General features: G+C 38.3%; 6 protein-coding genes, 1 long non-coding RNA gene and 1 other non-coding gene across 12 annotated transcripts; 3 read left to right on the top strand and 5 right to left on the bottom strand.

Moving 5' to 3' along the window:
- Positions 1-61,319: 61,319 nt before the first annotated feature.
- LOC111877330 (uncharacterized) lies at positions 61,320-66,205 on the top strand. Of its 3 annotated transcripts, XR_002845377.3 has the most exons (6): positions 61,326-61,569; positions 61,670-61,760; positions 62,865-62,968; positions 64,436-64,536; positions 65,486-65,637; positions 65,981-66,205. It is a non-coding gene; the product is annotated as an uncharacterized LOC111877330 (long non-coding RNA). The 3 variants fall into 3 exon arrangements; XR_002845373.3 differs by having other exon boundaries at positions 61,320-61,569; positions 63,501-65,637; XR_002845372.3 differs by having other exon boundaries at positions 61,322-61,569; positions 64,436-65,637.
- Positions 66,206-69,467: 3,262 nt separating this feature from the next.
- Positions 69,468-71,298, bottom strand: LOC111877262 (GDSL esterase/lipase At5g55050). Its single transcript, XM_023873787.3, has 5 exons — positions 71,001-71,298; positions 70,787-70,914; positions 70,391-70,627; positions 70,072-70,318; positions 69,468-69,738 (listed from the first exon to the last, which is right to left on the bottom strand). The coding sequence occupies exons 1-5, from the start codon at positions 71,266-71,268 to the stop codon at positions 69,518-69,520; spliced, it is 1,101 nt and encodes a 366-aa protein (XP_023729555.1). The 5' UTR covers positions 71,269-71,298; the 3' UTR covers positions 69,468-69,517.
- TRNAF-GAA (transfer RNA phenylalanine (anticodon GAA)) lies at positions 70,676-70,748 on the top strand. Its single transcript has one exon. It is a non-coding gene; the product is annotated as a tRNA-Phe (tRNA).
- A 25,538-nt stretch (positions 71,299-96,836) lies between the features above and the next one.
- LOC111877282 (uncharacterized) lies at positions 96,837-97,388 on the bottom strand. The gene has a single exon (XM_023873804.1). The coding sequence runs from the start codon at positions 97,386-97,388 to the stop codon at positions 96,837-96,839; it is 552 nt and encodes a 183-aa protein (XP_023729572.1).
- A 2,838-nt stretch (positions 97,389-100,226) lies between these two features.
- LOC111877281 (uncharacterized) lies at positions 100,227-102,590 on the top strand. The gene is made up of 5 exons (XM_023873802.1): positions 100,227-100,332; positions 100,692-101,035; positions 101,230-101,389; positions 101,470-101,662; positions 102,275-102,590. The coding sequence occupies exons 1-5, from the start codon at positions 100,227-100,229 to the stop codon at positions 102,588-102,590; spliced, it is 1,119 nt and encodes a 372-aa protein (XP_023729570.1).
- Positions 102,591-105,911: 3,321 nt separating this feature from the next.
- LOC111877329 (autophagy-related protein 8C-like) lies at positions 105,912-108,325 on the bottom strand. 2 transcript variants are annotated; one of them, XM_052765424.1, is made up of 6 exons: positions 108,147-108,324; positions 107,983-108,042; positions 106,905-106,960; positions 106,783-106,835; positions 106,323-106,440; positions 105,912-106,246 (listed from the first exon to the last, which is right to left on the bottom strand). In XM_052765424.1, the coding sequence occupies exons 2-6, from the start codon at positions 108,017-108,019 to the stop codon at positions 106,151-106,153; spliced, it is 360 nt and encodes a 119-aa protein (XP_052621384.1). In that variant the 5' UTR covers positions 108,020-108,042; positions 108,147-108,324; the 3' UTR covers positions 105,912-106,150. The 2 variants fall into 2 exon arrangements, with proteins under 2 accessions (XP_052621384.1, XP_042752227.1); XM_042896293.2 differs by having other exon boundaries at positions 105,912-106,440; positions 108,147-108,325.
- A 6,453-nt stretch (positions 108,326-114,778) lies between these two features.
- LOC111877328 (probable beta-1,3-galactosyltransferase 2) lies at positions 114,779-118,050 on the bottom strand. Of its 2 annotated transcripts, none has more exons than XM_023873855.2 (11): positions 117,534-118,050; positions 117,073-117,169; positions 116,921-116,985; positions 116,637-116,848; positions 116,478-116,541; positions 116,327-116,399; positions 116,085-116,205; positions 115,904-115,991; positions 115,701-115,826; positions 115,454-115,563; positions 114,779-115,284 (listed from the first exon to the last, which is right to left on the bottom strand). In XM_023873855.2, the coding sequence occupies exons 1-11, from the start codon at positions 117,647-117,649 to the stop codon at positions 115,136-115,138; spliced, it is 1,221 nt and encodes a 406-aa protein (XP_023729623.1). In that variant the 5' UTR covers positions 117,650-118,050; the 3' UTR covers positions 114,779-115,135. The 2 variants fall into 2 exon arrangements, with proteins under 2 accessions (XP_023729623.1, XP_023729624.1); XM_023873856.2 differs by having other exon boundaries at positions 116,921-116,982.
- Positions 118,051-137,969: 19,919 nt separating this feature from the next.
- LOC128127404 (uncharacterized) lies at positions 137,970-138,698 on the bottom strand. Its single transcript, XM_052765889.1, has 2 exons — positions 138,332-138,698; positions 137,970-138,251 (listed from the first exon to the last, which is right to left on the bottom strand). Exons 1-2 carry the CDS (start codon positions 138,458-138,460, stop codon positions 137,970-137,972), a joined length of 411 nt encoding a protein of 136 aa, XP_052621849.1. The 5' UTR covers positions 138,461-138,698.
- Positions 138,699-144,179: the final 5,481 nt, after the last annotated feature.

Raw genomic sequence — 144,179 nt, 5'->3', positions numbered from 1 at the left:
TCAGCCCAATGCTCCTAGCGTGCTGCAAGTGTTTAACCCTACTCAGTCCGTTCGTAAACGGATCTGATGGGTTATCCTCCGACGATACCCTATTTACTACGAGGAGTCCTTCTTCTACCTGATGTCGAATAAAGTGATATTTTCTGTCGATATGTCGAGATCTACCGTGATCCCTCGGTTCCTTGGTTAAGGAAACCGCTCCTTCGTTTTCATAGAAAATTTCCATAGGCTCTTGTATAGCTGGCACAACTCAAGGTCTCCAATGAAATTCTTCAGTCATATTGCCTCTTTTGATGCTTCGCTCGCTGTAACGTACTCTGATTCGCATGTTGAATTAGCTAAGGTCTCTTGCTTGCAACTTTTCCAAGTCACTGCTCCTTCATTAAGGGTAGAGACCCAGCCCGACCGTGAATGGTAGTTGTGCCTATCGGTCTAAAAACTGGCGTCACCGTACCCTCGTACCTTTATGTCATCACTCCCACTGAGGACTAGAAACCATTCCTTGGTCCTCCGAAGGTAATTAAGAATATTCTTGACTGCGGTTCAATGTGCTTTGCCAGGGTTCCCTTGATATCTGCTGACCATGCTCAAAGTGAAGGCCACATCAGGGAGAGTACAAGTCATAGCATACATGATCGATCCAATTGTGGAAGTGTAAGGTACTCAGCTCATCTCTACTATCTCGTCTTCGGTACTGAGACTTTGAGTCTTACTCAACTTGGCATTACTTTGGATCGGTAAATCCCCTTTCTTGGAATTCTCCATACTAAAACGTTTTAGTACCTTTTCCAAGTAAGTATTCTGACTAAGTCCTATTAGTCTTTTACTCCTGTTTCTCACTACCCTTATTCCCAAAATATAGCCAGCTTCTCCGAGGTCCTTCATAGCGTAGCACTTCCCGAGCCAGCATTTAACTTCCTGCAGTGTCGAGATGTCATTTCCTATGAGCAGTATGTCATCGACATACAATATGACGAAGCTTACTATACTCCCACTGGATTTGACATATACACATGATTCATCCTTGTTTTCGCAGAAACCCAAACTCTTGACTTTCTCATCGAAACAAAGATTCCATCTGTGAGATGCTTGCTTAAGTCCGTAAATGGACTTCTCAAGCTTACACACTCTATTGGGATGCTTCGCATTGACAAAACCCTCTGGCTGAGCCATGTAAACATCCTCAGCCAACTTCCCATTAAGGAAAGCGGTTTTGACATCCATTTGCCATATTTCATAGTCATGAAATGCAGGAATGCCCAGCATCACCCTAATAGACTTTATCTTAGTTACCGGTGAAAAGGTTTTATCATAGTCAAGTTTGGGAGTTTGAGTGAAACCCTTCGCGACCAATCACGCCTTATATGTGTGCACATTCCCATCCATGTCTGTCTTCTTCTTGAAGATCCATTTGCACCCGACCGTCTTATGACCTGGTATATGATCAACCAAATTCCGGACTTGGTTGTCATACATGGACTGAATCTCGCTGTCCATCGCCTCTTTCCACTTCACACACTCCGGGCCTACCATGGCTTCCTTATAGCTATTAGGTTCCTCCAAATTCACTAGTTTACTATCACTAATGAACGTATCCCCTTAGGTAGTATTATGAAAACCATAAAATTGGGGTTGAACCCTAACTCTATCGGAACGTCTAAGAGGTAAGGACTCGTCAATTGGTTCAACCGGAGTTTCCTCCTCGGGTTGAACGCCAGTGTTAGAGGTTCCTTCATCGCTCGACTCTTGAATCTCTTCAAGATCGATTTGCCTTTCACTGTCCTCTTGACTAATGAGTTCTCTTTATCGGAAAACCCTCTCCTCGCAACGATTACAACATTGTCACTCGGTCTATAGAAGAGATATCCAAAGGACTTTTGCGGGTAGCCGATGAAAATACACTGCTCACTACGAGGTTCGAGCTTGTCGTGAGTCTCTCGTCTTACGAAAGCCTCGCAAACCCAAACCTTGATATATGCTAACGATAGAGCCTTCCCTTTCCATATCTCGTGAGGTGTTTTGGCAACCTTCATCGTAGGGACTAAGTTAAGGATATGGGCGGCGGTCTCTAAGGCATACCCCGAGAATGAGATAGGTAGTGAAGCACGACTCATCATGGAACGAACCATGTCTAGCAAGGTTCGATTACACCTCTCAGCTATACCATTCAACTGCGGTGTCCTTGGTGGCGTTAATTGCGAAACTATTCCGCATTCCTTGAGGTAGTCGTGGAATTCAAGACATAGGTACTCTCCTCCTCGATTGAATTGAAGAATATTGATTTTCCTGCTTAATTGATTGTCCACTTCTTGTTTAAACTCTTTGAACTTTTCAAAGGTTTCTGACTTGTGCTTGATTAAGTAGATATACACATATCTGCTATAATCGTCGGTGAAGGTCACATAGAAGCGGTTCACATCCCTTCTGGTGGATCTAAAGGGCCCATACACATCGGTGTGTATAAGATCCAATAGACCCTCACCCTCTCTTAAGTGCCAGTGAAGGGTGACTTGGTCATCTTTCCAAGTAAACAGGATTCGCAAACGTCATCGCCCCAAGGTCAAATGACACCAACACTCCATCCTTTTGGAGTTCGGCTATGCGTTTCTTCTTGACATGTCCAATACGAAAATGCCACAATCATGCTTTATCCATACTATTGGAAGAATCGACACACAATACATCATTTCCTAAGTTATCTACAACCATCATAGTCTCATATATTCCATTACAAGGCAATGCTTCAAAATATAAAACATTATTAAGATAAGCATAAATAGAACCCTTTTCATTATCAAATGAATATCTAAAACCTTGTCTATATAAACCATGAAATGAAATGATGTTTCTTGCCATATCTGGCAAATAGCAACAATTGTTTAAATCTAAACCTAATCCATTACTAAGCACTAAGGAATAAACTCCAATCTTGGTGACAGGCGACGATCTTGTATTTCCAATGATTAGATTTATCCTTCCTTTCTCGACATCCCTATTTCTTCTTAGTCCCTGCAAATCAAAACATATGTGAAAACCACATCCTGTATCAAGAACCCAAGAAATAGCATGTGATGAATCATTAGATTTAATTGCATAAATACATGCGAAAGATGGTTTGATCTTCCCATCCTTGATGGCTTGCATATATTTTGGGCAGCTTCTCTTCCAATGCCCTATCTTGTGGCAGTGGTGGCACTCCGCCTCCTTAGGGTTAGAGTTGGGCTTAGCAGAACCAACTTTGGTTCCACTAGAAGAGGTGCCATCTTGGCTCTTTGAGGGAGCCTTCCTCTTCTTACCCTTCCCTTGACCTATTGCCAAGACAGGCGTAGCAGTAGGAGTGGGAGTTGGTGCAACAAACTTATCATTGAGATTGCTCTCAGCAGTCCTTAGCAAGCCTTGAAGCTTGCTCAAGCTGACCTCTTCCTTGTTCATGTGGTAGGTCATGCGGAACTGGTTGTAGCAGGGAGGCAAGCAGTGAAGGATGATGTCAATTTCCAGCTCTTCATCGAAGTTAACATTTAACTTCAGCAGGCGATCAACATATCCCTACATCTTTTGCAGATAAGCGGTAATGGACTCTCCACTACCCATTTCAGCAGTGATCATCGAAGTGATGATCTCATACCTTTCTTGCCTCGCACTTTGGTGGTACCGGTCCAGCAAGTCTTGATTCATTTCATAGGGATACATGTCCTCATAGGACTTTTGGAGTTCTGCAGTCATGGTCACTAGCATGATGCAATGGAATTTCGTGGCATCACGCTCATGGGCCTCAAAGGCAGTGATTGTTTCAGCAGTGGTCGTGTTGAGTTTGATTTCCTTCAGCTTCTTATCAAGGACATACTCTTTGTCCTCGTAGCGAGTGACCATTCGAATGTTGCAGATCCAATCATTGAAATTGGACCCGTCAAAGATCATTCTGCCACACAAGTTCATGAGTGAGAACAAGCCGGAGGAGTTTGAGTCGGAAGCATTGTTGATGTCCGACATCTGAAATAGAAAAGGACAAACTTTGATTAGAAATGAATCCCCAATTAAACACCCAATTGAGAAATTAGGGCTAGGATCCAACAACATTATTTACAAATTAGAAAAGGGATGTCGTAATCTAACATGCAAATAATTTGAAGATAAGTGAATGACAATTCACTAATTCTCCACCATGAAAAACGCAAAAAGAGATCAAGTTATAAATGTATTGAAAACTCCTAGATTACTTTGAGAATCATTGAACTTCTCAATGGCGTGTTTAAATCTCGATGTGCCCCTCTAGTTTGTGACTGGGATGCCGATGATCACAAAGCAGGTGTGAATAACCATGCAAATGTACCTGGTGCCCTTATTGTTACAGTCACCTATTTAATGTGCTGGTTAGCCACACACGCTCCATCGAACAATGACATATAATGAGTCACCCTTTTCCACCTATGCTTAGATTTCAATTAGTGTGTCGGTTAACCACACGTGCTCCACTAACGTCTTACCAAGGGGGCAAAGTGTAATTTCATGGAATTGCACCAATTCACTTTTCCTAAAGGAACTAAGATTTGGAATTGTTTTAAAAGCATTTAGTTACTTTTATAATTCATTATACTTATTAATGAGAGAGGGTTTCCCTATCCTACCCGTTCGGCTAACGATCCTCCACCAATCAAGGAAGCGATGGGTGAGAGTGGACACCCATTAAACGGCCAATTTATAGGCGATAACCTTATACCCCCCTTATAGATCGGCTTCGTGAATGAGGCCTACTAACGGTAAGACTAGCATTTTAAGTTATACATATATACATATTAATCTTGTAATATTATAATAGTATAGGGTGTAATTTAAACATTTCAAAATACTAGGGTTTTAATCAAATTTAAAATTTCTAAAATTTAAAACCTTTAAATTTTAAATTTTAAATATTAAAACTTTGGTTTAAACTTTGATTTAATAATTATCTCAAAATTAAACTATTAATTTGAATTATTAAATCTTGAAGGATTGTCTTATTAAATTAAACAATTAATTTAACCTAATCCCTTAAATCCCCTAAAATTCAAAAATATGGGATGGGATAATTCAAAATCTTTAATTACCATATTTAAACAATTAAAAGATAATCATAAGATGTGGCATTATCCTAATCCCTAAATTTAATGGATCTTATCTTGGTAAGGAGGCCAAAATCGAAAACCTAGGGTTGGCAAACCCTAGATTCAAAATCTTAGGGACTAAGGAAAGGGTTTGGGAAACCCTTATCAAATTTCGAAATTTAGGGTTCAACAACCCTAATTTTGAAAATCATGAATCCTAGGGTTTATTGTCCATAAAGCCTAAAGTGTCAAATTCATACATTTGTATAATGCTAATTGAAAACAAAAACCAAATGCTCTGATACCACTGATAGGTTTTTATACAAACAATTCTATGTGTGCATACAACCATATATATGGATCTATGTTTTCACTATTAGTTATACAGCGTTATGAACACATGAAGAACCCTATCATGCTCCTAGTATTTTAGAAAATCATAAAGGAGAAAGGATTACATACCTCTCATTGTTATGTTATAATAACAACTTGTATCTTGAATCTTCTTGTCTTTGAAAGATAGTACCACAAGTGTAGTACCTCTAATGGCTCACAAACACCAAGAGCAAATGGAGAGGCAAAAGAGAGAGAGAGAGAGAGAGAGAGAGAGAGAGGGAGGAGAGGTAGAAAATCGGCTCTAGGAACTCTAGGGATCAAGTGGTTGATTTTCCTATGCCAAGGGGTCCTTTTATAGGTATAGGGATTAGGGTTTCAGTCCTGATCCTTATCTGGTTGCATAGCCACCAAGCAGCCAAAAGGATAATTCTAGAATCCTTACCTTGGACGAATTCTAGGGCCTTATCTCCTTGAATTCTTCCACCCTATCATATAGGGCATCCTTTTCCCTACTTTGCAACTATCCCATAATTACAGTTCAGTCCCCCTAGTTCAATTAACTTCTTTTGATCACAAACTTAATTCTTGAGCAATGTTAATTAAACAATTAATATTTCTCTTTTAATATATTATTCTTATAATATATTAATAAACCATAATAACCTCTTTCTCTATTATTTCTCCAGTCAAGTTGCTTTGGTGAAGGCAACCCAAAAGGACCATGCACAACCGGGTCAAGTACTTACCAGATATAGTTACGGGCTTAGACACTAATCCAACTGCAGGATCTACACCCTACTCGACGAATTGGAAGGCCGACTCGACGAGTAGGCGCTATAAAGATAAAACCCTAATTTTAGATTTTGCACCCTATATAATCTCTTTAAGAGCCTTGAGGCTGACCTTCCATCAGCCTCCAAACCCTAAGAAACTTTGTGCCAACCCTAATCCCAATTCTCTTTCATTTTATGAGCTAGTGTGACTTTAAAGCTTAAGAAGAAGGAGATAATGAGAAGATACTGGAATCCAAGCCCTTACTCTTGAGCTTGATCATCTTGTGGACTGTTGTAAGTCTTCAAAAATCAGTTTTTATCATAGAATATTGCTAGATCTTGAGGTTACTCTTTATTTCCTATCTTTCTTGTTGATTGCATGCATGGGATTCATAAAGTTTGCAACTTTATGAATCTACAGGGCAAAATTGTCCCAACGTGGGCTAGATCTGGCCTTTGGTCGAGCAAGGACACCATGCAATCGGTTTTAGGGCATGTTTCCCTCTTTTTGGCCATTTGACCTAGAGACATGAATTGGACCTGCATGTCCATGAAGCCTCCATCTTTGGAACGTTTTGAGGACTAGAAACACTTCTAGAAAGGAGGGAATTCAGATCCCTAGAGTTTTGGAACATATGGAAAAGCTTTGGAGCTTTCCAACCTCAGATAAGGACCTTAGAGCATTTAGAACGGTTCTAGAAGGTAAATCCTTCTAGATGCCTTAGGGCGTCAAATCTAAGCTTTGGAGTCCCTAGATTCGGTGTATCATCACAACAAGAAAACAGGAAGAGGGACTCGGCGAGTTTCCCTAGGAACTCGACGAGTCGGGTTGGGTTTCCCCGCCTTCTAGATATCAAGTGAACTCGACGAGTTGGGTAGGGTATGATCAGGTCTTCTTGACTCAGTAGGAACTCGACGAGTTGCTAGATGCACTTGACGAGTTGAGGTCAACATGGACTGTTGACTTCGACTTTGACCAAGGTTGACCAGGGTTGACTTTGAGGGTAATTTTTAGATTATGGGTTCGTTTGATAGTTGTTAACTGTGTTAGAGCTGACTGGGTTAGAACTTCTTATTGATTCCACATCTGACTGAGTTTATGTTGTTTGATTCTGTGGTGAATGATGCAAAAAGACCGTATTACCCTTATGTTGTGCTAGATAAAAAAAAATTAACGTTCATCATTTAAAATCCAAATACAAATAAAAAACAACATAATAATACACATATAAACCAATATTTTGCTATCTTGTATTTGTTTTTCTCCCAAAGGCCACACGACTTGAAGCAATAAAGAAGATAATCATTTTGGCCATTATTGTTGTTAGTAATTTTGTCAATTAATTCCTCTAACTCTTTGGTCTACTTCTTCATTTCATAACAAAATCAATTCCTTTAATTGGTACATCTACCTTTGCATTGTTTCACAATCAATGTCAATCTACAATTTTTCAAGATAAAATTACCCATCAAAAAACAATCCCAATTTTTGTTTTTATGGTTCACTTTTCGAGAAATTCTAGGCGAGAGCAATCACAATGTGCTGCCCATAAAAACTAAAAAGAAATCCGATGCTTTTTCACTGAAAAGAGAGATATACATATTCACATATACACAAATTAAAACGAAATCCAAATACGAAATCATATATTTCGCAGCCAAAAACATAAGGAACAAGTGGGGAAGAAATCGGCAAACATTAAAAAAATTAGAATGAAGAAGGTTGCATTTTCTGCTGTGGAGGTTATCAACGAGAAAAAAAACGAAGAATAAACGTAAACGAAGGGAGAACTTGTTGATTGGTCCTGCTGTTGCTTCAACGATCGCTGCTTTCTTTGTGCTTCAACTATCATTGCCTTCTCTGTGGAGTTATCAACGTACGTAGGGTAAAATCGAATCTGCATATGATGTAGTCCCAGTCCAGCAATTGAGAGGGAAGGACCGAATCAGGTTTTTTTCTTGGACCCAGTCTAAGACTTGGACCAAGTCCTTAATTGCAAAAACGAAATCAAACATCCTAATCTATTTTATTTGGACCAGGTCCTTTGTTGGACCCAATTAGAAGCATACACAAACGACCCCTATGACAAGTTTGTCTTATGATTCTTTTAGGCAGTTGAGTTGGAGCAGCACGTGGGACATATCTGATTCTAGCTTGTCAGTTCAGCATTCGAGAGAGGTGAGTCTCCTCACCATACCACAAAAATCCATTTGGTGCTAATACCACAAGTATTTGGTACCCCCACAAGGTCTTCCTCTAATCTCTTAAATTAGAAGCTCACTCACCCTTCCTTCCAAAACGGAAAACAGGAACAATATAATCCTTGTCATAGAGATTGCCATCATAATCCATCGGCTGAATACTCAACACAAACTGCAATCCTCCAAGACGTATCATCTCCAGTTCCTTTTTTAGTCCTACTCCTCTAACTGTGTAACATCCCGAGTCCATGTATACCTCATAACCCTTGGTCTTTTGAGTAATTGGCCATTTTAGTCCCTTTATGAGAAAAGGTGTTGAACGAGTACGTGGGGCATACGCGAGTGTACGCTCAGCGTACTCATATGCGTGCATTTGACGCGGAAGCCACTTAGTACGCTGGGCGTACTAGGCTCAGAGTGACAACCCTAATTTAGAGTGAGACCCCTATTTAAAGGATATGATGGCCTCAATCCTGGCCATCATTCTCAGTCACCAACCCTCCTAAACCCTAGTTTTCGTTCTTAGAGCTTATGAGTGCACTTGAGAGCCTTGGGAGCATTCTTGAGTTTCTTTGGAGTGAAGAAGGAGTCTTAAATAAGAAGGAGTGGGATTTCATGCCTTGGATCTGAGCTTATCTTAGTGCGGAGCTTCATTTTAAAGTATAAAGCTCAGATCTTTCTCACTCTTTTGGTGTTTTGCATCTTAGTAAAGTATTCTAGGGTTTTGTCCCAAAACTTGGAGGCTTTATGTGATATTGCACTCCAGAGACCATGATCCACCCCCTTTAAGTATATTTAGTGGTGTAATGTCATAAAAATCCTATCTTCGACGTTGGGATCAAGTCATGCATGAGATATGTGCTTTTTGTCATAAGAGAGTGAGTGCTTTGTGTGTTTGGTACCTTTCCAGCCATGCAAAGGCTTAAAGTCCCTGACTTTATGAGTTAAGAGCTATTAGAGAGTCTAGATCTGAGATATGAGCCAAGGTCTTAACTGTTTAAGACCAAACAAGTGAGAAGGGTGAAACGGGAGCATACGTCGGGGTAATTCCAGTATGCACAGCGTAGGGGTCGTGTATCCCCGATGTCTACATGGCAGCCGAGTACACCCAGCGTAAGGAGTTGGTACGCGCATCATACTCTTTGTCGTTGACTTTTGTTGACTTTTAGGGTTTGGTCAATTTATGGACATTTAGGGTCATTGAGGGGTAAAATGGTCTTTTGCCCTTCTGTGAGTTAGTGTAGCCTCTTGAGAGTCGTGGTTAATTAGGGATAATTCTCTTGTATATTAGGCGGAGGGTAGACCGGCGATTTGAGTTCGAGTTTTGCTAATTTCTTGCAAGGTGAGTATTCTCATTATACTTGCCTTGAGTGGTACCTTGTGTGATTGAGCTGTTTATTGTGATTATCTGTGTATATGATATTCTGCATTATGTCTTTGTGATTTATGTTGAGTATTGTTATTATGAGCTTATTGAGTTGCGACCGGAGGGTCCCACTGAGACACATTGACCGGAGGGTCTTATCGAGTTATAGCCTAGAGTGGCTAATGAGCTGTATGTGGTATTTTGGGGAACTCACTAAGCTTCGTGCTTACCGTGTTATGTTTTATGTGTTTTAGGTAGTTCCGATGATCGCGGGAAGGCCCTGAATTGATTGTACACACACTCGCATTGGAGATATGACTTGGAGGATATTGGTTTATGTGATAAACAACTTTTGATATATAAATTGTATTAATGTTGATATTTGAGATTTTTGGGAAATATGACATGTGATTTTTATGTTTAAAAATGAAAATTTTGGTTTGAAAAATTTCGGAGTTACATGTTGGTATTAGAGCCTTGGTTTGAGGGATTAGGATGCACCTCCAGGTGTGTTTGGACTCATACTGAGGATTTGAGAAAAAAATTTCATAAGAAATGATTTTTCTAAAACGAGGAAGTGCTTTAAAGAGATAACGAGTTGGTGCCTGATTTGGTTTGAAAAATTTCGGAGTTACATGTTGGTATTAGAGCCTTGGTTTGAGGGATTAGGATGCACCTCCAGGTGTGTTTGGACTCAAACTAAGGATTTGAGAAAAAAATTTCAAAAGAAATGATTTTTCTAAAACGAGGAAGTGCTTTAAAGAGATAACGAGTTGGTGCGGTGTGTACAATCAGCCAGAGCCCGAACAGTGATTTCGCAAGTTACCCTTACTTTGTGCTATGAGATATTTCGAAATATTCTGTTAGGGTTGCATGATATAAATTAGGCTAGGTATTTCATATTCTAGGTCTAGAGTTGCCTGATTTGTGATGCCTTAGCCTTGGAGATGTTCTTGATCAGTGTTATCTGCTATTTGCTCTAAGTATGTGTTGAGTTTTGAGTCGATAGATAATCTAGGAGGAGATACCTAGATGGGCTTGAGAGGAGTCTTCCGAGAGACTAGTCTGTGAGTCATGAGATATAGAGTATTTGTGAATTAGAATCCTAGGAGGAGGACTTCGGGTGACTACGAACTTGGTGTGGAAGGTAGTATTGGGCCCGTACTACTGAAAGCACCATATATGCAGGCGGCCTAAGTACGATTCCATAGGGTGCTAGGAGCAAGTGATCGAGTGTGATTATACTCGAGTGAGTCTCTGATGATTTTGTGTTGTGTTTCAGAGACATCATGGTAGCTACACGTCACACCCCAGAGAGCAGTGGAGTTAGCAATAGCGAGATTCCCAGGATGATTCATGATGAGGTGGCTGCAGCCATTCAGGAGGCTATTCTAGATATATTTGGGTCTATTAAGACCAATCTGATCGAGACGTTTGATGAGCGATATGTTGCTGTTTCGGAGGCGGCTACTGATGCAGCGGCCGCAGCTGTCGCTGCTGCCATGCCGCAGGGGGGTAACTCGTTGTTGTATTGGGAGTTCAGCAACACAAAGCCACTAGAGTTTGATGGGACTCAGGATCCGATTGTTGCGATGAGATGGATATCTGACATCAAGGGATGTTTATATACCTGTTCAAGCCCCGAGCATTTGAGGGTGCGGTTCACGCTGAACCAGCTTCGCTTGGGAGCGAAGGACTGGTGGAAATTTGCGACAGCTAGCTTTACTCCTGGAGAGCATATTTCCATGACTTGGGAGACATTTGTGATGATGTTCTGTGATGAGTATGTTCCCCTGGTGGAGAGGGAACGGTTGGCCTAGGAGTTTCTGTCTCTCAGACAGAAGATGGAGTTGGTGACTATGATTACTCGGATGTTTCACGAGAGGGCGTTGTTCTGCCCTGAGCATGTGTCGACTGAGCAGGCACACATGAGCCGTTATTTGAACATTCTGAGGGAGGGATATTCGAGAGTTCATGGAAAACTCATCTTATTGGACATTTGCGGAGCTTCAGGAAAATGCAAGGAGGAGGGAGATAGAGTTGGAGACCCAGGCTAGGGAGGATGCGAAGTCTCAAGGGAGAGACCGGCGGCTGGTGCAGTTGCAGCCGGCAGCCAAGCGTGCTAAGCCCGCCAATTCAAGATCAAGAGGCCAGAAAGGCCGCATTTGTGGTAGTGTGGCAAGAGTCATGAGGGGTCTTTCAGGGTGGGGATTTGCTACAAGTGTGGCAAGGAGGGGCATATGGCAAAGGATTGCCCCAAGGGATTTGCATTCTGCTTTCACTGCAATCAGACCGACCATCGGAAGGCCAACTACCCTCAGCTTACTCAAGGATCAACTTAGGGTTCCGCTCCTGCTGCTTTGTGTTCTGTTGATGTTCGACCAGTGAAGACCAAGGCTCTGAAGGCTCGTGGGAGAGCTTTTCAACTGACATCGGAGGAGGTCCGCGCAACACCTGATGTCATGGCTAGTACGTATTTCTTAATTGTTTTTTATGAGATTTATTGTGCTTATTCTGTTCTATATCTTGGTACATTTCTTGTGAATTTTGTACCTGCTTTAGTGTTATTTGATTCGGGTGCGAGTCGATCCTTGGTGTCTTTAGCTTTTAGTCGTCACATCAGTATCTAACGCGAGTAGTTGAATCGACCTTTGAGGGTTTCTGTAGCCGATGATCATGCGGTTTTTGTTACTGATGTACTCTGAGGATTTGTGCTGGAGATTTTTGGTGTCGAGTTTTCGATTGACCTAGTACCGATTGTGATGGGTGATGTATGTGTCATTGTGGGCATGGATTGGTTAAGCCTTTTTGGAGCAGTGATCGACTGCGAGCGTCAGTTGGTGACTATATGAGACCCCAGTGGGAGAGTGCTTACCGTGTATGGCGAGGGTACCAGATCCGGGTCAGCCTTCTGCTTTATTGCCAGGGCAAGGCAGAGTTTACAGCATGGTTGTATGGTTTTCTTGGCATATATGATGGATACGCGAATTGTATCAGAAAGGCCGAGTTCTATTTTTGAGGTTCCGATAGTGTGCGAGTTTCCTGATGTTTTTCCCAAGGAGTTACTAGGTGTGCCACCTGAGAGGCAAGTGGAGTTTCTGATTGATTTGATTCTGAGAGCGGCGCCAATCGCTAAGGCACCTTATCGCCTTGCGCCACTAGAGATGCATGAGTTATCCTCACAGCTTCAGGAGCTGCTGGGGAAGGGATTTATTCGACCGAGTAGCTTGTCGTGGGGAGCATCGATCCTTTTTGTCAGGAAAAAGGATGGTTTACACCGGATGTGCATTGATTACCGGGAGTTGAACAAGTTAACGGTCAAGAACCGTTATCCACTTCCGAGGATCGACGATTTTTTCGATCAGTTCCAAGGGGCATCTTGGTTTTCAAAAATTGATTTGAGATCTAGGTATCACCAGATGAGAGTACGAGAGGATGATATTCAGAAGACGGCCTTTAGGACTCGTTATGGGCATTACGAGTTTGTCGGGCTCACAAATGCACCGGCAGCATTCATGGATCTCATGAACCGGGTGTGCAGGCCTTTGTTGGACTGGTCGGTGATCGCGTTCATCGATGATATTTTGGTGTGATGCGCTGTAGTCATACCGACTCCTTTCCCTTTGAAGAGGAAGTACCTGAAACGGAAACTGTAAACCGTATGCACGAAGCTTAGTGAATTCCCATATCATACCATATACTATACAATAACATACTGCCTAGCATATCTGGGTGCTAGCCTACGCATTTGGTCTCTTTCAACTAGTAACTGCCTACCATATCTGGGTGTTGGCCTACCCCTTCAGTCTCTTTCAACTGGTATCCGAGGACTATATCACCCCTACCTCTACCACATAATTTCCTAGAATATATACATAAGTCACATACTACTGCCTAGCATATCTAGTTGCTAGCCTACCCCTTTGGTTTCTTTCAACCGGTAACTGCCTAGCATACCTGGGTGTGTCCTACCCCTTCGGTCCTTTCGACCGGTAACTGGTTCTATCCTACCCTTCCTACCACTATCGCATAATAACATAACATACTAGTACATAAAGCGTAACAGATAGTGGCATACCAGACAATTATCACAAAGACAATCATCTCAACTATAATCAAATACTAATGGGTCGACATTGATGCCTTCGACCCACTCCTACTGGAAGGCAACTCACCTCAAATGTCGTGAAGTAGCTGAACTTCCCTCGGCTCCGAAAACAACTCCACTCAAACTCCTACACACAAAAATCTCCTTTAATTACCCTTTGATACTCATAACCCCTTACGGGTCAACTTTGGTCAAAGTCAAAGTCACAGTCAACACCCTGGTCAAAGTCAGCCTTCTGGTTAAAGTCAACGTCCTGGTTTGACTCAACTCGCCGAGTTGGTCCATCAACTCTTCAAGTTCCATGAATCATAAAACCTGAAATAGCAATCCAACTCGTCGAGTCCCTCCTACCTACAGAATCAGGACTTCTCTAATCGACTCGTCGAGTCATCCTTGAACTCGTCGACTTTTGCCTTTTAAAGAATCGGGACAGTTCGACCCAACTCGTCGATTTCCTCTATGGACTCGACGATTTCTTCAGTCTGTTAAGCCATCTTAATAGATTAAGTCCTTATACTTCAAATCTAAGCTCCATAGTTCCACTACATACTGAAAATGTCCTTTTAAGGGTAAAGTTTCCACCTTTACCTGTTAATACTCTTCCTTAATGGGTTTAGCTCAAACCCTAAATCTTTTAGACCTAGATCTTGATCCACAAGCCATCAACACTCCAAGCTAAAGCATACAAACTGAGATATGGACCTTAGACACTACATGAACACGTAAAGCTTCTACCTTTCTCTCCATGCATGGCCTTTGGGAGCTTAAAAGGCCAAAATGACATCATATAGCTTGCATGGGGCTTTAATGGCCATAAAGTTTGCACCTTTATTCCATGAAAGCTCTCCATGGTCCCAAATTTGATGGTATTCTCACTTAGGACCTCCAAGTCCTAAAATCTAGCATTCTTGGACCAAAATATGGAGAAAAATGCCTTAAACTCGATCTAGGCATAATATAGACAAGATAGGAGCTTTATACCTCTGCTCAACCAGAAATGAAGCTAGACTTCTGGATCTATTCTACTCCAACACTTCCTTGCTCCTTCTTCAAGTATCTTCTTCTTCAAAACCACAAGAATGCCCCAAAAATGGCTCAAAACTCTCAAAAGTGTATTAGAGTTTCGTGGCTAAGGTTTGGGACGATGAACGCTATAAATGAGGCCAGCCTATGGAGGTTAAAGTGTTTAAATGTGGTGCAAAACCCTTAAAATTAGGGTTTCATCTTTCAGCGCCAACTCGTCAAGTTAGACCTCCCCAACTCGTCGATTTGATCTTCTAAAACGTGCATGTCCCCTATCTCCTACTCGTCAATTTTTTGCCTTAAACTCGACGAGTTGACCTTTAGAATTGATGTTTTATTTCCATAATTACCCCTCTAAATTCCGGGTGTTACAATATTACAAAGAGTAATATCACCAAAAGAATAATGGAATAGGATGCTACTATGTTAAATACTACACATTACAAAGAGTAATATCAATAAAAGAATAATGGAGTAATATTAGCATTATCAATACCAAGACCAATAAAACACATTACAATAAAAAAAAAGTTTAGCATGCTATCATGTTAATATGAACTAAGAAACAACTTGGTTGCCAAAAAAACAAATTTTCGACATCCAAAAAACAGGAAATCGAATTTTATTTCATACCAAAATTAACTGGCACACACAGATCATAACAAAAATGTTGTGTACTTGAAAAGGGAAAATATTAAAAAATGTGTATTTATGATAAAAAAAAAAAATATCTCTTAGTTCCTTCATTTGTATTGAAAGCATAAACTACATAATTATAAAATCAAGTTAATATTAATTATAAAATAAAGTTAATATTGATATTCAAATAAAATTAAATTAATTATAAAATCAAATTAAATTAATTTAAAAAATTAAACTCATAACAAAAAATAAAATATTAAACTAATTAGAAAATCAAATTAAGTTAATTTTCAAATCAAATTAAATTAAATATAAAATCAAATTAATGTTAATTTTAAAATCAAATTAAAATAATTTAAAAAATTAAACTAGTAAAAAGAAGAAAATATTAAACTATTTAGAAAGACAAATTATGTTAATTTTCAAATAAAACTAAATAAATTATAAAATCAAATTAAATTAATTATAAAATAAAATTAATATTAATATTAAAATAAAATACATATAATTAAAAAATCAAATTAAATTAATATAAAAAATGAAACCCAAATTTTGTAATGCTTCGTTACACTAAACCGATTCTTTATAATTATACATATATTATATTTTATATTTGTTAGGATATTATGGAAATAAAAGGAATCGAAGATAATAAAAACTTGTGTAACGTGGTATTTTAGTTTTAAAATTATTCATAATCATAAACTGATTTGTAAAACTATTTTATTGAAGTTCTATTATTAATTTAGATATTAAATATAGTTATAAGAAATAATATAATGATAATGTTAATATAATATTAAAATATGTTTTTGGTGTAAGTTTTTAGTGTGTGGTTGGAATTGAAAAATATTTTGGTGTAAAATTTACTCAAAAATAGCGTAGAATATAGTGTAAAGGTTGGTATTCCTCTTATAAAATCAAATTAAATTAAATGTAAAAATCAAATTAAACAATATATTTTTTAAACCATCATATTATGTCATATAATAATAAATGTACGATGTTTTAATACAAAATAAAAAAAAGTATAACGTTATAATTAACAAAATTATGATCCTTTTGTTAATTATAACAATATACTTTTGTTTATTTTCTATCATAACATCGTATTTTTAAATTTATGGTTTAAATAATGTACCGTATAATATGATTTTCTTATTAAAACACGTTGAATCATTGATTTTTAGTTTAAGTTTCTTCTTCATAATCATCAAGAGCCTAGAAATACCCACCTAAAATTGATTTAGAAATTAATTTAAGGTTTTCCCCGTTTTGGAACTGTTTTTTGAATATTTTATCTCATTTAGGATGTGAACATGTATTACATGATTATGGAGGTGCAATATCCATATGATTATTCGACTGTAATATTTCGGTGCAAGTGGTTCCTGATGATAAATTCATAAGTATCAACAAAGAACAAGAAGTGTACCAAGATGATCAATTCATATATGCTTCACAAGCCAAACAAGTGTTCTACATCCGCGAGCCTGTTAATCATCGAAGAAACCAAAACAACAACTCGTGTTGTGTCATCGAGCATGTTAATCATCGAAGTATTTGGGATCTACCATCCGACAATGTTCGTGTCCAAAATGCTTACAGTGACTATGTCCAAAATGTCGACAATATGGAGGCCAAAAAATGTAGACGTAGTTCAAAACAACTCTTCATCTAGAGCTACATTTTGTTATTGACTTCTCACAATACTTTCAAAACAATGTTGATGTAGCTCAAAACAATGGTGATTATGATGATGAGGACGATACTGAAGTACCTCCGCTAATTGGTAGAGTCGATAATGTTTTTGAGGAAGAGACCGATTATGATGATGACAATTCTGATTATGATACTGATGAAGAAGACATTGAAGTATATGATGGAGATTCTGATTAAAAAAATCAAATGTATTCTTTTTGTAATAGTAACTTTATTTGAAGTCTAACTTTTATTCCTATTGTTTGTCTAACTTTTTTTATGTTGTTTGTCTATATTGCATATCTTATAATTTTGTCAGGTAACTAACTTTTATTCATATTGTATTTCTATATTGTACATCTTGCAATTTTACAGGCTACAAATGAGGTTTACTTGGGTGAGACTCTTTGTCATGATAACCGATGTTATGGGCCTTGGACACAGAGGTGATGGAGCTGGTGATCCACCACCTCCAGAAGGCTTTGGTCGCGGTCAGCGTGAACAGGATGATAAGTTTTATTATGATATATTTATTAGCTATTTTGATTAATTTTTATAAGTTATCTTGACAAATATTTTTAATTATATTTTTTCAGCTGATCGTCCAAAAAAAAAGAAGGGGCTTATCAAAAAAACATCGAGCTAGGAAAGCGGATACGGGAAAAAAAGGGAAAGCCTGTGGATCTGGATTTTGACAGGGAGATCACATATTCCCCTGTCGGGAGGCCTACTAATTGGTTTACACATAAAATTGGGAGGTATTTATGGAACAACATCCCTTTCAGTGTTTCTGGTTGGGACAATGTTTCCACGACTTTAAGGAATGCAATAGTCGTGCATCTAAAGGTAACTTGGATAATATTTTAAGTTTAGTTGTGATTATTATTTAATTAACTAACTTTTTTGTATTTGTAGAATAAGTTTGATTTGGATAAGGTTAACTTGGATTCGAAGCATGCTCAATTGTTGCAGAACATTGATTCGAGTCTTGAAAAAGCTAACAGAGGCCGAAAAAGTAAAGTCCATTCTTATTTTAAGGAAATCGGGGGGCCTACAAATATCTTAGTGGCATTAAATAACCCCCTCCCCCCGCCAAGGGTATGTCACCTAAAAATTGGCGAAGACAGTCGAATGTTTTCAAAACGCCTGAATTTTTAAGGCGTGCGGTGTCAAACAAAGAAGTCCGTGCAAAACAACAAGTTGTAAACAAAGGGGGGTCTATCTCGTATAACAATGCATGTTTCGAAGAAGTAATTTATGAGATATATATATATATATATATATATATATATATATATATATATATATATATATATATATATATATATAACTAGTTTTTTAAAGTATAATTAATCTAATTTTTAATGTTAAATAGGGTATCACTCGAATAGAAGCATTTCGTAAGGGTATTTAGTAATCTAATTTTTATGATGTTTATCATTTTTTGAAAATACAGAATGTTTTACTCCAGGAAATCAATCAACAAACTCAAGCTTCTTCTTTAGCAAGCGGTCTAACACCAAGTGACATAAGAAAATGTTTTGAAAGAATATTGGTTGTTCGACGCGGACATATCAGAGGCATTGGGTGTAAACCTCTTACGGTTGTGTCTATGTACAGTCAAGAACCACCGATGACACGGAAACTACCACAATCACATGTAATTGTTAGTTTAAGTTGAAAAGTATAATTTTATAACGAAAAAACGAAAAAAAAAGTGGGATGCTATAATGATATGTTAGTAATATATTTTGTTTTCTTTGTAATTGAAAATGCTGCAAACGATACTAAAGGACCCAATCTGTTTTGTGGCATTGGAAGAGTGGTTTCACTCATTATCACCACCAAATAATAATGAAGGAAATGATGAAAGTGATGAGGACGAGTACTTATTTTATGAACTGTCTGGAAGAATATTTTGGATACGTTGCACTTTGCGGCGTCAATTACCTATTAGCAGCGACAACACATTAGCGGCGACCTGTAGAATATTTGTGATGAAGCATTAGCGGCGACCTTTTTGCAACGACATGTCGCCTCTAATACCTTTAGCGGCGACAAGCCCTATCTTTTGCGGCGACACAAGTCACTGCTAATGCCCATCTTTCTTGTAGTGTTATTTTAACGTCTTGTCTATCGTTGTGTCATTTTTCTTCATTCCGACTATCCTTGGGTAATTTTTTTACGTTCCGACTAATTGTGTATTATTTTTTTATTCGGACTTACCATATATTATTCTTTTCTATATGGGATTTATTTTACAGCTACGAAAACCGCAACAAAATAATAACACCACATAGTTTGAACTAAAAAATAACACAATAATAGTTTGAACATAATATAACATGTGAACAGTCCGAAAGGAAAACTAATGCAAGGATAGTACAACCAAAAAAATAACAGAAGGATAGTCGAAATTAAAAAAAAAAAAAAAAAAAAAAAAAAAAAAAAAAAGATAATCTGACCGAGAAAAACAATGTAAAGATAGTTAGAAAAAATATTAAAAAATAAATAAATAAATAAAAACTAACAAAAAAAAAAACAAAAAAATAATTAAAAATAATAATAGATAAATCATTATGTCGGGTAAACCAAACAATTTGGAAGGGGTATACGAATAACTTCCTTTTTTGCGGGTTATTTCATGTCACTTCAGTTATAAAATAACATGACAATATATAAGTAAACATGTTAGTAAATATATAAGAAAAAAAAAATCGGTTGATGTTTTGTCAAATCAGGTTGTATGGTATACGGAATACTAATATTTATGAATAATTTGAGATGCATAATTGATAATTTAGTTAGATCTCAGATATCCTATTAAATTAGGGCCATCTTAAATCCCTATATATACCATGTATTTTGTAGTCAGTTATCACAATTCATCCATAGAACGTTAAAAAAAATCATATATGATGATTGTTATGCCTTTTAATATTGATTTATTTTGGTTTTTGATTTTGACAACTCATGACATTGTTTCCGGTAGAAAGCTTGTTGGAATGGAGAAGACATCCCTTGGAAATGGAGTAACTAATGCAATAGGCGGAGGAGGACATGTCACTAGTAGTGTTGCAGTAGCGCAAAAGGGTGATACTGGAGGAGGGCAAGAGGATTATATAAAAACATCACTCAGCGCTGCAGGTATGTATGTTAATAATACTGGTAACGACAACGGCAGTAATCATGGTGAAGCCAACGATAACAGCAACAGGGGTTGCTTCTTCTTCTGTTTTAGTATTGACAACCGTATTAATAACACCATTATCCGTGGAAATCCTCCTGCCAATATCACTAGAGGCAACGCCCACACAAGTCAAATCAAAACGGACAGCATGAACGACAATAACATGAGCATGGATACAAGATACAACATCAGCAACGAAAATAAAATGGGTTTGGGAATCCACGCCAATAATAGTGGAAGATGATGACCTTTAAATGCAAATTGCACTTTTAAAATAAAATGGGGGCAAAGACTTTGCTACCCCCGTCTATTTTAATTAACTAGATATGCAATTTTTTATTTTGTATGAAAGTACACGTTTTATCTTGTATCACATTAAATCAATTAATATGAATAAATGATTTACTGTCATTCATTGTAATATTAAAATGTGTTCTCTTTATCAAACTCAAAACTATGAACTTTCTGTCATGGTTAACAAACATTACATATTTTCGCATCTGCTGAAAGAATCTTTCCAAAATAATTTTCCATTATCCGCACAAAACTAATAATAAGTTATGTATCGATTTATGATTCTGTTTTTCTGATCATAATTCCATGTAACTTGAAGAATACATAATAGCAAAGGTAAAGAAGACTAACTAACAAATAAAATCTTACATGGTAGACGAATAGAAACAATGAGGGAGAACAACGAGAAGAAATGATTCAGCAAATAATCTCATTAATAGTTTTAATTCTGTAAAAAACAACACTAAAAAATATAAAAATCAGACATATCGCCTGTAAAGGAAATAGCGGCGACACGTCGTCAGTATTGCCTTGTCGCTATTGCTCAAAATGTCGCGGGTAAAGATATTTGCCACTAATAATTAATGATCATGTCGTCGGTAATACCCTATGTCGCCACTAATAACTGTCACCGGTAATTCCCTCTATCGCCGGTAATAATATTTTTTTTTCAAATTTAGTTTTTTTTAATCAACACTTTTGAGTGCAAAAAAACTGATACTTAACAACATTAAATAAAAAAAAATTACGACATCCGATTAGCCGATTAGGTACCAAATAATGTACATTATTTCATACCAAAATAAACAACCAAATTGTTATAATTTCAAAAAGTATCAAAGTGTCACAACAAGTCTAACATACAAAACACAAACTAATTATCTGACGAACCATCATCTTTGTTCCCCTCGTTTCCTCCTATATTTTTCCCCGATTGAAAAAAAAGCATATAGTTCCGAACTACACAGCGGGTCATTGAGCATTGCCCGAAGATTTTTCCAACTACATAATAAATAACAAAATATATAAACTTGTAAGTTAAACTATCAAACATAAATAAAAACTACCAAAATATATTTCTATTTCTTGCACTTAGCTATTTCTTACACTTGGGACAAAAATACAATTACCGAATCAACATGCATTTATTGTTGACCAAGTATATTGCTATTTTTAAAATTGGGACAAAAAACCAAAGTACATTGTTATTTCTTGCATTTAGGACAAAACAACAATTACAAACACTATCACCAAATCAACATACATTTATTGATGCCAAAGTGCATTGTTATTTTTAAACTAAGAACAAAAACCCAAAGTACATTGTTATTTCTTGAACTTGGAACATTAATACAATTACAAATACAATTACCAAATCAATATGCATTTAGTGATCATTATATAGACATATGAGACTTTGAAATTAAGTAGACTACTTTTTTGTGCTAATTAACCTTAAACACAAGAAATACCAAAGCACATTGTTATTTCTTCCACTTGGGACAAAAACACATTTATCAAATCAAAATGCATTTATTGAAGTCAAAGTGCATTGCTATTTTTAAACTAGGGACAAAAAAACAAACTACATTGCTATTTTTTACACTTGAGACGAAAAACCAATTACCAAAGCTTTTAGCAAATAATCATCACAAACCAAAATTACCAAATCAACATGCATTTATTGAAATTAAATAGTCTTATTTTACTTGATGTGGTTGTGACTGTGGTGGCGGTTGTGATGGTTTTGCAATCGGCGGGATAACAGAAGGTTTTTGGTCAACGCCTCTGATATGGTCATGTCATTCACCTAATACTCTCTCGAAAGTAGCTCTTTCTTTAGTGAGCATTAAATCTTATTTCACTTTCTGGCCGTTGTGTTTGTTCGAAGAGCTCTTGCGCTAATCGATTATGTGTTATCCAAAAATGATTAAGAATTAATTAAAAATATACACTTAATTATATGATAAAATTATAATTAAATATTTACGTATTGCTGCACCGCAACATCAGTAACAAATACACCAATGTTTCAACTCTCTTCAGGTTCTATTTAACATTAAAAATTACATTATATTTTAAATAAATAATTACATATATCATACATTATCTTTTTATAGCAAGTACTGCTATACAAGATCAACCCCCCATGGTTCACGGACGTTTGCAATTCATGGACTATTTTGTTTCATGCAGAAGCAGTCAAGTGTTCATCCGTTTGGAAATACTCAACGGCTTTCCTCCATCTATCAACCTCGATATCATACGGGGGTGGCTAATGCTCTCGGGATATCCTCATACCTTCTGACTCTCAAAAAATATGATTTTGTGTCAACTTTACACTGTAGCACCTGGTTCCTGGTACGTAAATCTTATCTGAGTATTTCTCTTCTTTTAGCCTTGGACTCGGCGAGTCATAGGTCCGACTCGCCGAGTAGATGCGGGACCCGGGACACGTTTAAGTTGGCGACTCGGCGAGTCCATATCCTGGACTCGGCGAGTCACAGCTGTTGGATGAAACCCTAAGTTTCAGGGGTTTGCACCCTATTTAAACAACATATCTGCCCCAAGACAGCCCCCATTCACCCCCCAGAGCTTCCAACCCTCGTTCTAAGCTGTTCATTTATAGTTTGAAGCAATTGTTGTGTGATCTTGAAGGTTTTGAGGCAAAAGGGAAGTAGATCAAGAGGAAGGGAAGGAATCCAAGCATCTTTGTGCTCTCTTAGCAGATCCTTTGAGGTATAACCCGTTTTTCCCATGTTTCTATGCTTATTATTTCATTTAAGTCATTCTTGAGCCAATCCCCAAGCTTGTATGTGCAATATAAGTCGTAATAAGTTGATTGGCCTCTAGATCTAGGCAAGATTGAGCTCCAGGAGCTCAGATTTGTTACCTTTATGGACCCATGTTGCTTGTTCACCCTAGATCTACCCTTTTGAGGCATTTTGAACCCTAAATCCCTCATTGGTGAGTATCTACACGTAAAGTTGGAAACTTTACGTGTCATTCATGCTCTAGGAACCCAGATCTGTAAATGGCATGGACTGGATTCAAGCAGAATCGACCATATAGTAATTGCATGGTAACGACTCGGCGAGTCGTTCATCTGACTCAGCGAGTCGGTTCGCGAGTCTCCAAGTTTATCCCCTTTTCGTAGTGTCGAGTGAGCAGTGAGTCACGGGTGTGACTCAGTGAATCGGAAGCTGAACTCATCTATGGAGGAACTCGGCGAGTCAATGCCCTGACTCGGCGAGTTCAAGGCAATCTCCTTAGATCAAGAACAGACTCGGCGAGCTGTTCATACAACTCGGCGAGTCTTAGCATAAGTATTCTTCGGATGAAGATGAACTCAACGAGTTGTTCATACAACTCGGCGAGTTGGATGAAGGACTTGAATATCAGTTTAGAAGGAGAACTCGTCGAGTCGTCGCCTAACTCGACGAGTAGTAACGGGATTCAGGATAATCGTTTGGGTAGGGACTCGGCGAGTTGGAAAGCCAACTCGGCGAGTCGGGTCAACTGAAAGTTGACTCTGACTTTGACTTAGGGCATGATCAGGGGTAAAATGGTCATTTTACCCAAAGGACAGTTAGCAGTGTTTGATTGAGCATGTTGTGGGAATTGCAGCCGGAGGATTTCCGGAGCAGCAGCAGCAGCAGTAGACAGTCAGTTCCCGATCAGATCAGCAGCTACTTCGAGGTGAGTTACCTTCCAGTAGCGGTGGGTCTACGGCCACAAAGCCGGCCCACCAGTAGGAGTTGTATGTAGATGATTGTCTCCGTGATATGCATCTAGGGATTTCTACTTCCTGTGTTATGTTTATGTGCTAGTATGATATGATGCTATCTGCTAGTGACATTAGTGGGAGATTGTCCCCAAGGTATCCGATCGGTAGGGCCGAAGGGGTAGTTATACCCAGCCATGTTAGATAGATCTGGTATTGTGATACATGTTATGTGGTGGTAGTGGAGGGGAGGAATAGTTTTCCCAGTATCCGGTCGAGAGGACCGAAAGGGAGGCCAGCACCCAGATATGATAGGCAATGTCCGGTCGAGAGGACCGAAGGGGAGGCCAGCACCTAGATATGCTAGGCAATACCCGGTCGAGAGGGCCGAAGGGGTAGGTCGGGCACCCAGATATGCCTGACAATATATGTATGTTATGAGATTATATGGTATGTGGTACAGTGGGGGAACTCACTAAGCTTTGTGCTTACGGTTTTCAATTTTGGTTCCAGGTACCTCCTCAGCTAGGGGAAAGGAGCCGGCGCGGTAGCAGCATGTCACACACACACACACTCTCTTATTTCCGCAGTTACGAGTTTATTCTGGGATTGATACTCTAATATTTGATTGATCGAATGTTGTGGTTTTCAATTTGGTTTTCGATGTGAAATGGTTTAATCAAACAATGTTTTAACTATCAATGCTTTCATGTAATGTTTTATAACGAAATTTTTGGACGTGAAAGTTGGGTCATTACAAGTTGGTATCAGAGCCCTGGTTTGAGGGATCCGGACACACCTTCGGGGGTGTCTGGACTCAAATCGAGGGATTAAAAGATTTTCTAAAAGAAAATGTTTTCTAAAATTGAGAAAGAGTTTTGAGAAAGAACGAAATGTGTGATGTGCGCGACCGGCCGAGCTCAAGTAAGTATTCCCCAAAGTACCCATACAAGTTTATGTTATGTTTATCAGCTTTTGTAGAACAACATGCTAGAATAGGACTAAGGATTTAGGAGTGATGCCTTATGTGCCTGCTTTATGTGTTTCAGTTGTATGAGAATTGCATGTTAGATATTGAGTAGACAGTAAGTAGGATAGCCTGATTAGGTTATGCATGATAGTATGAGTTTAGCACTTTATGCTAGCTCAGTTCCTGTAAGCGGATAGAGTTGATTGAGATTGTTACCCTTGTCTGAATGCTGCTTGCTTCGTGCTATGTGGGACTCTGCATAATGGGAGTTAGCCATTAGGCGAATACGTCACGTCACATGTGATCAGGGTTGAATAATCTTAGAGTGCCGGATTTGATCCTACTGCGCAGCTCTCGTTTGAGTCCAACCGTTGTAGGGACGAGTCGGGTACTCGAAGGATTATCTGAGCCTCGTCACATGTGATGGTATTCGGGTAATGGCTAATTGGCATTACAAGGAGGCCTGCAGCAGCTGAGGACTAGATAGAGTAGAATCAGAGATTTTCCTAGGGCAAGCCTAGGATGGGTATAGCAGTGATCAGCAGTAGTGAAAGGGATCTGGTGGAGTCGAGGCATTCCTCGAAGAAGGTACGGATAGATGTGGAAGGTAGTATGGGCCCGTACTACTGAAAGCAGAGGATCCGTACCCGAACCAAGGAAGGCCAAGATAAGACCAGGGAACTTGTAAGTAGCAGTGATCCCTCAGGAAGTATCAATATCACTAATGATTGTATTATATATTGCAGAATGGTGGTACTTCGATCGAGGCCGGTAGATGGCGGTTTAGGAGAGGGGTCAGGTTCGGGATCAGGTTCCGAGCCGGTAGATGAGGGACTACGCGAGTTCATCGCGTCAGAGATCACCCGAGGCATCCTCGAGTCTACCCCCATCCTCTTTGGGTCGATCAAGGAAGGGATCATTGAGTTAATGGAGGATCGCCTTCGGGCATTCAGTAGTGATATGGCATCTAGCCAGTTGGGATCTCGCACACTTTCCTTCAAGGACTTCAGGGGCAGTGGTGCGCCGGATTTCCTTGGGGTGAAAGACCCCATTGCTGCCAAGCGATGGATTGCAGACATCGAGTTTGCACAGTTGACTAGCTTCTGCCCCGAGGGGTCGAAGGTGAGGTATGCAGCAGGGTGTTTACGGGACCGAGCCCGGGATTTGTGGGAGTCAGTGGGTGACTCGTTGGGAGCCTCAGCTATCGAGGCAATGACCTGGTCGGACTTTGTGACCAGGTTCAGGGCAAAGTTTGCGCCGGCTGTCGAGCTTCAGCAGCTGGCCAGGGAGTTTCTAAACATGAGACAGACGATGGAGACTGTGGCGGAGATCACCGCCAAGTTTCGGGAGAGGGCTTTGTTGGTACCCCAGTATGCTGGTGACGAGGATATGAGGAGGACCCGTTATCATGACATGCTACGAGCTGACATCCGTGAGCATGTTAGCTTTTCGGCTTGCCCTACCCTGGACTCCATGATTGCCAGGGAGAGGGAGAGGGAGATAGATTTGGAGCACATCCGGAAACGGAAGGCGGAAGAGGGTCAGTCAGGAGGGGCTTCGGGGAAGAAGCCCAAGGGATCAGATGCGGGGCCGAAAGGCCAGCAGGGACAGGGACGCTGCAGGAAATGCGGCAAGACGCATGAGGGAGCGTGCCGGTTGGGATCATCAGGCTGCTACAAGTGCGGCAAGCCTGGGCACTTTAGCAGGGATTGCACTGCTCCGACAGCAGTTATTCAGACATCGGAGTTGCTGTGTTTCCACTGCAACCAGAGGGGCCACAAGAAGGCCAATTGCCCCCAGTTGACAGCTTCAGCGCCGGTGAAGGCGCCAGCTCCAGCGACCCTGCGGATCACGGATGGACGGCAGGGAAGGCAGAGGCTCCGGTGGTGAGGAGCCGAGCATTTCAGTTGACTACCGAGGAGGCACGCGCCGAACCCGATGTGGTGACAGGATCGTTCCCTGTGAACGGTATCCCAGTTCAGGTGTTATTCGATTCGGGTGCATCCCGATCATTTGTGTCCCTTGCGCTTAGCAGGAAGTTTCCTGAGTCTTCGGGTATGTTGGATTGCCCTCTGGAGGTAGAGATTGCTGATGATCGATCGGTGCAAGCATCGATGGTGTTTTGGGATTGTGTATTGCGTCTGTTTGAGGAGCGCTACTTAGTAGACCTGGTTCACATTCCGCTGCATGGGAACAAGGTGATTATTGGCATGGATTGGTTGAGCCCTAATGGGGCGGTGATAGATTGCGCGCGGCAGCTAGTGCGGGTCAGGACCCCAAGCGGGGGAGAGTTAGTGATTCATGGCGAGAAGTCGCAGTGTGGACCCACAGTATGTTCAGCAGCAAGGGCGAGACGCTACCTTCAGCAGGGATGTGCAGGATATGTCGTGTATGTGATGGATACTCGAGAGGCGGGTAAGGCGACAGTGAGCGAGGTTCCGGTGGTTTGATATTTTGCAAATGTTTTCCCGGAGGAGCTTCCTGGGATACCTCCGGAGCGACAGGTGGAGTTCCGAATTGACCTTGTTCCTGGTGCGGCTCCGATAGCCAAGACACTGTATCGGTTGGCTCCTCCTGAGATGCAGGAGTTGTCTACACAGCTACAGGAGCTGTTAGACAAGGGATTCATTCGACCGAGTAGTTCACCCTGGGGAGCCCCGATTTTGTTCGTGAAGAAGAAGGACGGGTCGCATCGGATGTGTATAGATTATCGGGAGCTGAACAAGGTAACGGTGAAGAACCGTTACCCGCTCCCGAGGATTGATGACCTCTTTGACCAGCTTCAGGGAGCATCTTGGTTCTCCAAGATTGATTTGCGTTCGGGTTATCATCAGATGAGGGTCAGGCAGGAGGATACGCAGAAGACCGCGTTTCGGACGCGCTATGGCCACTATGAGTTTGTGGTGATGCCGTTTGGGCTCACCAATGCTCCTGCCGCGTTCATGGACCTCATGAACCGCGTATGCAGACCGATGCTGGATCAGTCTGTGATAGTCTTTATCGATGACATCTTGGTTTATTCCAAGACTCAGGAGGAGCATGAGGAGCATCTGAGAGAGGTGTTGGAGACCCTGAGGAGGAAGAGCTTGTATGCCAAGTTCTCCAAGTGTGAATTTTGGTTGCGCGAGGTGTAATTTCTCGGACAGCTTGTCAACCAGAACGGGATTCTGGTTGATCCGGCCAAGGTCGAGGCCGTGATGAGATGGGAGGTTTCGAAGTCTCCATCTGAGATTCGGAGTTTCCTGGGATTAGCAGGCTACTATCGGAGATTTATTCAGGATTTCTCCAAGATAGTCGTATCCCTGACGCGGCTAACGAAGAAAGCCGTGGTCTTTCGGTGGGGACCCGAGCAGCAAGCTGCGTTTGAGACGCTGAGACAGAGACTGTGCGAGGCACCGATCTTAGCCCTGCTAGAGGGCGTAGAGGATTTTGTGGTATACTGCGACGCATCCATTTCTGGCTTGGGCGCGGTACTGATGCAAAGGGGGCATGTCATTGCCTACGCTTCGAGGCAGCTCAAGCCTCACGAGGCGAACTACCCTGACGCATGATTTGGAGTTGGGGGCGGTGGTTTTTGCCCTCAAGATTTGGCGGCATTACCTCTACGGGGTTCGATGTACCATCTACACGGACCACAAGAGTTTGAGGTACCTCATGGATCAGCCGAATCTGAATATGAGGCAGCGTCGGTGGTTGGACGTGGTAAAGGATTATGATTGCGAGATCCTCTACCACCCGGGGAAGGCCAATGTGGTGGCCGATGCGCTTAGCCGCAAGGCAGCGCCGATCAGGGACGTTTGCATGAGGATGACCGTGGTGACTCCCCTGTTGGAGCGAATTCAGAAGGCTCAACAGGAGGCTATCAAGGAGGAGCATCGGAAGAGCGAGCGTGTGGTGGGTCAGGCTTCCTCCTTTGATTATGATAGTCGGGGACTATTGACACTACACCGTAGGGTGTGGGTGCCGTATCACGGAGGCGTGCGCCAGATTTTGATGGAGGAAGCGCACAAGTACCGATTCTCTATTCATCCCGGGGCGACGAAGATGTATAGGGATCTTCGTCTAGATTATTGGTGGCCCTGCATGAAGCGGGATGTGGCATGGTACTTTGAGCGCTGCTTGACCTGCAGGAAGGTCAAGGCCGAACATCAGAGGCCGCATGGCAAGATGCAGCCGTTGGATATTCCACTGTGGAAATGGGAAGATATCACGATGGATTTTATCACAAAACTTCCCACGACCGCGCATGGAGTGGATTCGATTTGGGTCATCGTGGATCGATTGACCAAGAGTGCTCACTTTATCCCGATTCAGGAGAGCATATCGGCCGAGAAATTGGCCGACATCATCAGGGAGATCGTGGCGCGGCACGAGGTGCCAGTATCGGTTATCTTGGACAGGGATGTGCATTTTACTTCCAGATTTTGGAAGAGATTTCATGATGAGTTGGGCACTCGTTTGCATTTTAGCACCGCCTTTCACCCGCAGACGGATGGTCAGAGCGAGCGGACCATCCAGACTCTGGAGGATATGTTGCGGGCGTGCGTGCTAGACTTCGGTGGTAGCTGGGATACCTATCTTCCCCTGGCCGAGTTCTCCTACAACAACAGCTATCACGCGAGTATCGACCGCCCTCCCTTCGAGATGTTGTACGGGCGGAGGTGCAGGACCCCGATATGCTGGGGTGAAGTTGGCCAGAGAGTCATGGGGAGCACCGAAGTAGTGCTCAAGACGACCGAGAGGATCCAGCAAGTTCGGAGCAGGCTTTAGACTGCTTAGAGTCGACAAAAGAGTTATGCCGACAAGCGTCGATCCGACTTGGAGTTCCAAGTCGGGGATATGGTTCTCCTAAGGGTGTCGCCTTGGAAAGGCGTCATTCGATTCAGGAAGCGGGGCAAGTTGGGCCCGAGATTCATCGGACCGTTCAGGGTCGTAGCCCGGGTGGGCAAGGTGGCGTATAGGTTGGATCTGCCAGCCGAGCTCAGACAGATCCACAGCACTTTCCATGTTTCTCAGCTATGAGTGCCTAGTGGACGATTTAGCGGTTGTGCCGTTAAAGGACATTCAGGTTGATGACAGCCTGAATTACATTGAGCGCCCAGTCGCAATCCTCGACAGGAAGTCGAAGGATTTGAGGAACAAGAGGGTGGAGCTAGTAAAGGTGCAATGGCAGCACCGCAAGGGTTCGGAATGGACTTGGGAGCCGGTGGACGAGATGATGGAGCATTACCCCGAGCTGTTTCAGGATCGAGCAGCAGACTTCGAGGACGAAGTATAAAATAAGTGGGGGAGATCTGTAGCACCTGGTTCCTGGTACGTAAATCTTATCTGAGTATTTCTCTTCTTTTAGCCATGGACTCGGCGAGTCATAGGTCCGACTCGCCGAGTAGATGCGGGACCCAGGACACGTTTAAGTTGGCGACTAGGCGAGTCCATATCCTGGACTCGGCAAGTCACAGCTGTTGGATGAAACCCTAAGTTTCAGGGGTTTGCACCCTATTTAAACAACATATCTGCCCCAAGCCAGCCCCCATTCACCCCCCCAGAGCTTCCAACCCTTGTTCTAAGCTGTTCATTTAGAGTTTGAAGCAATTGTTGTGTGATCTTGAAGGTTTTGAGGCAAAAGGGAAGTAGATCAAGAGGAAGGGAAGGAATCCAAGCATCTTTCTGCTCTCTCAGCAGTTCCTTTGAGGTATAACCCGTTTTTCCCATGTTTCTATGCTTATTATTTCATTTAAGTCATTCTTGAGCCAATCCCCAAGCTTGTATGTGCAATATAAGTCGTAATAAGTTGATTGGCCTCTAGATCTAGGCAAGATTGAGCTCCAGGAGCTCAGATCTGTTACCTTTATGGACCCATGTTGCTTGTTCACCCTAGATCTACCCTTTTGAGGCATTTTGAGCCTTAAATCCCTCATTGGTGAGTATCTACACGTAAAGTTTCCAAATCCCTCATTGGTGAGTATCTACACGTAAAGTTGGAAACTTTACGTGTCATTCATGCTCTAGGAACCCAGATCTGTAAATGGCATGGACTGGATTCAAGCAGAATCGACCATATAATAATTGCATGGTAACGACTCGGCGAGTCGTTCATCTGACTCGGCGAGTCGGTTCGCGAGTCTCCGAGTTTTTCCCCTTTTCGTAGTGTCGAGTGAGCAGTGACTCACGGGGTGTGACTCAGTGAATCGGAAGCTGAACTCATCTATGGAGGAACTCGGCAAGTCAATGCCCTGACTCAGCGAGTTCAAGGCAATCTCCTTGGATCAAGAACAGACTCGGCGAGCTGTTCATACAACTCGGCGAGTCTTAGCATAAGTGTTCTTCGGATGAAGATGAACTCGACGAGTTGTTCATTCAACTTGGGAAGTAGGATGAAGGACTTGAATATCAGTTTAGAAGGAGAAATCGTCGAGTCGTCACCTAACTCGACGAGTAGTAACGGGATTCAGGACAATCGTTTGGGTAGGGTCAATTGAAAGTTGACTCTGACTTTGACTTAGGGCATGATCAGGGGTAAAATGGTCATTTTACCCAAAGGACAGTTAGCAGTGTTTGATTGAGCATGTTGTGGGAATTGCAGCCGGAGGATTTCTGGAGGAGCAACAGCAGCAGTAGACAGTCAGTTCCCGATTAGATCAGCAACTACTTCGAGGTGAGTTACCTTCCAGTAGCGGTGGGTCTACGGCCACAAAGTCGGCCCACCAGTAGGAGTTGTATGTAGATGATTGTCTCCGTGATATGCATCTAGGGATTTCTACTACCTGTGTTATGTTTATGTGCTAGTATGATATGATGCTATCTGCTAGTGACATTAGTGGGAGATTGTCCCCAAGGTATCCGATCGGTAGGGCCGAAGGGGTAGTTATACCCAGCCATGTTAGATAGATCTGGTATTCTGATACATGTTATGTGGTGGTAGTGGAGGGGAGGAATAGTTTCCCCAGTATTCGGTCGAGAGGACCGAAGGGGAGGCCAGCACCCAGATATGCTAGGCAATGTCCGGTCGAGAGGACCGAAGGGGAGGCCAGCACCCAGATATGCTAGGCAATACCCGGTCGAGAGGGCCGAAGGGGTAGGTCGGGCACCCAGATATGTCTGACAATATATGTATGTTATGAGATTATATGGTATGTGGTACAGTGGGGGAACTCACTAAGCTTCGTGCTTACGGTTTTCAGTTTTGGTTTCAAGTACCTCCTCAGCTAGGGGAAAGGAGCCGGCGCGGTAGCAGCATGTCACACACACACTCTCTTGTTTCCGCAGTTACGAGTTTATTCTGGGATTGATACTCTGATATTTGATTGATCGAATGTTGTGGTTTTCAATTTGGTTTTCGATGTGAAATGGTTTAATCAAACAATGTTTTAACTATTAATGATTTCATGTAATGTTTTATAACGAAATTTTTGGACGTGAAAATTGGGTCGTTACATACACTCTCTAAAACCTTTTAACAAAGTCGCTTCAAAACTCTCTAACGACATATAAACATTTGGATCCTGGGAAATCCGATTTTCCGATTATAATCAAACTTTGTCTATAATAACAAAAAAGTTAGCTAGTAAAATCCAGTTATAATTAACCATATGATATATTCTTATATAAATAATTTACCCGTAAGTGTTTTTTCGAGCTTAATGTTTTTTGTTTTTCCTCTGACTCTCCCGTGCGGCACAGCTACAAATATAGTTATAAATTATTAGAAACGGTATTTTATAATAACTCAATAAAAATTCATAATAAGATTTATCATCCTGCTCATGCTGACCAACACCTATACCGCTTAGGAGAGGTGGGTCCTTGGCTCCATCGCACTCATGTCCACAACCTATAACAACGACCATGGTGTATAAAAAAAGAACCATATCGACGTCATTACCTCGAAAATTATAAGTTATACAGACACAATTTCTAATGCAAATACACATTGTTTTTTTAATAAAAAAAATAACATTCTCAATAATAACAATCATTGATTTTATACCAAAAAATGTTAAAAAAGCAAGTCAATTAATAAAACTAAAAAATATTGCATATATGATGTAAGCGTTAAGATAAAAGCAGAACTCAAATACGGGTATTTAGCTAAGTTTTCAACATGGTTTTGATGAAGTGAACACCAATGGTGCATATATGCACGCAATAGAGCATTCGTTTGAAACAAATATATATTGCATGTGAACCAAATAAATTCGCACATGTGTATTTAATTTGTACACATGCAAAAAAATAAATAAATAAACTTGACTACTAACTCAGACGGTATGTATATGCATTTTTCTTTTGTGATTTTTAATAAAAGTTTGCATATATGCTCAGAAACATATGCAAATTTTTTTGATGGACATGTATGATTCCTTTTATATATATATATATATATATATATACACTGTATGAATAGTAACTTTCTTCAATAGATGCTTTCTACGAATCTTTCACAACTTCGTAGATGCTTGCCACAAATCTTCCATCGCCTATATCTTTCAATTTCACTTGTCATGTGTTTCAAACCCATTATTCACTCAAAGCCCTTAGCAGCGCCGATTTCTATAGTTGACCCGTCGATTTCTCATTTCTTTCATCCATGCCTAGAACTCCATCGACATCGACAACACTACATACACTCTTTTCAGTTGATCGTTGTTGATTCTCACATCTGATTAGAAGTCGTCGCCTCCTGTGTTTCACCTGCATCATCCGTCGGCTTCAACTTCTGAAGGAAAACTTAGAGGAATTGGGAGTTTGGAGCCGAAGTGGGTTACATCTTCAACATCTATGGTTTTGGAAGACTCTTTCAAAGGTATTGATTTCTCTTGTACTCTTAAGATTATTTCTTTATGTACATTACTCAAACAGTGTTTGTTTGTTTTCTCAACACCAGATTTCGAATAAGCACATAATATCTTCATCTCTTTGGGAGTAACAAAAAGCATTCGATATGAAGTAATTGGAGTATACCGACATCAAATAACACGCGTCATCTTCTTGGGATCCAAGGTTGGGTAAATTTATTAATAGATTTTTTTATTTTGTCAAGTTTCTTGGCTTAGTTTTTTGAGATTGCAGATCTATTTCTGGATGGGAAGCAATACTTGTTGAAGTAGTTTCCTACTTCGAATTGGTGTGTATTTCTGTCATTGTATCAGTTTTTTTTGTTTTGTATTTGTGTGTATCTATGTATGTATGTGGATGTATGTATTTGTGATACCAAACACTTTACCTATAACTTCACTCACTCCAGATTGGTTTCATATAAAAATCTTCCCAAAACCATTAGCATGTTGAAACAAGGCAGATGCTCTCTCATATTATATATGTTGGATTAAGGTGTCTAAGTTCATAACTAAATTGATATAAACTTGTAATTAGAAGCAAAGTCATTTTTAGGTTGCTCTCATAACACTAAGTTTACACCAAAATTCTAATTCGACACTCTATTTTTTTGTCTCAAATTTGACACTGTATTTTCTAATTTTTTACAATTCTGATCACTTGCTGACTGGTCGATCAGGTTACCTGCTGATGTGGCATGATGTCGTGTCAATTTGATGACGTAGCATGCTAACGTGGCAAAATTGAATTTTTTCCAACAAAAGACATTAAGTTTATATTTTTTGATTTTGATACAAAATTTATTTATATTTCAATTTTGACATTCTATTTTTTTTGTTCTGATTATCATCTTTTTTCAAATTTGTTCAATGTTGACAATTTTCTATTTGAAACTATATAAATATATTTTTTTTATTAAATTTTAAACTATATAAATATATTTTTTTGGTTTAAAAACCATATTTAATATAAATACAAGGTTTTTTACATTTAAAACATATGCATTTGTTATATTTTGAGAACCAAACTAACCATAAGCTTCGAATAAGATGTAAAAATTTCACGGGTTGCAAACCTGACGTTTGTGCCTTGACAACCACCAAACTCATTTTAAAGTTGTGTATTTAATATAAAATACAGTTTTTATATAACTAATACATATTTATACATAAAATTTTGGTTTGAATGTACATCGAGTGTGAACCATCATTCTTCTTGACGAACAAAATCGATGTTCCCCACGGAGAACTGCTCGGTCTAATAAACTACTTGCCCACCATCTCCTGAAGTTGAGAGGACAACTCCTACTTCTCTGATGGTGTCAATCGGTATCAACCAAATCAATCCTGAACACAACATGCATCTCCAGAGGCATATCGGGTTACTCCTCCGGGAACACATCAGCAAACTCTCTGACAATTGGTACATCTAAAACCAAAGCCTGCTTCCCAACTCGAGTATCAACCACATAAGCAAGATAACCCATACACCCATGTTGCATATACGACTGAGCCCTGGCAGCAGAACAAAAGGTTGACCCCATTCTGGTACCCTCTCCATAAATAACCAATTCTCCCCCACTTGGGTTTGAACTATATCACGTTGACCATTGCAATCGATCATAGCCCTGAATTTACTCAGCCAGTCCATCCCTACAATCACATATATCTCCTATGGGAATAAGGATCAGATCAATTATGTAAGGCACTAAAAATCTACAAAACACAACTCTGGAAAACACTCAATGCAACTACCTCGTGTTTGCTAGTGATAGAAACCCGCAAAGGACACTCCAACTCTTCAATAGTCATATCAAAACCCCTACTAAAAGACCGAGATACAAAGGACCGACTTGCACCCAAGTCGAATAGCACAAGAGCAGGCAAGGAATTCACTAAGAAGATACCTAATAGAATAAAAAACATAAGCATACCATAAAATAATTGACAAACTGATAAATAAAAACATACCAGTAACGACGTCCAACGCCGCCCTGGCTCCTCTGTTGTGAGCTGTAAAGCATGACCTCGAGCCCTCGGGGGTTCCGCCCTACCCTGGCGCACATCTATGATACTCAAGGTAGCAGGTGTTGAAGCCTGCAACGGCCTTGTAGTGAGAAAAGGACAATTGGGCTTAATAGGTCCAACCTACCAATCAAGTAAAGCAAATTCCTATCCTTCAGGATCATCCAGATGGATCTCTAAGGTCCATGCTGTACTTGGTGATTGATGAAACTACTGCATCTGTCGTCATCAAACTTGAAAAGGGACCCATCCGTTTATATGACAAAAGACACATGTTTCAGTTTGGAAAATGGGATATACATCAGTTGAGTCATCATCAGATTAAAGTTGTAGAAGACATCTTTGAGCCAGCTGCCAAAGAATATACGGCTATGGTTATTAATATCATCAACAAGTAGATTGGAATGGAGCAATGGGGAAGTCAGATGTAATGGTGGTCGACAAAGACTAAGCTCAAGCTAGCACCAAACGAAAGGGGAGATTGAAGGGTCCAGTTAGTGGTATGGTCTAGGCTTTCATTGTAATAAGTTCTTTTGAGTCTTTATCATGTTTTGGAAGGTTGTTAGGGTGTTTATGGCCCACTAGTGAGTTTACGGCCGTAAACTAGTTTACGGCCGTAAACCCAGTTTTTGGCCCAAGTCCATTATATATAGGGGTTGTTTAGGTCATTATTGGTTGTTGATGCCACAGAGTTTACGGCCTATTATATCGAGTTATACCAAACGTTTTTCAGTAATAAACGTGTGCAAGCTTGATTTCTCTTCTTCTGTTCATATTCTTTATTGTTTGATTGTGTGATCATTGGTAAAGATCCGTTTTAGGACCTTACACTCACCCACCACTTCCTTGACTGGTGGAGGGTCGTTAGCCGAACGGGTAGGGTAGGATATTAATTCTCGTTATAAGTATAATGTTAATTATATAAGTAACTAAATGTATTATTAAATTCCCAATCTTAGTTACTTTAAGAAAAATGTGAAAATGGTGATATTCCATGAAATTGCACTTTCCACCTTGCTAAGTCGTTAGTCGATCGAATGTGGTTAACCGACAAACTAATTTGCGACTACCAAGGGTGGAAAATGGTAGCTTGATGTTAATCATAGACCAATGGAGCGAGTGTGGTTAACCGGCACATTGATTAGGTGATTTGTAACATTAAGAGTACCAAGCACATTTGAATGGTTATTCACACCTTGTTTGTGATCCTCGACATCCCAGTCACAAACTTGAAGGGCATAATCGAGACTAAACATGCCATTGAAAAGTTCAATGAATCTCAAAAGATCTAGGAGTTTCAACTCATTTAAAACCTAATTTTCATTTTCGTTTTCATGGTGGAAATTGGTAAATCGTCATTTACCTACCGTTAAATATTCTGCAACTGGATTACGACATCCCTCTTCGGGGTTGTAAAACAGTGTGTTGGGTCCTAGCCTTAATATTTCATTTAGGTGTTATATTAAGGATTGAATCAACTAACTTGAATTTCTCCCATTTTGTAGATGTCAAATTCTAACAACTATGGTCTTCCTGAATCTTATGGAAAAGGCTTTCCTCATGAAGATGATGTTCCACGATTAGATTGTGGAAATGGAAATCATTATTCACTTCCTCCACCTCCTATAATAATTCTCCCTAACCCACATGTTCGTAGACTTGAAAAGTTCAGGGTCACTAAAGCCCTATTGGTAAGCAAACACGAAGATGGAAAGTTTATATGCGCTCAAGTCTTGGAGATGAAGTTACATATTGACAAGTTAGAAATGTTAAGTGTCGGTGTCTCAAGGATGTTGGCTATTGAATTGGTTCTTCAATCACTTCTTGACTCATATAGTGAGTTCATTAGAGAGTACTATATGATGGACCACGACATGACCCTTATTGATCTTACATATTTGCTAATTGTTGTTGAATCATCAATGATTTGGTGCATCGGTCAAGCAAATTTGAATGGAAGATCTGCATCCCAAACTTCCACGGACATTGACAATGGCAACATTAGAAGTCCAAAAACGTTTTCTCTTCCATTTGTAACAATAAGAGTACCAAGCACACACGGAGCGTGTGTGGTTAACCGGCACATTGATTAGGTGATTTGTAACATTAAGAGTACCAAACACATTTGAATGGTTATTCACACCTTGTTTGTGATCCTCGACATCCCAGTCACAAACTTGAAGGGCACAATCGAGACTAAACATGCCATTGAGCAGTTCAATGAATCTCAAAAGATCTAGGAGTTTCAATTCATTTAAAACCTAATTTTCATTTTCGTTTTCATGGTGGAAATTGGTAAATCGTCATTTACCTACCGTCAAATATTCTGCAACTGGATTACGACATCCCTCTTTGGGGTTGTAAAACAGTGTGTTAGGTCCTAGCCTTAATATTTCATTTAGGTGTTATATTAAGGATTTGTTGGGTTAAAGATTGCGTCATTAGGCTCGTTTATTAAACCTTTTATTTTGTACTCCGGTTTGGGCCTGTCCAACCGAGAGCCTTTTAGGTTTATTATATAAGTATATGCTTGCATGCATATTAGGAAAACGATCTAGAGAATAACAATCATCACGATAACATTACAGATTTCTTTTATCGTTCTTTTAACCTACTAATCCTCTACAGTTGATGTTCTTAATCGAGCTCTTCTGAGGGTTTTGTTTTAATCATTCGACACGTTTGATTCATCCTTGACTTGTTCACTATTTACGTGTTCTTGTTGTTTTATGTTTACTTACCTGTTTAAGATCTAATCGATCTTCTAGATTGAGTTTTAATCTCATCAATTGGTATCAGAGCAGGAGGCTGTGTAATCGATACACATCTTTTCTGTGAAAAGGTTTCAATTAGGGTTTTTCCGCAATTACTGATATTTATTGAGCCGTCATCTCATTATTGACGTATCTTGATATTTATTGTTTTGACCTAATCTGATTTATTACAAGTCTGATCTTTAAACAGGTTTTTCGATCATAATGGACGAGTCGCAATCAAACCCTATCAATATTTCCAACAGCATCGGTTCAACCACGAAGATTCCAATCCTATATACCCATGATTATGAAGTCTGGGCGCATCACTTCGAAGACTATGTTATAGGATCTGAGGATAATGAATACCTCATATGGGAAGCAATCATTAATGGACCGTTTTCTCATTATGCGACGTCAAGAATCATCAAAACTCAAAAGGAGTATAATGATCTGCTGAAGGATGTCAAAGATATTGCGCAAGATGAAAAGGATAAATTCCAGTGTAATATCAAGGCATTAAGATTGATAAGATTCGTCCTTCAGTCCGACACCTTCAGGTTGGTCAGCTTAGGCACGACGGCAAAGGAAGTTTGGGATAGACTTCGCGAACTGTACTCTACAGACGAGGATCTTGAACATTCTATCCAAACCTTGCTCTTATCTGAGTTTGGAGAATTCAGGCAAGGAGCCGAAGAAACTGTGACCCAGACGTTCGATCGCTTCAATCATCTTCTCAGCAGGATGATCAAGCATGACATCGAAAGGAAGCTTATCGAGCAGAAGGTTACGTTCTTGAATGGTCTAAGATCAGAATGGAGAGCTGTGGTGTCAACGGTTAAAGCCCATGAGCAGTTTAAATCATATTCTTTGGCGAAACTGGTGGGTATTCTCAAGTCCCAGGAGAAGATTGTGCTGCAGGAAAAGAATGTTGTTTCAAGCCTAAGTTCACTTGCCCTCCTATCAAAAAGTAAAGCTGTGATGGAGGATGAAGACCTTAACTTGGAGGAGTATGACCTCACGTCTGAGGATTATGCTATGATGGTGTCTAACCCCAAGAGGTTCATTAAGAAGAGATTCCCCAGCAACAAAAACCGAAACTGGCAGGGGAGTTATAGTTCAGAAAAGGTTAACAATGAATCGAAGCTAGAAGAGCCCAAGAAGGAACCGAAGGCAGATGGTGATTCTGGAGTAAGCTGTTACTACTGTGGTGGGAAAAACCACTATGCTAAAGATTGTGTCCTCAAAAAGATGGCTGAAAAAGATGAGGAAAAGGATGAGGAAGCCTTGTTGCAGAAAAGGCTTGACGAGATGAGAAAGAAGAAATCTACCGCTAACCCTTCTATGAATGCTCTAATTGTGCAGGGTTCGGTTGCTGATGACGAGTTCGGTAGCGTGGAAGTTTGGTCTACCGACTCAGAAGACGATGAAGTAAGGAAGCCTACTCATGGAAAGGCTTGTGTGGCAAAGGAGGAGAGCACTGGAGGAAGGTGCTTCATGGTGTCCGATGTATCCCAGATGAGGGGATACAACACTGATGGTGGAAGCGAGGAACCGAAGGAGAAGTAGGACATGTGCTTTACGGCCAAACCACTCAGCCAGCAGTTCAATGAGCTCGATGAACTGATCAAGAAGGTACAATCGGTTTTCGTTTCATTTAAATTACCACAATCCTCATATGAGAAAGAACTAAAAAATGTTAATACAAGAATTTCTCATCTAGATAGTAGCTTAACTCAAACTCGAGTCACCAATTCTAACCTAACTGATCAATTAAGCAGCGTGTCTTCGAAGAGTGAGGAGCAGCGGATGTGGATCGAGTTGAAGGAGTCTGAATTAGTTAAAATAAAAGACGAAAACATTTATTTACAAAGAGACAATTTAAAGTTGTTAAAACAGCAGAATGTTTTTTGTTTGATTGCAAAACGTCTTTATTCTAATATTACTCAGCTTCACTTGGACTGTGAAATAGGCCAAAAGATCCATCGCATGATTTTGCCCTTCCTTGAGTTTAAGGAGGATGAAATCGATGCCGAAGCTTATAACTGTGAGAGTGTGATATCATCTGATGACGTCAATCCGACCTACATGTATGGACTGGACAAAATAGAATCTTTCGTTAAATCCAAGGACCACAAGGACATGCTTAAAAACCTTTTGGATGAATGATAGACTCAAACTGAGAACCGAAACCATACAAAAATTTGACTCTTTAAACGCCAACTTGAGCTCAGAAAACAAAATAGATGTTGAAAATGCATCTGAGCTTAATGAGGATGACAACATGAGTGAAATTTCTGTAGAGGACACGGTTGACTGCTCAGAATTTGTAAAAAGCAAACCTGAAAACCACAAGAATCTAATCTCTGAAAATTCTGTGGAGTTCGCTCGATTGTCCCAACAAAATTCCCCGATCTTAGCAGAGAAAGCGGTTGTATACCAAAAGGTCAGGACCACTCCAAATCAAGTGTACAAAGTCACGGGAGTAACCGAACATCAGACCGCTGAACTCACAGCTATTGTGAACGAAGACAATGATGATGGCTGTGATGAGTACTTCTGGTCAGCTCCAATAGATAATGCAAACGAAACGGTAGGTCTATCAGAAAGAACCTCATGGATGAGTAAAGGTAGATACATACCTGAACCCTTGAACAAGCCGGATAATTTCGATGAGCCAAGCACCAGTGGTACGAAAGACATTCCTCAAGAGGATGGAAGTTCAACAAAGGAAGACATTCCCTCTAGTACCTCAGTTCAAAGTGAAACTCCTACAGTTCAAAGTGAACCAGCCAAGGAGAAACCAAAAATGAAAGCGAATATTCATCATCAACCGAAGCAGATGAGGAATAAGAAACGTGAAAGGAACCAAAGATACAGGAAGAATCTCTCCGAAAGGAAACAATTCTGGCAGTCCCAGAATGCATATTTCTCACATCAAGACAAGAATCTAAAGTTTGAGAACAATCCTGTCAAAATGAATGAAAGCCACAACAACCGAAAGCCAAGGTTTGGTTCAGAAGAGAACAACAACCAAAAGCATAGGTTCGGTTCTGAGAATGACTCAACCGAAAGCAAAGGTTCGGTTCACAGAACGATTCCAACTGAAAGCAAAGGTTCGGTTCTGAAGTCAAAAGAGATCAAAACTCTAAGGTCAGCCCCACCAATGATCAAAAGCAAAAGGGTCACCTAGAGTCACAAGCCAAAAAGTCATCTCAATCTAAGTCCACTCCTTCTCATTCATCTAATTCTTCTAATTCTTCCAATTCATCTCCATCTTGCTCTAAAGCTCATTCTGTTCGTTCTCAAAAATCTCATTCGTCAGCTGAACAAAAGGGCAAACAGAAGGTTAATGAATCCAAACCAGAGTCTAAACCGAACGCACCTAATCCTAATAAAATCAAAGTTTTTACCATTAAAAAGAAAGATGAAACAACACTTATAAAACGAACATATCTTGTTGACATCTCTCTTGCTGTTCCTGTTCCCATGAAAAGCTCACGAGGACCCAAGAAACTTTGGGTTCCTAAATCTGCTTAATTTTTGCAGGTTATAAGTGACGAGCAGTTCGATGAAGAATGGTACATCGATAGTGGCTGCTCGCGTCACATGACAGGGAGGAAAGAGGAGCTCAGGGAATACAGGTCTCTTGCAAATGGTGGCAATGTCAAGTTTGGAAACAATTCTTTCGGCACCATAAAGGGATACGGGATGATAACTAATGGTGACTTTACTATAAGGAAGGTGGCTTATGTGGAAGGACTACAACACAACCTCATCAGTGTATCTCAGCTTGTTGGAGGTACAGGTCTCAAAGTCTCATTCGACGATGAAGGTTCTGAAATTATTGAGAAGAAGACAAAGAAAGTAATTCTCAAGTCGGAGCGAAAGGGAGAAATGTTTCCTCTAAACCTTAAACCCATCAAAGGAAACCCAGCTATTTGCTTGTTATCAAAAGCTCAATCTGACGAAAGCTGGTTGTGGCACAGAAGACTCTCTCATCTCAACTTTAAAGATATCAACAAACTTGTCACTGGAGGTCATGTTCGGGGCCTTCCATTACTCAAGTTCAACAGAGATCATTTGTGTGCTGCATGCGAAATGGGGAAGCAGAGTCGTCAAAGTCATCCATCTGTAATTAACACAAAAGTTGTTGAACCACTCGAATTACTCCATATTGATTTGTGTGGTCCATCATCTATCGAAAGCATCGGTGGTAGCAAGTATATTCTTGTTATTGTTGATGACTTTTCACGATTTACATGGGTGTTCTTTCTAAAGCTCAAATCTGAAGCGACTCATAAGCTGAAAGTGTTCATCAAGCAGATTGAAGTACAACTCAAGAAGGTCGTTCGAAACATCAGGAGCGACAATGGTCTGGAATTCAAGAACAAGGAGTTTGAAGAATTTCTAGCAGAAAAGGGAATAAGTCACAACTTCTCAGCTCCCTACACACCTCAACAGAACGGAATTGTCGAAAGACGAAACCGATCTTTGTGTGAAGCTGCCCAAACTATGCAAAGTTTCGCTTCTTTACCTCTTTATTTTTGGGCTGATGCTATTTCTGCTGCTTGTTTTACACAGAACAGGTCCTATCTCAACAAACGATTCACGCTCACACCATACGAGATTCTCAACAACAGAAAGCCCAATGTGAAATTTTTCCATGTGTTCGGCTCACGGTGTTTCATCTTTAACTCTAAAGAACACCGCAACAAGTTCGATGTCAAAGCCAACAAGGGAATCTTTCTGGGCTACTCTCTCACATCCAAAGCATACAGGGTCCTAAACAAGCGTTCGAGAAAAATCGAAGAGACCTATTACGTGACTTTTGACGATAGCTATGTCAAAAAGCTACAGGCCAAAGAAGACACAGCTGGGGAAATCTTTCCTCAAACTGGCCAAGTCACAGTCTCGATCGCTAATCTATACGAGAAATTTCTGGAGCTATTTGACGAACCAAAGAAAGCTACTCTCTTAGAAGCAGGTGCAGCAGACAACAAGGTAGACCACATGAAGCAAATTGTCGAAGAAGCTGCTAGGAGAATGAACGAAGGAGGATCGAATTCTGATGAACCTCCGTCCAACGGCGCTTCAGTCGAGGGGGAGCCAAGCTCACATGTCGAGGGGGAGTCAAGCTCACATGTTGAGGGGGAGCCAAGAACTACGAATCCTACCGAAAGTCCAACTGCAACCGAAAGTGCTTCTCCAACCGAAGGTGCATCGTTCGGGTTCGGTTTCTCAAAATTTTCCAAAACCGAAACCTACCGAAGGTTCGGGTTCGGTTTTTCAAAATTTTATTGAACCGAAACCAACCGAACGCTCGGGTTTGGTTTTTCAAAATTTTCTTCAACCGAAACCAATCGAACGCTCGGGTTCGGTTTTTCAAAATTTTCTTCAACCGAAACCAACCGAACGCTCGGGTTCGGTTTTTCAAATTTTTCCCAACCGAACGTTCGGGTTCAATTTTTCAAAGTTTTTCCAAAGTTTTTTTTTACTCTTTCCAAGTCTTATTTTCTTTGCTTATTTTTATCTTTTAATTTTTTTTTCCTCTTTTTATTTTTTTATCTATTTCAAAAGCTCCAAAAATATTTTTCTCTTTTAATTTTGTTTGTGTTCGTTCGTTTATGGGGATATAATTGATGGATTACTTAAGTGTCCCTAGAAGCATGTTGCTGTATGTGTCCCAAGCTTCTTAAGATTTTGAATAATAGCCTTCATGACCTGGTATACACAAACCTTGTCTTCCCAATAAGGCTACCACATTTATTCTAATCGTGAGCTACCTCACTCTCTTCTCACATGAGTTAAGAGTTTTCTGTTTGGTCATTATTTTCGCAACAAAGGTACTTTATTTTCTTACACCATCTCCATTACATTTCTCCATTCAATTTGTTTCATCAACGTAACCCTTGAGACTCTCAGAACTTACCACTGAGGTTTATGGTTACACAACATCTGTGTTTATGATCTTAGTTTTGTGCCACTACAAGCTGAGTGAAACCCAAAATTCAACACCAAATCTGTATTGACGGTGAACAATTAATTTGCTCAAGTTTTCACCAACGAATTGACGGATGTACCTTCATGAAATCTCATATTTTTTTTGTGATTCCTATGAAATTGTTAAACACCATAACATTTCTTCCCTTGGGATCCAGGTTTTTTTTTGAGATTTTATATTTTCCCAGCCAACTTAAATTTAACTCCTACCTACTTGTTCAACAGACTACACTGGTCTCACAAGTACTTTGATCACTTTCTTTCTTATTTCAAGATTAGAATTGTTGCATCAAAGCGAAAGCCACCCTACAGTAGGCTAATTAAAAGAAGCCAACATTTATTAATAAATGTTTGATCGTAATTCAACTGGAATCCACATTAACACTTTAAGGTCTCTCTTGACCTTGAAGGAAGAGATTCGTGCCCGGGATCATTCGTTTTGTGTCATTATTGACATCACAGTCATTCCTAAAAGATTTGCTTTATTCCTTTTCTTTTTACACTCTTAGCACGAAAATCTTTGATTTTCCAAAATTTCGTTACTAATTATTACAGGCTGTATTACTGCTTTGGTGGTTAATTATCAAGTTGTGGTCAAAAATTATCCACGTGGGCAGTTTATTCAAAAGATGCGATTTACAAGATAAGACGAAAGGTTGCTGACTCAGGCGGGAAATGAAAGGATTGAATTTCAACCGGTGGTTAAAAAGGGGCGCGTGTGAATTTGAAATGCCCATATTTTTACTGACACAGTGGACGCGTGTGAGAATTTCAAGCGATTTCTCTCTGGCACTTAAAGGCGCGTGAGGATTTGAAACGGCTTATTCTGAAATGGCGCTTGTTGGGCGGCGTGATCCTAGGAATCTGACACTCTCTCTCCTACGTGATCATCGCATGCCTCAACTGTCACGCATCTGTCATTCCGGGAAACCTTTTCGTATTTCCATAGAAGATTTGAAAAGATTTTTCTCTCTCCGTTCACCCACTATAAAAGGCAGTCAATACTTCCATTTACCTCTTTACTCCTTCAAAATTTACAAGAGAGCAAAAACTCGAAAAAGCTTTACTGTTCATCTTCTTCTACCTTCAACAATGGCAGAATCATCATCCGTCCATGCCACCTCACACATCCTTCCCATTCGTCCTCAACAATGCTTGGTGATTGACCTAACACCGCAGGCGTATGATTATTACATGTTTCTGATCATCGAGTGCTTGAAGTACTCGCAAATCGCTCCTGCCTTATCACGGGTTGAGTCTGTGCCCATGACGATGCTCTCGCAGGTATATGCGACTGCTTATAACGACAAAGCAGTTGAGCGGGTGTTCTTTGAGGTTGCTGATCACAAGACCTCGATTTCACGGCAGCGATTCTGCACTCTGCTAGGGTTTGCTGTTGACTCTTCAAGAATCAATCCGGAGACGATTCCGGTGGGACATCTTTACAACATGTTCTACAACATGGGGTACACGGAGGTGTTCATCTCAGTTGCCAAGTTCAAGAAATCCTGCTTGCCGCCGCAGTGGAACGGCATGTTCACAGTCCTCTTCAAGGGCTTGTCGGAACTGAGCTCAGGATCCAACGGTGCTAGTCGACTTTTCTTGTCGATCATGTATGCAGTTTACAACGGGGTTAATTTAGATTTTGGGTTGGTCCTATGGCAACAGCTCATCCAGATCCTTTCTTCTTCATCACGACATTCTGAGGTGTCGTATGCTCGGCTCTGGACTCTCATTACAAAGTGGGCAATGGATAAGTTTGATGTCCCCACTCCTGTAGGTGCATCGATGTCTTCGATCGGTACGTTTCATACCACGAAGATCATCGTCTCTGATGCATCCAAATTTCCTTCATTGGCTCTATTCCGGAGACAATGTACGGCGCTGTTCCTTCTGACAGCAGGATCATCCGGACGATCAAGGAGTTCAAATAGTCAGGGCCAAGGGAACTCACACCGGAAATGCTCAAGTCCATCCACGATGCTGACAAACCGGTGAACAGGGGCAAAAAGGCGGAAAAGGGGAAGCAAGTGGCCAAAGCTCCTAAAGGTCCTTCTCCCAAGAAGAGGAAACAAACGAAAGCTGCACAGTCCCCACAGCCGAAGAGGAGGAAGACTCAACCGAAGCGCAAGCTTATCATCCCTTCCTCTTCAAGTGACTCTGAAGGCGAGAGTTCGGACTCGGACGGCTCTCACAGAGGCGAAACCCCTCCAAGAGGCAACACCCCACCCCGATCTCCTACTCCAGACATGGAAATCCATCATTCACCCATCCCTTCACCCACTCAAACTATCCCTACTTCCATTCCGACCATAAACCCTACTACCACTATTCCACCAACCTCTTTCCCTATACCACCACCCATTTTCACTGATACAACAACAACCACTGCAAAGGTTACAACCAACGTATCTGATACGGGGGTTCATACCAGTGCAACCGAAACACCACCTGTAACCGAAACCCCACCCGTAACCGAACCATTTCAAACCGAAACCCAGCATACAACCGAACCTACCCATACTCAACCACCACCCGAAACTACCCCACCCCACACTCAACCTGAACCTACCCAAACTACTACACCCCCAGCTTCACCACCCCCACCATCTCCAGATCATGCCTCTGATGGAGATAACCCGTTTCTTGGCGATGACAACATGACCTTCGATTCGGTCTACTTTAGTCCGTTTCAGGTTCAGAGTGACGAGGAGGATGATGCTCCAGTGACAAAGAAGCATCTTAAGGAGCTCAACGAGAAGGTTGATTTACTTCTTGCCTCCTCTTCCAACCAACAGTCCTCTCTATCTGAAGTTGCACTTCAGAAGATTGTTGATGCCTTCTCGAGGGCTCAGCATGATTCGGTAGTCTCAGCCTCTGCCCCCATAGACGCCTCCACAAAAGCATGTGAGGCTGCGACCGCAAAAGTCGATAAACTATTTTCAGATGCCTCTTCCCTGTTGAAGTCCTTACAGGAGAGTGCGGAGACCACAAAGACAACTTTGGAACCGATTGTTCAGCAATTGGCAAAGTTCGTCTCAACGGAGTTGACTTCGTTCGCTACCCTTCGCCAAACCATAAGCGACGACAACTCGGCCCTTCGTGCCTCCATCGATGAGCGCCTCACTAAGCTTCAGGAGGATCTCGCAGCTGAAAATTCATTGATGGACGTTCTGGCAAGCAAAACCACAGCCCTCAAGGTCAAGAGCACGCAACTTTCAATCTCACAGCAACAGCTTGAAGCTCTTCGATCCGAAAGGGAGGTTATCAAGACATGTGTTTCGGATGTACACGCTGCATTATCCAACATCCTAGAAGCACATGATCCGATTCTAAACCATTCGGTGAGGCGTACCCTTGCTGAAAAACTTGCTCCTGCCATGGACCTTCTCAGCAAAATAGAAGGCTTACCTAGTTTCGTGTCCGATCCGAAACAAGGGGGAGAAGGGATGAAGTCCGAATCGAAACCACCTCCTTCCTCCAAAGCTACTCACACAACCGAACCACCTCCGACTGGTCAAGCTTTAGGTTCGGGTGTGAAGGACAAAGGGAAAAACATAGCTGAGGAAGAAGATGAAGATGAAGATGATGAAACCATTGCGGACATGTTGAAACGAAAGAGCAGTCGCAATGTCGATGAAGATGTTAATCGTGTGGCGCGAGAGGCTGAAGAAGCCGAACGCAACCAGAAGGAAGCCCACGATCTCCTCGAGAGCAGGAAGACTCTCTTCCCTGCATGGACTCGGGAGCGAATGATTAAAGAGGCCATAGATACTCCTAGCATCTTATGGCTCGAGCCGGTTATCTCGTTCGACTGCAATAATTCTGTTGATTCGCAGTTCGACATGCCGCTGACTCGAAAGGCGTTTATCTTCCACGCCTTCTCAAATATTTTTGAAGTCCCTCATCCGAACCCTGAGGTGGATAGGGAGTTGATCGAATTCTATCTGAAGGCTGCTCGTCCTCAATATTTAACATGGAGCGCCCAGAAGATAGTGAACGTTCGGGTATTGAAGCCTTACACCGAAGGAAGATTTATTAATGTTCGGTTCAAGGTGATTCGAGGATCTACAAGAACTGCACATCATATTTCCCTGGCAGATCTACCGAACTTAAATCCTCATGATTGGATCGTTCTGCATAACATCCTCTTGACAAATGAAGCTGAATATGGTCCGATTATAGATCATATCAAGAGGATGATAGTCTGTTATATCATGGAGGTAGCCCTTATGGATCAGGAGGTAGCCACTGTCTTCAAGAAGAAGCCGAAGATAGCTCCTGTGGGATCGGCCAGTGATCTCAATCAGATGAAGATGGGCAAGATCGACCCAAGACGCAATTCGGTCATGTTCACTAGAGCAGAAGGACAGAAATGTCTCTTTGCCTTAGCTGACAAACACCTTTACACCACTGCTTGTCTAGAGCACGTGTTATCGATCATTCGAAGGTGTAAAGAGAATTCAGCGGATGATGTTATGTACTTCAATGACATGATCCAATGGTACATCAGGTTTAGGCAGACGATACTGGCTCTTATCTCTCGTCTGTTTAACACCGTGAAGAAGAAGGTACCTGCCTCCGCTGCTAGCCAAAGTAACAAGTGAAGATCTCGCTCCAATTGACGCAAAGGGGGAGATTGTTGGGTTAAAGATTGCGTCATTAGGCTCGTTTATTAAACCTTTTATTTTGTACTCCGGTTTTTTTGTGTCCAACCGAGAGCCTTTTAGGTTTATTATATAAGTATATGCTTGCATGCATATTAGGAAAACGATCTAGAGAATAACAATCATCACGATAACATTACAGATTTCTTTTATCGTTCTTGTAACCTACTAATCCTCTACAGTTGATGTTCTTAATCGAGCTCTTCTGAGGGTTTTGTTTTAATCATTCGACACGTTTGATTCATCCTTGACTTGTTCATTATTTACGTGTTCTTGTTGTTTTATATTTACTTACCTGTTTAAGATCTAATCGATCTTCTAGATTGAGTTTTAATCTCATCAGGATTGAATCAACTAACTTGAATTTCTCCCATTTTGTAGATGTCAAATTCTAACAACTATGGTCTTCCTGAATCTTATGGAAAAGGCTTTCCTCATGAAGATGATGTTCCACGATTAGATTGTGGAAATGGAAATCATTGTTCACTTCCTCCACCTCCTATAATAATTCTCCCTAACCCACATGTTCGTAGACTTGAAAAGTTCAGGGTCACTAAAGCCCTATTGGTAAGCAAACACGAAGATGGAAAGTTTATATGCGCTCAAGTCTTGGAGATGAAGTTACATATTGACAAGTTAGAAATGTTAAGTGTCGGTGTCTCAAGGATGTTGGCTATTGAATTGGTTCTTCAATCACTTCTTGACTCATATAGTGAGTTCATTAGAGAGTACTATATGATGGACCACGACATGACCCTTATTGATCTTACATATTTGCTAATTGTTGTTGAATCAGCAATGATTTGGTGCATCGGTCAAGCAAATTTGAATGGAAGATCAGCATCCCAAACTTCCACGGACATTGACAATGGTAACATTAGAAGTCCAACAAAGTTTTCTCTTCCCAATGGAAAGAGATCTGCCGAGGTCAAACCGTTTGACCGGATGGTAAAGAGAAAGGCTAAGTCTGAGATTATCCCATGTAACATTCCAAAAGTGTCTGTTTGTTTCTATTGGCAAGAGCAGGAGCATTGGATGCGAAGCTACCATATTTACCTGCAAGATCTCAAGGATGGAAAAGTCAAGATGGATGACTCTGCTTCAGGTAGTCCACTATCTAACTCTATTAAGTTCCTATTTATAGATTCTTAATACATGATGTGATAAGATTGCATTTTGATGTTTTGTCGGATCGAAGAAAAGAAAGGAAGCTTAAAGGAAGAGTAAGTTGAGTCTGGTCGCGAAGAGATGGATTTCGATCACATGGTTCGATGATCAGATTTTTGAGTTGCTGCATAGGAGTTATGATAGATCGCTTAGGAATATTTGGTAACATAGTTTTCATTTGTAATTGTGTTGTAAGGACAAGTTTTTCCGTGTTTTTTATAAATAGAATAAATTTTGATTTTTGTCTTATTTATATATATATATATATATATATATATATATATATATATATATATATATATATATATATATATATATATATATATGTCCTTGCAATGACTTTTGTTAAAATTGATGTTTGTATGTTTCTATTGTTAGCAATATTGAAAATGGATGTGATTTTTAGTTATGTTATTTGTGGTAGTGTCGAAAATTTATCAAATAAGAAATGATTCTCATCACCCAAGTTTCAATTGGACAGAAACTTGGAATCATGCAACTGGTATTGTATGATGAATGAGAACCTTCATATTTGGGAAATTAAGACTAATTCCTTGTTCACATAAGTCCGTGAGTCAAGTGAAGGACTAAAGGATCTAGTATGCATTGTTGTACACTAGCTCAAGTCCACCACAAAGAACGATAAGAATATGTGTCATGATTTGCTAAAAGTTCAGCAAATATGGCTATGCTTACAAGATTAAGTGTAATTCTGAATCGTTAAAAAGGTTTCAATGTAAAACATAACGAATAGGAAGAATCAATTAGGCAGAAAGATAAAAGTTTCTCCAATCTGAAAAGAAGGGAGAGTGCTTAAGTATCGTGTTTTATGATTAACTTAGTGATTATGAAACCGTGTCACAATTGATCCTCTAAGGACACCTTAGCGCACTAGTATGCTAAGAAGAAGTATCAGAAATTGTTGAAATGGTTAAATCAAAAGGTGAATCATACTTCGTTCCAAAATCGAATCTTAGAGTTGAACTCCAATATTATGACTTGAGTGACACATCTTAAGAAGGTTTATAACACACTCATCAAATATGGAGTAGAAAATGTCTTCTTATTCCTGCACATTTGAAATTGGTAAGTTGTGATGTCTTGGATAAGACAAAGACCAACTAAGACCAATTGTGTGAAATGTTTGTCTTGATGAGAACCCGCACTAACTCTTGAATATTTGTTTGTCAAGGAATGTTTCTTGACAAGAGAATTTTATATGTCAAGAGGTCAGTGGGAGTCTAAATGATCTTGAAAAGTTTCAAGAACTAATCAAGAGTAAACCTATTGTTAATCACTAGCACACGACTTGAGGTTTATAACCTATCGTGTTGACATATTCTTGTTTCTATGCCATTCTAGTTAACTTAACTATGCATGTGAGTCATAAGAGTTCTCAATTGACTGCATAAGGCAATGCACCTTGATCAATCAAAGTTCAATGATCTATATAGATGAGCTACTAAAAAACTTGGAAGACATGGTAGGCCCTTGTGCTACCAAGTGGCAAGAAATTAAGACTAAACAAGTTCAGTCCATATGAGTTTTGATTTGTCACAAACATTCTCCCATGATTATGGTTATGACAAATTCACATGGATAGGAACACATACACCATAAAATCTAAGTGATAAGGCTTCTCTCCGCTTTATGAAAATGAACGTGAGGAAACGCTTTCACTAGGAAGACTTTAAGGAGATAGCGATTGTGTAAATTTCATTCTCAAATTCGATTATGATTACGACATCCATTTTCATATCAGCTTTCTAATAAAAGGTGTATGAGCTTAGATAAAGTCTTGTCGAAGCATCACATATCAGAAACATGAACTTTGGTAAGAAAGTCAATAAGTATTGATTTCTAGAAGTCCAACTGTTTTCTGACTACATGTCAAAGCTATTTGGAGCATAAGTGTTATGTTGGTAAAGATATAATCATCATGTTAGTTGGAGAATGATTATCATGTTAAGTGTTGCGAGCTAGTAATCTTAATTATAGAAAACAAAAGTTTCAATTCGCAAAGTCGCAGAGGTTGAAAAGTAGTTTTGCTATAATTAAGGGAGACGAAATTATGCTTCATTTAAAATCTAAAAGCTTAGATAGAGAATTTTTAATCAAATTTAGTCAAAGGATATATATGAATGTTATGTTGAAAAGGTTCAACATAAGGAAATTCCATATATGGCAATATTATATCAGGAGACTGGTAAAGTATCATGTCTTTATATAAGACATTATGAATCGTATCCCATACGCTTCGGGTATAGGATTGATTACATATGTTGTAATATTCGACCATTCTATCTATTCCAAATGCCTAGGGTGTTAAGAGGGAAAAGGATAATAATCGGATATGACTAAAGTAAGTTAAACAATTGTCAACTACAATATAAGGTTCACCAAGGATTGGTCACTTGTGGGCAGTTGGAAGTATAGTAATGAATGGAGTTTCCAATAGATCAGGTACAGATTGCGATGTGGGATGACTGCGTCATCGTGGGAATGGGATGGTTGAGTCGATTCGGAGCTATGATCGACTGCAAGTGTCAGTTGGTGACCATACGAAACCCTAGTGGGGGAGTGCTTACAGTATATGGAGAGGGTACCCGATCTAGGTCAGCATTTTGCTCGGCTGCCAGAGCGAGACAGAGTCTACAACAGGGTTGTAAGGGTTTTGTAGCGTATGTTATGGATACGCGAGTTGCTGCCGAGAGATCGACTTCTATCGATGAGGTTCCGATAGTAAGAGAGTTCTCTGATGTTTTTCCCGAAGAGTTATCGGGTGTGCCTCCCGAGAGGCAGGTGGGGTTTTGGATCGATTTGGTTCCGGGGGCAGCGCCTATTGCCAAGGCCCCTTATCGCCTTACGCTGCCTGAGATGCAAGAGTTATCCTTGTAGCTTCAGGAGCTAATGGGGAAGGGATTCATCTGACCGAGTAGCTCGCCGTGGGGAGCACCGATCCTTTTTGTCAAGAAAAAGGTTGGTTCACACCGGATGTGCATTGATTACTAGGAGTTGAACAAGATAACGGTCAAGAACCGTTATCCGCTTCCGAGGATCGACGATCTATTCGATCAGTTGCAGGGTGCATCTTGGTTTTCCAAGATCGATTTGAGGTCCGAATACCATCAGATGAGAGTCCGCAAAGAGGACGTTCAGAAGACGGCCTTCAGGACTTGCTATGGGCACTACGAGTTCGTGGTGATGCCTTTTGGGATAACCAACGCACTGGCAGCGTTCATGGATCTCATGAACCGGGTGTGCAGGCCTATGTTGGATCGTTCAGTGATCATGTTCATCGATGATATCTTGGTGTATTCGAGATCCAAAGAGCAGCATGAGGAGCATTTGCGAGAGATTCTCGGAATGTTGAGATCGGAGAGGCTTTATGCCAAATTCTCCAAGTGTGATTTCTGGTTACAAGAGGTCCAGTCCAGTAACTGGGGCACCTCGTTAACCAAAATGGGATATCGGTCAATCCGGCCAAGATTGAGGCAGTTATGAGGTGGGAAGTGCCGAAATCCCCTACCGAGATCACGAGTTTTCTGGGTTTGGCCGGCTATTATTGGAGATTTATCAGGGATTTCTCCAAGATTGCAGTCCCCCTCACCAGATTGACCTAGAAGGGCGTTGCTTTTACTTGGGTTCTTAAGCAGCAGACCTCATTCGAGACCCTTCGCCAAAATCTGTGTGAAGCCCAGTGTTAGCCCTGCCCGAGGGGATGGAGGATTTTGTGGTTTATTGTGATGCACCCATATATAGGTTGGGTGCGGTGTTAATGCTGAGAGGGCATGTGATAGCCTATGCATCGAGGCAGCTGAAGCCTCACGAGACGAGGTATCCCACCCACGATCTAGATTTGGGGGAGGTGGTGTTCGCCCTCAAAATCTGGCACCACTACTTGTACGGGGTTCGATGTACCATAGACACTGACCACAAGAGCCTGAAGTATCTCATCGATCAGCCAAACCTGAATATGCGCCAGAAGTGGTGGTTAGATGTGGTGAAAGACTATGAATGTGAGATCCTATATCATCCGGGCAAGGCTAACATGGTAGCCAACGCCCTGAGTCGCAGATCAGAGTACGCCCCGATCCATGATGTATGTGTGAGGATGACCATGATGACTCCAGTCTTGGATACCATACGAGAGGCCCAGGTGGAGGCCGTGAGACCGGAGAACCGCAAGAGGGAGCGGGTGATTGGGCAGGTGTCCGAGTTTGTGACGGACATCCGAGGACTTATGACTTTCTAAGGGCGAATTTGGGTGCCCTATACGGGCGGAGCTCGAAACATACAAATGGAGGAGGCACATAGATCGAGATTCTCGATCCATCTCGGGGCCACTAAGATGTATTTGGACCTGAAGAGAGATTACTGGTGGCCTTGTATGAAGAGAGATGGTGTGTGGGTAGTTGAGAGGTGTTTGACCTGCCGTCGGTTCAAGGCAGAGCACCAGCGTCCGCATGGTCTATTGCAACCTCTATAGATTCCCCAATGGAAGTGGAAACAGATCTCTATGGATTTTATCACCAAGTTACCGAGAACTAGATGCGGATTTGATGCGATTTGGGTGATTGTGGACCCATTGACGAAGAGTACTCACTTCCTTGCTATTAGTTAGAGCTCTTCTGTAGAGATATTGGCCGAGATTTATGTGAGAGAGGTGGTATCCCGGCATGGGATGACGATCTTGATTGTGTCGGATCGAGATGTGAGTTTTACTTCCAGGTTTTGGAATAAATTTCACGAGGAATTGGGCATGTACTTACATTTTAGCATTGTGTACCGCCCGCAGACAGATAGACAGAGCGAGCGGACGATTCAGACACTTGTGGAGGAAGTTAGGACACCTACATACCATTGGTTGAGTTCTCTTACAACAACAACCATCATTCGAGTATTAGTATGTCTCCTTTCGAGCTCCTGTATGGGAGGAGGTGCCAGACTCACATTTGTTGGGGAGAAGTGGGGCAAACGGTGATGGGCAGCATAGAGATAGTGCTGAAGACGACCGAGCAGATTCAGCAGGTCAGACAGAGGTTACTAACAGCCCAAAGTCGCCAGATGAGTTATGCAGACAGGCAGCGATCTGAGTTAGAATTTCAGGTCGGAGACTTTGTACTCCTAAAGGTATCCCTTTGGAAAGGGGTGATCCGATTCAGGAAGCGGGGCAAGCTGGAACCCCGATACATGACCGCCAGGGTGGGCAGGGTAGCATACCAATTGGAGCTACTTGTGGAGTTAAGCCAGATCCATAACACCTCCCACGTGTCCCAGTTGAGGAAGTCTGTGGCCGATGAGACGTCAATAGTACTACTAGAGGACATTATGATTGATGCGAGCCTGAATTATATTGAGAGGCCGATCGCGATTTTAGATTGAAGGATGAAGGTTCTGAGCAACAAGGAACTGCACCTGGTTCAGGTCCAGTGGCAACATCAGAAGGGGTCTTATTTGACTTGGGAGCCGGAGTCGGAGATGCGGGAGCAACATCCTGAGCTATTTTGCGGGGCATGACTTCGAGGGCGAAGTCTGATTCTAATGGGGGAGAATTGTAACATCCGGATTTCTAGGTATATTATTTTAATTATTTAATTTGAGAATTTTAGAGGGACTCGGCGAGTTGGTGCCTCAACTCGTCAAGTAGAGTCGTGATTTGGTAACGTGGATTAATGAGCCGACTCGACGAGTCAGCGCTGTTGAGTGAAACCCTAATTTTATGGACCTATGGCCTATATAAAGGCACTTATAGTCTCCATTTCACCTCATCAGTGTCTATACATCCCCTGAGAGAAACCCTATCGTCTATAGTGAGCAAGAGAGGGAAGGAAGCTTATTTTGAGTCATTTTCTTAGAGAAAGGGCAAGGCTCTTCAAGGATCAAGGAGGAAGGGCTGTTGGATCTGTTTTCTCTTCATCTCAAGCTTACAAACTAGGTAAAAAGATTTTATCTTCCTAGTTGATTTATTAGATCCCTTGATTGTGAGGTTTAGGGCTTGTATCACTTTCTTGATGGGGTTTTGGGTGCATCTTTCGGATTGTGTTTGGGAATTTGGTCATTTGGATGGATAGATGTGTAACACTTGGTCTAGGTATGAAATAAATCTTTTCTTTTCAAGTTTTGAGAGGAACTCGACGAGTTGGAAGGCTCCAACTCGTCGTGTGTAGATTTACCCAGCCGCATACTTTAATGACCCAACTCGACGATTTGGGGTATCCTGACTCGACGAGTTGGCGCAGGATTAGAAAACCCTAATTTTTGGGTGTTGCACCCTATATATTGGACTTAAATTCTTGGATGGCCTACTTACCAGCCTCCCTCACCCAAAGAAAACGCTAGCATCGCTTTCCGTCTTGCATATTGAGTTTTGTGAGCTTAAAGAGTGTTTGTTGGTGGTTCTTGAAAGGAGTCTTGAATAAGAGAAGCACCTAGCTTGGAGGAGTGACTCTAAATCCAGAAACTCTTCATCAAGGGCTGTATCTTTCAGGTATAAAGTCGTCACCTTGGCATGTAGTTTATTAGTTCTCTTTTCTTGAAGTTTTAGCTTGATTTTTGGGACTTTGTTTGAGGTGTCCAAAGAGAAAAGGTTTCTAGGGGATGATGGAGTAGATATGACCTCTACATGACCTCTTGAGGCTTAAAGTTCCAAACTTTAATGGCATCCATGTCCCATTCATGCAATATATCCATTATGAAGCCAAAAATGAACCTTAGAGGATGTTGCCAGCATGCATGGACGTAAAGTTGGGAACTTTATGTGACTTGCCCACCTTGGGACATAAGATTTGTATTTTGGAACGTTGCAGTAGGAGATAAGGGGTTGAATGGGTCAAGACCCTCTTTAAAGAAACTAGGGTTTGGTTTTTAAGCTTATTGGATGGTTCTTAAGGGTAAAGTTGGAAACTTTACCCTTCTAGAGAACATTATGGAAGGGATCTGAGGTTTGGAATCCTTGGATTCAAGAAAAATGGCTTAATACATTAAGTGGGTTGGCAGATTGGGAAACTCAGTGCGTTGGTTTGGGATTGTCACGATTTTGTTGGAAAAGGGAGGAACTCGACGAGTTGTAGGGAAACTCGACGAGTTGGATCGCAATATCTCGATTTTGTCTTTGAGGGGAACTCGACGAGTTGAGGGATAACTCGACGAGTTGGATCAACTCGGAGTGTTGACTTTGACTTTGATTTTGACCAAGGTTGACTCTTAGGGTTTGAAGTATTGAGTTGAATCTAAGGAATTGCTTATGTTTAGGGATTGAGTGGAGCTAATACTCAGAGCCAGGACCTTTTCAGCTACCAACATTTGAGGTAAGTTTCCTCACCACACCAATGGGTCGAAGGCAACAAGGCTTACCCCTGTTACTTAGTTGTAATGATTATTTGTGGGTGTTATCTATATGTTATGCACTTATGGTGAAGACCATGCGGGGGTTCCCATGACAGTTGGTTAAAACCATGTGGGGGTTCCCATGGCACTTGGATAAGACCATACGGGGGTTCCCATGGCATTCGGAGTAAGACCAAGGAGGGTTTCCATGGCATCCTAATATGTTTGATTGTATGCATGGTTTATATGGAATTATATGATTGTTGTTGTGGTATGCAATAGGGATCTCACTAAGCATTAGCTTAAAGTTTGTTGGTTGTTTCAGGTACTTCGGGATCTAAGAGCAAGGGCACATCATGATGGCGCTACACGCACTCTCCAACATTCTATTATGGACACTCTACTTTTGGAATAATTACTTGATGTTTTGTACTTTTGAGAAACTATTGTGTGTGGATTTATAATTAATGAACATGGGATTTGTTATTTAAATGAAAAAATTTTATTGAAAATTTGGGTTGTTACAAGATGTCTGTCGGAGCTGAGATCCGGATCGGGACCTCATCAGTTATTGTTCAGATTGGGAGGCGAGTTTTATGTAGTGTACTTACGGGTCGAAGGCACCAAGGCCGACCCTTTGGATTGATATCCTGGTTTACCATATGTTGCTATGTTGTAGTGATCTGTTAGATCTATATCCTGGTATATAGGATGTTGTTATGTTGTAATGATTTGTTAGAATTGTATCCCGGTATATAGGATGTTGTTATTCTGTAGTGATCTGTTAGATCAGTATCCTGGTATATGGGATGTTAGCATGAGGTAGTGATCTGTAGATTTGCATGTTTGTATGATGTCTGGTTATATGTTTATATGCTATGTGTAGGTTGACACGCTGTGGTTGGTTGGGTTAAGGCGGTCCTACTTTGTGTTGAAGACCAAGATACCCACGGAGGTTCGGATAGACTATGGGCCCTGCAAGGCGGTCCAGTTAGGCTGAAGACCCAGTCAGCGGTCCGGATAGGCTATAGGCCCTGCGAGACGGTCCACTCATGCCGAAGGCTCGGGAGCGTTCCAGATAGGTTGTAGGCCCTACAAGGCGTTCCAGTCAGGCTGAAGGCCCGGTTATACATGTTGTTGGATATGTTGTATGTGGTGGTATATTGTGAGAACTCACTAAGCTTTCACTTACGGTTTTTAGTTGTTGTTTCAGGTACTTTTGATGATTGTGGGAAGACGAAGGCGTGACCGTACACATCCTAGGTTTTTATGTTGATGATCTTGGCAGACTCTGATTTTAAATAATATTTTTGGAAACAATGGTTTTGTAAACATTTTCATTATCAAAAGAGGTCTTTTAAAAAGTTTAAATTTGTTGTGATTTTTTGGATGTTACACGAAAGTTGAAGATTCTCAATTTGTTTACGCCAATGGCATGATGCGCCACTATGGTGGAGGATGCGCCATGGATACTTATGATGAATGATCTTTGTTCATGATGTGATGCGACATCATGTGTCTTGATGATGCTTATGCAGAGTATCTGAAGGATGAAGGTTCCAGAAGCAGCTGCACGGCGGGATATGATTGGTTGACACATTTCATAGGCTTGGTCCATCAGGGTTTTAGGTATGATCCTTATTCTATAAATAGGGATACCGCTTAGTCATTTGAATGTATCTTTTTGTATCCTTAGTGAGTATGCCGAATCTCTGTTGGTTGTATTTGTAATATCTATTTGAGCACTTTGTGAATAAGAATACTCCCTCCTACCCGTGGACGTAGCTCACTTTGACCGAACCACGTAAATACTTTGTCTTTGCATGCTTTTAAATTTGTGTGTTATCTAGATTACTTCCTAATAAGGTTTATCGGATCTTAACAAGTGGCATCAGATTTATTTTGATTCCTGACCAATATCATCTGATTTCCTAACATACGGGAACGAGGTTCTTTGCAGGAGTGTAAATACCAGGAAGTTGATTTTCTTAGTTGAAATTAAATTGTTTCTCTTTTCCTGGATAAAAAAAACAAGGGAAATTTTCATTTGTTGGATTGGTGTTTGTGGTGTGTTCCCGCTTTCTCTACATATAATATCTAATTGCTTTTGTTGTGCTAGTGTTTTGCTAGCCTCATTCCTATATATTTTAATAATATACATCATTCTGAAAGAAATAATATATATCATCGGTGCTCTCTAATTTTAAACTCTATAATTAAAATTTAAGAAGCTTAATTACTAGCTGCTACACTTCCCAAATCTCATATTCAAGAACAAGAAAATTCTTAACCTCATATTACACATTTAATTTCTTTATAACTTGTTATCAATATTATCATTATAATTACTTTCGTATAACCATGATGAATGGTGAATAAGAAAAAGAATCATTTATTCTTTTTTCAAAGAAAAAGAAAGATGTTTATAGCCCACATAATAATAGATAGATGTTCATACTACACCTACAACTTGAAAGGAATACTTATATCGAAAAACCAATTAATGTTAAGCTTAGAAAAAAATGATGTGAAATGTAAGTGAGATAAAATTAGATTCTTTAATTCAATGTTGTAAAAATCATTAGATGGTATTAAGTCGGTCTACGAGTGACTAGAGTTTAGCCGTTCTAGTCGTGGATTAGTCGGTGACTTCGGCGACTAATCGGAGACCCTAAATTGTAAATCATTTAACATTTAATAAAATAAATATGACTAATATCATAACCAATAAGTAAATACTACTAATATTATGAAAAAAATAAGTTAATATGACTAATACAACATCAATCATTCAAATAGTTACTATTAAAATAGAACTTCTTCAAGATGTTAAATATTTATCAGCTTCGACAATTTTAGTAGTTGTCTATTCATAAAGTTAATCTCTAGGTGTCTCTTAGACGGTCGTGTACCACATAAGGATTAATCGGAAATTAATTGGGGACTAGTAGTCTTGTTTAGATTTTTAAAATTTTGTTTTGATTTATTGTCACTACTAGAAACTTGATTTTCAGCTACAGATTTAGAGAGAGATTTATTCTGTAGCAAATTTTAGGCTTATAGAGAGGGAATTACGTAAGATCTACGAGGGTTTAAATAACTGTTTTATTTATTCAACATATAGCATATTAGAGAGGGTTAAGCGAGGGATCAGCTACGGATCTCACAAGTATTTATCGATGCACCATTATTCCTCAGTAATCGGTGGAAAACAAAGGCATTTGGCGAGGGTTCAACGAGAGAAAAAACATTGTCGACTTTTTGCCATCTGGTACGTGTTAAGCGAGAGAATGACGACGGAGCATACGCACATTATGTTTTTTTAATTGACGATCTCTCGCTGAAATTGGCGCAATCCAATTCCAGTTTCACGATGTTTGTGTAAGTTTCCTTCCCCCCAAATATGCTTTATCACTCCAATTGAACACGCATGACTCTTGAGTTGCAGCTTAACCTAATCTCACCCTCTCCGTTCAAACAGATGACGACACCACGGACCAATGCAGCTTCCGATTCCAACAGCCTCTATATTTTTAAAATCTAAAATTGTTCTTCAATAACTTCCGATTCAGGTAAATCTCTTGATTTTATTTACTTTAGTCATATATTAGGTTAGGTTTGGTTCAGTTGCACACTATATTACGTTAGGGTTTAATTTCTCCACTTTTTTTCCTTTTTCAATTGTCGTTCCTCTTATATCGATTGCATCTATATTAGAATAGATACTTAGAATTAGAACTTGATTTAGGGCTTGATTGGTTGTTTGGATTGGAATGATAGAGGAAGGAATTAGAGGTAAATAGGAAAGGAGGCAGGTGCAAATGCAGGTACAGATGCATGATGCGATGATGAATGACTTTGAGTTTTGGTTTTCTTTACACTTAACCCCATAAACTCCTCAGCTTCTTTACACTTAACCCCTAGAAGAAGAAGAAGAAGAAGAAGAAGAAGAAGAAGAAGAAGAAGAAGAAGAAGAAAGGGAGGAAGTGTTTGGTGTTTACCTTGGGTGGTTTTTTCATGGTATAGACCATGGTTTTGAGTGATAAAATAAGGGTGGTTTCGTTGTATTGCGTGGATCTCTTTTTCCCTTGGATGGAGCTACTGGAGTGTGCATGTCCAGGCTTATTGAAGTAAGGCTTTGTGTTCAAGATGAGACCCTGTATGGAGACCAACACCTGGAGCATGGTTGAGGTGCCAGGGATCTACCTCTCCTTTTGGCCACTTGACCATGTGTTTAAAAGGCTCAGGCACACCTTCCCATAGTTGTACAGATTCGGATTGATACACAGCCCACCAGAGAGTGATAGTGCAAAAGCTGCATTCATCAACATCAACTTAACAAACAATCACAGCTCACAAGCATAATTAAAAAAGAGAAGAAGACGTGTATGTTATGTATTATAGGTGGGCAGCTAGGATAGCTGCTTTGAAAACAGTTGGGGTGCCCTCTGCTCCAATAATCACAACTCTTAATAGATCCATTTTCTAGCACAGTTGGGTGCCCTCTACTCCAATAATAACAGCTGGATGTATACAAAGTTCTATGAGTCAATCTTGAACACTGTTAATTCCATTTTCTATCTAATTTTATTTAATTTTAGATCTAAAATCAATCTTTAACTGCTATCATGAACACTTTTATGTTTTTCTGATATCCCAATTGTGTATATTTGCAGAAGTATTAACCGGAAAACCACTTTTCCCTGGTAAAACTATTGTTCATCAGTTGGAATTAATAACTGATCTTCTTGGGACACCTTCAACAGATACCATTTCTGGAGTATGATACTCTTCACTTTTTTATTTTTTTTATTTTATATATGTTTGGTTTTTAATTTAATAAAAATTAGGTAGTGTTTGGTGTGGTGGAATTGGAAAATGAATGGAAAGTTTCATTCCATTGGAATTAAGGAAAGTTGTTTGCTTTTGCTTGATGGAATGGAATCTGATTCCTTCCATTTGGTTAATTTTCATTACTCAAGTGTATAGAATTAAAAAAATGTGGTAAAACCCATTTTCTTTATAAATATTTTAACGATTGGGGAATTTCATGATTTTTAATTAGATTAAAATCTTATTTTCTAAAAGTAACTAGATTATTTTTCTTATTATGATTTTATTTGGGTTTTGATAAGTTTTTAATATGATTTAATTGTTTAGTTTTGTGGAATGTATATTTTATAATTAAATAATATATAGAATGTCGTTAAAAATATTGTGTCTATTTTCAAAGCAAAACAAAACAAAACCACATCTATTCATTTTTCTTTCTGAATTCTAGCTATTAATAATTTCTGACACATTCTTACCAGGCAAGTCTTTCTCAAGAATCCTCCACTCATCCTGTATCTTTTTAGCTCAATTTTTTGTTGGCTGAAACAAAATCAATCACATTCATGTGTTATGTGTATATCAAAATAAAACAAAATTACAATAAAACAAAGTAACAACATATTAATTAAACTGAGTCCAATTGAGGGGTTGTTTCTTTTTTGACTTAATGGGCTAAGCAATTAAGCATGACAGTTGTATATGGGCTATAGCTGTTTCTTTTTGGATTACCAAAATGTAGTTTAGCATAAAGTGTTTGGATTTTGGGTTATACAATAAGAAGTCAGAATCATATTACTTTCAGATGACGGGCCCACACCAAAACCCAATCCATATTCACTTCAAGAACCATGGATTTTAGGATGGAATCTTGAAATCCCATTGGTGAAAGTGTTTTGTGAATTCTGAATGAATTCGATTCCGTAATCATTTGCAACCAAACAAAGGATTGGAATGGAATTGAATTCCAATTCAGGACAAATCCCATGGAATCCAAAGATTAGTTGGCATATGAATGGAACTCAATTCAATTGGAAGTCACAAACTCCTTTGACTAATGAATTTAAAGATTCTATCAGAAAAACCATGAAATTTTCAACTCCAACATTTCTTTATTGTTAAACAAATACTAAAATACCCTTTTAACCCTACAATTTCACAAGAAAAGTTTCTTGCCAACCAAATGCATGATAGATTTCAATTCCAATTCCAATTCCAATTCCTTCAATACCAACTCTTTAGACAGATTCCATTCTAAGTTTCAAGTTCTAATTCTATTTCTAAGTATCCAGAATCATGTATAACTCAATTTGGCTTGAACCACAACCATGGAGTAATTGCCATTCAAATGGTGACCCTCCAAAAAGATTATGTTTTGCTTCTTTCTTTATGTTTTTTGTGCATATTTATTAAATAGGAGGTGGTAGTGAAGAAGTTCCAGTCCTGCTTTACCAGAGTTCAAGAGAGAAGCAACTGTTGATTCTTTTGTTCTCCTCTATTTTCTTCTTTCTGCATCATGTATGATTATTTTTTATCCTCTTACACGTCCCTTTTTCACATTCTACACTTAAGTTTTATAATAGTTTGGTCAAATATTTATTTGGTTTTAGATTTGTTATATATTTTAGTTGTTTGATTGTTTTATAAGTTCCTGCATGCTTGTTTTATGAATAAGGAGGTATAATTTCACAAGATTAAAATTGAAATGTACCTTTTCGTCATGGAATTGTTTTTATAAGTTTGATAACTAACTCTAACTTTAGTTTAAGAATTTAAAAGTTTAAAAGTTGAGTTTAAGAATTTAAAAGTTTAGTTTAAAAATTTAAAAGTTTGCAAGGCTTTGGTTACAGAAAAAAAAAAGAATAAAAAAATGATACTTAATATTTTTCATTCTGATCAAAATTCAAATGCATTGGATGTTATTTTGTTTGCCCTTGGTTTGCTTTTCTGTTTTCTGACCGTTTTACCCCTGGACACCATTGCATGGATCTTTGCTCTGTTTTGGTCAGTTCATAGTAAGCCCTCCTTGTGATGTGGGATGACAAAAACCAACTTTTTTACAAACTCATTTTTTAAAGAAGTCATACTCTCCAACTTCTCCAACTGTTTCAACTTTAGACTCATTTCCTCCAAAAACCAACAACTTTTTCTTCAAAACAATCATAGAAATCCCATAAATCTATTTTCACTTTCAAATTTTCCTCTGCCCGAATCGCCCTATTTTTGATTCACTAAGAGGCTGTTTGATTTGGTGCTGACCGGGTCCGGTCAGATGTTTTGGTCTGACTCGGTCCGGTCAGGGTGTTTGATATGCTTCTGACCCAGGCCACACGTCTGACTCGGCCCATAAAAATAACTGACTCGGTCCTTTAAAAAAATATGGCTGACTGAAACTTACCCACATTTGCCCTTCTCCTTCTAGCCCTACACGTGATTTCTTCCTTACCCAAGATACGATTTCTTCCAGATCCTCCTCGCACCTTCGCCTTCTTTCCAATTCCACCTCGCCGGCAACCTCCTCCGACTTCGTCATCTCCAACGCCGAACCTCCGTCGCAGATTCACTTTTGCCACTACTTCAGCACTGTTCACGTCATCACTGCACCATCGTCTTCATCAGGTAAGGTCAATTTTCTTCAAGTTTTTTTTTGTTCTCTCTCTAAATCGATTTCTTTAAATTGTTTAATCGTTGAGTTGCTTTTTGGTTGTTGATTGGTTTCATGTGTGTGATTTCTCTATCTGAATTGATTTTAAGCATCTATTCGATAGAGTGAACACGATCATTCTCAGTGAATATGTTTGATACCGTTTTCTTGAATTTTAGGTTTTCTGTTTTTAGCCTCTTTGTTGATTGTACAATGTAAGCTGTAAATTTATGACTTTTGGAATTGTAGATCTATTTGACTTTAATTTTGGTTTTAAATGTTTAATGATTAATGAATGAATCTTTTTAATTTATGCAGCTTATTGATTAATTTCAATGAAGGATGGCAGCTCCAGGATATTGAGATAACGAAATTGTATGAGCAGTACAAGGAAATAGTTCAAGAATACATCACTTTAATGAAAACGGAATCACTATTTATGTATTATGTTCCATAGAGTCATTGATTAATTTTTGAAGGTCTTAGTAATTTGATAGTTGATAACTTTTTTTTCAATTCTTTATAAATTTACATTATTTGTTAGATTTTTTTTATCAAATTGATAGATTTTAATTAGCACAAAACAAAACAATATAGAAGGGTAAAATGGTCATTTTCAGCATTCAGCACGTTCAGTCAGATGCATGGTCAAACAGTATGATTTCAGTCAGAAGAGGATGCAGTCAGAGCTTTTGACCCAGTCAGGCTCTGACTCAGTCAGATCTTACCCAGTCAACAACTATCAAACAGCCCCTAACTCTTCCTCAAGATTCTTGACAATTTTTTGATTTTGATTTGAGTTTGATAACTCTTTTGATTTTGATTTGAGCTTATTTTCCAAGCTTTCGAGGCTGATTGTGAAATAAGAACACAAATGACTAATTTAACCTTAACCCTTAAGTGAGTACTTCTTCCTAGTGAAGGCTTGGAACTTGGGCCCATATTTCTTTGGGTCCTGCTCTAGTTTAGTCTCTTTTGCAACTTCCTAAAATTACAATACTTGGTTAAAATTCAAATCAATGGAATGGAATCACGAATTTTAATTACATCAATGAAAGAAATAGAAATTACCTTTTGTTTTTTTGGGTTCAGCACTACGGTTAGCATTAGAACCAAACACAAGTTTTCCTTGTGACCGACGAGAACTACTTCGTGAGCTAGATCCCATTGATGGTGGCAGCACACCAGAAACCGCCACTTGCTTGTCTTTGGTGGTGGAGGAGGAGGCGGAAATAGGTGGTGGTTGGTATTTTAAAGGCTTTTCATCCAACCTTCTTCCTGATCCAGTAATCTGATTAAACTTTGGCTCTTCAACTGGAGCAGCCTTACTTACAACACCACAAAAGAAAAATAAAAATATATAAATAAATATATATATATATATATATATATATATATATATATATATATATATATATATATATATATATATATATATATATATATATATATATATATTCAAGAAGCTGAAAGAAATATTAAAACCTTCTGATAATGCTTTAGTTAAAGGATAGAGGCTACAGGTCACTCAGGCTCCTTGTATTCCAACTCCGAATTCGTATTCTTGTTTTCATCTTTACTTGTCTCTGGAATCTTGTATTCCGATTCTGGATTTGTATTCTTGTATTCTACTCCACCTTCATCAACACTTGTCACCAGAACCGGAATCTTGTATTCCAATTCCGAATTTGTATTCTTGTTTTCGTCTTCACCTTCTACAACACCTGTCACCAGAATCTTCTATTCTAATTTCGGACTTGTATTCTTGTTTTCATCTTTACCTTCATCAACACCCATCTCTAGAATCTTGCATTCTGTTTCCGGATTTGTGCTTTCTGGAATCTTGTATTCCGATTCCGGACTTAAACCAACATTTGATAATTGCAATTCCGGTGGTTCCTTGTCCTTAATCCCTTTGTTCTATATTATTGGGTTATAACAGTCTTTTCAAATTATTTCAAAGTAATGAGACCTGATAAACATATATAACAGAGAGAGTATTATAACAGTCTTTTCAACGCCTTTGCTTCTTTTTTTATGTTTTATGTGCCTTACATTATGTTTGTTTCTTCATATTTATTTAACATATTTCTTAAATAGGAGGTGGGAGTGAAGAAATTTTGGTCTTGCTTTAGCCAGAGTTTAAGAAATTTATGTTGAGCCTTTGTTCTCCTCTGTTTTTTCTTTCTGCATTAGCATCAGGCGTGATTAATTTTTATAATAGTTTGGTCAAATATTTATTTGGTTTGAGATTTGTTATATATTTTAGTTGTTTGATTGGTTTATAAGTTCCTGCATGTTTGTTCTATCAAAAAGTCAACTGTTGAGCCTTTGTTCTCCTTTATCTTATTCCATTGTTCAATTAGCATCCGTAGGATGCTCTATTAGACACTATATATATATATATATATATATATATATATATATATATATATATATATATATATATATATATATATATATATATATGAAAGTACATATCCATTTCTTGCATTTATCCCAAACAGTTTTTTCAATTAACTACTGGCCATTGAATGTTCAGCCAAAATAAATCAATTGAATGTTAATCATTGATATTTGATGTAAAATATGAAGCAATGGTGAATATGTATGCAGCCTTGCAAAATATGATGGGAAATTGAAAATTAGAGATAATATGATGTTAACCATTGATATTTGATGTTTTTGAATGTCTTGATAACCTTTTGTATTTGATGTGTCTGATTGTTGTGAATAATGTTTTACAGGATTGAAAACCGAAGATCATTGGATGAACATGAAATGAAGAGAGCAGCTAAAATGTTTTTGAATGTCTTGGTAACCTTTTTTCTGTTTGTACCTCTTTTGCAAAACACTATGGTTCTCAACTGATGGAGTTTGATGTTATGTGGACAGTTTTGTTTTTGATGTCTTTTGAATGACACTTTGGTAAAATTTGATAGTTTTGGTATTGTTATGTTTGGTTGTATCATTATTTGATTTTTTTTTTTTGTATAATAATTTGATGATTGTGGTATTTTTTTTGTTTTAGAATAATAAAAAAATGATATTACATGTTTGTGACGGATCATGCGACGGAAAAAAATTATTAATGTATTGAATTTTGCGAGGGATTAGCTATAGAAAAAAAATGTCTAAAGTTTGTGATGGATCAACGACCGGAAAAAAGAAAATTTTTCTATGATATTTGCTAGGGATTAACTATGGAAAAAAATCATGTCTAAAGTTTATGACGAACCAGCGACGGAAAAGAAAAAACTTACTACATGAGTTTTGCAAGGGATTAGCTATGGAAAAAAACTGATAAAAGAAATTTGCGACAGAACAGCGACGGAATGTCGTTAACAAATTTTGTCGCTAATGCCCTAAGTAAATGTATTGAGTGACATTTAGCGACGGATATTCTGTCGCTACATTTTTCGCAAGGAAAAACCGATCCATCGCTAAAACCCTCGCTGAGAAATTAGCCACGTTTTAATTACCTATGGAGTGAATCCGTTGCTGATCCATCGCAAACAACATTTAGCGACGGATTAGTCCATCTCTAAAACCGATGTTTCTAGTAGTGTATTTATGAAAAATAACTTCGATAATAAGTTATCCAAGTCACCAACATGATAAAATTACACGATAATATTTAAAACAAGTATCGTATTGAGCAATTACACTCGCATAAATCGTTGATGATCGATATATTATAAGTTTATAACCCAAATCAATCAATTATAAGTAAATGAGTTAAAATTCTCACGTTTCTCTTGGTGGCCCTTTTATTAACCTACCTTACATCAATTTTAGAAGGGAAAAAAAAAGTTATTTGAATCCTATTATTTTGTTTTCCTCCATGAGCCTAATTCAAACAGCAAGAAGCTGCTCCACATTCATGGGAATCATATATTGTTGCGATCCACTATACAGAATGTCCGTAAACATGCTGGAAACTGCTTCTGTAGGATGATAAAGATCCCAAAACACATGGCTTCTTCGGTTCAAGCAATAACTCGATAAGGGAATGCACGGCACATCCGCATTTAGCTTCCCGAGCCCGCAACAAGCCTTTTTTATCTCCGTAAACCCTAAAATCATACGTGCATCGTTATATTGTAGCAAAAAGTTATTGTTTTTTATATTGTAGCAAAAAGTTATTGTTTTTTATATTGTAGCAAAAAGTTATTGTTTTTTATATTGTAGCAAAAAGGTAGAGGTGTAGACTTGCATGACTCAAATATACTATTATGGTCAAAGTCGGTTAAGAAAAGCCCGGTTCGGTTCCGGTCAAATCCTGACAAATGAATACTGACCTCAGCAAAATAGACCCGCCCATATTCCGACCGGACTTTTTTGCTAAGGACCGGCTACAACTTTGACAATAAAGGTCAAATAATGGGTTCAAAACTTATATATAGTACCATAAGTTTCGGGCTCCTGAAACAGGTTGACCATGACATTATATATATCAAAGTAAGCATAGTTCATGTCCAATTCAGATTTCATCTCTTGTAACATCGTTTTCAGCCCATCATTGTACTTCACCGACCAGTAATTTAGCCCTACATTGCAACCACCAGTTTTGTTTTGCTTTCTTTGAATTGGAGAACAACCTATTGCCCCAACTCCGGTCACCAAAACTTTTCGTGCACCCAATTCATATAACATCTGTGTTCAATACACTTTCAGTTAAACCAAAAGAGTCAATTAGCCTTAACATATTTTACCAAAATTTGGTACCTTTAGTAGACCTTTGAAGGTGGACACCATAAGATCGAAATATTGTTGTGGAGTGTATTTGATAGAGACTGTGGAACTCGTCTTAAAGTAGGCAAAAATATCGTTGCTTCCAATAACAATGGCGAATAAGGATTTTGATAGGTGCACCTGGGCTCCAGATGGTCCGAGTCGTCTGACCAGATGGTCATTGACCAATGAGAAGTATTCTACTTGTTGAGTAAATGAAATCGATTGTTTCTGTTATTATACATATAAAATAAATTACGTTAATCAATCAATCACAAAGCGGGGATAGCTCAGTTGGGAGAGCGTCAGACTGAAGATCTGAAGGTCACGTGTTCGATCCACGTTCACCGCATTTGCTATTTTTTTCATTTTTTGTCAACGTGTTCTTACAAATTTTTCGCCGGTGCTGTTCAGGATTCCACATCCTCCAGATGCAAAGCTGACTCCGGTGATCGGAAGTGTAGCATCTCCGATCAATGATAAATATGGTGGCGATGTTGGTAACCCCATCTTTTTCGCTGCAAGAATCAAGATACAGTTACAATATTACTATACATTTACTGCATATAATCAATGAAGAAGTGGCCAAATAAACCCCATGTACCAAGAAAATCAGCAGCATTCATTCCGTTTGAGAATCTGCCGGTGGGTTTTCCGTCGACAAAATCAATGCCGTTGTGAGGGAAATCAGCTTTGGCGATTGAAAGTGGCAGGTGGTTATTGTTTCCGACGTCCACCAACGAGTCCCCGAACATGTAAACCGCCGGTGCAGCTGCCTGAGCTTTACATACACTGATTCTTAACCCAATAAACACCAGAAAACACACCAAGAATGCCGTCACTTCGCCGTTGACGGAAGTAGCAGCAACCATGGTGTGTTAATTTGTGCTTGGAAAAGTGGGAGAGTGTGGTGGGGTTTATAAACGAGGTCAAGAGTCGGCGGCGTCAACGATCGGAAGGTTCATAACGTGATCCCATGATTGAGTGTGCGTGCAGGCTCTCGGTTTGTGGTATGGGTGGTGCAACGGTGTAAACCGTATACTTAGGGATAATATTTTTTAATTTGGTATACATTCTAAAAATCTATTATGATATTGCGTAATTAATTATATACAATAGCTATTTTGATTTGTTAAAAAAACTCAATCATATGGGTAATTGAAATTGTAAATATATGATATAGTTTTACCCTTTTAGTGATATTTAATTGGATTTGTTAAAAGGTAATATAATTTAATCATTCTATAATTTAATGATTAGATATGAATAGTTTTTTTTATCTATTCATGCTAAAATTAAAAATATATTCTTAAGCATGTTTGGTCGGCAGGAATGGAATGAAATTTGAGGGAAAAAGATTCTAATTCCCCTTAAATTTATGTGTTTTGTTCAACTTTATAGACCAAATTCCTTTATATGAGGGAAAATACTTTCCTTCAACTAAATGGAATGAATTCCTTACTAACAAGGAAAGTTAACAATTATCATTATACCCACGTATATAACCCTATCTCATATATACAAACTCTTCGTCAAAATCAGTAGACAAACCTCGTTTCATCAAAAGCAGCCTCTACTACGATTCTTCCGCCATGTAAGTGAATTGTTGTTGCCTCAATCTCAATCTCGCAATCTCTCATGCTCTTAATTTACTATCAAAATTGTTGGTTTCTTAAAATCGATTCATCTTCTTGTTTATCGATATTTTCCTAGTTATCTCAGCCTCGTCTCTTGAAAACTGATTTCTCTTCCTATTCGTCAATTTCTGTTAGTTGAATGCTTGTTAAAACAGTTTTTGTTGTCTACATTCTGCCAAAATCGATGGTTTCTTAAAATCGTTGTTTATGTTTATTGAATGCTTATTAAAATCGATTTTTTAAAATCGTTGTTACTAGAATGGAATTCTGTCAATTTCTATTAATTGATTGATTGTTAAAATCGATTTATCTTCCTGTTTGTCAATCTCTTTTTTATTTCACAACAGCATTGTGAAAATTGAGTGTGTTGTTTTAGTTATACATATATGAGTGTTACTACTGGTGAATTGTCTTTTGCGAAAACATAAAAGGTGTGTGAAATCTCAACTTCCTGTTTGTTATTAGTTTACTATTGAATGATTGGTAAGAAAATTATGCTGTTGTTTATTGACATGAAAATGTGAAAGAAATAGCATGTAGAAGAATCTTGATGTAACGTCCCAAAAATTAGAGTAAAATTTTTCATTTTAAAACACAAATCCATAAATCCACAAGTTACCAAAACATTGTTTGCAAATCATAATAAGTCAAAATATCGAATCAGGGTATTAATCATCATAAACTACAGGATGATGTGTATAATCGCACATTCGTTTTTCCCTGCTCATTAGAAATACCTGAAACATTGAGATCCAAACTGTAAGCCAAAGCTTAGTAAGATTCCCAAAGTACCCCATAACACAAACAAATACATATACAATACAAACACGCATACAGGGTTTGTTGGTCCTTGACCTCAACCCAATCATATCGGGTTTGTTGGTTTACAACACAGAGCATTAAAACCTCAACCCAATCATCCAAGGTTTATTGGCACGTGGCCTCAACCCAACAATCCAGGTTTGTTGGCATCTGGCCTTAACCTCACCATACCGGATATGTTGACTTCCAGTCTCAACCCAACCATACCAAGTTTGTTGGCACGTGGCCTCAACCCAACCGTCCATATGTCGACATATACACAAACAAAGCACACATGCAGCTATCATAGCAATCCTACATCATATATATATATATATATATATATATATATATATATATATATATATATATATATATATATATATATATATATATATATGAATTCAATAAGTGGGTTGGCCTTGGTGCCTTAGACCCATTGGCATAGTGAGAGAACTCACCTCTCAGCCCGAATAAAAGCTAAAATAAATCCCAGCTCCGAATAGCGGCTCTACTCGACACCTATTATTCAAAATATTGCCCAACTAAAATTAGTACCAAATTTCCCGAAACACCCTTTGGTCAAAATTGGTCAAACTCAACAAACCAGTCGAGTCGATCTGTAACACTCGGTTCCTGGTACGTATTTAAATTCAAGCAGTTTCATGTTTTGCCTTAGGACTCGGCGAGTTGGGGCCCGACTCGTTAAGTAGACTCGATTTTGACCGGGAGGTTTAGTGACCTACTCGATAAGTCGGGGGACCGACTCGACGAGTAGAAGTTGTCTGCATGAAACCTTAATATTTAGGGTTTGCACCCTATTTAAACAACTTATCTCGTCCCAAACCAACCTCCATCGTCCCTCTCACTTCCAGAAGACCCTAACTCGAAACCCTAGCCTTGTTTGAGTGTTCTTAAGCCATTTTTGTGCATTTTTGGTGGTTGTGAAGCTTGAGAAGGAGGAAGGTGCTTGGGAGTTCAAGTTGAAGCTAGTAGATCCAGAGGTTGTGTTCCATTTCCAGCTTATTTGAGGTAAAAAAAAGCTTCAACCTTGACTTTCCATTTGTTAGATCCTCTTTAGGGCTTAAATCTTGTCATTTTTGGGGAATTTCTATGTCACCTTCGGGTTTGGGGCATTATATAAAGGAATATGTAACGCCTCGTTCTAAAAGTAATTATTTATGGATTACCGAGATCAAGGGTAAGGGCGTTTCAGTCTTTATGGGCTTTGGGTTCATTCGAGAAGGTTTCGGGTCGGGGCGTGTTGCTAGAAGCATAAGGCTTCTCGCCACCTTTTCGTGGATATAAAGTCCGTCGGAAACGGACATAAATAAAGGAGTTATGACACTTTGAAGATAGTGTCAATAATGGTCCTTAAAGGAAATATTTGGAAAAGGGGTCCTAGGCATGCATGGAGTGCATGCGTGTAATTGGCTGGGTACGCCCAGCGTAAGCTAGGTTACGCCCAGCGTAGAGTGGTTAAATGAACTCGGGTGTTGGGGGCATACGCCCAGCGTATGTCCAGTGTCTATAAACCCTAATTTTAGGGCTAACCACTATATAAGGAACATTATGGTTCCAACCCTAGCCTCCATATCTGCCCTCCTACTCCCAGAAACCCTAAGTAGTCGTTTTCTTCCATTGTTGTGGATATTTGACCTTGGGGAGTTTGGTTTGGCAAAGGAGAGCCTAGGAGAAGAAAGAAGAAGTTGTCAAGGAAGAAGTTGGGTGGCTGGTGCCCGTAGATCTGGGAAGGCATCATCTTCTGGAGCCCTTTTGAGGTATAAAGTCCCTTGCTTGACCTCTATTTTGTGTAGATCTTGGTGTTATGAAGTTTTGACACCATTTCTTGTCCCTAAAACCCCAAAGTGATGCATGATGCGAGTTGGTTGAGATTAGTTGTCCTTTCAGACCTTAGGAGAGGTCTTGAGTGAGAAAAATGAGGTCCCAATGGCTTTGATTGTCTCATGTGTGATGTAGGTGGGTCTTAATGGATTAAGACCTTGAGTTAAGAGCTTTATGGACGTCCCAAGTAATAAAGTTTGAGACTTTATGAATCCTAGGAATGTTTGGTCGATCGATCTGAAGTTTGGGCTTAAGAGCTTAAGCCAGTAAGAACTTATGAGGAATTTTAGTTCAGTGAGATTACACCCCACGTAAGTTGATGTACGCCCAGCGTAGTGGGTCAGTGTCCCGTTTCCAGTCCGCGAGAATTGAAGTACGCCCAGCGTACCAAGAGGGGTACGCCCAGCATACTCCCTCTGTTGGGTTTTCAATTTTGGGCCTCGAGTATTTGGGCTGTTTATGGACTAGTGGGCTTGGGCCGTGACTGCATATTATGGATGGAGTAATTTAGACCCAATAATTGTTATGGACCTTAGATCTAGGCCCATTTGGTGAGGTGAGCCCAATTTAGTAAGTTGGGCCAATATTGGGCTTTGCATGAGGATTTGGTTTTGGGTCTTGGCCCAATAAGAGGATGATGGACTTAATGAGTGTTGTGGGCCCTTGGCCTAGAATGTCAAGATGGTTTCTAATGTGATGGTTTTCATATGATAGTGGGGATTTCCGGTGAGTCAGCGGTCAGAGATTTGTAGGATTTCGGCAGTTGCAAAGTGAGTTTTCCTCACTGTACTCAAGGGTCTAAGGCACCAAGGTTGGACCTTTGAATTGTTGTTAGAGCTTGTTATGTTATGTGATGATATGCTTGCTAGTATCCTGGTATGTAGGATAGTGATATGAGGATATGCTTTATTAGCTTAGTATCCTAGAGAAATGGATAGTTGTATGATGGCTAGTTCTGTTGGATCAGCGCCCTGGTAGTTGCGTAGTGATTATCTATAGACCGATAGTTGGTCTTGCCTTATGTACGCTGGTAGGAGGTTACCTGCGGGTTATGTATGTTGAGTAGTAGCAGGCATATTCCATCCCGGTAGGATGATAGGGCCCTAGTGTGTTGGTTCTATAGAGTGTTATGTGGTTGCATGTTATGTGTACATGTCTGCTAGTGTAGATTGGCATTCCAACCCGATGGTTGTGGGCTAGGAGTATCCCATCTAGGTAGGATGATCGGACTCATAGTGGTTTGGCATTCCAACCCAATGGTTGAGGGGCCTGGGGTATTCCATCCCGAGGGATGGACCCATAGTAGTAGTAGTTACTGTACGTATAGGAAGTGGGGCATTCCAACCCGATGGTTGTGGGCCAGGAGTATTCCATCCTGGTAGGATGATTGGACTCATAATATGTTGGCATTCCAACCCGATGGTTGAGGGGCCTGGGGTATTCCATGCTAAGGGATGATTAGACCCATAGTAGCTATTGTTGTATGTATAGGTGTTTGGGCATTCCAACCTAATGGTTGTGGGCCGAGAGTAGTCCATCCCGGTAGGATGATTGGGCTCGTGTTATGTAGGCATTCCAACTTGATGATTGAGGGCCGTGGGTATTCCAACTGGAAGGTTGATTGGACCTGTAGTATGTTGTTCTTTGCTGTATGCGTATGTTTATGTGTGTATGGGTACTTTGGGGGAACTCACTAAGCTTTCGGGCTTACAGTTGTGGTTTATTGTTTCAGGTCATTCAGGAGATCATGGTAAGGCAAAGGCGTGATCTTGCCGCTCCTCATGTTTTATGCTTTATGTGATATGGTTCTGGGGAAATAATATGATGTTTAAACTATTGTGAAAACAAGATGTATGAAAGTAATGGTTTTTTAATGAAATAAAATGTTTTAAATTGGTTGAAATTTTGGGTCGTTACAGAATAACTTCTAGGAGGGTTCTCATGGCATAAAGGTGCCAACTTTACTGCCATAAGAGCCCCATGCATCTTGAAGACTCCATTTTAGGGCCTTTTGAGCTAAATGGCCTATGCATGAATGTAAAGTTTGAAACTTTATGTACAATATGGACCCTAGGAGGTCTGATCTATGGTTTAAATGCTTTGAGACCCATTGAAATTGACTATATAGTTTTAGACAAATAGGGAATCGACGAGTCGTTCATGGGACTCGACGAGTCGGGTCGTATTTCCCCATCAAATCCTTATGTTGATGGACCAGATACTAAGAATGATGAACACTCGGTTTTCTAGGCTCATTAGGGACCTGGAAATCATGGAACTCGGCGAGTGTCTGAGCGGACTCAGCGAGTTCAAGGAAATATCCCAATTACATGAAGACGGACTCGACGAGTTCAAGGAGAACTCAACGATTCATAGATTAAACACCTTCTTACGGATGAAGATGAACTCGACGAGTTCAAGGATGAACTCGGCGAGTCGGTTGAAGAAGGTCTCGATGTGTTGTTGAAGGCGAACTCGTCGAGCTCTTGCTAGACTCGACGAGTAGGGACGAAGTTGTAGCATTTCGTGGACATGGGGACTCGACAAGTTAATGGACCAACTCGGCGAGTCTAGTCAACCAGATGTTGATTTTGACCAAAGTTGACTTTGACCAAGGTTTTGACCTTGACTTTGAATTGGACCCTTGCTAAGGTTATGAGTATGAAATGGTAATTTGGAAAGATTGTTGAGTAGGGATTGAGGAGTTGAGAGGAGTTGATTTTTACACCGAGGACAGTGCAAACACTACACGACATCGAGGTGAGTTACCTTCTAGTAGGAGTGGGTCTAAGGCACCAAGGTCGGCCTACTAGTAGTTGATTATAGTTGAGATGATTGGATTTGTGATAATTTTTTGGTTTGCTACTGCCTGGTATGTTTATTTTCTAGCATGATATCTTATATGTGATAGTGGTAGTAGGAGGGGAATATTCCCCAAGTTCGGTTGTTAGGACCGAAGGGTAGGTCGGGCACCCTAAATATGCTTGACAGTATGATTATGTTATGATATGTGTGGTAGTAGTAGTAAGGAGTGAAATAGTCCCCGGAGTTCGGTTGTTAGGACCGCAGGGTAGGTCAGCACCCCAGAACTGCTTGACACGGGTAGCTCAGCACCCCAGAACTACTTGACAGGGTAGGTCGGCACCCCAGAATTGCCCGACAATATGTATGATATGTGATTGTATGGAATGTGGTATGATGGGGGAACTCACTAAGCATTGTGCTTACAATTTTCAGTTTTGTTTCAGGTACCTCTTCATCGAAGAGGGAGGAGCCAGCGCGGTAGCAGCGCATCACATACACACACTAGGTTCCGTATTTTGAGATTCATGGGATTGTACTCTGATTTTATTATTGTTCGATGTTATGATTTTGAGATATGTTTATTATGGTTTTATGGATTGATATGATATCGACAATGTGTTCAGTAAATTGTTTTATAAGTTAATTAAAACCGAAATTTTTGGACTCGAAATTTCGGATGTTACACGATCCAGCCTCGTACGCGGGGCGTACTCAAATGTTGAACAGAAAACAGGGCTTGACCGCGTATGCACGGCGTACCATCTGGTACGCCCAACGTACGTAGTTGGATGCTTTCCCAACTCATTAAGTGCTTAATACTTGAGCCCTTATGACCAAATTACAGATCCAAGTCCCAAATGTTGTCCTTGAGCATAAAGGTCCCAACCTTATGGTCTTGCATGGCCATTAATTTCTTAACACTAAAAATCCCATCATCTTAAGCCATTAAGACAACCAAAATCATGTATGGGGAAGAACTAAGAGCCAAGATCATATTTTTATCACTCAAACTACCCTAAAACATCCAGAAGGATAACTCATTGGGTCTAGGGTAGCTCATACCCAAAGAGCCTAGAATATATGGCTAATAAGCATAAACTTTTAACATAACAAAATATAGTGATAGGATCAACAAGTTCATAACTTTATACCTCAAAATGAAGGTTGGAGGTGAGGTGTTCCTGAATCTATTAGGTCTTACTCTTCTAAGTTGGTGCTTGTATTTTCTCCTTACTTCAAAGGCACTACAAACACACACTTTTAAGCTTAAAGGGACACACACAAGAGATTAGGGTTGCAATGGACGAAATGAGGGTTGGAAGCTGATAAGGGAATGAGAATTAGGGAGTTAATGATGTTTATATAGGGTCCAAACCCTAAATTAGTGTTTGTGGATTAGGAACATACGCCCAGCATGCGTGAGCTCGTCCCCAAAACTACAAAAATGCCACTATAGGCTAAATTGCAACATTTCTCATACACAGGGGCAAAAATGCAATTAATCTTCACACTTAGGGTTAAAAATGGAAATACCTCATCATCGGGATGTTACACTTGAACATGAAATGGAAGTTGCTAAAGATTTTGTTTCATATATGGGTTTTAATTGTTGAAGAAATATGAAAATTAAGTTTAATGGTATACTAAATTAGAAAAAAAAAATATGTAACGACCAGAATCAGAAAGGCAAAGAAAGGAAAGGAAAACCCTAAGTCAAAAGGGGGTCAACTCGTCGAGTCCAAGGAATGACTCGGCGAGACGAAGCGGACTCCGTGTCGCAGATTAAGTGACCGACTCGGCGATTCGGCGAGTCTGGTCTGGGATGGGAAAGCCCTAATTCCGGTACTTGGTACCCTATTTAAGCATCTTATTATTTTCCCTAGGGTTCATTACAGCATCTCTCATCCAGAACCCCAAAACCCTATCCCCCCAATTTCATTTTTTGAAGCTTTTGGTGAAGATTAAGGTCCATTGGAGTGGGTTTTGAAGGCTTGGAAGAAAGGAGCAAGGAAGGAAGTGTAGATCCAGCCTTCATATCGATTTGGCAACTGTTAGAAGGTAAAAAGTTTTGACCTTGAGCTTTCAATTGATAGATCCCCTTTCTAGATTGCTTTTGGTCACATTTGGATCATTTCCAAGTTTAATCCGAGTATTAAACCCTTGAGGATGGTTTAGACCATAGATCTGGACACTCTTAAGCTTTAGAAGCTCAAGGTTGTTGGCTTTATCCAGCTAAGGTCCCATTTCATGACCTAGGTTTTATTTGAAGCTTGGATTAAGTATTTTAGCCTCATAACACCTTACATGCACGTAAAGTTAGCAACTTTACGTGCAATGCTAGCAAAAGGAGTCCAGATCTATGAGTTGGAGGTGATAGGATGGACTGTAATCGACAAAATAGAGATGTCATAAGATGGACTCGGCGAGTTAGTTCATGGACTCGACGAGTCGGACCGCAAACCCAAACACTTCTGTTTATGAGTTGGATCAGTGAGTGGGGTTAGAGAAGGACCCACCCAGTCTGTGTTTGTAATGGACATGAAGATCATGGTACTCGACGAGTTCAAGGAGGAACTCGGCGAGTCCAAGGCAATCTCCTTAGCTTATGAAGAGGGACTCGACGAATTGTTCTACAACTCGGTGAGTCGGTTGAAGATGGTCCCTAATATTTAGTTGAAGGAGAACCTGTCAAGTTGTTGCTAGACTCGACGAGTTGAGTCAAGGTTGTTTTGGGATTTGAGGAGCATGGACTCGACGAGTTGGTAGAACAACTCGGCGAGTCGAGTCAACTAGAAGTTGACTCTGACATTTGACTTTGACCTTGAGAAGGACCTTGACCAGAGTTGACCTAGTTGACTTCGGGAGGACAGTTAGGCTAAGTGTTGTTATCGGTATTGTTAGCTCGGGGAGCTAGAGGAGCAGCAGTTCAGAGAGTTGTCGGATAGCAGCCAGAGGGTTATCAGCGGAGTTCAGCAGTGCAGATGAGTTTCCCTTTGTGTGAATGGTTCTACGGCCATAATGTCGGCCCATGTAGTTATGACTAGGAAGACCCGGGGGTAGCCCTAGGAATTGTTTGCTAGTATGATATTCAGGACCAAGGTCTAATGTCGGGCGGGTTCCCAAGGAATGGTTTGCATGATAAAGTATACTTGTTGTCTGTGTGATACTTGTATGTGTTGGATTAATGTCTAAGTCCATAACTATAATTGGTAAGACTTGACCCAACCCGGCATGGTCCATTTGGGTTGCATGGCATCATGCATTTGGATAGACTAAAATGAGAGAAATAACACTTAAGCTTTGTTAATATATTATATGTTCTAATATATTAATAAGGTTATTTAATTAGTATTGATCAAGAATTAATTTGGAATTAATTAAGTGATCAAAAGGAGACTAATTAAATATATGGGTTGATTATGTAAATCATTCATTCTTATATATGTGGGCTTATGATCCAAGATTCCTTATGTTGGACTAAGTCCATGGGGTGACCCATGGATGCTCCATGGAGGTTAAAATCGATGGAGAATAAGGAATGGGTAAAGTCATGAGTTACATGGTGTAACCCTAATAGCCACCATATAAAAGAATCCCATGGCTCAAGAAATCGTGCACTAGTATGTGTGTGAGGGCTAAACGATTTCATGGAATGTTCAAGTTTCTCTCAAGTTATTCCAAGTGTATTTGGTGTTGTGTGAACCATTTGAGGTGTCATACTTGAGGCACTTGGCACTCAAGCTTCATGAAGACTTTCTACATCAAAGAGGTATGTATTCTATCTTGTTATATTCCTTTTTTTGTATGCTAGATTAGGATAATACCTTGGATGTTCATATTTGCATGTATAATAGAGAAAACATAGATCCAAGGTATTTAGGGTTGCATGTACACTTAGGAGTGTTAGAATGCTCATAACCCAACTGTATGTGCCTGGTAGGGGGTGAGTGTGGGCGAGCTCCCATATCTCACTATTAGCAGAGTATGGATGGGGTTCCATATCTCATCAGTAGCCGAGCAGGGGCGAGGCCCAAGTTAGGAAAGGAGTGAGTGTGGGTTGGGCCCGTATCTCACTATCAGCAGGAGTGTGGACGAGGTTCCATGACTCATCAGTAGCAGGACAGGGGCGGGGCCCAAGACAGGCGAGGCCTTAGTACAGGAATGCAGTAGAGTAGGTATGGTTTATGTGTTATGCGATATGTTATATGTTTAGTGGGCAGGGCCCAGAGACAGGAGGGGCGTAAGAGAAAAAAATATGTACACCGAGCGGGGCTCGAAGCCAGGCGGTGCCTGTTTTAGCGGGCGAGGCCCAAGGTAGTAGGCGAGTCCCAGTATTGGCAGTATGCAGTCATGTGTATGGTATGTGGTAGGTTGGGTACTCACTAAGCTTCGTGCTTACAATTTTCAGTTTTGGTTTCAGGTATTTCCGATAGTGGAGGGAAGAGCTCGGGATGATCGCATGGCACACACCATAGTTAGTATGCCTGGGATGTTTTACTCTCATAATAAGAACAAGTTTTGAACTAAAACTTTGATTTTATGTTAAGATTTATGTTATGGATTGACAATTGTGGTTTAAGTAACGTTTTAAAAATGAATTTTTTAGTCGTGATTTTTGGGTCGTTACAAGTTGGTATCAGAGCCTTGGTTTGAGGGATTCGGACATACTTTCAGGTGTGTCTGAACTTAAACTAAGGGATTGGGATAGAAATTTTCAAAAGGAAAATCATTTTTTGTAAAAATGGATTTTGAGAAAAGAAAAGAGTTTTAGAAAAGGCGGAAAGAACTTTGACAAGAGAAAATGATGTGGTGCATGCAATCAGTCGAGCTCAAGTAAGTACCCCAAAATACCCATACAAGTTTATGTTATGATTATCAGTTAGCAAAACAGCATGCTAGTTTAGGACTAAGGATCTAGGGAGGATACCTTAAGTTCATGTTATATGTGCTTTTGAGCTGCATGGTAGTGTTGGTTAGACAGTAGTAGGATAGCCTATTTAGGTTATGCCTGAGTTTATGAGCTTATGTCGCATGCTAGTGCAGATTCTTGCTATGTGAATGTGATTGCTTGGTTATGTTATGGTTAGATTTTCCTTTGTCTGAATGTTGCTTGCTCTACACTTTTTGGGATTCTGAGTGATGGGAGTTAGCTATTAGATGAATATGTTAAGTCACATGTGATCAGGGTTGAATAATCTCAGAGTTCATGATTTGACCCTACTACGTAGCTCTCGTTTAAGTCTAACCGTTGTAGGGACAAGTCCTTTACTTGAAGCATTATCCAAGCCTCGTCACATGTGATGGTATTTAGGTAATGGCTGATTGTCATTACGAGGAAACCTTCAGCATCTGAGGACTGTTTGGGTCGGAGGTTTCCTTAGGATAGGCCTAGGATGAGTTTAGTGCTGGGAGTAGTAGTAGTAGTAGTAGTAGTAGTAGTAAAAGGGACCTGGCGGAGTTGAAGCAGCTCTTGAGGAAAGTATAGATAGATGTGGAAGGTAGTATGGGCACGTACTACTGAAAGCAGAGGATTTGTACTTGATTCAAGAAGGTCCGAGATGAGACTGGGAAACTTGTAGTGTGTGTATAGGTGATCCCTCAGCAGTGATGGGTGTTTTGATAGTTTTTGTATTATGTTTTCAGCATGGTGACATTGCGTGAGAGACCAGTGGGCAGATCAGGCGCCGGAGAGGGATCAGGCTCGGGTTTAGGGACCGAGCAGCTCGAGGAGCGGATGAGAGAGTTTGTATCAATTGAGATCACACGCAGTATCTTAGACCAGACTCCTGTGATCTTTGGCACGGTCAAGGAGGGTATACTAGAGATTTTGGACGACAGGCTTGGAGCCTTTCGCGTAGAGATGATGACCTTGGTAGGGGCTCGTACCTTGACATTCTGAGAGTTCAGAGCCTGTGGAGCTCCAGATTATCATGGGGCTAGGGACCCCATTGCCAGTAGCAGATGGTTGGCCGATGTTGCCAACGCTTTTCGTACGAGCCGGTATCCCGAAGGGGACAAGGTCAGACTTGCCTCCTGCCTTTTGAAGGACAGAGTGTGGGATTGGTGGGAAGAGGTTGGACATGCCATTGGCGATGATGCCGCGTTGGACGCGATGACATGGAGTGATTTCTTGGCCAGGTTCACAGCTGAGTTTGCACCAATTATTGAGGTGCACCAGTTGGCACGGAGTTTCAGGACCTCCAGCAAACGACTGAGACTGTGGCGGAGATCACCGCCAAGTTCAGAGAGAGGGATCTTCTTGTTCCACAGTATGTCGCGGATGAGGAGATGAAGAAGGCCCAATATCATGAGATGCTGAGGAATGACATCAGGGAGTTTGTGAGCAGGACCAGCTGCAAGACACTGGAGGACATGATTGCTCAGGACAGAGAGAGGGAGATTGATCTAGAGCATATCAGGAAGAGGAATTCGGATGAGATTCAAGTGGCCACAAGTTCGGGCAAAAGGCCCAAGGGGTCAAATTCGAGATCGAGGGATTTTCAGAGCCATAGCCAATGCGGGAAGTGTGGCAGGACGCACGAGGGTGCATGTAGGATTGGTAGTGGAGGTGATTCTAGCTGCTTCAAGTGTGGCGGACTGGTCATTTTAGCAGAGATTGTACTGCTACCACTACCCAGGGGGTCAGACCTAATATGTTTTCATTGCAGTCAGCGGGGCCACGAGAAGGCCCAGTGTCCGAGTTTGCTTTCAGCAGGACAGGTGATAGTACCTACCCCTGCGACCTTGAGGATCACCGACGGCCGTCAGGGCCGAGCAGAGGTGTCTGCGGTAGGAGGCAGGGCTTTTTAGTTGTCTACCATGGAGACGCGAGCAGTACCGGACATTGTAGGTGTGTATCTTTTGTTCCCCTGTTAACTTTTACGCATGATTATATTGTTATGGTTCTACATCAGTAAGGATAATGACATTTTGGAATTTTGTGGTCTGTTTTTGATTGAGTTATATGCCATCTGCATACCTTGGATTTTAGAATGATAGATAAGGACGTCCCCTATAGACCAGGTTACTTTGGATGCAATAATTGTAGCATGCATGTGTGGGGCTTGGTAGTGTCTCGCTAGTTTCTAAAAGGTGTCGTTTGGGGATAGATCAGTTAGATCCCTAGTTATGGTAAGCTTAGGGTGTTCAGCAGATCAGTCAGTGGAGGATAGGAAGGGTTGGGAATCCTTTTCAAGCACTGATCCGTAAGGTTTTAGCAGGACCAAAGTGGGGGAGAGCCCTTCAAGTATTCGGAGTCGGTAACATGCTAAACCTAGAAGGATTAGTGACCTCCGAGAAGGAAGCGAAAGCAGTCCAAGGGGTTGAATGGTTTTAGGAGTACCGAAGTTGGGAATTTGAGAAAACTTTCCAACGTCGGGGTCTTGTATTGGGATTATTAGACAATTGGTTTGAGAAACCAAGCTGAAGATTTTCTCGTCAGAGTGCGAGTATAGCAAGGATGTAAGACTACAAGGTGGTTGTAGCATGTGATGACTGAGGGCTGGTTTTGGAAATCAGGTTGGAGGATCGCTAGCAGGACTCGGGTGAGTCAGGGTGCCCTCGGAATAGTAGTCAGTGGTAGAGACAGCATAGAGGGTGTAGTAGGACTGCAGGATAGGCGCAACATTCCCCGGCAGCGATTCAGTGAGGGAAGTGATGTAAGACGGTGGGTAAGCCGCAACATTCATTAGTAGTTTAGTTAGCGGAGTGTGGGCGGAGGCCTGTATCTCCTAGTAAGCAAGATAGGGATCAGGAAAGGTTAAGTCACTGAGGTTTAGTATGGAGTTGGCCTGCATAGCCCTTGATAGGTGAGGCCACTCCAGGATGCAGTTGGGTGAGACCCGTGGGCGAGGCACGTATGATAGTAGAAGTATAGGAGAGACCTGGGAGCAAGATTGCTCAGTAGTATGGTTTGGGTGAGACCCGTGGGCGAGGCCTGTGTGACAGTAGCTAGGCAGGAAAGACTAAAGGGGAGGACCGCTTTGGGATATATTCGGGTGAGACCTATGGACGAGGCCCGTGAGATTATAGCAGCATAAGTGGGACCTGGTAGGGACCCTAGAGTCAAGATAGGGGATCAAGGATCCCATGTCTTGTATCGCCAGAGTGGCAGGATAGATAGAGCAGTTTAGATAGCCGAAGTTTCTTCGGAAGTCGCTGGGAGCGACTAAGAGATTGTGCTTGTTGTAGTGACCGGTGGGTATCCGGTAACCCAGTTATCAGCAAAATCAGTAGGAACCAGGGTGGTCTCGGTTCATTAATTCGGAAGGCAGATGAGAAACAGTAGGACTTTAAGGCAGGGAAGTGATGATAGAGAAGCATGGTATGAGACAACTAGTTGACCGAGGAGTGCTACGCCTCTCACAGCAGGGTGGGATAATCTCAGAGGGAAGGGTTTGACCCTGTTCCACAGCTCTTGTTAGAGTCTAACCGTTACAGGGATGAATCTTTTACTCGAAGGATTATCTGATCCATACGTTGGGTTGGGTGCTCAGCACTAAGTTATAGTAGCAAGAAGTATTCGGTGTGTATCGGCAGTAGTGACCAGCACTGGGAGTGGCTGGAGTAATGGATACCGCGAAGGATATGTCCTTCACAGTGGTAGAAGAGGTGGTTAGTTGTGGAACGTTGCCTTGGGAAGGCCAGAAAACGCGCAAGGAAAAGGGGGAGAACCCCTAGGATATCCAGCATAAGTACGCGGGGAGTACCGAAAGGATTGTCAGTTGAGTAAGTTGTGTTCTCAGGATTGGCGGGATTAGAATTCCGAGTGACTGGGCGGAAGGTCAATGGAAGTAGTCAGCCGGAGTTATATTCATCAGGCAAGGGTGATGCGAGCGGATTGCAGGATAGTTGGCCTTAGTGGACTTCGAGGGAGAAGTCCAGTTTAAGGTGGGGAGAGTTGTAACACCCAGAATCAGAAAGGCCAAGAAAGGAAAGGAAAACCCTAAGTCAAAAGGGGGTCAACTCGTCGAGTCCAAGGAATGACTCGGCGAGTCGAAGCAGACTCCGTGTCAGAGATTAAGTGACCGACTCGGCAAGTCGGCGAGTCCGGTCTAGGATGGGAAAGCCCTAATTCCGGGAGTTGGTACCCTATTTAAGCATCTTATTTCCTTCCCTATAGTTCATTACAACATCTCTCATCTAGAACCCCAAAACCCTAGCCACCCAACTTTATTTTTTGAAGCTTTTGGTGAAGATTAAGGTCCATTAGAGTGGATTTTGAAGGCTTGGAAGAAAGGAGCAAGGAAGGAAGTGTAGATCCAGCCTTCATATCGATTTGGAAATTGTTAGAAGGTAAAAAGTCTAGACCTTGAGCTTTCAATTGATAGATCCCCTTTCTAGATTGCTTTTGGTCACATTTGGATCATTTCCAAGGTTAATCCGAGTATTAAACCCTTGAGGATGGTTTGGACTATAGATCTAGACACTCTTGAGCTTTAGAAGCTCAAAGTTGTTGGCTTTATCCAGCTAAGGTCCCATTTCATGACCTAGGTTTTCTTTGAAGCTTGGATTAAGTATTTTAGCCTCATAACACCTTGCATGCTCGTAAAGTTAGCAACTTTACGTGCAATGCTAGCATAAGGAGTCCAGATCTATGAGTTAGAGGTGTTGGGATGGACTGTAATCGACAAAATAGAGATGTCATAAGATGGACTCGGCGAGTTAGTTCATGGACTCGACGAGTCGGACCGCAAACCCAAACACTTCTGTTTATGAGTTGGATCAGTGAGTGGGGTTAGAGAAGGACTCAGCCGGTCTGTGTTCGTAATGGACATGAAGATCATGGTACTCGACAAGTTCAAGGAGGAACTCGGCGAGTCCAAGGCAATCTCCTTATCTTATGAAGAGGGACTCGACGAGTTGTTCTACAACTCGGCGAGTCGGTTGAAGATGGTCCCTAATGTTTAGTTGAAGGAGAACCCATCAAGTTGTTGCTAGACTCGACGAGTTGAGTCAAGGTTGTTTTGGGATTTGAGGAGCATGGACTCGACGAGTTGGTAGAACAACTTGGTGAGTCGAGTCAACTGGAAGTTGACTCTGACCTTTGACTTTGACCTTGAGAAGGGCCTTGACCAGAGTTGACCTAGTTGACTTCGGGAGGACAGTTAGGCTATGTGTTGTTCTCGGTATTGTTAGCTCGGGGAGCTAAAGGAGCAGCAGTTCAGAGAGTTGTCGGATAGCAGCCAGAGGGTTATCAGCGGAGTTCAGCAGTGCAGATGAGTTTCCCTTTGTGTGAATGGGTCTACGGCCACAATGCCGGCCCATGTAGTTATGAGTAGGAAGACCCGGGGGATAGCCCTAGGCATTGTTTGCTAGTATGATATTCAGGACCATGGTCCAATGTCGGGCGGGTTCCCAAGGAATGGTTTGCATGATAGAGTATACTTGTTGTCTGTGTGATACTTGTATGTGCCTGGTGGGGGGTGAGTGTGGGCGAGCTCCCGCATCTCACTATTAGCAGAGTATGGATGGGGTTCCATATCTCATCAGTAGCGGAGCAGGGGCGAGGCCCAAGTTAGGAAAGGAGTGAGTGTGGGTTGGGCTCGTATCTCACTATCAGCAGGAGTGTGGACAAGGTTCCATGACTCATCAGTAGCAGGACAGGGGTGGGGCCCAACATAGGCGAGGCCTTAGTACAAGAATGCAGTAGAGTATGTATGGTTTATGTGTTATGCGATATGTTATATGTTTGTGTATGTTTAGCGAGCGGGGCCTAAGAGAAAAAGATCTGTACACCGAGCGGGGCTTGAAGCCTGGGGGGCCTGGAGCAGGCGGGGCCTTTTGTAGTGGGCGAGGCCCGAGGTAGTGGGTGAGGCCCTATATTGGCAGTATGCAGTTATTTGTATGGTATGTGGTAGGTTGGGGAACTCACTAAGCTTCATGCTTATAGTTTTCAGTTTTGGTTTTAGGTACTTCCGGCAGCAGATAGAAGAGCTCGGGATGATCGCATGGCACACATCATAGTTAGTCAGCCTGGGATGTTTTACTCTGATAATAAGAACAAGTTTTGAAATAACCCTTTGATTTTATGTTAAGATTTATGTTATGGATTGACAATTGTGGTTTAAGTAACGTTTTAAAAATGAAATTTTTAGTCGTGATTTTTGGGTAGTTATAAAATCTTTACTGTTTTAATAATTTATATAATATATATTTGCATATAACTTAGAACACAAATCAAATTTAAGCAAAATAGATAAAAGGGAAATTTTGTCATTTTACATGAATTCCAATTTCATTTCCTGCGAACCAAACGGAATCTGAAATTAATTTCAATTCCATGTCCTGTGCACCGAACAGAATCTTGAATTAATTTCAATTTGATTTCCAGCTAACCAAACAGCATATGGAGTTGAATTTAAATTCCTGAGAGATTCCTATTCCAATTCTTTCAGCGACGTTATGCCAACCAAACAACTTCTTAGGGTTTTGGATTACTTTTTAATCTCAAAAGTTCTTTTTATATAAGTTCTTTTTTTACTTTAGCTTTTAAGGAGGCAAAAGCCAAAAACTTGTTTTTAAAAGGTGTTTGCATTTTTATTTCTTGACTTGTGAATGTAATTTACCGTTTAAGTGACTAAAAGTTACAAAAACATAGTATTTCTTGACTTTTGAAAAACCACATTTTTCTTCTCGGCAAAAAGTTAGTTTCAAAAAGACTTTTTTAATTTTCAAACACCTTTTTTAATTTTTTGACTTTTTGGAAAAGATAAAAATCAAAAAGTCATTTGAAAATCAATTTCAAACACCCTCTTAGACTCACTTGTTTGACATGAATAACAAGACATGGCCAAATGAAATTGTAGGACACTTAGTACATTGTCATATCAATTTAATTGTTGTCGTGTCATTCTTTTTCCTGTCATCTTGCTAGCATCTTTTATTAGCATTTGATAGGGAGTGGTAGCACCGTTAGCACTAATTGATTTTTTTAACTTCAATAAATTATATTTTTAATACACAAAAAATTCATATTAAATAAATTATATTTTTTTAAACACAAAATCTTAACATTAAATAAAAAAGGTTACAATAAATTAAAACTAAAAATACTACTTAGTAAATTAAAACATTACTTATTACCTTACAACACGATTTAACACTCAACTTTAAACATAATTAATTAAAACTAGATTTAAGACATAAATCCTACTGCTTAGCTCAATTATATTGTCTAGCAATCTCCGCCTTTGCATTCGTGAAAATCCGACGATCCACTTCGATCTACTTTTTAAGAAAAGCTTTAGCATACAGTTCTTTTCTCTTTCCTTTCCCACTTCCGAGTATTTTTCAAGCTTATTGTCAAACTCTTGGATGTCGTTCCTCATCTCCTCCACTTCACTCAATGACACAACTTTTTAGCTTTCAACTTCATATGGATCTTCGTTGTTGAGGTCAATCCTAATATGCGCATCAGAAGATTGAATATAGGTTGAATCGGAAGTTCTGCTTTGTTTGGACATACCCGCAAAATCATCATCACTTTTTAGAGCAATCCATTTTGGTTTGCTCTTCACAACTCCCCAAAACACCTCATTTGCAAAATATTTTCTGACTTTTGCTTTATAAATTTGATGGCATTTTGCTATGATATTCACCTCATTTGCACCACTTTGTAGGTTGCAGGTCACGTTCATGTAGATTTCAATGAACTCCATTGAATTTTTGTGGAAGTCCTCCATTTCAAGTATACTTTACTAGTAGTGAGATACTCCTTATTCATTCAGGCACAAAAACCTTTCCAAACTCTAAATTTAAAGGTTGTCGAATTTGTTGGTGGTCCTCCATTTCGAGTATACTTGACTAATAGTGCGATACTCCTTATTCATTCGGGCACAAAAATCTTTCCAAACTTAAAGTTTAAATGTTGTCAAATTTTTATCGTCTCCCGTCGTCAGATCCTCTAATACATCTAGTCATGCTTGTGTTAATGCCTTCTCTTCTTTATCCTTCCATCCTTGGTATTTTTCCTTTTCTTTACGTTTTTCTTTGGGGTAAAATTCAGGTTCTTGAACAGGTCCTTCATCAAAAGAATCAGTAGGCTCATCGACTAGGTGGTGTGGTTCATATTGGAAAGTAGTTTTGGGTTGGTGTTGGGAAAAGAATTGGGTTTCTTGAACCAACTCAAATGGATCAAGTTCAAGAATTGTACCGGGTATGGGTTGAGACTAGAAATTAGTTTGGGGTTGGTTTTGGTAAAATGGCATGGGTTGAGATTAGAATTAATAACAGTATGGATGGAGTGGATACAATTGTGGAGCCATAGCAGGATAATAGTAACTAGCGGGTGAATGAATGGGTTGATCGAGTGAAGGTTGATAACAACTTGGTGATAGAAGGTTTGGTGATGAAAAGTTTAGTGATGGATGGTTTGAAGATTTTTTTTTGTTTTGTCTTGGGGTTTTGTTTTGAATAGGTGAAAACATAGTGTTTTAGTGAATTGAAAAGTGTTTTAAGAGAAAAAAAATGGTATCGTGTGTGGTGAAATGTTGAGGGCTAAGTATTTATTTATAGTGGTTGGAATAAAATTTGAATTGTTTTAGCAAAAAATGGCTATTTTTTGTTAAAAAAATGTTGATTAAAAAAATGGTCAGAAGATGGTAAATCTCTCTCTCTCTCTCTCTCTCTCTCTCTCTCTCTCTCTCTCTCTCTCTCTCTCTCTCTCTCTCTCTCTCTCTCTCTCGGCTGGTGGCAATTGTATGCTAGCAGGCTCCCTGGCACGAGCCAGGGGCGATGTTTAGCGAGGTGCTAGCCTTGTAGCGAGCCCTCCTTGGCGACCCACTTCGTCGAGCCTAAAAAATTCTTCTAATGATATTTGTCAGTAAATTTGAGGAGGTGGCAATAGAGATGTCAAAAACTTTTGTGGGACCCCGTTTTCATATGGGAGGTATTTAACAATATTTTTGGGCACGGATTGGGTTGGGTTTTACTCCCGTGTACTTTTCGAAGTTAAGGGTCGGGGTTACGCCTCCGTTCCTACCCGAATGCCCTACGGGTGCCTTGAAATTATTACCCTATATTTAACTAATTTTTTATAAGAGTAATAATTAAAGTTAGCATAACCATTATCTACTATATATTTTTCTGTATTTGAATGATTAGTATAATTTTATGGTTAAGTAAAATAAATAAGTGAAAAATAGGGTATATAAGTTTAAACGAGAGATTTTGGGCCGATTCAGGGGAAATGGGGGAAGAAATGGGGATGATATTGAAATTCGGGGATGAGATTGGGGGAAATATGCAAATTCAGGGGCGGGGCGGGGAGGCTATTTATGCCTCCCATTTGGCCCCATTGACATCCCAAGCAGTTGATATAGATAAACGAAAAATGCTTGAAACAACTATGATAGAAAGAGGTAGTGGAAACATAGTGAGCAAAATTGTTGGTATCACGCTCGTGGTGCTAGTTTTAAGTTGTAAAATGGTTGTTTGTGAATACACACATTGTTGGGACAAGTGGGGTGACGAAACCCAATCTGTTGGTGCATGTACATGATTTCTTGGAGATGGTCGTGAAGCAAGACATTTTTATTGTTAAGTTTATGGATTAGTTAACACGAGCAAACACCAACAAGGTATGCTTTTACCAAAAAGAATATAATATTCATGGGATTGCATCAATTCACTTTTCCTAAAGTAACTAAGATTGAGAAATTTAAAATTATGTAGTTACTTTATATTTCTTATTATACTTTTAATGAGAGGATGAGTTTGTCTTATCTTACCCGTTCGGCTAACGACCCTCCACCGATCAAGCAAGCGGTGGGTGTGAGTGTACACCCATTAAGCGTCATTTTATAGGCCCCAACCTTATACCCACCTTATAGATCAGCTTCGTGAATGAGGCCTACTAACGGTAAGACTAGCATTTTGTTATACATACATACATATATATATATATATATATATATATATATAGATATATACATATATATATATATATATATGTATATATATATACATATATATATATATATATATATATATATATATATATATATATATTAATCTTGTAATATTATACTAGTATAGGGTTGTATTTTAAACTTTTAAAATCTAGGGTTTGAAATTTAAATTGTCTAAATTAAAATTGTTAATCACAAAGCATAAATTTCAAAACTTGAGGACAAGTTTTAAAACATTTAAAACATGGAGGATCAAATAACAAATAATTTTAATCAACAATTAATTTCATAATTATCTATATTTGATTTATTCAAGATTTCTTGTAAGATAATTACCAATTTAATCAAAATAATTAATTAATTATCATATAAGGAAATTAAATATGTTATTAGTTGATAAATATCTTTAATTAGATCAAGATTATAGTCATATATATCAAAAAATCGGATTAGGGTTGATCTAATATGATTAAGGTAAGTTTCCATAAGATAATCATCAAAAAAATCCCGAATCTGGCCATTCCTGACGCTTGGACTCGCCGAGTGCACCAAGGGACTCGCCGAGTCAAGCCAACTCGCCGAGTCCACAATGGGACTCGCCGAGTCCATGACTCAGAAACATAAAAATCGAATTTTGCAGTTAAGAATCATACAAACAAGCATCAATTTAATAGAAACCAAGCTAAGCTCTGATACCACTGATGGGTTTTAGCCATAAGAACTTTCCTATGTGCGCATGCCAAACCCTAATGCTTGGATCTAGGCTTTCTAATTAAACATGCTTTGAATCCAAGACTTCTAATAACTAATTAGGTATAAAAACAATACAAAATCAGATCTAGAAGTTTACCTTTGAATCTCTTGTTTGATCTTGTTGTCTTGGAGGTCTAGAGTCACAATTGTCACTCCTCTAATGGCTTACAAACACCAACTAGCAAGGAGGATGATTTGAGAGAGAGGAGAGGGGAGGAAATTCAGCCAGGGGTTCTCTACTTGAGATGCGATACCGAATTCACAAGCCTCAAGCGTCTATTTATACTTGTAGACTCCTTAAGGGTTTCAGCTTAAACCCTAGTTGGATAATCTTTCCTTAAAGCAATCCAAATCCTTTCCTTAGATAAACTTGGACGATTTTAAGCTATCCCTAGCTTCTAGAATTCGTCCATCCTCTATCCAATAAGGATTTACAGTCTAAAGTGTAACTATCAAACAACCGACATTTTATACCCTCTTATTTAATTAATCTCTTTAAGTCACCAAATTAATACTAATTAATTTATGACTTATATTAATCAAATAACAATATTATTATTCCTTATATTATTCTCATAATATATTAATAATATTTATTCTTTCATAATAAATCATCCTATCAAGTTGCTATGGTGAAGGCAACCCAAAAGGACCATGCACAACCGGGTCAAATACTTGCCTAATATAGTTGCAGCCTTAGACACTATTCCAACAAATCCATTGATGGTGTACATCACGAGATTCTTCTCTGGAACCGGGTTTTCAAGATTTTCAAGCAAATCTACAATAGTTTTGATGCGGGTGCAGTAAGCAAGAGCAGTTGAGTCTATTGGAATAACCTATTCAGATCAGTTTAAGAAGATGCCATGTCATAGTTAAGCTATATAAATGGAGAGATAGAGAATGTTTCACTCTTATTTCATATGTACAAAAAAAACGGCTACAGCTAGTGCTATTTAAAGTTAAAGAAATAACAAAATAAAGCTAGAAATTAGCTACACCATGTGCTCCTATCTATGTGGCAACTAAGCCACGTTATTCACCTACAAAATACTGACCAAGTCAGAATTAGCTTGCAACACTCTTCCCCCTTAATTCTAAATTGTGTCTTTAATTATTTTAACTCCCAGCAGTTCCCTTATTTCAATGAACTTGATTCGGGGTAGAGCTCTGGTTAGAGGATCAGCTCTTTGTTCTTCACCACAAGTATGTTCCACTTCAATTTGCTTCTTCTCGATGCAGCCACAGATGAAGTGGAACTTTGTATCAATATCTTTGCTTCTTCCGTGAAATAGCGGGTTTTGCTTGAGAACTATAGCTGACTTGTTGTCCACGTACAACTTGACAGCTTTGATTTTCCATCCAGTTAAGTCTCTTAACAAATTTCTTAACCATAGTGCTTGGCACACCGCCGATGTTGCCGTAATAAACTCTGCTTCACAAGAAGACAATGCAAAAATTTGTTGCTTTTGAGATGACCATGTGATCGGGTTACCTGATAGATAAAAAACACAGTCCCAGTTGTTCCTTTCAGGTCATCAAGCTCCATTCCATGACTGCTATCACTAAACCCTATCAGTTCTCCATCTCTTCCCTTCCAGTACACCAACCCATAGTTGGTTGTACCCTTTATGTATCTCAGGATGTGTTTGACAGCTTTGAGATGACTTTCTTTAGGCAACTCCATATACCTGCTAACTACTCCAACATAATACCCCAGATCAGGTCTAGTATGGATCAAATAGCGAAGGTTGCCAATGAGTCGCCTATAATTTGTAGCATTCACAGGCACACCACCTTCATCTTTAGTCAAAGCTAGTCTTGGTTCCATTAGGTACTTTGAGGAGTTGCATTCCTCCATCCCAGCTACTTGTAAGACCTTCTTTGCGTATCCGGCTTGACTTATCATTATGTTGTTTCTATTTTGCTGAACTTCTATCCCAAGATAATAGGATAGCTTACCCAAATCGCTCATATCAAATTCCTTCAGCATCTGCTTCTTAAAAGCATCAACTTGATGCTCACATGTGCCTTTCATGATCAGGTCATCCACATAAGGTCCAACTATTAACACCTTGTTTGGTCTTTGTAGTTTGTAGACTGCATACTCTTGAGGACATCTCTGAAAACCTAGTCCCTTAAGAGTGTTGTCAAGCCTCATGTTCCAGGCTCTTGGAGCCTATCGCAATCCATACAGGGCTTTGTTTAGACGATACACCATGTGTTCTTTACCTGCAACCACAAAACCATCAGGTTGTCTAATATACACCTCTTCCTATAAGACCCCATTCAGGAATGCAGATTTTACGTCTAGGTGGTGAACTTTCCATCCCTCCTTGGCTGCTAATGCCAACAGCATGCGAATGGTTTCCAAACGTGCCACCGGAGCGAACACTTCATCAAAATCGACTCCCTTTCTTTGCACATAACCCTTCATGAAGATTTTGTCTTTGTGTTTTGTAACATTTCCTTCTGCATCCTTTTTCAACTTGAACACCCATTTTAACCCAATGGGTTTATGGCCTTTGGGTAGAGTCAATTCCATGTATTATTCTTCTCAATTAATTCTAGTTCCTTCTTCATGGTAATTCTCCATTCATGATCACTAGAAGCTTCAAGATAGGTTGTAGGTTCCTCTCCTGCATACATTAATTCATCTTGATCTTCTTCTAATAGCTATGCTTCGTTGTATATGTCTTGTAGTGAGCGAAAACCACGAACTGGAGTGTGATCATATGTTGAATGGTCATTGTTGTTTCCATTTGATCCAGTTGGTGAGCTTCCTGTTTGAAATTGGGTAGAAGAAGGTAAGTCACATGTATCAGCTCCAGTTGGCATTGGACTTACCAGGGGTGATGAAGGAATATTTTCATCGATGTGGGGTGTAGGGTTCCAATCTTCTGTTACATCGGTTTCTATTGGTTCTTCCTCAATGATCAGCTCATCTTGGAACTTAATCCAATCTGGCTTGTGGGTGGACTCTTCATCTTTGAGCCCAGCCCAATTCCACTTCGTTTTTTCATCAAAAATCACATCACATGCCACAACTATCTTCTTTTGTTTAGGGTTAAACAAGCGAAAGGCTTTACCTTCAAGTTCTGAACCAAGATATACCAATGCCACACTTTGATCACTTAGCTTTGTAAGATGGTTTACTTGTCTTTTAGCATGTGCAACACACCCAAACACCATAACGTGTTCCAGTGTGGGTTTTGTTCTTTTTAAACCTTCATATGGAGTCATGTTCTCCATGCCTTTTGTTGGAACCCGGTTACGAATATACACTGCATGGCGTACCGCCTCACCCTACAACACTTCTAGCACGTTCATGGTCTTCAATAGCGATCTCATGACTTCAAGAATAGTTCAGTTGCGATGCTCTACAACCCCGTTTTGCTAAGGTGAATAGGGTGTTGTCAATTGTCTCTTGATAGCTTCCTTACTACAGTAATAGTTGAACTTGTTAGAAGTGAATTCGCCTCCCCGATCTGTACGTAAGGTCTTTAGTTTGAAGTTACTTTCACTTTCAACTTGGGTCTTGAATTTCTTGAAGGCTGAGAATGCCTCATATTTTGGTTTGATAATGAATAACCACATGTACCTGTTGTAGTCATCAACTATTTGGAGGAAATAACGATTACATGTGATGGTGTGTGGTGTTATAGGACCACAAAGATCTACATGCACAAGTTATAACGAGTAGTTTGCCCGCCACTGAGCTTCTTTTGGGAATAGATGTCTAATTTTCTTAGCTACTAAACAACCTTCGCACACCTGTGTAAGATGTTGTATTAGTGGACCACCTCGAACCATCCCTTTTCCAACCATGGATTCAATGGCTCGAAAATTCACATGCCCCAATATCGCATGCCACAGCCAAGCAACATCATCTAGACTAGTATTTAGACATACAGGTTGTGTGGTGTGCAAAACAATTTTATACAAATGATTCTTTGAAGGTTGTACCTTCATAATCAGCCTATTGATGTTATCATGCACTTGTAAAAACTCATGTAGCATTTCAATCTTGTATCCTTCCTCGGTCATCTGCCTTAGGCTGAGTATGTTGCTTCGTAAGGCTGGAATGTAGTATACTTTTGCAATGACAAGTTGCTCTTTGTTTTTGCATTCTAGCAAAATAGTCCCTTTGCCTTTGATCTGAACTTTGGATCCGTCTCCAAACCGTAATGGACCCGTTACCCGTTCATCTAATTCAGTAAAGTAGCATCTTACCCCTGTCATGTGATTGTTGGCCCCATTGTCTAGGTACCAAGTGTCTTCTTCATTCCCGTGACTAGCTGGGAATACCTTGTCTTCATTCAGCAATACCACCTCCTATGTTTTCTCTTTGTATACAGTTAGGAGTAGAGCAGACTCTTTTTCCTAGGCCTCAGTGAGATTCACGTCAGCCTCCTTACGTTTTGGATGTGGGCAATTAGAAGCATAGTGCCCAAATGTTTCACAGTTAAAGCACTTTATGTGTTTTTTATCTCTACTCTTCCATTTGTTGTCATTATCACGAGAAGGTTGATTGGTTCCACGACCACCTCTTCCTCGAGTGCTTGACCTTCCACGACTACTACTTTGACCTCCTCTCTCATGGTGAGACGATCCCCGTCCTCTTCCAGCTACAGTGGAGTTTGACCCTAACAAATTTTGACTGTTTTGCCCTTCAGATCGAGTGAGTAATAGACTTGCATCACCGCTTGAGTTCTCGCTTCGAAATCTAAGTCGATCCTTGTAAGTTTTGAGTCTTCTAATTGCCTCTTCAAATGGCATTGTATCCAGGTCTGAATATTGTTCGATTGATGCCACCAGTTGAAGATACTTCTTCGGGACTGAATCGAGTAGTTTCCTTACGAGCGTGTTGTCTTCAAGTGTGGCCCCGAGGCTGCTGTATTTTGAGTGCATTCCACTTAACTTTCCCGCAAACTCATATATGGACTCTCCGTCTTTCATCCGAAGGGCATCGAATTCACTCTTGACTGTATGCAACCTTGCTTTCTGGACTCGATCAGCACCAAGATACCGTGTTTTGAGGGACTCCTAAACATCTTTTGTTGTTTTCTTTTGTACAACCTGTAAGAGAACATCTTCTAGTATCGTCTGGAAGATGTATGCACGTGCCATCTTGTTCTTCTTTTTATCTACAGTCACTCCAACAGCAGATTCAATGGATTCCCATACGTCATTAGTATCCATGATCGCCTCCATCGTTATAGCCCATGTGATGTAATTGGTTGAAGTTAGCACCAGGCACTGGAACGATATTCCACCGTCTTTTGTGTTTTGCTGGCTGGAACCTGACATGCCTTTGTAACAGATATATTTTGGCATGAACTAGAAGTAGCTCTGATACCAAGTGTTGGAAATCAGTTCAAGAACATGCTCTGTCATGGTTAAGTCATATAGATGGAGAGATAGAGAATGTTTCACTCTTATTTCATATGTATAAAAAAACGGCTACAGCTAGTGCTATTTAAAGCTAAAGAAATAATAAATTAAAGCTAGAAATCAGATACACCATGTGCTCCTATCTATGCGGCAACTAAGCCACTTTATTCACCTACAAACTAGGTCAAATAGAATTAGCTTCAAATAGAGTCACCCATGGTTATATTCCTGATTTCACTATCAAATTTGAAAAGTTTTGGAATCCTTATTATCTCTGAATAGTTTTTCCAGGTTCATCCAAACGACATGAGCAGAAGCCTTAAGATTTGAGGATCGTATTTAGAAGGTTCTGAGATAACGTACCATATAGCCAAGACTTGACAACATTGTCAATCATGTTCCATTCAGCATCAGATAACTCAGACGGTGTTTTGGTAGGAGATTTCAAATGAGTTTTGACTCCATAACCAGCACAATAAGTGGAGAAAAGTTCCCGCCATGCAGCCAGTGGCGAAGCTACCTTATAATCAAGGGTGTCCATGGACACCCCTAATTTTGAAAAAAAAAATACATAGTATATTGTATTTTGAGATGGACACTCTTTATAAAATAGAATGGACACCTATGGTCCAATGAAACAAAATTAGAAATTTGTAACAATATTAATTTTACATAAATAATGCCACCGATGTATAAGGAAAGCATATAATGAAACGGTTACGAAATGATCTTTTCTTAACACTTAACATATATATAATAAAAAATCACATCTAATATGTAAAAAAAAAAAATTAAAATTGTGAATAATAGAATAAAGAAATAACCCTAAACAAACTTTTCAGTATTTCTGGGTTTAGACTCTCGGTGCATCCTCAACCGCGCATCCTCTAAACCCTTTCTCTGCCACGGCGCCACCGCCAATCCGCCATCATTGTTGTGATAACATGTTGTCGTCGTTCCACAGTCGCTGTTGTGGTAGCCTTCCTTTCTATCTGGTGGCAATTTTTGTTCGTTTTTATTTTTTCCGGAGGCCAATTTCTTCCTCCTAGAAACTCTCCACTGCATTTGTGTTCTTAAAACTGTGAGAGAGATTGAGACGTGAGGTTTGAGGTATGTATTCTCTAGTTCTCTCTCTTACTTTAATACTATAAAATTAAAAGCAATTAAATATTTAAATATGGATATGATATGTGAAATAGTCAAAGTCTATGAAGTATAGCTATGTACCATTGAATTTGACAGCACATGGCATAGAGAATATGTTATATAGTTTAAAGTTAAAATATGTTAAATTTGTCCATAAATATATATGTAAGTCGATGCTTTTTTATGTTGTTCGTATGTATTATTAAACAATAAATATGTTTCTTTGTTAATTCATAGAGTTTATATCATATTGTTTTTTTGTTAATTCATAGAGTTTATGTCGTATTTTGTGTTATTTATTTATAGTTTTTTTTAATTAGTACATTGATTGATGATTATGGGTTTGCAATAATTATTTTTTGTTTCAAGTATAATGTTAAGGTTTTATTATTAAAAAAAAGAAAAAAAGAAGATAATACAAGCTCTTTATCTAATGATAACGAAGAAACGCGTGGAAACAGTAAAGAAGAAACACATCCCTGGAAGTATATGAGAGTTGACTTAAATACACTTCCCACGGATCCAGGAGAAAGACCGAGTATGGAAGTTTATCATGTCAATCAACGGGATGAAATTAGAAGAGCCTACTTGCAAAAAGGACCATGTCAACCTCGAGATCATTCTTTCCAACAAAGAGATATTGGAGGTAGACTTCGTAGATTTAATCCTTCTTGGTTTAATGATTACAAATATTGGCTAGAGTATAGTATAAAATTGGAAGCCGCATTTTGTTATGTTGTTAATTATTTAAACCTGAGATAAATAACCAAGTCGGTTCAGATCATTTTGTAAAAAATGGATTTAATACTTGGAATAAAAGATTGAGTCTAGAACATCACAATAATGGAGCTCCACATAATATGACAATTCTGAAGTGTCAAAATTTGATGAACCAAAGATAATCCATAGCTACTGCTTTTGATAAACAAAGTGACTTGGTTAGGACCAACCAACGTATTATATTAAATGCTTCTATTGATTGCGTTAGATTCTTATTGCGACAAGGCTTACCTTTTCGAGGTCATGATGAAAGTGAAGACTCGATTAATAGAGGTAACTTTCTTGAACTTCTTCAGTTCTATGCTGATCGAAATGATAAAGTAGGTCATGTTGTATTAAAGAATGCTCCAAAGAATTCACAAATGACAAGTAGTTCAATTCAAAAGGATATTGTACATGTTGCGGCAAAGGAAACTACTAAGGTTATTGTGAAAGATATCGGAAGTGAGTTCTTTGCAATTTTAGTAGACGAATCACGTGATGTGTCTTGTAAAGAGCAAATGGCATTGGTTTTACAATTCGTGAATAGTCAAGGGGTTGTTGTGGAGAGATTTATTGGCATAAAACATGTCAGTGACACTTCGGCTTTGTCATTAAAGACAACTATTTATTCATTTCTGACAGAATGTGGATTGAGTCCACATAAGATTCGAGGACAAGGTTATGACGGAGCTAGTAACATGAGTGGTGCATTAATGGCTTGAAGACTTTGATTTTGAATGAAGTGAAATCTGCACATTTTATTCTTTCTTTTGCTCACCAGTTACAATTAACACTTGTGTTTGTTGCAAAGAATCACCCAGACATTAATGACTTTTTTGACTTGATTTCTCGTTTGTTAAACATGATTGGTTCTTCTTATAAACGTCGAGACAAATTAAGAGAGACACAAGCAACAAAAGTGGTAGAAGCATTGGCTACAGGTTTCTTTTATTTTGTCTTATTTTTATTTTATATTGATTTATACTTTTTGTTGCTATTTTTTTTTTTTTGTTAATTTTAGGCGAGATTCAAAGTGGTACGGGTTTGAATCAAGAAGTTGGTATCAAACGACCTTGTGATACTCGTTGGGGTTCTCATTTTGGTTCACTCTTAAATATCAAGAGAGTGTATTCTTCAATTTGTGAAGTACTTGAAGACGTTAAAGTTAATAGTAATTGTCAAGATCATAGAGCAGAAGCATGTCGTCTCCTAAAGTTTTTACAAACTTTTGATTTTATTTTTTGCTTACACTTGATGGTTGATATCTTAGGGGTCACAAATGATTTGAACATCACGCTGTAAAAAAAGGACCAGGATATTATAAATGCAATGCATCAAGTGAGATCCTCTAAGGAAAGGCTTAATCATATGCGGGAGGAAGGATGGGAATCGTTTTTAAAAGATGTTACTTTGTTTTGTGAAAAATGTGATATTGAAATATTGAACATGGAAGATCCATATTATAGTGAAACAAGTCGTCGCAAAGTTTCACAAGTTAGCAACTACCACTTTTTTTTTTCAAGTTTCTTAACTAATCATTAACACATTCTTGTATTTAACTCGTAGATTAACTACTTGCACCACTACAAAGTTGATGTATTTATTGTGGTCATAGATATGTAATCCCAAGAGCTCAACAATCGATTTAATAAAATAAGCACGTCATTACTTGTTTCCATGGCTTCTTTGTGTCCAAGTAAGTCTTTTCAAGCTTTTAATGTAGAGGAGCTACTCAAGATGGCTACGTTTTATTCTAACGAGTTCCCAGAACATGACCTTGGAGCACTTAGAGCAAGTCTTTAAAATTATATTGTGGATGTACGAAGTGATGAAAGGTTTAAAAACTTGAAGGGAATTGGAAACTTGGCAAAGATGATGGTTGAAACAAACAAGCATACAATATATCCAATGGTATATCTTCTACTAAAATTAGCATTAACATTGTCAGTTGCAACATCCACTGTGGAACGTGCATTTTCCGGAATGAAGTTGATAAAGAACAATTTGCGTAATAAGATGAGTGATCAGTTTATGAATGACTGTCTAGTATCATATATTGAGAAAGATGTGTTAGATAGTATTAGCAATGACATAATCATAGATTTTTTTAGAAAAATGTCAACTCGTCGTGAACAATTGTAAGACATTTTTGGTGATTTTTTTAAAATTATTTTGATCTTTGGTATTAAAGTTAATGAATAATTAGCCAAGACATTATTATTGACAAACCGACCCGATAACCTAAGTTTTTAGACCTGTTTTATTTATCATTTCATATTAATCAGACACAAGTGGGTTTGAATCCTGGATTCGCCACTGCATGCAGCATAATTATATATGGCGATCCAGATCGAGAATGAGAGGAACAAAGGCTCGGGTATTAGTGATTACATAAGGTTAATCAGTGGCCATTGAAGAAAGAAGAAGAATAAGAATAGGGGCGTAGGGATGAAGAGTCGTGAGGAAGAAGGGAATGATTAGGGTACGGCACTTTTAAAGGCCTGATACCATATTACAATGGATATTTTCCCATGAATTGGATTTCTTATTAACATGCCAAATAAGTACACGTACAACATAAGAAAAATACATAAAGGCCTTGGGCCAACAATGAGCTATTCTAAATACAAGAATACAATACAAAGTATATACTAACAGATTTTGCATGTACATTTTTTCGGGATTAATCAAAACGTATTTTCAAACGAAAGAACCATATTAAGAAATACATTGTTCTTTTTTTAAAAAGTGAGTTTTATGCTATTGTGAGTTTTAAGGTGGCTAAGATTGAGTGTGTGGTTGATATTTGCAAGATGAAATTGTTGGAATATGGTCTAAGTTTTGGTGCTACAATATCCTCAACCAAGTGTTAACTTTTAAATCGACACGCATAATAATAAAATACGATAAAAATAAGCAACACATGATTTACGTGTTTCATACGATTATGGTTTTCATATTATGTCCACACACGAACCAAAGAGAGTTTCTATTGATTTCATGATAAGATCTACAAGTACATCAAGATCTATGTATAGAGATATGTGGTTTCTGATTTCAAGACCCCATTGCTTGGTCGCATAAGCAGGCAACCGGTCACCATAACTCAATACCAAACATCATGACAAGCATTATACATTAATGATGGAAATGTTTGATATCAACTATATTTAATTTAATATAATAATATCATTTCATAGTTAATGACAACTTAGTTTACTATAAGAAGTTATGCACTTGTGATGTTGTGTGTTTCCTTTTGTTTCAAGCCTTTTGGCCATCTTGATCATTGTTATCTCGCTGCCCTACTAACTTGGGAAGGAAAACTCTATCCAAGAGCTAGTAAAAATCAAATTCATAGGCTAAGGCTTAATGTTGCATGTCGCCTTCCATCAAAAAAATCAAGTTCATCACCAACTAAAAAAGTAACCAAATATGTCCCTTAATAAATGATGGAAACGGACATGCAACATTTAGTATATCAATTTCTCCTGTCATCAAATCAGAATCCATATTTTCGACCTTCGAGGGTTAAAGCAAGTAGTTTATTCCGGTGTGTCACGATAAAAATATTATTCAGTCGGAGCTCCACATCGGCTAGACACGATTTCATCCACCTCTATAATATTTGGAGTTTACCCTCGCTTCTCAATAGCTCTTCTGGAAAGAAAATTTAGAATTCAAATATCCTCTACAAATCTAACATCATATCAACCGGTTTGACATAGTATCATACATATCTATATATGTTGGAATCAACCCTCTTGCCTCAAGAACTAATTCAAAGGCTCGACATATCCTATACCAATCTAACATAATCTTTGTGTATGTTGCTACTCATCTGACTGTTATGGATCAGGTTGGACTGCAACTCTTGAATCTGGTGGTTGGAAAATGATATAAGAGGTCAAAGGCTCAACATCTGTTGTGTGGGTCGTTTTAATTTCTATATATTTGTGGCCTCTCAAATGATGTTTATGAGGCAGGTATGATTCAGGTTAGAGGATGTTGGAAGAATAACTTTTTTGCAGAATATATAGCATGCCAGTAGACAAATCAAACTAGTATTGATGTTATGATTTGTGGCATGGCTTGGTGTTGAGAAGGTTGGCATTTTGATTCAAAACACAGACGTCTCCTTTGCAAATGAATTTGGAGGGTGAAGCTGAGGAGGTGTGTGAGAAGCAGCTGAAGAATTTGGACAAAAAGGAGGCCATGTTGTGTTTATGAAGGTGTAGAGACACATTAATTTATAGGGAGAAAAACACTCGGCCGACTCCGTGTTGTGGTGTCATGACTCTGTCATCTATTATCTATTAATGAATTGAACAAATAAACAAGCAAACTGTTATTGATTATTTCTTGCATGCCGACTTTACAGTTCAACTAACCCTAATTTACTTTTTATAAGTGGAGCTCCTAAAATGAGTGGGTCGGATGGTGGGTAAGGAGTTCGGGTCAAAAAAAGTCTGGATTTGGGCTAATTCAATCACATGAAGAATGTAACACTTTTTTCTTCTGTTTTCAACTTTTTGTAAATGAATTGTGTTGAATGCAATTTCAAGAACTGATTATAATAGTTACAGTTTAGTTTTTTAAAGCAAACAAGATAAAAGGTTATGTTTAATTGTTTATTAAAACAGTTTAAGAAGTTATATTCATTAAATATACTCTTTAAATGATTGAAATTCCAATCTCTGCTCTTAATTAACAAACACGTGCAACAAGTGTGTTCAACATGTTTTTAGTGTTCAATCCGTTTAACATGTAAAGGCTAAAACTTAGTTATGGGTGAAAAGTTATTATGTACAACTTTTTGAATTATTTAAATTTATAATTTAATAATAGTAACTTTTTACATGATATTCAACATATTATTCATCTATGAAATGAACCAAAGTTTATAATTTAAGTTTTACATGATATTCAACATATTATTCATCTATGACATGAACCAAAGTTTGAAAATGGTGTTATGTACAAATATAAATCAAATTCTTGACATTCTAAATCATATGAACTAATATTATTAGATGTCTATTTTAAATGGGACATTTTTTTTTAGTTTACACATTAGTTTTAGACAAAAGAAAATGACATTTAACAAACACTAGGAGTTTTTTTAAATGAAGTTGTCTATGAAAGAAATGGTTAAATAGGTAATGATGTATATCCACCTAAAGTGCTATGCTATATACATACGTCATAAGATATGTTTTTTTTACTAGATTGTCATTTTATTCTTACATCTAAAATAACAATTTTCAAAATATTCATCAATTTTGATGATATCTATCAACTTTAACTCAGAGAAGAGTTTGGAAGGAAAAAAGAAGAATGACACATAACCACCAGTGGTAGCCACTAGCCGCCACAACACACCCGGCACCACCACCACCACCAGCAGCCAGGCACCAAAACACAGTGAAATAACACAACTCTAGAAAAGACATGAATCCTTCATTAACACTAAGCAAACACCATTCATTCACATCACCATCAACTAATTCCAACTTCCAACATAAAACGTAAAAGCATTTCAATTTGTCAAATCAAGGAAAAAGCAAAGAGAAGACATAGGTCTGAAGCTAATAGAAAAATATCCAAATAACCATAATAGAGTAAGAATGTACATATTCATGTTGCCCAAATCACCATATTCACATCACATCAATCATCAACCTTTTTCCATAGCATGCACTTCAAAACAATCCAAACGTATTCTCCCCACTGTACGTCATGTACAAAAACCCATCCTCATCTTTGTTTTCTTCATATATTGCAGACATCATAGCAGCTAAACAAAGTTGCAAATAATCTCATCATATACACGAGATCTTTAATATTAAAAAAGGTTTGAAACTTATTCTTAACAGTAGGTGGCAGAACATTCTTGACAAAGATAAAAATGGCCTTTTCAGCACTGAGCTTAATACGCTTTCTGACCACGTAAACAAACTGTCCTACAGTCAGATCAGCAGGTACCAGATACCTACATCCATTAATCAAGTTTGATTAATCAGTATACTGCATAACAAGTTGTACTGCATTTGGTGCGAATCAGACTGACTAATAGACAAAAATTGCAACTTTATTGATCCACTAAAAAAGTGGAACATGACATGACATAAATTAGACTGTGATTGAGACTGATATCAATGAGACTAAAATTGTAATTTTTTGGTCCACCAAAATAAAAAAAATGGAATATGAGATATAACAAGTTGTATTTAGTTTGGTATGATTGAGACTGAAGTCAATTTTTGGCACCAAAAAGTGGAACATGATAGTTGCATGACAAGATTAAATTCAACTAAAAATGAAAGGGACTAACTTTTTCTTGTCAATGTCAGGTATGTCAGTTCTTTCAGCCTTTTCAACAATAACCTGTAAAAACAGAACATAAATAACACAAATATTTAATGTATTTTAGCATATGTTGAAAAAGTTTGGTACCGGAATTCTGTCAGGATATTTTTCTCTGATACGAGCAGCTTCAGCTTGTCGCCTCTCTACAAAATACATATAAAAAACCACAAAAAAAAACTGTTAAAACTTCATAAAGCTTTAAAGATTGTATTTTCAGTGACTAATTACAACTTAATTTCATCAAAATATATGAATGGGTCCAACTTTGTTATGTTTTATCTATAAAAGGTTAAGTGAAAAAAGTTGCTAAAAAGGAAATGGGTCAAAAGCTACCAGAAAGTGTATGATAATGCACACAACCTCCTACATTTATTGTTTTGAGTTGTTATTGTATAAATATTTATATAGTTTTAGTTTCTGTAATTACATTTATTACACTAAATATTTATAAAAGATTAATGTAATTAATGATTACAGGACTCAAAGATGCATCCACAATTACAAACAAAAACAATTAATTTTGGCCTAAGCAAACGATACTTAAGAATTCCTCAAAAATATCACAAATGCCTACAGCTTGCATCAAATACAGATAAACATGTAATTAATGAAGAACAAAGTAGAACCAAAAGATCCTAATTAGTGCATCCAAATCAATCAAGAACACAAACAATCAAACATCCTTCACAAATTATTCTAGCATTAATCAAATCAAGATGCACACAGATTACTATGAAAACCGTTAAATCTTCACAAAAACCTTAAAGAGGTTATACTATCAGCAAGGCAGAAATTGATTACAATTTGTTTTCACCTACGACCCCTAATTCATAGAGTAGCTCAAAACCTTCATTGATACAGATACGAACGGAAATATTACACGGTTATAAAGATTAATGTAATTAAAGAACATTCCTTAAAAGGTTACTGCATTATAAAAAAGAACAATCATTTTTGTCTACGTAAACCCTAGGCAACAATTTGCACCAAATAAAGGAAGAACAAGAAACCCCATAATTAATCAACATTATCGCAGAAAACGATCCTAATTAGTTCGATCAACCGATCAAGAACGCAGACAATCAAGCGTCCGTAAATGGAAGCACGTATAGGGTTAATCAAAACAAGATCGAAAGTGAAAAATAAAAGAGGTAAGAAAGAGAACCCAGAGGATGCTCTAGTTTGAAGGAGCTTTTGGCCATTGTGATCAAGAGGATGCTATCAACTGAAAAACGAACACCGATGGGTAGATCAGATTAGGGTTTCTATTAAATTACACAATTATAGAAAACGATCGAGTTGAAAGATCAGAAAAGATGGGAAATTTACCGAGTGAAACAACTTGGGGATTACGAACCGGAAAGAAAGATTTCTGAAATCGACAGGAAATTGCAGGTGACGTCTTGGTCTCTTATTAATTGATAGTTTTCTACGTTTCTTGAGTAGGGTAAACGAATAATTCGGGTGGCTTGATTTTGAGTTAGGCACGCACGGCCTAGATCGGACGGTTTTACTGATCCAATATATAGCTCACTAAAAACCGGTTTTTATAGGACGGTTCTTAGTTGATTGGAACATAAAAACTATTAATTTATAAAAAATATTATCATAATTAAATATAAAATACATTAATTAAAAAGAATATTTTCTATAATTAATGAATTTCATATTTAATTATAATAATATTCTCCATAATTAATAGTTCAATTAAAGCTATATCCTTAAGACATATATTATAAAATCTTTTTGAAAAAGCTCCTACTTTTGTTCCTACTTATGATCATATATTAAATAATATCATGTATCAACTTTGTTGCTTCATATATTTCCCAATGAAAAAATCATAGCTTTGTACTGTATCAGAGTCTTCTTATATTTACTTTAAATCTCGTTGTCATCGATCTTTCCGACCCATGACCTCCTTACCCTAATTCTTCTTTTTTTCCAATCTTCTTGATGGTTGCCAATACCAGCAAACTCTACGGTATCACAAATATTTGTGTTTTTGTTCTCTTGCTCATGGATTTGGATAGTCTCAACAATGATGCATGCGCGAGAAACCTCCATAAAAACCTTGATGGACATAAATGATTAAGAGTGGAATTGTCTAGATTCCCTTGTCAAATCCTAGATCTATGGCACCCTTTCTCAAAACCTACTTCAAATGATTCTAAAGCATACGCCACGACTCATGACATTTGGAACAAAATCTTAAAAAGTTGTTTCGCAACAATAAGAATGCTAAAGCTATTTAACTTGATAGTGGGTTAAGAACCATCACCATCGTGAATTTCATCGTTACGGAGTATTGCACTTGCATCAAAACCACCGTCAACCTATTGGATAACATCAATTCCTCTATACATCGGAAGAATTTGGTTATTTATACCATAAACGAGTTGTCTTCTAAATACGACCACATCGCTAGCCTTACTTTTCCGACTTTCCTCAAGAGTCATTACATGCTCTTTCTTAAAGAGTAGCGTATGAATTAAGTGAGAACTATACAACCATCATATTCCGACCATTCTTTTTCTCCTATTTTGCTAATGATAGATTTTAGTCAAAATTGTGGTTCCGATCAAAGTCACGGCAAAACAGGCTTATCCTCTATCCATGACGGATCATCTATACATACTAAACAAGCTCCCCATCTATCTCTAGTCTCAACCCTTATCGAAATTTACATCTTCATGATGTTTTAATTACTCTTCATATCATCAAAAACCTTGTTTATGTTCGTAAGTGCAATATAAAACTAAATTTTCTATTAAGTTTAAGGCCTTTGGTTTTTCTATGAAAGACTTTCGGAAAAATAAAGTGTTTCTCTATTGTGATAGCTTGGGTGACCTCTACTCACTCATTTCTTCATCTTCTCAAATGTGACAACCCGAAACTTTGTCCGTTTCTATTAAATTTCAGATCCGTTAACTTTTCCGTCAAAATTTTGGTTTAATAAAAATAATCTAGTTATATTTAATTAAAATATTTACGAGTCGGAACCAAAAATCGCGCGGAAACCCGAAAATCTAGAAAAATCAAACATTTTTGGTCGAAGTGGGATTACGACCGTAAACCTGTTTACAGTCAGTGACGAGTGGACCCCTCCACTCACCCCTATAAATACGATGTCTTCGACTTCATTAGGACGTTTCTGGCCGCATTCTCTCCTCCTCTCTCTAAGAATCATCGATTGTAAACACTCAAAACGCATTCAAACTCCGGAAAACATCGAGAAACCCACGTCTGGAGCCCTTTGGAACGTCTGGAAACACTCAGCTCGTCGAAATCAGCATCCAAACATCATTCTTCCGAGTTTACGGTCCAACCTTCACAGACCATAAACTCTGTTCTTGAGTTTATGGCCGTAAACTCGCCAAGTCTTCAGAAACCATAAACTCGCCAAGTCGTCAGAAACCGTAAACACCTTTTTTGGTGGTACTTTTGGCTGAAAACCCATTTCTTCGATTCAAGCAAGTCTCGGTAATATTCCTCAACCAAATTCAAGTGTTTTCTGACACTTTATTTATCAAAATCGCTAATTTAGATACATATATGTATTTATTTGATAATAGGATTTCGTTAAGTGTCGCGTGCAACAACTCAGGAATCTTCTTTTCAGTCAATAACCCCACGCAACAACTGTGAGTTCATACCCCTACATTTTTCCGTATTTTTAAGGTTTTCAGAGGGGGAATACAAGCTAAACATAAATGTTTTTCTTATAAGCTAAACATAAATATTTTCAGGAATATACATAACTTATGCAAACTTCATACTTTATTTCCCTTTTGCACTATGTTGAGCATAAGGGACGTTTTCACAAAAATTGCATAGTTTTTCCGGACACGTTATTCGCTACGTTATACATGCAAACTATAATCGGTATAGTTTGGGATTTCTCTAAAAACTTATCAAGCATAGGAATTTCTCTACTAAACATATGCACTAGAACAGAAATCGTTTACAGTTTATATCACTGTTTAATCATGATTTTCATAACTGTAACTTATCACTATACGTGGTATACACTCGGATTCTCACTACGGTAGAACGCTAACGCTACTGCATCACTTGTAAAGTAGATTTTACGATACTGTGAGGCGCTACTTCACTACTGTACCCTTAGGTGTACAGGGATAAATCCCACCACTGTATAACCAGAGTCTCCTGGAGGGAGAGCGTGAGATTTGTGAATAGATCTATTCGGGACTGACAATCCCACATCTGGACTGCTAGCTACAGTTAGGCGGGCACGCCTGAGATGTACAAATGTCATTTAACATCAACGCCTGAAGAACGTTGGAAAGGTCACTAGTCATATCAAGCATGGTTATACGACTCACATTATGTATAAATCACTAATAGATTACCAACCTGGTTTTCTTCAGTGGTTCTATTTATACCAAATAGATCTAAATACACTATGCATACTAGCCAAGCCAGGGTATTCAAAACCGAATCATTTATGCTACGGTTTTACATTTAAATACGTATACTTCATAATTAGCTTTAGCTAGTCACATGAAGTAGTATTTTGCATATCTCTACGATTTTCAGAAATGAACATTCATGGTTGTATACGAAATCGATCACACTACGTTTTTCACTAAAGAAAATATCGGATTTTCTTGAAACTACATAATCATTTTGGCTCGCTCATCAATAAGTTTTCATTACAAATTACTGCTTATGGACTCACCAGCTTTATGCTGATATTTTTCAAACTGCTTGTATTCTTAGGAAATCAGTAGACAGGTACTTGATGGATTTTCGAGGAGTTGAAGCATTAAGAGTTTAAGTTTTTACAATTGGATGTCATTCAAACTAAGTATCAAAACAGATGTAAATGTTTTACTTAAATATTCCCTGTAATGGTTGTGTTGCTATGATTGATGTTATTCATTGGTTGTGATGTTATACATAACGTCCTTCGCCCCGGAATGTTTCCGCCAACGGTTTCGGGGTGTGACATCAAATCTTTGTAGTTGTCAGTTCTGTCTGGTTGGCATCTATGCCTTTATCACCCTAGTTACAACAACAATATCTTTAACCATTTCGTTTTTACTCGTGTTATCAAGTGTAATAAATACAAGTGCAACATTCTTATTCTTATATGTCAAGCGAGAAAACATGTGTGACACACATTTAGTAATTCCATTTATATTGTATCTTTCCTTTTGATGTCATACATTCGGATGTTTACACGTCCCCTTTTATCTAGTCATAGTGGTTGGAAATATCATGTCATATTTTTAGATCATTTTTCACATCATGCTTCGGTATATCCATTAAAACAAAAATTCAACGTATTTTATGACTTTATTCATTTCCACAATTATATTAAAACCTATTTATTCGAGATGTCAAGTTCTTTTTAATTTGAAATTGACGGGGGAATTTGATAACCATTCATTTTCACAACCTATGTGATTTAAATGGCACCTCTATTCATATCTCATGTCCCTACACATCCGAACAAAATGATAAATTTGAGTAGATGTTACGAACCATAAAAAATACCTACCGCGCCCTTTTATTTAGCTTTTATCTAAAAAAAACTTTGAATCCAAAAGATACTTTAATAGCTTTTGCGGCCTTTTAGCTTTTAACTTATTTATGTATTTAAAAATTAACAACTACTTTTATGAAACACTTCTGCATAAATAATACGACTTCCAGTTTCTAACTTCCAACTACCCGCTACCAACTAGTTTTTCTAAACATGTCGTAAGACTGGTTTAATATATTTTTGGGCTTTCAAGTGTAATTTTTATAATGTTAATTTTGAAAACAATCACGTAAAATGAAATCAGGGTTGTTTAAGATCCACTAAAGACATGTAATTGTCAACACTAGCAACATGCATGATAACAATTTTTAATTTGATGATCTTTCTAAGTTGATTGTTTGCATACTCTTGCATCAATAAAGAATCAAGAAACAAAGTTAGATACCACTGAAGCTTTGCAAAAGTTTAATATTATTTCAAGAAATGCTCTTACTTCATGGGAAAATATTTTTTTATTACTTAAAGGTTACCATTTAACGAAATTTACGTAGTAAACAAATCATTGACAAATAAGGGAAATAATATAAAGAATAACTACCAAAAGATCTTTGGCTTATCGGTATCAGAAGTTGACAGATAGGTTCCCCTCAGCCAAATGTTGAGGGTTTTACTCCCATTGTGAACAAAATGTATAGAATTAGAAGTGAAGTGGAAAGTGTATACATATTTAATAACTTTATATGAAAGAAAAAAATCAAGAGTCAAGAATATAACATACTTAATTTCATAGTATTGAACTAAAACTAGTAGAGGTTATTTGGTTTGAACCAAAGAAACCAAAAACCTTATCAAACCGAAATCGAATTCAGACCAAATCATAAACTAGTAGAGGTTATTTGGTCCCATTTGATACGCATCTTTCCAGGTCCAGACAGATCTTTCTGACTTAATGGACCGGAAAGACTGTTTGATTTACACAAAAAATGGGTCTTTCCCGGTAAGATATGTCTTTCCCAGAAAGTCCCAAAATCATATCTTTCTGGCTAAATGGGCTGGAAAGACAATTATGCATCAAACCATGCCTCTTTCTTTCTTTCTTGGATTATTAATTTTTTTTAAATAATTTTTTAAAATTATTTTTTATTGAATTATTTATTTTTTTTTTCATCATTCAGCACAGTCAATCAAATGTACTATCAAACAGCATGGTTTCTTTCCTAATCAGAAAACTTTCCCAAACAACACTTTCCCAGACAGAAACTATCGAACGAGACCTAAAACTAGTAGAGGTTATTTGGTTTGAACCAAAGAAACTCAAAACCTTATCAAACCGAAATCGAATTCAGACCAAATCAAGTTTCAAATTCAATGTTTGGTTTGGTTTCTGACCACACTAAATTATGAATTTGGTTTATAGTTTGAGTCGTGTCCGATGGAGTCCGGAATCAAACTAAATTACCGAATTCAATTAATTAATTTTTTTATTAGTTAGATGTCATATTTTTTGTACTTTAAAAATTAAATAGAAAAACTCAAAACATATTATGATATTTCATGGACACATCGACTTCAAATTCTAAATCCCAAAACTTTCCCCATTTAACCTTTTGTTCTCATATTCTTATATGTTTAGTTGGACTTTATATTTGAAAAAATAGATTTTATGTTTGGAAAATTTAAACTTTGGATTTTATTTTTAACCTTAAAATTTGATTTCATGAGTTCTCAAACCAAACCAAACCGAATTGTAATTCGGTTTTCAGTTTGGTCTTAGTTGCTATGAATTTGGTTTGTTTTGTTTTTTTGTGACACAAATTTTCAAACAAAAGAAACCAAACCAAAAACATAAAAAATCATAAACCGGACAATTTCTCACCCCTACGGGCCCTACCTAAAACAAATTTACAAAACTTGTCTACACTCGAGAAAGGTATATTGTCTTATTATATGTATATTTCAACATAACATTTTTTTTTATATCAGCTTCGAGGAAATAGGTTTAAGGGGCATACTTGATGGTGATGTAATTGTCAGTTTTGGGGAAAAAATACCCTTTCTGAAAATATGGCATTTTTAGTGTTTGAAATGAAAATCTTTTGCGTATTTTGAAGAAAAAAAAACAGGCTTCACGATCATGATAAATAGATGGTGGACCATTTGTATTACTTCACAGAGAATTCACGAAACAATAATGTTAAAGCTTCAAACGATTTGATTTAAATCACTTCCCATATTTAATGAATTTCGTGTTCATAAACGAAATCACTTTTGTCAAATACGTTAACTCATGAATTCATGAGACTTCCTCTCACGAATATGGCGATCATTTTATGCTAGAATTGAAAAAGATGGTTGTCTTCTAACATTACATAATTAATCGAATTGGAACCCGTACGGAATTACTCACATTACAAAATATGTTTCTCATGTCACAAAGCTTTCCACCCAATAAAATCCAAACAACAAAATCTTTTTTATTGCTCAAAAATATTCCGTTGATGTTTTTTGTTTGCTTCATTCCATATCAATATCTTTTCGTTCCCAACAACTACAACATTTTCAACGTAATCTAAAGATTACAAACTTGAATTTCACAAATCTGCTAAATGCATCGTAGCCATGAAGCTTATTGTGCCAAAACAATATTTACCCAAATCAAAAAGAAAACATCGGGTACTTCCTCTTCACCTAAAATCGAGTGGCACCCTCTCACCATCAAACTCACGGGTTTTCTCTTCAAGTATGGTTACAAAGAAAGATAATGTTTTTCTTTCTAAAGATTTACACCTTTTTGACATCATCATCATCAGAAAGATGCACTCCAAAGAGCATCCTCCCCTTCCCCACACCGCTTGTGAACCTCCTTGATCCTATCAGCCGATCTGCAAATCCCACTGCAACTCCAGTCGAAAGACGCCACACATATGTTCCCTGCTTGAGCCTTCCACTCACAATCTACACTCACAAGAAACAAAACATTCATATTGTGAAATACGTTGAGTCGTTGATTTTCTCTTCAAAAGAGTCAGATAGCAGACTCCAACATATATAGAGTCAGATGAGACTGTGTCTAGCTGATGTGGGATACTGACACGGATAATCAACATATATACAATAAAATTACCAGGTGGGGTCCCGCAACATAGCCTTCTATCATCGATGTGCTCCACGTCTAGTCCAATGAACCATGATCCTAGAGACACGTCCTCATTCACGTATTTGTGTAGTACGTTCCTAAAAAATTCAAAAGTTAGATACCAAAAAAGTGAATTTTGTCCTACTGACATCAGGCCAGTCATACCAGGCTCAGTACAACATGTTCTGTCATGTCATGTTTTGTGTAACGAATGGGGATAATTTATACTACTTACTGGTTTATTGAGATGTAAGTGGCTAAATCTTTTGATATGGCGTAGAGTTGTCCAGTGGCATGTCGGAAATACTTGTTTCCTTCCTCACCAAATTTCCAGTGCTCAGGCTCGTGATATCTCACTCCTCTTTAAGAAAAAAAAAGTCAATGCTCAAACCCACGATAGTCAACATTCAAACTAACACAGAAAAAGCTTTGGCTTACTTGTGAGCAAGCACAGGGCCAGATTTCATGCATCCAATGTACACTCGTGGATTCAACCGATGCTTAGCTAAGGTTGCTCCAAGTGTAGCTGTAATCACAACCACAAACTTGTGACAAGAGGAAAAAAAAAACTCACAAAATATTTTTTTAAAAAAAGGAAAAGGTCGTATTATAACTTTACCTATATTTACATGCACGTCGTCATCAACCTTGACATAGAAATCGGCATCCCACAAAGCAACAGCGGTTGTAAAATATGTTTTTGTTTTGGCAGATAATTCAAGGTACCCCTCAATATGCTCCTGCTCACATCCATTTATATCAGTATTGGTGTGTAATTAATCAGTCTCTAATACTTTAATTAGTTACTTAGTTACAGATGCCTAATTTTTTTTTTGTAGTGGAGAAGTAATTTTATTTTACCAGCCTCAAGAAATCCCCATGCTTTCTATCTTCGGCTTCAATAGCTCTATCAAGAATACCACCCGATGTAGCACTGGAAAACAACATCAAACATCAATACGATACATGTTTTAGTGCATAGCTATAAAATAGCAAAATAGTTGCTGCATACCCATGGCCTATAACAAATCGCATAACAATACCCTTTTCTTCCTCTAGTTTCCTAAGTTTATCACCTGGAGTTTATAAAACAAAAAAAGATTCAAGATTCAAGATTCAAAAAGAAAAAAGATTGTTTAGATTAGATAAAAAGCACGGAAGCATGAACAACCTTGAGGCATCCAAGTAGCACGAACAGAATCCCTTCTCTTTCGGCTGCTAAAAGCTGTATTAATGCCTATAACCATTAGATATTTTCTTTTCTTAATGGGCTCAGGTAACATTAAATCATCAGATATAGGGGATCCTGTAAGTATAGAATCTTGCATTGCTCTTGCAGCTGCTAGTTCCATCTCTAAGCTTGAAATTGTTTTATCTAGTGTTCTGCAACAAGAAAAAAAAATCAGCAAAGTCAAACATGTTTTTTGTCGAAAGGATATGGATAAGGAAGCTTACTGGACTGCATTATGTGTTTTTGAAACTTCACGGATTATATCTTTGGAATCCCTCCTAACGTCCTTCTAATGAGAGCATAAAAAAGGAGAATGTGATGAATGAGATGAATGAGATAAATAAAAATGAAACTAAATAGATGTTTTTTTACTCACTAGTCTTGTGTCACAACCATCTGCAAGGACTTTAATTTGTTCATCTTCAGTTCCAGTTGGTCTTGATAGCTCTTTAGCTTCAGGCTCGATCCACAATCTAACACCATAAACAATTAATCTCATTAATCTCGTTCCTTTGGTAAATTATGTGTTTCCGGATCTTGTTGATCTAGTTCGTGTGTAAGGATAAAGAAGCTGTAAGCAATACTGAATTCTAAACCCATATCAAGATCAGCAAAAGTTGCAAGATTCAAGAATTTGTAGGCAAGAAATAATTGCTAAATCCGTCCATTAAGATCACTAAATTTTAAAAGGAATCACGAATTTAAAGAAACCATTTTCATAATCATTTGACGCACATTTCAAAGATTATCAAAAAGCAAGATATGAGGACTCAATGATTCCAATATAAACCCTCCATTAAGTGGTGTGTGGGGTCAGTAAAAGAAAGAGAAGAAAACCTGTCCGTAAAGAGCATTCCGGCGAAGAAGCAACCGGCACACAAGAATAGGGTCAACTGTCTTGACATCAAACTTCTTGAATGCGACTCTCCACCACCTCTGTTCTTCCAAGACATTATCGTAAACTTAACTCTTGCAACACCGATAAATCAAGCAACTAATCTAAGCTCAAATCAATCAAAAATAGATAATCAGATCGAGGGACAGTGTTATTGACTTCAAACTTCAATCAGCAGGTCAATTGACGGGAGGAAGCCCTAGATCAAATGATTCTGTGGACTGAACACTGGAGTTTGGTTGAATTTAGTGCTCCTTGTGGCTTGAGGAATCAAGAAGATTGGGATTTTGAGATGGAGAGGGTGCGATTGGTACAGTTTCTTGGTGTCTGATACTGTCGATGCGATGCGTGGCTTCAAATTTGGGGAAGGATGGTTGAAAGCAGATGGTGGTGCGGTGGAAAATAGACATTATTTAAGGGGAGTAGACCCACCCACACCAACAGAAAGTGAAACTGCAAATGCTGCTGTCTTGTGAAATTTCTAGTCTTTATATTTTTGCCGCTAATACAGAAATTAAATGTTAAATATATTTATATATTATTATTATTATAAGATTATTACAATATAAATTACAAATCATTCTTACTTTATTTACTATTGATAAAAAAAATTGTGAAATAATAATAACTTATAATTAAAAAGTTTAGCTGAGCAGTTCATTAGTATTTTGTTTATTATTGATAAAAAAAATTGTGAAATAATAATAATTTATAATTAAAGGTTTAACGGTCCAACTTGTTGTCTGTTTGTCTTGTTACTCGTTGTACGGTGATAACTAAGTTATAATCAACTTTTTGAAATTCAAATCGAATTTGAAGTAATAATACGAAAATAACATAATTCAGTAACATGTTTTAAATTAATGTTATAAACTAACGTAAAATTATAATACTAGTTGTATTTAATAGACTGATATACAATTTTTTGTATTATCATTACATCATTGAGATTGATTTTAACAGATAAACTAATACCAAAACCAATATAACACATTTTGTTTAGTTATATTGTGGTAGTGACAAAGTTATTATATTGAAATTCTCAATGTTTTCGGGAAAAGCCTTTATTGACTTATTGTTATTTGGAAAAAATAAATGTTTGAATTAGCTTTTGTGATGGTGAAAAACTAAAAAATCAATAAATTAGTTTTAAAAATTGTTTGACTTAGTTTTTGAGGGGTAAAATGATCACCAAATAGCTAAAAACCAATAAAGTACCAAAAAACCAAGATTTTGCAGCTTTATGAAACTCTTATTTTGCCTAGCTAAAAAGTCATTTGAAAAGCCCTTTTAAACGACTCAAAAACTTTTTTTAGCTTATTGGTTTTTCTAAAAACAAATATGTTAATAACTGAATTTGAGAAGTACTCTTAAACACCGATTAAGTTTGTTTGCTTATGTCTACCTACCTAATTATTGTAAGGTTGAATGTATTCGCGTTGCTAAATAACTTATTCTCTTAGTAATTCTCATAGCATACGATATTCGCACAATAATTAGCAACCAGCCCATACCGGTGATAACTTTGTTCCCACGCAATGGTATGAGAACCAAATCTACCAGATAGCGTTCCTCGAACAGCTTCAAAACACAATCTCTGAAAACCTCTGATGCTCGTACCGATCGGTCATCAGCAATCTCGACCTCCAGAGGGCAATCCAACATGCCCGAAGACTCAGGGAACCTCTTGCTAAGTGTAAGAGAGACAAATGATCGGGTAGCACCCAAATCAAACAACACCTGAACTGGGATACCGTTCACATGGAACGATCCTAAATAAAACATGTAATATGTCACATAAATATCGTAAGCATCATATAATAAGAGCTAGGGAGAAGAAATCATACCCGTCACCATATCGGGTGTGACGTGTGCCTCCTCGATAGTCAACTGGAAGGATCGGCTCCTCACCACTGGAGCCTCTGTCTTGCCCTGCCATCCATCAGTGATCCACAGGGCTGCTGGAGATTACACTGCCACTGGCGCTGTTGTTGTTGTTGTCAACCTCGGGCAATTGACCTTTTTATGGCCTCGCTGGTTGTAGTGGAAACACAACAACTCTGATGTTTGGATAGTGGGGGTAGGGGCAATACAATCCTTGCTGAAATGACCAGTCTTTTTGCATTCATAACAGCCCGATGACCCTAATCTATAGCTCTCTCATGCAGCATGCCGAATTTCCTACAGCGGCTCTGGCCCTTCGACCTGGTGTCGGATCCTATGGGTTTCTTCCTTGAAACCCTAGTAACCTGCTTCATCTCTGCCTTCCTCTTTTTGAGGTGCTCTAAATCAATCTCCATCTCCCTCGCCCTGGCAATCATGGAATCCAGGGTCGGGCATGCTGAGTAGCTGACATGCTTCCGAATATCAGCTCTCAACATGTCATGATAACGGGTCTTCCGCATCTCCTCCTCTCCTACATACTGAGGCACCAATAAGGCCCTCTCCCAAAACTTGGTGGTAATCTCCGCCACCGTCTTAGTAGTCTGTCTTATGTCAAGAAACTCCCTGGCCAGCTGCTGAAGCTCCACAGCCGGCGCAAACTCAACCCTAAACCTGGTCACAAAGTCAGACCAGGTCATAGCCTCAATGGTTGAGGCTCCCAAAGAATCACCAACTAGCTCCCACCAATCTCTAGCCATGCCCCTCAAACATCCTGCAGCGTATCGGACCTTAGATCCCTCAGGGCAGAAGCTCGTCAACTGAGCAAACTCCATGTCTGCAATCCATCTACTGGAAACAATGGGGTCCTTCACCCCATGGGAGTCTGGTGCACCGCATCCCCTAAATTTCTTAAAGGACAGTGTGCACGCCCCTGACTGGCTAGACGCCCAGTCACTCCTAAACGCCCTGAGGCGATCCTCCATCAGCTCAATAATTCCTTCCTTGATCGACCCGAAAATCACCGGGGTCGCCTCAAGGATGCCTCTCGTGATCTTTGACGCGATGAACTCGCATAGTCCGTCAACTGGCTCGGAACCTGCGCCCAAACTTGAACCTGATCCTGTCCCAGACCCTGAACCTCCTGCTCCGTGTCATGTCATCACCATTCTGAAACAAAAAACATAACCATCATGATCATACATAAACTCGAGAGGTCTCATACACTCTACAACTTCCCTGGTTCTATCTCTGCCCTCCTTGACTTGAGTACGGATCCTCTGCTTTCAGTAGTATGGGCCCATACTACCTTCCACATCCATCTGTACTTTCCTCACGATTTGCTTTGACTTGACCAAGTCCCTTTCACTGCTACTGATTATTGCACTCATCTTTTCTTAGGCTTATCCTAGGGTAACTCCTCCAACCCACTCTCTGCCATCAGCTGCATAAGAAGTCCCTGCTATCTCCCCTAACTAGCTCGCGAATACCATTACATATCACTAAGACTAGATAATTCTTCGAATGAGAGGTTCTACCCTACAACGGTTAGACTCAAACGAGAGCAAGTAAGGCTAAACCTAACCTTTTGAAATTATCTAGTCCTCGCAATACGTAACTTAACATATTCGTTTACTAGTTAGTAAAAGATAACAAGAACTCCTAAAAGCACAAAGCAAGCAACATTTGGGCATTGAGTAACCCAACCCAAGCATATTCTATTCCGACTATCATATCACTGACTAATTAGTACTATCATGCAGCTCGAAAAGCACACACAACAGGCATATCAGGCATCTTCCTATATCCTTAGCCCTATTCTAGCATGCAATTCTCATACACATACAGTAGCATAAAAGGCATCCTTCTTAGATCCTTAGCCCTATTCTAGCATGCGATTCTCATAATCATATCATAACATAACATAAATGTATGAGTATCTTGGGGAAAACTTACTTGAGCTCGATCCGTCGCACGTATCACCTGTTCTTTCTCAAAATTCTTTACTTAAACTTTTGGAAAACTATTTTCTTGTGAAAGTATTTCAAACCCTCGATTTGAGTCCAGACACCCCCGGAAGTGTGTCTGAATCCCTCAAACCAAGGCTCTAACACCAACTTGTAACAACCCAATTTTCAAGACCAAAATTTACATTTTTGATATAAGAATTTAGAAAATATCGTCAAGTCGTATCATTTCATAAAACCATAGTCACATGTCTCAAAACCATGTCATAAAATAATAATAATGTCAGAGTATAATCCCAAGAATCTCATAAAACGGAAATCCTGTGTATGTGTGATGCGTTGCTACCGTGCCGACTCTTTCCCCTTTGAAGAGGAGGTACCTGAAAACAAAACTGAAAACTATAAGCACAAAGCTTAGTGAGTTCCCTCATCATACCACATCCCATATAACAAACATACCGTCGGACAATTCTGGGGTGCCCGACCTACCCTGTCTAGCAATTATGGGGTGTCGATCTACCTTGTCTGGAAATTCTGGGATGTCAACATACCCTGTGATATGTGTAATTATATATATATATATATATATATATATATATATATATATATATTTATACATTATATCTTAATATTTTAGCCTATATTATTCTCTTTTAGAACTAAAAAGTACTTATAATGCTTTGAATTATGATTTGCAGCTATTAGTTGTCGATAAGAGCGGAAAAGAAAACACTGGAGCGGAAATTGGACTTAGAAGCTAAAAGAACAAAAATTGCTGAAAAACGCTATTACGCCCAACGTAATATAAGTTACGCCAAGCGTAATGCTGAAACACGATGTGAAATTGTGGGACGCCGACCTAGCAATTATGGGACGCCGACCTACCCTCCGGTTCATCTCAACCGGATATGGGGACTATTTCACCCCTACCACTAACACATAATAACATAGCAAAAACATATTGTCATGAAGACTATTCCCCCTACTATCTACAATCACATAATATCATATCATGCTAGCACATAATCATAACAAAGAACAACATACCAGATAATTATCACGAAGAAAATTATCTCTACGATAACTCTTACTAGTGGGCCGACCTTGGTGCCTTAGACCTACTTCTACCGGAAGGTAACTCACCTCAATGTCGTGCAGTAACTGAACTGTCCTCAGCGTTGGAACCGACTATTCTCAAACTCCTACACATAACAACCTTCCTTAATCACCATTTCATACTTATAACCCTTTCAAGGGTCAATTCTGGTCAAAGTCAAAGTCAAGGTCAACACCTTGGTCAAAGTCAACTCTGGGTTAAAGTCAACACCTGGTTGACTCAACTCGCCGAGTTGACCCAACAACTCACCGAGTTCCATAATCCTTAGAACGCTAAAACTTCGACCCTACTCACCGAGTCTTTTAAGAGCTCGCCGAGGTCTCCTTTAAACAAAGTCGGGACCTTCTACAATTGACTCGCCAAGTTCATCCTTGAACTCGTCGAGTCCTTCATCATGCAAGATGGCACATCTAGTCTTGGACTCGCCGAGTTCTCCATGAACTCGTCGAGTTCTTCTTCATGCAGTTGGGGCTTAGTCTTGAACTCGCCGAGTTTTGTTCTTGAACTCACCGTGTTCCATGATCTTTAGGTCCACAATGAACCCAACTGGCTGAGTGTTCTTCCAACTCAACACATTGTCCATTAACATAAGAGGTTTGGGGGAAACTACGACCCGACTCGCCGATTCGTATGAGCGACTCGTCGAGTCCCTCCATGTCTAAAACTATTCAGTCGTTTTCAGTTGGTCTTAATGCATCCAAAACATAGATATGACCTCCTAGGGTCCATATTACACGTAAAGTTACAAACTTGATGTTCATGCATGGGGTATTTGGCTCAAATGGTCCTAAAAAGAGGTTTTTATGATGCATGGGACTCCCATGGCCACAAAGTTGGCACCTTTATGCCATGGGGTCCCTTTAAGGCTATGGATCCGAAGTTATAACTCCCCAAACAAGCTTGTACCCATGTATTGCTCCATAAAATGCTCCATAAAACCCTAACTTACCCCCATGGAGGGATCTAAGGAAGGAATAAGCAAGGTATAGGATTTTTACCTCAAATAAGCTGGAAAAGTGGCACAATATCTGGATCTACTTGCTTTTCCAAGAACCTTCAAGCTTTCTCTTCCTTATCTAGCTTCAAAATCACCACAACCACACAACTATGGCTCAAGAATACTCAAAATGGGCTAGGGTTTCGTAAATGTTGTTTGGAGGTGATGGAGGCTGGAGTGGAGGCCATTTTATGTGTTTAAATAGGGTGCAAAACCCTCAAAATTAGGGTTTCATCCAGACAGGTCTACTCGTCGAGTTGGAGCTTCAGACTCGGCGAGTAGACTCTTCCACCCGCGTCCAAAACTCACATCTACTTGACGAGTTGGGCCTCCAACTCGTCGAGTCCCAGTGTAAAAATGCAACAACTTATAATAAAAATACGTACCGGGGACCGGGTGTTACAAAAATAGTCAACATGTCACTAAGTTTTTAGGGGAACTGATTCACCTTGACGTGTGGGGACCATATCGTATAGAAAATATAGGTGGCTTCAGGTTTTTCTTGACCGTTATTGATGACTTCACAAGAGCTACATGGGCCTTTCTTCTTAAGTCCAAAAAAGAAGTTTTTGAAAGTTATGTCACTTTTTTTTAAAATGTTGAAAGTCAATTTCAAGTTAACATTAAAACTATCAGATCTGATAATGGAACAAAATTTACAAATCTTTGTGTAAAAACTTTTAATGAAAACAATGAAATTGTTCATCAGACTTCCTGTGTTTACGCTCCACAACAAATGGAGTTATGGAGAGAAAACACAGACATACTAAATGTTGCTAGGTCACATATTTTTCAGTTTGGAATCCCTTTGAAATACTGGGGTGATGTTATTTTTACCTCAGTCTTTCTGATCAACAAGACACCTTCATCAGTTTTGAAAGAGTTTCCCCCTTATGATTTGGTTTATAAAAGAAGTCCTAGCTTTGATACCATGTGAAAGTTATAGAAACATGATTTCCCAACATCAACAACTCTTATATCATTAGAGGATTAAGATCCAGAAGGTTTTTTAAGAACTTAAAAATCAAACCTCACTACAGATATACCTTATCTACTCTCAGTTCATATCACTAAACCTAATCTACAATATCAACAAGGACAAATTAGAGTAACTCAAACCTTAAATTGAAACCCTAACAAACACTATGAGATAAGAGAGAGAGAGAGAGAGAGAGAGAGAGAGAGAGAGAGAGCTTTTTCTTTAGCTATGAATGTGAATTATGACCCAAAATGACCAGATCAATTTATACACCGAGTCAAAGAGACCCAAAGACCCGCATGTTAACCCGGTGGCAATTTACACTATGACCCTTGAACTCTCAATCAACACTAATAACTTGCACAAAACAAGATAAAGGAGAAAAATACAGAAACAACCCATATTGCAAAATGTTAGTTTGGACAAAATATACATTACTTTCAACATGGTTGTACTTAAACCAAAAGATCTTTTAAGTTGTATACATACCATCTTGTGAATCTTGAGCATACACAGAGTAATCAATACAAAGACTATTGGAACTTTGCATATAGAAATTACCTTTGGGACTTGTCCCACATTGGAAGTAAGAAAGGAAAAGCTTGTATTGTAGTAAGGATGGAAGAAACGTCATAATATCTTATATGATTCATTGGCAGTTGAGATCATAATAGATGGAGCCTTAGTAGAACACACAAGTAGTTGATATGATTATGACAAGATCTTCTTGAGTTATATGGTATACATTTGGACTGATAAGTTTTTTTTTGTTGGTAAATGGTTATAATTGAACCAAAAGATCTTTTAAGTTGTATACATACTATCATGTGAATCTTAAGCATACAAAGAGTAACCAATACAAAGACCGTGAAACTTTGTATATAGAAATTGCCTTTTTGGACGTGTCCCACATTGGATGCAAGAAAGAAAAAACTTTTCCTTGTAAGCCTAATTTCTAGTAGATTGGGTTTGATATGTGGTGTTGAACTAGCCTAATTGGACAAGAGTTAGGAGTTAGACTTGGATTAATGAACCAATTAGACTAGTCAACATCACATACCAAACTCATCCATTTTAACCGGATGATTTATCCATATAGATAATCTAATAGAAATTATATTTATAAGGAGTAGTTTTTTCTTTATTGCTTTCAATGAGACAAGTCCCATAGGCACTTTCCATATACAAAGTTACAACAAAGATAATCCGATTAATAGATTTTCATTAAGCAATTCGATAACTAGACTTCATTTTATTTTATTAAATAATAAAAATTGACCATCATCTGCATGTCCACACGGACCACACATTTTTGTACCAAGACCACTTATACATATTTATAACTTAGAAGGTTGGCAGATTGTAAAGCCCCTCATATGGGCAATAAACTTTAGAAAACGAACTTTAGATTACTTAAAAAGATAAATTGGTTTGTAACCCACCAAACACCATTAAGACTTTGATGACTTAATACATAAATTGATTATAATTGGTAACTTGAATGTAACATTAATCCTTTCATTTATCCATTTATTCATATAGTTTACAATCCTCATTCGCCATGCAAAATACCACAAAACTTTTTTTCTAATTGCTTTTTTACGCATAAAGATTTTCTATTTTCGATTTTTTTTAATTTATAGAAGTTAAATCATATTCGTATTAAAGTAAAGCATTGATGAGATTCAAATCACCACATCCTACTTCTTTTCCAACAAAAAGTACATAAACACATATAATTTGTTATCATAATTACTTTCATAAATCTAGTAAGAGAAACACAACCATTGCGCACATGGTTGCACGTGCAAGAAAATGGGGGATAAACATTCGCATCTCCTATTTTATGAATATTTAAAAGAACAATAATATCATCTTCTTTTATACAGTTAACGTTAATATTTTTTGTTAATTGAAAAAGCCAAAAAGGTAAGACGGCTCAGGTTTATTAGGTGGATTATTTACCGAAACCCATGTGCCAATAATAAAAATAGTCAAAAGACTAGAGATCATTGACTTCAACCATGTGGTTTATATACAAAAATTATGTATCTATCGATAAATAAATATTTATTGAGTTACGAAATTTGATCTTTTTTTTTGATATATTACTATATATAATTTTTTTTTTCAAATTGCTTAAGGTACAACTGCAGTGTAAGGGTCAGATAACCAGAAAACCTGATCCTATGATAACCAACATAGGTTGATTGTTTTATTGGGATTGACTAAAAAAACACTTTATTTTTTCATATAGACATTCAAGTTGGTTTTTTAAATATTTTTATTGGTTGAATTTTTTTCTCGAAAAAAAATAAGTTATAAATAATTTGGCCGATTATCTTAGCTCCTTTTCACCCACATATATTATATTTAATTTAAACCCTTGAATACTCCAATTGTGATCGCCACAAACCTTTATATATAATCCTTTTTCTTTTTTGTTTCATGCCAGCCTCTTTATCACTTATCTAGAAGGCTAGAAGCCTTACATGCTCCAATTACTTTCACATTCAATCATCGTTTTCTCGAAGCCCACTATATTTGGACCATTGATCAAATTTTTTTTTGAGCCCAAATACCATCAGCCTCATATATATTTCTATTTTGCTCAGATACTAGCCTACTATCATATATAAAAGAGAAAATGACAAAAATAGCCAATTATACTAATTGCATTACAAAAATAGCCAAAAAAAATCGGGATTACAAAAATAGCCACCCATTTCGCAGGTGAGAAGGTCCCATCTGCGAAATGGGCATCTCATCTGCGAATGTACAAGTGCCTGAAACACAGTTGTGCTTCAGGCACTTGTACATTCGCAGATGAGAATTTTTTTTTTTTTTTAATATTTTTCGGTATAAATAGGGGTAATTTCGCAGATGGAATAGGTCCCATCTGCGAAATCCTCTGATCCTATCTGCGAAATGATGATTTTTTTTTTTTTTTTTTTTTTTTTTTTTTTTTTTAAGGTTGACTACGAAATGAATTGGTTTGACTACGAAATGGGCTTTGCTATATAAAAATTTTTGTAGAAAAAATATCATTTTGGTTGTTATTTGGTTTGTGAAATACTCTCTATCTCTACAATTTGCTCAAAAAATGATTGAATATTTGGTTTGTCTTGTAACCGGTGGGAGATGGCAAGTTAATGGAACTAATCTGGAATACATATGTCCACAAGGAGGTATTTCTGAATTTGCTTTGATATTTTCTGAGTATATTAGTTATAGTGATTTTGTATCTATGGTAAGAAGCAAAATTGGTTTGTTAGACAAATATAGAATTAGTCTTCGTTTCCACCATCCTGAATTAAATTATTATATAGCTATAGTTGAAGACGTGGATGTTAGAATGTTGATAAACGTAATCAAATGTAGTGGAGGAAGGGCTGTGAAAGTGTTTGTGGTGGTTGATGAAGTTGAGGAGGTTAATGGGGGCGGTGAAATTGGAAACGAACTTGTTGGTAATTTATGCAGTTTTAAAGGGAGCAACGATCCGATAGGTACTTTCAATACTCCTAGTGTACCTCAGTTTCACAGTGTTGCTGAAAATGTTAATGTTAGTTATTCACCTATTCAATATGTGGATCCCGAGAATTACAAGTATGTTGGTGATGATGATGTTGGTACATATCTTAATCATGTTGGTGGTCGTTGTGATGATGTTGCCGAACAAGAAGTTAAACTTATGAATAGGCGTGTGGTAGATAAAACTAAAAAGAAAAAAAATTCAACTCAAAAAAATGAAAAAAATCATGTTTACGGGCATTATGTTGATGTTGGTGATGTATGTTTAGATATAACCGAGCTACAAAGTAATTCCGATAGAGATGAGTTGGGTGATGAAGTTAAAGCTAAGTATCCCGATAACCTTTTTTACGGTATGCCCCCTGTACTAGCATGGCCAGTTGATAATAATGAAGATATCCCAACACAGATGGTAGACATTAATATTCAAAAGATTCAATGTGAGAGTATATTTAAAAACAAAGAACTTTTAAAGCGGTGTATTGGTAAAAAATGTCTTCGAGAAGGTTTCCAGACGAGGACAAGTAGATCCACCAAATCAAGGTATGAAGCTGTGTGTGTTTCGAAAAATTGTTCTTGGTTACTAAGAGCAAAAGCAATTAAAAATACTGATGGACTTTTCCAAGTGAATAAATTTGTTGATGTACACACATGTTCTTCAACATTGTTGCAACCTAATCATCGACAAGCAAACAAATATGTTTTGGGTGAATATGTTGCTGATGTTTTGGCTGAAGACTATAGTAGAGTTTATCGGGGAAAAGAAATTGTTAATGATATGAATGCTCAATTGAATATCAATATCTCATACCATCAGGCATGGCGTGCGAAACAATATGCATTGTTGTCGTTAAGGGGTACGAAAGAGGATTCTTTTACCAAACTTCCGGCGTATTGTCACAACTTGGCCAAACATAATCCGGGTACTGTCACACATATTAAAACAGATGCTGATGATCGGTTTGAGTTTTTGTACGTCGCACTCGGTTGCTCGGTTAGTATTATCATGTTCTAATTTTTTTTTAATATTTATTTTGGTGTATTTGAATAGATATACAATGTATTGTAGGTACGAGCTTTTGTCAATTTTTGTAAGCCGACCCTAGTAGTAGATGGAGCTCACCTAAAGGGTGAGTTCAAAGGTACCATGCTACTTGCAGTTACTAAGGACGGACAAAATCAAATATTACCGGTTGCATATGGTATATGCAAAAATGAGTGTACTGATTCTTGGACATGGTTTTTTCAAAAACTACGTGATTGCATAGGAAATATGCAGGAGCTTACAATTATATCTGATAGGTCTCCATCTATAGCAACATCCGTTGCCAACATTTTTCCTCACGCTCATCATGGAATATGTGGTGTCCATTTGTATTTCAACATAGTATCTAGATTTGGCAAGAGTAAGACGGTTAAAGGAATTTTTTGGGAGGCGTGTAGGGCGTACACAGTTGATGCTTTTGATGTTGCCATGGATGTTATGAAAAAGACAAAAGAACCAGTATGGGAGTACTTAAAAAGTATAAATCCAGAAACCTGGTCAAGGGCACATTTTAAAGGGAACCGATACAATCTTATGTCGTCCAACAGTGCGGAGTCTATAAATGCATTATCTAGACACGCACGTAAGGTGCCAATACTTATGTTGATTGATTTTTTTCGTGCTACAATGCAACAATGGTGGTTTCAAAGACGTAACTTTGCAGGTATTACGTAAATTTGTAATATTAATGTTTTATTAGTTTCGATGTTATTGATTTTAACTTCTTCATTTTGGCTGTTTTTTTAGCGGAAGCAACAACAACACTTACCCCTTGGGCGGATGAAGTTGTAAAAGAAAACAAGAAAATTTTTACCAAACGGGATGTTCGCATGATCTCAAATACGAAATGCGAGGTCAAAAAGGGGGCACAAAATGTGATTGTTGATTTTCAACATATGACATGTACATGTAGGCATTGGCAACTTGATGGGATACCTTGTGGTCATGTCATAAGATGTTTAACAGTGAACAATTACCAAGACTGCTCGAGGTTTGCATTAAATGCTTACTTTACCGAAACACTGAGGAAAACATATGAGGAATCAGTAAACCCTCTGCCGAAGCCATCCGAATGGGAGATCCCCGATGATTTGATGATTGTTAAGCCACCTATAATGGATAAACGTCAGCCAGGCAGGCCAAGAAACACAGACCGCATTCCATCCCAAGGCGAGGGTCCAATTATAAAAGAGTGTTCTACATGTGGTCACCTAGGACACACGAGAAATAATTGTACTGGAAGGGCGTCTGGTAGCAGAGCAGGTCACATAATTTCTACTGCAGAAATGACATATAATATTGGTGGTTCAGCGGGTTGCTCACAAACCAATAACGCTGATTTTGATATAAAACAACCTTGAAATTAAGAGTAATGACGAGTTGTTAGCTTATTATGTATTGTAATATTTTTATTAACTCTTACAAGACATTGCTATGCTTTCATATTTTAGTTAAGTTTGTTGATTATAACAATGAATGAAGCCTTTGTATTATAAAATATAGTTTGCAGATTTATTTTAACAGTTACAACATGTTATTTAAAAAAAACAACAAACGATCATTTGGCAACCTAATATGTTTCATGATAATATTACAACAACTTTATAACTAATTTTTAAACTCAGGGAACTGCAACGGGTACTTCTCTTTCTCCATTGTTATATAGTCATCCCTAATTCTCATTTTGTCTTCGAAACGATCCTTTTTTACCATAATGTGTATCAACTGCTCATCCTTCTCAGCAAGCCGTTTTTCAGTCGTTTTGATTGCCTTCTTACTCTTTTTTATCCAATCTTTATGCTCTTTGATTTTGTTTTTATTGAGGTCAATCCATTCTTCAGCTTGTTTGCATTCCGAACCTATATCATTAGCAAGTTGAGTGAGAAGTCGGGATGACTTTTTGTCCTCTTCTTGTTGTGCTTCAGCCTTCTTTAATTCTTCAAAATTTTCATGTGACATATATGACCCGGCTGAAGAGGGTGTAAAAAAAGGGTCTACCGAATCACAGTAGTAACAATCTACTTCGTTGCATGAGCAAATTTCGAATTTGTGTGAGGAACTCATAATAAAATCGATGTTGTATTAAACTGGAGCAATAAGTGGTATTTATACATACTAGACAGTAATGAGAAGTCCAACTTTGAAATGACTAGACAGTAATGACAAGTCACTGTAGTAACCTGCACATCCCAGTGGGTCCCTTTAGTGACAAGAGATAAATGACAGTTTGACATGACAAAACACTGCATAAAGCTGAAATTCGTAGTCCAAATATAACCATTTCGTAGTCAAAGTATTATTTCATAGTCTATTTATTTATATAAATAGATGTTTAAGATCTATAAACCAAACACCCAAATCACCTAAACGAAACGAATTCCCATTATTAGAAATGTCGTCGAATGCAGCAAGTTCTTCGAATGAAGTACCTGGTTCCAATTCTGAAAGGCCATGGACGACAAACGAGGTGTTAGTTCTAACACGGTGCTGGCTAAGTGTTAAGGATGGTGAACCGTTACTTGCTCCCCCGCATTGCCTAATTGGTGATGAATGGAGTCGCATCACATCTTTGTTTAACCATGAGATGGGAGAAGGGCAAAAAAGAGAAAAATCAGATGTTGTTACTAAGTGGACGGATGTAAAGGAGGAAGTGACATGGTTCAATCGAGCATGTAGTTATGCGAAACGTAACAATGTTCGTTGTCGTGACGAAGAAGAGTTCTTGGAAGTTGTTACAGAGTTTTACATCTTTGAGCATGAAGGCAGAGACTTCGAATATGAGGAAGTTTGGAAGGTTGTTAGAGATAAACAGTATTTCAAGTAGACCGCTCTAATTTGTGTTAAGAATAAGCCATGGACTTGTGTTTTACGTTAATGCCTTGATCGTATTATGTCGTTTTTTTCATGTAATTGTTGTGATGTTTTAATGGTTCATGGAATCTTGTTACTAATGTATTCTAATATATTTTGATAACTAATGCAATGGCCATTTATTAACCCAAGTTAATCATACGAGTTTCTCACATACTAAACTAAAATATAACCTAGTACTGAAATAATAAACTAAAATAGATTTTAAACAAACGGGATATATTTCAAAATATTCCAAGGGGCTTCAAACTGGAATTCCAACCCGTTACTTAATGACTTGTATTCCTCCTTAGCAGCTTCCAAGATGACATCCTCAGTAGCATTTAGACGGGCGTCGTCAATTTTGGTATAAAGATCGTTGAATAATAGAACTTCGGTTTTCATTTCATACCATCTTGCTAAGATGTCTAGTTCGTCACGATCGTTTCTTGTAGCCATTCGGTTTGCAGCATTGAAAATATTTGTTAGACGGCTCCAAAACATTGGATCATTCAACTTGCTTGTCTCGTACACATAAATGTAAGCATGTGTAAGAACCAAGAACTCTTCATTGCTCCATGATATAGAAGTCATTTGGATTGAAACAAAGAGGGTAGAATCTAAAAAACAATATTTGAACAACTATATTGGTTAATTTAATAACGTTTTGCGTGTAACTTAGGGTCAATTTATAGTAGTTTCTACACAAAATCGCAGTTCAAACTTCTAATATGTCTGCAATTCATAGTCAAAATTAACTGACGAATGCAGTGTACTATACTTATAACACAACAGATCACTGTTCGAGTTGACAATTCATCCCCAGTTGAATGACAACACAATACATTGCTGTTTGAGTTGACAACTCATTGCACCAGGAAAGTAAGGAGTCGTTATAAATAGATTTCAATATCCGTTGTAATTGTATTCTATTACTTCCCTCCTTGCAATTATGGACTCACCACATATATGGAGGAACACAGAGGAGGTCGCTTTGGTTCAAGCTTGGATTACAACTGTAGAGGTGGATTTTCCACCGGGTCCCCCACAAGTTCGTGCTGGATCATTTTGGTCTCGTGTCTGTCATTTGTTTCACCATTTAATGAACCGCACTCAATATCGAAGAAGAAGAGATGTCAAAGCGAAGTTTCTGAATATGAAAATGAAGGTGAAACAATTTCAACGTATTTATAACGAGTTGGATAACGAACATGCAAATACGGATGAAGACATTCTACGGCAGGTGGCTTTGGAACTATACCGCTTTCAATACGATGGTAGCGAGTTTACCCACTTAGATGCATGGAATGTTTTAAAGAATGTCCCTTATTTTTAATATGCATGTTGGTTAAGTTAATTGTTTTTCGTTATTTAAGTTGCTTTTTGTTGTATGTGTCTAGTCGTTACTATTTAATAAACGTCCATTTCTTTTAATGTATGTTGTTCCCCCAATAGCCAATATTTAGAAAGCAATAAAATAAAATCGGGGTACATAAATAACTAACACATAATACGACATAAAAAATAAACTGGGTACATGGATAACTAATACGTAACACAACAGTAAAATAAAAACAGAGTACATAAAAAACTAATACATAATACTACATAAAACATAAATGTGCTACATGAATAACTACTGCATTGAGGGAGGTAACAGGACCACCGTTTCATTTGGTATTTCCCAATGCTCATATGATGGTATACCATTCACCAACTCAGATCCATATGCAACTCGATACACATAATTAGTGAACTTGTATTCAACCATTCTCTGAATGGACTCAGATGTACGGGTTCTTAGACATGCTATAGCGTGGCCACATGGTATACCGCTTTTTTGCCATTTACCACAACTACATACCCTTCGTTCAAGTTGTACGTTGTTGGTGGCAAAAGTGTCATGGACTTCAAATGTATCCCCATACAAACGTTTTGCATTACAATTGTAAGACTTGCTGAGACTTTTTTGAACCTTACTCTCAACGTAAGGGGTCAACCCACCAGACAACCTCCCTGTAAAATTTGATATTTTAATAAAAATAGCAGCACAATAAAAAAAACAAAACATAACAATCTCCCTTACCAGCCAGTTCGGCCCGCTCAGCATACTTTGATTTTATCGACGTGGTGGTTAACTCAATTATCGTTGTTATAGGAAACTCACGTGAGGATATAATTTGCAAAATTTCAGGGACGTCAATCGATTTAACATTGTAACGTATTTTTGGGAAAAATGCTCTTGTCCATTTTGAAATCGGTATATCGTCAAGCCAGTAAATTGGACTCATAAGCAAGGTGCAGAAAGGTGGTTGCCTACATGTACTTTGCAACCTTTCGAAACACAAGTAAAAATCATCAACGCTATATGCATTGCATGACTTCCAAAACAACGATTCGACTTCCGTATTGTTATGTCCGATAGACTCACGTATCTTTCGAGCTATATCTTTAGGACAATATCCATGATAGGAATCTGGGTAGGCACTGTCAACACCAAAGTCTATGTTATCACACATGTTGCTTATGAAACCAACCTCTGTGTCCTCACCTAAACAATCTCTTAACCTCATCATGAACCATCTCCATGATTCTTCACACTGTAAGGTTCCCAAACCAAGTGCTAAGAGTAGTGGCTCATGATTTCCATCTAAAGCCACTGCGAAGTACATTGTTGTCAGAAAGCTCCCAAGAAGGGGTAAATAACCTACATATATCAGCGGTATCATGCACCTAAGGAAGGTACGAATCTACATAAAAACGAAGACATATTAGTGTTATGTAAGAACTAATCGACATAGATTACCATGAAATATTGTATAACTCAATAAAAGAAGTATGTTATACCACGCAACCTAAAGCCACAAAACAGAATTGAAAGCGGTTGTTATCGGTTTTCTTAATGGCTGTGAAGGTATTAGGATTTGTTCTTTGAAGGTTATGCAAGAAAATTGGTAGTTGAGAAAAGGTTCTTTGGCTGTGACTACTCATTTTCAATACCGATAATTGTGCTCTACAATGATCACACAAATGGAATTATAAATAGGAGATATTGTATCTCTACTGATCAAAATTCATAGTTTAACCCTTTAAATTCGTAGTTGAACATTTTGAATTCATAGTCAAACCAGTTCATTTCATAGTCAAATTTCACTGACCGACATGACAATACTACAGAATGTACTTGTCTGCATTTCATAGTTGAACTTTTATGAATTCATAGTCAAACCAGTTCATTTCATAGTCAAATTTCACTGACCGACATGACAATACTACAGAATGTACTTGTCTGCATTTCATAGTTGAACTTTTATGAATTCATAGTCAAACCAGTTCATTTCATAGTCAAATTTCACTGACCGACATGACAATACTACAGAATGTACTTGTCTGCATTTCATAGTTGAACTTTTATGAATTCATAGTCAAACCAGTTTATTTCATAGTCAAAAAGAATTGTCCGTAATATGATTTATTCTATAAATGGGTGTCACTCATTATGAAAAAATTTAACTGAGAAAGTAACTCCGATTTAAAAGAATAAGAAGGCTAATGGCATACTGCAATTGTGGAGGAGAACGTATCGTTAGGATTTCGGGTACAGCTAAAAACCCAGGAAGATTGTTCTACGCTTGCCCGTATTTGGTATCATGTTCTTACCGTCATTCAAATTTAAACCCTTGTGTTTACATGACACAAATTTATTTTCTTACTGTGGATATTAAATTTAACAGGGACCAAAATGCGGGTTTATCAGTTGGGTTGATGAAGAGAAGGACCAATCTTCTATGGTAATAGCTAAAGTAGCTAACTCTAATAAGCTCTTTCAATCAGAAAATAAGAAGTTAAAGATAGCGTTGGTTTGTAGTTGGGTGTTGTTCTTGGCAGTTCTTGTTTACAAGTTGTAAGTTTTTCAATATTGTTTTTATGGTTTTGAAGTTGTTTGGTCAATAAATTGTTGTATTTGTAACGTTAAAACAAATGTTGTGGTCGTTCTTATGTTGAATTTATTGATAAGTAATTAGTAGGTCATTAAATTGTTGTAATTGTCGTAACGTTATATTTTTTGTCATCCGTTGAGTAAACTCTAAAGATAAACTAATAATGAAATCCAACATTAATTTGTATATACATTTATATAATCCAACTACAGAGGAGCAAGACTAGACCCCCAAATAATTTTTGCCATCCGGAGACGGAACTCTAAAGCTGCGTTCTTTGGGTCAATAAGAACACGTATTGGTTGACCTGAAACCAATTGCTCCATAAACATACAAAGAAAAACACCGCAATCTCCCAAATGACTACTTTGTTGGGGAACGTTTTCTTCATAAATGAATTGCATATTCAATGGAATCCTTGGGATGTTCCTCCGCGCCCAATACTTAATCTTGTCCAAATAATTTGCCACCCGACGTTCAAATTTGGAAAAGATTCCTTCGGATTGGAATTTTTCATAAGCACCTCTACCAAGACTGTCATAAATATGCACTTCCATTGACGCTAATCGTAGTTCCCCAAATAGCCAATGATTAGGGGATGAATGAATCAGCAATAAGACCTGTATAAGGATCAGAAAATAAAATTATGTTTATTTACATCACAATACAAAAACATCACAATACAAAAACATAACAAAAAAACGATATTATTTTCAATATAAACTATTAAGTTTACCGTATCAACATCCCACCAAGCAACCATGAAGTTAGGGTATGTAGCAATACCAGCCATAAACGCCCTCCAGTCCTGTCCTTCTTCCAAAGCATGAGAAACAAAAAAATTTGGAGGCATTATTGTATGTCGGTCGCTCTCAAACCGTCTCTCCATCAAAAGTCGGTACCAAATGGTTATATGCTGCACACATGATACTTTTGTTATTGACTAAAAAACAATTAACTTTTAAAAGAATTAATTAACAATTTATTTACCGCTGACTCCAACCATCCGTCGTGTGTATGCCCAAACAATGAGCTCCAAAAATCTCTATCTAACACGAAATTAAACAAACGATGCTGCACATCGTATGAATGCAATACATAATTTTGGATGACATCCTCACCGCCTGCTACGTAAGGTTGCAGGCGCAACATGGAGAAGTCATGAGCAACACCAAAAACTGGAGGAGGAACGGGGCATGTTGATTTCGTACCAACCTTCTTTTTTGTTCTTCTTTTTTGTTTCGGTGTCGTGTGCAACTAAAAACAATATTCATATGTTTAAATGTATATCTTTCAGATAATTCACATAAACATAGATAATTCACATAAACATAAAATCATCAGTTTATAAATAAAACGAATACCTCGGTGTAAGGAGTGCATAAAAATTGTGATGGTTTTCGACTCCTAGGTTTATCGGGTGTAACTTCTTTGTCATCATCATCATCATGAAAATAATCTACATTTCCCGTTATTATTAGTTCGTCTTCATCCGGCACATCATCATCAAATTTGTTCCCTGCATTGTCATTCCTCTCCTCCCACTCCTACATATTAACTTTATACTTAATAACGAAATACACATAATTTAATAAGCAATAATATCTAAATAAACAAAATATTAATATAATATTAATGTAACTATAATAACCTCTTTAACTTCACTATAATCGTTTACATCAAACACATCATCATCAAATTTGTTCCCCGCATACTGATTACTCTCCTCCAACACCTACATTAAAAATATAACTTTTTACTTAATAACGAAAGACACTTTATTAAAAAGTAATTATTAAAATCGTAAAGGTAACATCTATAACAACCTTGTCGTCTTGAGTATCACCAAAAACATTTTGAGTTGTATTGTTTTTATTCATCACTTCATCTTGCACAACCTATATTTTCAAATATAAAATATGAACACAGGTATTCATATATGTTAATAAAATTTAATAAATAATGTAGCGTGTAACTAACCTGTTCATAATAATTTCTTTGTGACACTGTCGGTTCCTCAAAAATAATGTCGTTCCAAAATTGTTCATTATTCACTTCTTCATAAAAAACCTATGTAGGTTTTTGTTGATTCATAAACACATGCTGCTCCAGTGCATGTACCCGTTTCAACAACTCGTCTAGCTTGTGTTTCCCACTGCCCCGACCTCTACCATGAGAGCGACCACTGGACGACATACTAGACGAAGATTCGTCTTGTCTCCTAAAATGGTCTCGTACTGGGGATGGAACTGCTTTCCCTTCACCATATACATACTCTTGAAATGACATATAATAAAAAGATGTCATCTCACCATCACCCGGTAACATGTTTTGTCTTGGTGGTAGCCCCTCCTAAAAAATTAAACATATTAAAAATGCATATAAAACTATAATAATCAACTTTATTAATAATAAACGAAATATTTTTAAACCTGCATCTTTGACCAAATCTTGTTCACGTCAACCCATTTCAATTTTTTTGTTCCGCTCCATCTTTTCATCCGAGGCAAGTCTTTATTTTTTCTCAATGCAAATCCACATGCACGAACAGCCGGAATCATCTCATATATCCATATCTACAATTTTGTACAATAACAGTAATAAAAGTTAAAATTAAAATAAAAAAGATAACAATAAAACAATATAAATATAAGAAAATTTTTATACCCTAATTGGAGCCGTAAATCCTGAGACGGAATACTTTAAAGTTTGACCACGCTGAGGAAGTGATAAATAATGATGTATCTTACTCCACGTATCCTCAAGGTCAACATAAGTAAAATCCCATAGATAGCTACCCCAAGCGAAACTAACAAAACAAAAAAAAACAAAATTCATTATTATATAAATTATAACTTTAATAAAATAGAACTTTTAACGTAAAGAAAATATACCTATTCCAGAGATCCAAATTCTCAGCCAAAAAAAACCAATCTTGTGGCACCCGATCGTTAACTTCTTTGCCCAAAAAACCTTCACACAAAATGTATATCAAACATACTCTAACTGCATCAAGGTCGTCAAGTGCTAGGAATGTTTGATTTAAAATTAAACTTTTCAGGTCGCCGATTTTCACCGAACTATTAGTATGGTCCGGAAATAGCCGTTCACGCAGTAAACATCTTTTTTTACTGCTTATTAATTTTTCCGACCCTTTTCTCCCAATGTTTTTTGGATACTCCCCAAAATTGAAGCCGGTAATCAAACAAAACTCTTCCGGCCCATAAACCATTTTGGTATTGCCTACTCGAAAATATAAACGTTTTATTCCATCTGGAGATAAAACAGGGTCCGGCCGGATCTGATGAAGGAACATTTTATGAAACAATAAAGCGTCCCCTTGTAAACGAGGGACATCAATAAAATAGCCAAAGACGGTATTTCTGAAAATAGCACGTCGGGCATCATCTAAAACTTCAAAGACTTCCCATATGTTACCGCCAGAGCCTTTTAGGTTCGCAAAGGCTTTCGTATTCATTAAACTAAAATCATGCTGCAAAAAAAAAAACACAAAAACAAATTAGATAACTAAAAAATATACTTTTTTTTAAATATATTACGAACTGCAAATACTTTCTTAATTACTAATATATATTTCCGATAAAAAACAATAACATACACATATATAAACAATTTTCCAAGTTATACAACAAATATATTTACGATAGATCACAATATCATACATAATTATATAAATATTTTCAACTTAAACATATTTTCAACTTAAACAAATTTTCAACTTAAACGACAAATATATAAACAATTTTTATCTTTCTAATTAAAACTAACATTATATAACCATAACCATATAAACAAAAAAATTTAAAAATAAAACGACAACCAAACTAACAATTTTGCAAGTTATACGACTATTTTATACAAAATTTTCAACTTATACGACAAATAAAAACAATTTCTAACAATATATATACGACAAATTTTCAACTTATAAATATTATACGACAAATATATATACAGTTTATATAAACAATTATAGGATAAAAATTTACAAGATTTCAGGTTATACAACAACTAAAAAAACTATAAAAATAACAAATTGTAAACATTATCCACGCAGTCTCTACTTGTCTCTACTTGCATTTAAACTTCAAGTATACTAAAAATATACTAAAACTATCAAACACAACAAAATTACCCTTTTTTAACACTAAATAATACAACAATTGATAAAAAAAAAATAACTTTAAACATTAAAAGAGTTAAAATCTAACCATATTTGCGGGATTGTTGACATAATCCTCCATTTTCTTCAAAAACTAGCCAAAATTCCGAGAGAAGCCCAAAGTTAGAGAGAGTTAGAGAGAGTTTTTGTGTAGAGAATGGTGAAAATGAAAAAAAAAAAAAAACGTTTTTATACCTAAAAAACACCCATTTCGCAGGTGAGAAGGCCCCATCTGCGAAATGGGCATCTCATTTGCGAAAGTACAAGTGCCTGAAGCACAGCTGTGCTTCAGGCACTTGTACATTCGCAGATGAGATGCCCATTTCGCAGATGGGACCTTCTCACCTGCGAAATGGGTGGCTATTTTTGTAATCCCGATTTTTTTTGGCTATTTTTGTAATGCAATTAGTATAATTGGCTATTTTTGTCATTTTCTCTATATAAAATCGATAATATTCTGCCTTATTAAACCTTCCATAGCAGCAATTTTTTCAGCCATTCCAGCCAAATTTATCGATTTTTCTTAAGGCTTGAATAGCATATTTATTGATTTTCACAAGGCGTTATCCTAGCCGTTTAATCGATTTTTAGCCCTTGAAAAGTGATTTTTTTTAACTCTCATATTTTTTTTTGAAAACCGCAAATAATATTATATAAAAGAACTCACAAATAGCAAGAAGCTATAAGAAGAGCAAAAAAAAAAAAACACAATACAATTTAGCAATGTTTGAAAGGCGAAGTGCTCCAATCTTTCCAACTACCAACGCCCAAACTACATCTATACTTACACCACAAATAGGATATAGATATAACATTATCAACGATTTTCGTGGGTGTGGTATGAATCTTGTTCAACACCTTATTGTTTCTAACTAACCATACATTCTATAGGAAGCAGTAAGGTAAAATATTGTGGTGATGCGTTCCTTTTTACGAGGGCAGTTACCCCAATTTGGTGCGAAGTTAATAAAGTCACTTACCCAGTTAAAGGCAATTATAGGTATACCGCACCACATTAGAATCCAACTGCAAGCAATCATCGGCAAACTGCAACCCACCAATACATGATTAACTGATTTAATTGCAACATCACGGGCTCGATAGGGAGGGAATATCGACCCCTCTACATTCCAATGTTTTAGCGACGGGGATCCTATCAAACATTGCTCTCCAAATAAAACAACGAACTTTTAGTGGAATAAGTTTTGACCAGCTAATCCACAATCAACTAGACTTTATTATGGATTAAATTTTTTTGGACTTTTCGATTATTATCTTTTGAATTGCCGATTTTTAGAGGCTTTCGGTTTTGGAAGTGTTGGGATCCCGATATCCTATCACTCGTTCGTTAAAGAATGTCTGAAGATCGACTTTTTCAAGAATTTAATACTGTAATGTACTTTCACGACTTTAATATTGTAAGACATTTTGAAGAATTTAATATTGTAATGTATTTTCAATACTTTAATATTGAATGAGATTTTTCAAGCGTTATGACATCGAAATGTATTTTGGTCGAAAGACATTTACGTTGTATGACATTCAGTTTGAAGTTTTTACTCCTTTAATATCTCATCTCTATTTTCGATAAAGCTTTATTTCAACAATGTATTGGTTTAGCTCACGAGTGCATCCAGGAACACATTATATGCTATGAAGACCAATTTGACACGCGCGTTTTGACATCGTTACAATTTTTTTGATGCATTTATAATTTTGAAGTACTTGCGTTGAGTTTGAAGGTTCGTATCCAGTGGCGTTTTCATTTGGATGGTTTGATCTATCACCATCTTTCTCTCATTTATGTCGTTTGAAAGAGTTTAGCCCTTAAATAATTTTGGCACTGCTTATTTTCGACTTATGTATTCTGAACTTTGAATCTTCTTTTGTTGAAGATTTGTTACGTCTCAAGGGGGAGTTTGTTGAAGAAGCTTCGAAACCCTTTGCTTGACTCTCAAGTTAGTCATATATCAGAATGGTGTCCTATTTGTAATGGTTTTTTATTATCACTTGAACTCTTTTGTAGAATTTTATATAAATCCATTTAAATGTCAAGTTTTATTCATTCTTTCATATTCTTTCTCTCCCGTCTCCTTGGAGATTTATCAATGATGTAACCTTCAATAAATAGGATAGTGTTTTTCGTTTTCGGATTTCCATTTATATCGTAGTGGTCGTGTGATTGTTCGATCATGTTTCTTCTACATCGTTTATGTTATAACACATGTTCCTATGTAGGGATCCTTGTTTTCCCACTCAAGACTTGTGATTAGCATGGTCATTTTATTATATATGATGAAAAAAAGCTATGGAATTATCATGTGCTGACTCCAGGACCCCGAATATGTTCATTTTAATGACTAATTTTTTTTATAATGTAAAAGGGAAAGTTTAGATAATATAATCATTTTCACATTAGTTACTTTTGTTTTCATGTTCATGGTTGAACGATGTAAACCTTGGTTACAATCAATGAAAATAATTGCAAATATGAAAACCTAAGGGAGTAATAGAAATTTTACAATCTAGAAGTCAACACTAAGATCAAAGTAAAAGAGGGTCGTCGGGAAAATATCGATCTAGTTGGAAAATTTCGAAGGAACTTACATTTTGATTAAGGTGATTGTCTTTTCCGGCACTATTTGATGGATAAAGACAATGCTTGCCATGAATGATTACCTACAATCGCAATCGTCATGTGTGTTTCCATCAGTTTTCTCTCGTTATCTAATTCTGCATAAACTTAAGATTGTATTCTACATGAATTTCTATTAGGCTATAAAATATAAAAGATATTTTAGCAGTCGGGTTCCAAACATACAAGAAAGTTGGTAAGAATGTATATAACTTTGTTCGAGTATAACAATATAACATCACATGGCCAAAATGTTACACATTGCTCCAAAGTTTCATTTAAGGAGAGAATGTTGTGGGACCCGTTTCGTGCAAGAGAATTTCTTATGTAAGATCCGCTTTTGAATCGACTTATGACCTCTGTTGGAACTAATATCAGAAAGCTGTCGGATCCGTTTCATGTTTGATTGGACTTTGGAGTATAACCACAGTAAGTTCCAAAAGTACCTTCTTTTACTGATTAATAGTCTTGGAGAGTTGATGGCAGGGGCGGTACTTAGTGGGTGCATGCTGTGCCACCGACAACGTCTGTTTTCCTTATATATAGTGGAATTTTTTTTAATTATTTTTACCTATTGTGCCGCTATGTAAAAAAAATTATGCCACTATGTTAAAAAAAATATGCAACTACGTAAAAAATGTGTCAAGCCCAAAAATATAATTAGAACTTAGATTAGGAGCATAATGTTTTAAATTTTAATTTACTATTAATTGTAGCCCAAAAAAAGAATAATAGATGGGAAAAACAACCCAATGGCTGATGGCTGATGGCTATGGGTCCGATTGACATTTAGAAGCACAAAAAAAACAACGCCAAGCCTCCTGACCTCCTGTGTTCACATCATTCTTATGTCCTCTCCAACGTTTTTTCTTCACTGCTGTCAGCTTTGTTCCTTCTCATCTGATGCGTTTCTTTTCATCTTTTGTGGCTGAGTGAGTGGTTCAAAAATCGGCTCCAAGTTGAAATTGATTACAAAATTGACTTCAAGCCCTAGCCTAGAAGCAGCTTTGATGGTTAAGGGAACAATGGAGGCATTAAAATCATTAAGAAACATGGGGTTTGATAGCATTCTGCCAAAGATATCATCTTTTTGTCAAACACACAATATTGATACTTTGGATATGGAAGATTTGTATGTTGGTGTGAGAAACCGTCAGACTTCAAAGACTAACATATTTCATTTTGAAGTTGAAATCTTTAACACGATGGTGGATATGTAACTTACAGAATATCGAGATCGATTTAGTGAAACAAGCACCTAGTTATTAGAATACATGAGTGCTTTAAGCCATTGTGATTCATTTGCACAATTAAAAAAAATCAAAGTTGTTGAAGTTGGATAAGTTGTACAAGTATGACCTTGATGATTCAGGTATGGTAGATCTTGAATGACAACTTGATATATTTTATCACTCATGCATCAAAGATGAACGCTTCACTAGTTTGAAATGAATTTTTGACC

This window comes from Lactuca sativa, chromosome 7 (assembly GCF_002870075.4).
Source record: "Lactuca sativa cultivar Salinas chromosome 7, Lsat_Salinas_v11, whole genome shotgun sequence".
Taxonomy (NCBI): Eukaryota; Viridiplantae; Streptophyta; class Magnoliopsida; order Asterales; family Asteraceae; genus Lactuca; species Lactuca sativa.
The sequence above is the reverse complement of the archived record's forward strand: the minus strand, read 5'-3'. Positions and strand labels throughout refer to the sequence as shown.

Excerpts from the sequence above, each read along its gene's own strand:
- LOC111877262 (XM_023873787.3), bottom strand. The coding sequence starts at position 71,268 with ATGGTTGCTGCTACTTCCGTCAACGGCGAAGTGACGGCATTCTTGGTG. Across the intron at positions 70,319-70,390 it reads CCTTCAAAGGTCTACTAAAG|ATGTTATATGAATTGGGTGC; the intron begins GTACCAAATTTT and ends TATTGAACACAG. Across the intron at positions 69,739-70,071 it reads TCAGGAGCCCGAAACTTATG|GGTTTACGGAGATAAAAAAG; the intron begins GTACTATATATA and ends GTATGATTTTAG.
- LOC111877282 (XM_023873804.1), bottom strand. The coding sequence starts at position 97,388 with ATGACAGGGGTAAGATGCTACTTTACTGAATTAGATGAACGGGTAACG.
- LOC111877281 (XM_023873802.1), top strand. The coding sequence starts at position 100,227 with ATGGAAGTTTATCATGTCAATCAACGGGATGAAATTAGAAGAGCCTAC. Across the intron at positions 101,036-101,229 it reads GATTTATTGGCATAAAACAT|TTACAATTAACACTTGTGTT; the intron begins GTCAGTGACACT and ends TTTGCTCACCAG. Across the intron at positions 101,663-102,274 it reads GAAGCATGTCGTCTCCTAAA|TGATGAAAGGTTTAAAAACT; the intron begins GTTTTTACAAAC and ends GGATGTACGAAG.
- LOC111877329 (XM_042896293.2), bottom strand. The coding sequence starts at position 108,019 with ATGGCCAAAAGCTCCTTCAAACTAGAGCATCCTCTGG. Across the intron at positions 106,961-107,982 it reads CAAACTAGAGCATCCTCTGG|AGAGGCGACAAGCTGAAGCT; the intron begins GTTCTCTTTCTT and ends TGTATTTTGTAG. Across the intron at positions 106,836-106,904 it reads AATATCCTGACAGAATTCCG|GTTATTGTTGAAAAGGCTGA; the intron begins GTACCAAACTTT and ends CTGTTTTTACAG.
- LOC111877328 (XM_023873855.2), bottom strand. The coding sequence starts at position 117,649 with ATGTCTTGGAAGAACAGAGGTGGTGGAGAGTCGCATTCAAGAAGTTTG. Across the intron at positions 116,400-116,477 it reads CGATTTGTTATAGGCCATGG|TGCTACATCGGGTGGTATTC; the intron begins GTATGCAGCAAC and ends GTTGTTTTCCAG. Across the intron at positions 115,285-115,453 it reads ATGTTGCGGGACCCCACCTG|ATTGTGAGTGGAAGGCTCAA; the intron begins GTAATTTTATTG and ends TTGTGAGTGTAG.
- LOC128127404 (XM_052765889.1), bottom strand. The coding sequence starts at position 138,460 with ATGATTCCGGCTGTTCGTGCATGTGGATTTGCATTGAGAAAAAATAAA. Across the intron at positions 138,252-138,331 it reads AGATTTGGTCAAAGATGCAG|GAGGGGCTACCACCAAGACA; the intron begins GTTTAAAAATAT and ends TTAATTTTTTAG.